Source organism: Marmota monax, unplaced genomic scaffold, assembly GCF_021218885.2.
Source record: "Marmota monax isolate L192 unplaced genomic scaffold, Marmota_monax_Labrador192_F-V1.1 WCK01_AAM20220418_F8-fsc00007, whole genome shotgun sequence".
NCBI classification, from domain to species: Eukaryota; Metazoa; Chordata; class Mammalia; order Rodentia; family Sciuridae; genus Marmota; species Marmota monax.
Genome location: NW_026692781.1, coordinates 19,194,043 through 19,338,221, shown reverse-complemented (window position 1 = coordinate 19,338,221; position 144,179 = coordinate 19,194,043). Strand labels below are relative to the sequence as shown.

General features: G+C 33.3%; 1 protein-coding gene across 1 annotated transcript; it reads right to left on the bottom strand.

The window, feature by feature from the left end:
• Nucleotides 1-40,500: 40,500 nt before the first annotated feature.
• On the bottom strand, nt 40,501-118,444 carry Fsip2 (fibrous sheath interacting protein 2). Its single transcript, XM_046447146.1, has 23 exons — nt 118,346-118,444; nt 117,912-118,037; nt 114,108-114,269; nt 113,084-113,173; nt 111,980-112,122; nt 110,730-110,871; nt 109,265-109,375; nt 105,562-105,685; nt 103,036-103,122; nt 90,732-90,844; nt 89,915-89,960; nt 86,912-87,024; nt 84,680-84,746; nt 78,954-79,011; nt 77,898-77,934; nt 65,900-74,888; nt 55,154-64,623; nt 52,083-52,580; nt 50,721-50,818; nt 47,792-47,838; nt 44,435-44,478; nt 42,083-42,152; nt 40,501-40,637 (listed from the first exon to the last, which is right to left on the bottom strand). The coding sequence occupies exons 1-23, from the start codon at nt 118,442-118,444 to the stop codon at nt 40,501-40,503; spliced, it is 20,871 nt and encodes a 6,956-aa protein (XP_046303102.1).
• Between the last annotated feature and the right edge of the window lie 25,735 nt (nt 118,445-144,179).

Genomic DNA, 144,179 nt, shown 5'->3' with positions numbered 1-144,179 from the left:
TTTTTTTGGTATTGGGAATTGAACCCAGGAGTGCTAACTTTTGCTTTTGAATATTATTAGTTATAAGATAAGCATAGCAATTTTAAGTATCTTATCATTTATCAATACTTTTGATTTTATTCTCATTCTTCCCTCAAAGCATTTGCTCTAACTTATGGGCTTTGGCACTTTGTATAAAGATAGATTATTTCAGAGTTCCTTGTGAAGGACTATACCAGGTGGTTTGGGGTACCAAGTTCTGATGGCATCATTCAAGGAAACTTAGGCTATCATTATACTAAGCCATCCAGTCCAGAATTCTAGTTTGAGAAACAGAATGGGTTCATGAGACCACCAAATTTAAGACAGAGTCATTAATTGTGTAGGAATTAATGAGCTGATGAAGGATGACTAATTTTTATTTGCAATATTGCTTATTTTTTAATGTTCTTTTTTTGTATACCTAAGAAATCTCTTTGCTCTTAAGAATTTTTAGTTCACAATAATTTAATAGACTTTGTTTATATAAACAGATAATATATTATTTTCTCTATATGGGTTAATATTTGGACATTCTTTGCTATAGTATGGAATAATGTCCCCCAAGGTCAATGTGATAAAGGCTTGGTCCTCAGCCCATGGTGACATCAAGAGGGGATAGAACTTTTAAAAGGGTGGACATAGTTAGAAGTCTTCCAGTCATACAGGTGTATGTACTTGAAGGGGATATTGGGATGCAGGCTCTTTGTCTCTCTGCTTATCTCCAGGCTGCCACAGAGTGATCATTCTGCAGTATGTTCCCAGAATGATGTACTACCCTCACTACTACAGGTGTAAAAGCCACAAAGCTAACCAACCATGGAAAGAAACCTTAAAAATTCATGAGCCAAAATAAAACTTTCTTCTCTATAATTATCTCTATAAATATCCTAGGTTTTCTTTTTGCAGAGATGGAAAGTTGACTAACACCTTCTTATTTTCTTACTTTCATGGCTTTATAATTATTTTCATAAGCTCAATAAGAATCTGTTCTCCTTGTTATTGGGATATAACTGGAATCTTTGGTTATGCCTACATTTTACTTATGGAGATAATTCTTATAAAACCCTCTTGGGAAAATGAGCCTGGTGACTAATTTATAGATTTTGGTGTGATGCTAAACAGACTAACGCTTTACACTTCCGAGATGTTTCATCCTAATCCTTATAACTTCTGAACATGCTATTTTATATGCAAATGATACTTTGTAAATTTGATTGAAGTTAAGGAATTTAAATTATAGATAATCCTGGGTTGTATATGTAAGCTAAATTTAATCAATGAGTCCTCAAAAGTGAAAAACATTTAAAAGGGATGTAGTCAGAGATAAGAGATATAGAAGAGAGGAGAGACTGAAAGAATGCCACATAAAAGGTTTATAGCAGCATAATTCGCAATACCCAAACTGTGGAACCAACTTAGATGCCCTTCAATAAATGAATGAATAAAGAAAATGTGGTGTATCTATACAATAGAATATTACTCTGCAATAAAAGAGAATAAAATTATTATATTTGCATGTACATGGACAGAGTTGGAGAATATCATGCTAAGTGAAGTAAGCCAGCCAATCCCCCAAAACCAAAGACTGAATATTTTCTATGATAAGTGGATGCTAATCTATAATGAGGGGGGCACATAGGATGAGTGGAGGAAATTTGGATTGGGCAAAGTGGGGGAGTGGAAGGGAGGAGAAGGGACATGGGAATATGAAAGACAATAGAATGAGACAGACATTATTGCCCTAGGTACATGTATGATTGCACAAATGATGTGATCCTACTTCGTGTACAACCAGAGAAGTGAAAAATTGTGTTCTATTTGAGTACAATGAATCGAAGAGCATTCTGCTGTCATGTATAACTGATTAGAACAAATCAATAAATTTTTTTTTTTAAGTATGAGAGGGATTGTTGCTGGCTTTGAAGATAGTGGTCCTCATTCTTCTATGTGTCACAAGTATGCTAACGGGAGAAAGTCAGATTTCTAAAGTAGTAGTTCTCAAACATTAGCATTTTTTCAGAGACATTAGGAGAGTTTCGTAAAACACATGTCAGAGTTTATAATCAAGTAGATGTTAGCAGTGTCAGAGAATGTGCATTTCTAGCAAGTTTATAGAGAATGCTAATTCTGCTAATTTAGCATTTTACTAGAAGAACTATTGCTATAATAAATGTATTTTAGAGGTTGGGAATTTAGCTTAGTGGCAGAGTATTTGACTAGCATGCAGTCCTGGATTCAGTCATTGGCCTTGAAAAAAAATAGTATTTTACCAGAGTAACCAACATTACTGAGATTATACTCAGATAATCTTCACAATATCTACTAAGTCAATATGGGTTTCTGCATCATATACTAGTACATTTACTTGTGGCACTTTTCAGAGATGTGAAAAGGACTATGTGCTTTACTGTGGTGACCTACTAAATATCACAATCATGTGATTCCAAAATAAATTACACATATATATGTATAATCATACATACATACACATATGTATATAAATACATATATACAAACATACTGTTTATATATAAATTTATTATATTAAAGGACAGTTTTATTTTTCATAATTAATTTTAAGTTTTATCACATTTATTCTCTTTTGTATGTGTGTCATTAAAAATAAACATTGTTATGCTGGGGATATAGCACAGTTGATAGAGTGCTTGCCTCACATGCACAAGGCCCTGGGTTTAGTCACTAGTAACACACACACACAGACACATACACACACACAAAATTATTAATATTTTAGCTGACTTTTTATATTGAAGCCAAATGAAGAAATGTAGTGGTTATGGTAGGGCACCAACAATGGTTAAAGGTTTATTTCATTACACTCAGAACATTTGGATTAAATATTAACAAATATATAAACTGAAGTGAACATTATAATTTTAATTGCACAGTTAAAGTTTTAAATTTTAATGTATAAACAGAGGTTTAGTAACTTTTTAAAATTTGGAATATATCCAATAGTTTATTCCAGAAAAAAATAAATTGATTCATATGAAAAATCCTGTAACTTCTATTTGTGGCTCATTTTAAAATAATTTATAATTTATAAGAAAGTCTTTAGAGTTGTTTTATTTAATATTTTGTCGACGATCAAGGAATGTGACATGTTTATTTGTGTTACAGTTGCTTACTCTGGTTTTTGAAGGAACAGATTGATGATTTAATTTTTAAACTCATTGGATATTGCTATAGTTTGCTTCTGGAATGTCCTCAAAGGCTCATGTGTCTCAAATGCAACAATTGGTCCCAAATGCAGCAATGTTTAGAGATGAGGCAACGGGGAAGTGAATGCATCATGAGTATGTTAGTGGAATAGCCCACTGATGAATTCATAATCTGAATCAACTATTGGTAAGTGATCCAGCTGTTGGAGTTGGAATCTAACTGAGGAAATAAGCCCTTCAGGTATATTTTCCTCAACTCCTGGATCTCTTTCTGCTTCCTGTCTTGAGCTGAAAAGCTTCTTCTGCCATACCCTTCCACAATGTTATTCTGTCTCCTCTCAGGCCCAAAGAAATGGAGCCAGCTAATAATGGGTTGAGATTTATGAAACCATGAACCAAAATATATCTTTCCTCTAAACTGTTTTTATTAGGTGTTTTATCTCACCAATTAAAAGGTGACTAACAGATGTTAATTATTAAGTTTAAAATATTTACATTATTATAAGATGCCTTTTTCCACAGTTTTTAATGATAATTCATAATATCTAATTATAGATTATTGACTGAGCATATACATAAAAGGAAACATCAATGTGGCAATACATGAAAAAGTTTTGCATGGGAAAAAGAACTAGAGTTTATAAATAAAATTTATGTATTTATATGTTTATATATAAATGCAAATTTATAAATGTAAATGTGATTATTATTAAATATCTATATATTTTTCTTGCTAAGTTTAAATTGCCAATGGAGACATGCACTGCTCATGAAATTCTTCTCTTATATGCAATATTAAATTTTTATCAATTTAAAATTATTGTTTGAGGAGCCACTATATGCAAGAAACTGTTCTAGGAGCTAGGTTCATAACAGTGAAGACACCTTTCATGATCCTTATCCTCAAGAAATTTATAATTTTTGAACAGAAAACTATAGAAATAGAAATATATAAATAAAAGCTTAAGAACTTAGGTTTCAGCTCTGCCATGTAAATTTGGAAGTTGTTGTTCCTATCCTTATAACAAGAAACAAGCTGAACAAATTAAAAAATCCAAAATTTTTCTGAGGCCCATCAGAAAACATATCTCATGTCAAACTGTTGCCCCAAATCTAAACAGTAAGTTAGACCTAGCAAATCACAGCTGAGGTCTACTTTACTGGAGCGAAAGACACGGGAAGATAAGATGGTAGAAACTCTAAGTACCAATTCTGATGAATTTCAGGAGACCAAAAGTGGAGAAGGGTAAGAGTTGCAAATGGTATGCTATGGTTTGGATATGGGGGTCATAATCTTAATATTGACCCAGGTTTTTTTGTGGTTCTCCTGCTCCACTAGGTTTTCATGGTGAAGACCCAGGAAATATGCCATCACGGACTATACAGAGGTTAAGGGAAGATTAATTATTGAGAAATGGCCTGGAGCATTCTGAAAGAAAGACCTGCTCTCTAAGGGAATTGACTTTACCAGAGCTTCATTCCTTAGGATATTACTTTAATTTTCACAGTTCACCAAGGTTAAAAAAATAAAAACACCTCTTGTAGGGTCACAAACCAGGGTAATAGGCACACTAAAAAACTGAAATTTATCTACATGAATATAAGACATTTCCCATCATTCATGTTTTATCACCATACCAAAAGTTTCTATCTTAACAATGTTGGATTACAGCAGATAGAGGTACAAGATTTTCCCTGATGAGATGTGCTCAAGTCAAAGGGAAAGATAACAAGGGCACTAGAGCAAGCTGAAGGTATGAATACAATAATCATTAAACAAAGATGAACTCCCAGCCAGGTTAACAAAAACCTTACACTAGAGACCTAGATTCTTCAGTTTCAATCACTCGAATACCTTATAATTAACTTTCACACACACACACACACACACACACACAAATACAAGGAATATTAAAAGCAAGGATAAAATATAATCTTAAGAGTCAAAGCAAACATAGCTGTGTGCAAGTAATTAAATAGAGGTTGGAATGGTAATATAGCTATGACTGATATGTTAAAGGATCAAATATGAAAAGTAGAAAACATTGGAGAACAATGGTTTCTTTAAGTGAGGGGTGAAAACTGTAAGCAAAAATTAAAAAGGAAATCCTACAAATCAAAATCACTCTAGCAAAAATTAAAGTATGCATCAGGGAAGCATCAGTGAGCTTGATGATAGATCAATAGATGCACCCTAAACTGAAACACAAAGCAAAAGAGATTGGAGGTAAACAAAAGCCAGAACAACCATGAACTGTGGGACACTAACAAAAGATACAATATATGTGTAATGGGAGTAGCAGAAGGAGAAGAAAAAGACAATGTTATGAAAGTTCAGTCCTCATCCCCAATGACAGCCCGATAATGAAGACAAAATTTTGAGGGAAAAAAAAAAGTTTTATTGCTTTGCTAGAATGGAAAAACAGAGAAAACCAGAGTCTGCCACGCGACCAGTGCTGGCTTCATGAAAGAAGGTTCAATTCATAAGTAATTGCTAGGGAGTTTCACATTAAAGAGACAAGACTCTCATTACCTTTAATACCAGATCCTAGATGGCTTCTCCTAGCTCCCACCTCCCACCTCCAGCCACCTAATGTGGTGGTGAGGTTTACAGAAGAGACTAGTGAGAGAGAGAGAGGAGAGAGAGAGAGAGACAGAGACAGAGACAGAGACAGAGACAGAGAACATGCCAGGGAGTGGACTTTTATTGGGGAACAAAAAATTCAAGGGAAAATCCCATCCAATGGCCAGGCACGCCTCTGCACTGACAAGTCCTGGGACCTGGAAAAGGTTGGGGAAGGCTCTAACACAGCTGTGTCTAAGCGCCTCTCACCCAGTCAGGGAGGTAACTCAAATCACATGCGAGGATGGCCTCCCACACCAGAGTCTATAATTCTCCCTATGATGGGGAACTGAGGTTTTTTTTTAAAGAGGTGATTCAAAGGTGATCTCTGTTTCCTGAGATTAGGGAGGAGATATCTGGGAAGAAAGGGTCAGGGAGAAGAAGATCAGGAAGGAGAGAAAATTCAAGTCTGTTTTAGAGCAGCAAGGGCTGTATTCAAAGCATGAAGTGAACCATTGTTACTAGAGTTCAAGTGTTTGAAAGAGTAATGGTTGCTTAAAAAGAAAGGTTAAATGAAAACTTTCTCAAAGATAAACCCTGGGACCCATCCCCAGTAGAACAGCTTTATAAGATGCATTAAAGGATACTCTTAAGGAAGACGTAAAATTACATAGGCCCTTATAGGAAACTGTCAGTGTTTTGAGACTGAGTAGCAAAATGGGAGTGATGTCACAGTTTTGATGGAAAATCACCCTTAAAGAATTACCATTAAGCTAAAATATAAAGAATGAAGATTGCTGCTGTGAATGCCAGGGAGGAATTTTAAGTAGAGGAAACAGCTCTGGGTTTGTGAGGGAAGGAGCAGAGTGATAGCCAGCATATGTATAGCACACATGCTGACAAGTACATATTTTAAAAGTTTTATGCAAGACCTTGAAATGACTCAAGATTACTGGATTTACATTACTATTGTTACTACTTGTAAATTCTTTACATTAAGGGGGGAAAAAGCTACATTTTAAAATAAGAGCAAATGTGTTAGGCAGTTCAAACATTTTAAAAATTCCTATAATTAAAAAAAGTCACTAGAAGAATTTCTGCTTATGCATCTGTGTTGAAAACTGTAAGGGAACATCATGTTATTCTAAGAGAAAAAAAGTCAGACAATATAAAAAGAAAATCATACTGCTACTTAAATCCAACAGAGATCTGATGTTCTAAGGAAAGTAGATAAGCTGACTTTTAAAAATGATAAAGCCCTTCTGCCATGGTTTGGATATGGCTTGAGTATCTCCCAAGAGTTCATGTGTAGAAATTTAATCCATAATGTGAAGTAGTAAGAGGATGGAAACTTAATTCAAATATGTGGTTTAGAGGTAGGGTCTTGAGGAGGTGATTAGGATTAAATAAAGTCATCATTGTGGATCGCCATTATTGTATACCCAGGACATTAGTGGGAAATATAGTTGTATACTATTTGAGCAAGATTGTAAAAGACATTATGCAATGAATGTAAAATTTTCCCCAGAGGGAGTGGGAAAATGAACAGGAAAATCATTTGAGGGTGCTTTTGTAAGCATAATCAAGCAAAAAAATGTTGGCCAAAATCATAAGAGAGAAGCTGGTACCAGGAACTACAATTAGAATAATATTATAATTTTCGATGAATATATGATATATATATTTTTAAGAGAAAGTAAAAAAAAGAAGATATTGATTGAACATTTATTTCATATGATTTGTTATGGGGTTTTGGAACATTTTATACATTTAACATATACTACCAGTTCAGTCCATGCTTGAATATAACATAGAATGGGTACCACAATATTACCAGGTAAAATCCTGATATCACTTTTAGGTTATTTCCAAATAATCTAAAACACATTTTCAAAACATTTAATTTTTCTGTATATAAAAATTATAAATCTTGTTCATATTTATTAACTGTTTACCATTCTATCCATATAACTCGACATAGGAAATGAGCAAACAATTTTGCCAGGTTAAAAGGTATTATGAAATGTTTAATTAAATGTAAGCTGTATAGTTAATAATTTTGTCACTAACTCAGGATGCAGTAGTTAATGGGATTTAACTTGTTAGCATTAAAATCCTGATTAAAGAGAAGAGTAGCCTTTTGTAACACATCAAATGAATTTTCTCTGCTATGGCTCATATGGTACATATTTTATGTATAAATTTGCATAATATAATCACAAGGAGGACAGTCTATATACTTTCAACAATGATGTTTAAAGCAACAGGTTGTTTAACCAAAAAGCTATTGCAAACATTTAATACATTTTTCTATTTTGGTTAATTTGAAGTTAAGTGAAAATGAATAGACACTTAAAGCAGCTTTGCAAACATATTATCAAGCTTGACTGGGGAATATTGTAAATGAAATCTCACATGAATATTATTGAACTTATCCTTTACTCTTAATTCTCTGAAATAGGGACATGATAACATACATACAATGAATTGGTTTTTTTTTAAAAAAACAAACAATGTGGGAAAAAATGATAAGTAATTTGCAGTAATACAAAATTTCCTATCAAATTCTACTTGAAACTATAATTTTTAATGCACATGTCAAACTTCCTCAAACAAATATTTTTGCTTAATTTAGTTTCTATACTGTCAGCAGCACTTATTAAATTTTAAATTATTAACTATTTGATGATTATAAGTAAGTTTATATTGGATGTGTAGACTTTTTACACCAAGTTATGACAAGTAAGTGAATATTCACTTATAGTTATATTTTGTAGCCAAATTCATCAACTTTTTCTTAGAATCTGTAGCTTTGGGGATCTTATCTAAAAAATTCTTTCCACTACACAAAATCTTCTTTAGATTTCTCTTGAGTTTTGTAAATTTCCCTGTCATATCTGGGAATTTAATCTACCTGGGGCTTATTTCTACATGTGATGTGAGTTGGTAATAATGATAAACCTCTTTTTTTTTAATAAAGTGAGTCAAATTTTCTCAAAATGATTTATTACACTGTATTATTTTCACATTTATTTGTAATGATACCTCTACATAAATTCATACTGTTTCTGGACTCTATTTGGACCATTAGTCTCCAAGAGTTCCATCCATATATTTGAATTTCAGTGGCTTCAGATAGCCTAATATTTGGAAGAACACATTTTCCTTTTTTTTTTTTTTTCTGGTGTGAATTTTTAAAAGTTTCTTGAGTTCATGGTAGGCATCTGTTTTCCCATGTAACTTTCAGAAATGTTTATACAAGCTTATACTTTGGGTTACATTGATTTAAATTTATAATTACTTTTTAAAAGTAGGGCATTTTAATAATATTGATGCTTTTGATCACTCTGTTAATATAATGTGTGTGCATTTATTTAGGTCTCATTTTATGTATTTTAATCAAGTTTTAAAATTTCTAATAAAATTCTTACCTATTTTTATTAGGTAAACCTATGTCTTCTTCCTATGATTGGTTATTTTTATATTGAAAAATCCTATTAATTCATAAGTTGTTGTTAAATTTAACAACCTTTTCTCTTTCTATTAATTGTCACTTCAGTTTGTCCACAGTGTAAAGAAATTTAAATTTTAAGTCTTACTTGTGACTGGTTTTTAAGTCATGTTATATTTGTGGAAATACTGCAGCAACCCCTTGGAATTCTTATTGGTATGTGTTATGCATACAATTTCTTGAGAGCAAAACTCCAATTCTTTTTTTTTTTTGTACTGGAAATTGAACCCAGGAGTGCTTAACCACTGAGCCATATTGCCAGCCCTTTTTATATATTATTTTGAGACAGGATCTACCTAAGTTGTTCAGAGTCTTGCCAAGTTTCTGAGGCTGGCTTTGAACTGATGATACTCCTGCCTCAGCCTCCTAAACCACTGAAATTACAGGTGTGCGCTATAGTGTCTGGGTACAAAACTCCAATTCTGATCCTGTTGCTAGTATCGTCTATGTAACTGTTGTATTTCATGTTCAGGGTAGAAATCATTTTTCAATCAAAGATGCAGAATTTGCCTTCAACAAATGTTACTAGCTTTCAGATCTTATCACTGCAGTGCACACACTATGTAACAGCAAAACACCATGGGACATTTCTCCTTTTAACCATACTTACCCACAATTTGCTCTTTGGAGAATCACTTTCTTACACATTGAGACACCCTGTGAGGCAATGTATTCACACCTCCAAGTTTTGGGGGAACAAAGGCCCTAATCAAGGCAATTGTGAATTTTCTTTCCCTCTACGATAGCATCTGTCAAAAAATTGAGGATAACATTTCAACAGTACCAATGAAATAAACTTTAATACTAATTTTAAAAATGGCTTGGCCAGGGGATGTGGCTCAGTGGTACAGAGCTTGCCTAGCACATGCAGGGCCCTGAGTCCCATCCCTAGCGCTGACAGGAAAAAAAAAATGAAAAAAAAAAAAAAACATGAATGGCAGGGGGTCCCTCTAAACCGGTTACCCAAAGAGAATGTGACAGTAGGTGCTTTCACCTATTTGAATGATGGAAGTCCCTCTATAAAAGTCATGAAAGGAGACTCACACTTAGGAAAAAGAATTAAAAGAAATGGGGATTTAACTTATTGGCAGAGAACTTGTCTAGCATTCACCAAGCCCTGGGATCAATCCCTAGCACTGAAGAAAAAAAAACTCCAAAAGGCCTGAGTTCATGATCCCTTCTCATATTATCTTTTGACAGGCATCATATTTTCTTTATTGGAAGTATTGGAGATATATTAATATCCTATGTATTCACAAGTATACTAATACTAATTCTGACACTTGGACAGCAGTGGGCCTTACACCTCTAAAGTATGAGAATCTTGTGTCATTGGGGAAAAAAAATATAAGTGGGAATTTGCTAATCCTTATTTGGTAGTAAAGTTGCTAGTTAAGTGATATTTCTGTGTGGTGTGCATGTTGAGGTTGGAGGGAAGCCTACAGGGCTTGAAAATTTCAAGAACTAAGTTGAAACATGTCAAACTGTATAGTAGTATTGGTTCAATCTTGTAGTCTTCAATACTCTCTTATAAAAAATTTCAAAGAAAATTTTCTTTTCTTGAAAAAAAATATAATGACAAAAATACATATAAGGAAAACTGTTAACTAGTGTATAAGAAATAGAGTGAATATTTCAAAATAATTTAAAAAAAGAAATATGGGCAAAATTCTCAGAATTTGGAGAATCACAGAATTTGGAGAATGATATAGGCTATTGTTAGGACTTTGGCCTTTGCTTGGAGGGAAATGGAGAACCCCTGAATGGTTTTGCATAATAGAATGAGATGATCAGAGTAATGATGTTAAAGGCTTTCTCTGAAAAGCAGAAATTCCAGGAAAAGTCAGGAATCTATTATGATAATCCAGGTGAAAAATAATGGTGAAAAAAGTCAGCTGCCATGGATATAGGTTTGGAATTTCAAATAGATACACCAGTCCAGATACATCCCAACAGAGATTATTAGTCAATTGGCTATGCCAGATTGATCATCTGTAAAGACTGACAACCTAATGTATCTACAAACACTGGTTCTTCCAGTTGCCTGGGTGTCCTGCCTTCCATTTTCAGTTCATTCAGTAGGATGAGGTATCAGATTCCAGGGAAACAGAATGCTTAAATATATTTCTTCAAGCTTTCACTTTACATGATTTCCTATTGTCATTCCAGCCACTAAAGTGTCCAATATGAAGGCATTAAATACATATTAATCATATGAATTGATAAATGTAGACCAAAAGAGATGGCAGGCATACTGTGACTTTTTATCATTGTCTGTTTAACTCTACAAAGTTATATTCAATTTTTTATGTGTATTGTTAAATTGGTATGCTATAATTTAAATAGAGTTTGAATATGTTGTAATAATTAAATGCAATTTTGAGTCTGTTACAGAGACAAACTATTAAACTTTTAGTCATGCAGAACTATATATTGTTCTCTCTTGAGAATTATATGATCAAATTATTAACTGGTGCAGCTGAGACAAAAATGAGTGTTAATTATGTTTATAATGACAAATAAATAATACTACATAAGTAAAATATGTTGCTGTCACATTAATGAACATTAAGAAAATTAAGAAGGATCTATCCTATGCTTATTATAGCAAGTGTTGTTTTTGTACTAACATTTTAATTTTCACTTGCAATCTAAAGGAGATATTTTAATGATGTAGTTTAGATAAATTCAGAAAAAGAGTTAAAAAAGAGAGTTAGACAATATTATAGTTCTTTTATCTAAGAAAGATTTATTTCTTAATTTATATATTTTAATAAGAAAATGATTAATTAAAAACTGGACAAGATGTTTCTACATATTGAAAATGGATAATTTATATTTTCCTAGGATAGATAACTTTGAAAGTTAACTTATTTTCTTCTATATACTACTAATATTTCACAAAACAATTTTAAAAAGTAGAAAATTGAAGAATGTACACCATATGATGAGATTTATCATTAAACTATAATAAAGAAGATAGTGTTGTATTAAGTCTAAACTTAAGTAATACAAGTTAAGTATTAACTTACAGATTGGTAACAGAAAATAAAGACTTTAGGAGTAAATGTACACTTATGTGTTTATTTCTGTTTTGACTATGTGTCAAGGAAATTCAGGGGGTAAGTGATAGCATTATCCATAAAAGAAAAAAATAGATGTAAAATATTGAAACAAAAGTTTTGAGATAAAACTCAATTCACTGATTCTGCTGATAAGGTCTACACAAGCTGTAGTTCTCTGAAGCTCTTAATGGTGGTGTTACAGCAGAACCCAGAAGCTCACCATCAATTTTTTCTTTCTAGGTTCTTATCTAGCACATTCGAAGCATGAAATCCACCCACCAGGATGAGTGAGGATAATAGTAGGATTCACTGAAGAATAGAAACAGGAACAGAACTTTTGCAATGCAAGAGGTGACCAATAGCAGGTTTTTCTCCTACAGAGTACTCTACTCTAGAGTGTTAGCCCTTGGGTCAATACTATTTGTCCAAATTTATGCTAATCAGAGTTTGACAAAGTACCAGTGTTATTGGTCCAAAATTATGCTAATTAGGGTTTGGAAAGGTCCTAACATTGGTTAATCCTGAATCTCGTTCAGGTTTGCCTTATGTCCATCCTCTAACTCCACCATCCTCCACCCCACGTGCTTCTTGGAAAGCCAGAAGTTGAGGTCCATGAATTGCTCATGCTTAGGGTGTGTGTGTGTGTGTGTGTATGTGTGTGTGTGTAGGTCTGGAGCCACTTCCCTGCTAAAATGGGTAATTGTGCCTGGCAGAGCTGCGGTGGGATCATAGGTAGTACACCTTGGCTCATCTGCTGTGGAGACCCACTGCTTCAGACCCACTGAGCCTCAGCCCAGCTCCTTGCAGCGTGGCCCAAGCTTGCCACCTGTGTTCCAGCCCAACTGGGCCACTGCTGTGCTACTCCAATGCTCTACTCCTGTTTCTCCAGGAGATCAGTAAGTAGGCTGGCTGTACCACTTGGTGGAGAGGAAACCATGTCAACATTAACTTATACCATTTGCAACCCTTAATTCAAAATTGATCATTGACCTAAATGTAAACTGAAGTTATAAAGTTTCTAGAAAGAAATGGAAAGAAAGGAAGAAAAATTTTAGGTTTGGGTTGGGCAAAGATTTCTTGGACTATACATGGAAATAATTCCATAAGATATAGAAAACAATAAATGGAATGTTTTCTAAATTAATATTATGGTGTTCCTCAATAGACATAGAAAAAACAAACAAGAATGGAAGAAAGTATTTTAAAAAAATACACTCCAAACAACTTAAAGACCTAGCATACAAACCAGTTATATGAGTAATAAAATATCATTCTTTATGTAGCATTTATTCCAAATTCTAAGTATTTTGCTTATATTAACTTATTTAAATTACGTAGAAAATATGATATAAATAACTTTATTTCTAACTTAAATATAAGAATAATGTAATAGAGATAATTTAATAAAGCTTTCTGAAATCCCAGTTAATAAGTACAGAACTGTGATTTGGTCACAGAGAGAATAGCTGTAGATTCCATGTTCTTTGCCTACTATTTTTGCTTATCACTTTTCTAAAAAAAGCATGAAATTTAAAGTTATAATTTAGACTTGAGAAACAGAATGAAAAATTATCAAAATTCAGTTGTTTATTCCACCAAAGAAATCTCAATATGTACCAAGAAATCAATCAAAAAGTCTGTATCCTGTGGCTACAAGGATTACAATGAGAAAAAAGAAGGAAAGTGTGCTTATAAAATGAAAATAAAGCAAAAATAACAATAAATGATCCATGTTATCATATATTGACATACCTCTAATCAATTTTCAAATAATTTTGTAAAATTTAATGAATATTTATTTCATTGTTGTATTTGACATTTGCTTTTTCCATCTCTCATGTACCAATAAATTCTAGATATCAAATTAATAGATTTTAATTAATTTCCAAATATAATTGTCTTATTAATTTATTACTATTCAATGAAATACCCCAATACTTAGCAGGCAAACAAGAAGCCTTCATTACCTCATAGTATCTCTAAGTCAAGAATACAGGATCAATTTAGTAGACTTTTCCACATAAAAAGAGTTGCGCATAAGATTACAATCAAATCGTGAGCCAGGGCTACAGCTGGGAATGAATTAGTTTCCAAATTAACTTGCTGTTGTTAGAAAGCCTCAAAAAACCTATTTGCAGAATTGTTCATCTGCATCTCTCTCCCCAAGGTTGACTCAAGATCTGGTAACTGAGTTCACCAGAGATTTTTTTTTTTAAAATTTAATCTGTGAGTGACACATCATGATTTTGGTTTTATTCCATTCATTTGAAGAGACTCAGCAAGCTCAGTACACACATGAAGTGAAGATATTACATATGGGTATGAATTCCAAAAGGCAAAAAATATTGGAGGTTGTTATAGAACCACTATAGCCACCCTTCCATCCCCAGTGATTCAGGTCTCTCCCACATGTATTAAACCCAAGGCCCCAAAACTTTTTAACCTATTACAAACTGCATCAGTTCAAAACCCAGAGTCCCATTACTAAATCATGTCTATACATAAATGAGGCTTTTCAGGTGTGTTTCTAATGTACAGCTTTAAATGTATAGAAAAAAGAAACTAAAAAGATAAGTCATCTGCCCTCATTATACATAGCATGCAATGGTTAGATAGACATAAGATAATTGCTGCAGTCTTGTTTTTATAAAGGGAGAAAAGGAAAGGCAGAAAGTAGTCATTCATCTATAAAAAATTTTAGTCTATCTCTATGGCACTGATCTTTATTTTCTCTCTCCTTTTTTTTTTTTTTTTAATGAAATCTAGCTCCCGGCCCCTTATAATCAAATGTATTAGCCTATTTCCTACAAGCAGAAATTTGAAGGCCTAAGATTTTTACACTTGGTGCTTTTTTTTTAATTTTAGCATAATTTACAGTCTGGAGAAGCTGAGAAAAAATTTTTAATTTTTTTTTTAGTTGTAAATGAACACGATACCTTTATTTTATTTATTTATTTTTATGTGGTGCTGAGCATTGAACCCAGTGCCTCACATGCGCTAGGCAAGTGCTCCACCACTGAGCCATGATCCCAGCCCAGGAAAAAAAATATTTTAATGATAATTTTGGCCTTTTAAAAATATATTCTTTCAATGTATTTCTTTTTGTTGCATTTCACTATTAGCAGCATAAAGAACCAGTAAGCACCTTTCTTTAGATATATCTTTTAGAAATATCATTCAGTTCTCATTTTCAACACAATCCTATCTAGTATTGTTAGTCTTTCTTCCATTAAATGACAAGAATTCACCTTCTTCCAGTTTTCAAAGAGATTTTCTTCACTTCTGTATGTTGCTACCCATAGCACCATTGAATTCCAAAATTCCACACACAGTGTGTTCAACTTGTCACTTTGTCATTAACACCATGATCAATGTCCACTGCTCAATTTCAAAATCTTCACTGCTTTATGTTTTTGTAATGGCAACCCTCATATCCAGGAAAATTTATACTAGTAATCTATTTCTGCTTAATAAAGTACTTCAAAATTGGTTGACTTAAAGATCAAACATTTATTTTCTAATAGTTTTTCTGGGTCAAGAAGCCAGGAGCATTTTTGTAGCATTTTTGTAGATGTTTCTCCTCATGGCCTCTCACGAGACTGCAATCAATGTGTCAGATGAACTGTAGTCAGCTCATATTTTAACTAGGGTAAGATTCATTTTCAAGCTTATTTTCTAAATAAGAGGATCTTTTAAAAATCTGCTAAGATCAAGGGTATAGAGGATTATACAAGGGCTTGGATACCAGAACACAAGGATCACTGGGTGTGGAAGCATCTTTAAGGCTGCACACTTCAAAATTATATATATATATATATATATATATATAAAATGGTTTAGAACTCTTCATTATATTGATTAAAATTTGTCAATAATCCCAAAGTTTTACAAAAAATACTTTATACTTCAGGTCTTAATGGGGAAACTATAGACCTTAAATACTTGGAAATTTTTCTTATTGTGTCTTTTAACTTATAATTTAACATACCATTATCAGACATAAGTAAATTGACCTTTTTTCCTACTTCTAGCTTTTGTTTTGTATATGTATGCACTTAAAAAAAAAGAGGTCCACTACTTAAAACATTATGATCTTGTTAAATTGGTTTTCTTGTTGAATTTACAATATAGGAATTTCTGTAAGATTTGACTTGTGCTTTTTTGCTGCCATTTCTTTTTCCAACATGTCTTCCCAATCTTATATTTAAGCACAAAGACTTTTAATGTGAGAGAAATTAGACCCAGTTCAGAAAAAAAAAACATTTGGCATAAATCAGGATCTAGTAAAGGAGAAAATAGAAGCAATTTAATATAAGGGATTATTTTTATGAGTGAAGACTAAAAAAATAATAATAATAAGGGAACAATGAGGGAATGAGATTTCTAGCTGTTTAAAACTCCCACCATCCTTTGGGAGGAAAACCAAAAGAAAAAGGTGAAATTATCTGAAGACTGAGGAAGGTGTCTGGGGAGAGTGGTGATTTGAATCATGGTCTTTCTGATTATCTCATGGCTGTGTTTGTGCTGGGAACTTTCTGTGTAAAGTATGGGTCAAGATGGCTCAGTTGCTGTGGTGACGCCAGCCAGAAGAGGCTATGTGCAAAGATGTGCAGCTTTATCAGTCAAGACCTTGAGCTCAGGCACCAGCTCTGGGGGATCCAGAACATAACAAGATAACCCTAATGTCTTTCCAGTCTTGCATCTTTCAGATTGCTTGCTTTGCTAAAACTTCCCCACAAATAACCTTTTGATGAAATCTACATAATAAACATGCTGAGCTAGCTCTGGGTCACTGCTTCATCAGAGAGCAGGGTCTGGTTTGTTTCCTGAATTAGTGGCAGCAACTGAGAGATGAGAGGGCTGCAGCAAATATCTCTTGCAGCCAACCTTTAATGAGGAGCCCTGGTTTGACTATGCCCAGAAGGCAGAGGAAACACTCAGGCAACTTGATGCTTTTAACACTCAAAATCCAAAGTGAGTATTTTTGAGCTTTTATTTATACTCAGAAGTAGTTACATACAGTGGCTGAGTGTGTCAAAAGAAGCTATAGTCTGGACATATCTGTCCTAACTACAGAAAGGTTACCAGAACAGGGATCTGAAAGTTCTTATCACTTTCAGTTTTCTATCTTCCACTAGTGACTACCATTAGGAGAGATTAATATCCACTTTCAGTGGAGTTGGTTAAGAGACAAAAAGTAAGTATCCCTTACAAAAGAATATTGTGATGTTTTTAGGTAACTAAAGTCTTGACCAACCATCACATTTTAGGAACTCATATGTATGTATTTTCAGGGTGATATTAATAGTGTTAATTCAGGTACTGGTACAACAAAGTTGTCATAGATTGGTTTCCCCATAAGCAGGTGCTGCCAAAGTGTTAGGTTATAAGATATTTATTAGGGGTTAACATCTACATGGGAAGGGAAATAAATTATTAAGGAGACTAGTGTTTCTCAGACTTTAGCATCTATTAAAATTACACAAAGCATTTGGTAAAACAGAAATTTCTGATATCCACTTCCACAATATCTCATTGAATAGTTCAATGATAAGCTCAAGAATCTGCATACTTAGAAAGGTTCTAGTTGATGTTGATACTGCTCCTATGGGACTCATATAGAGGAAGATTCAAACTGCAATGAAAGTTCAAGAAAAGCCTTTGTTAAACTTTAGGGAGTTTTCAGAAGACCCTGTCTGTTGGGAGCCATGAATGATTTGTGGGCTTGTTGCTTGTCTGAGCCATCTCTAAGCAAAATTGTGCCCCTTGGCGAACTCTTGGTGTCATGTCACCCATCTGAGACTGCTCCATTGCCTTGGCAATGTTCTGCTCAAAGAGAATTCTGTAATACCGCAGAATTTACTGGTTCAGACAGCCCCAGGTTTCATATCCATGCATGGACAGTAAGCTGTTCCTTAATATGGGAATCTGCAGGAATACCTCCAAATACACCAAATAGTTTGAAAACAAGTTTCTTCACTCTAGACTGCTGCAAGTTTTTAAAAATTGAAACTAAATTAATGTGCTATCCAGTATTCAAATAAAACATGAAATATAGAATCACGAGTCCCTATTCAACCATAAAACAAAATGGCAAGAAAAAATATGCTTACAAAATGAATGCAATATCTGTGTCCTCATGTTGTCTGAAATGATTATGCAATAAATCTATAAAACAACGCTATTTTATAAAAACAGTGCAGGATGCAATTAAGAATGTTAGAGCTTTTTTGAAAGATAAAGATGTAAAGTCCAGGTATAATGGATGAAATTTATGATTCAGTTACTCAAAATATTCATATTCTTGGTTGCAAACATAAACTATGCTCAAAATATAGTTGGTCTAATTAGAGATTCATACTGGAAACTAAATATAAATTCACTGATGACTCAACCTATTTCAATGTTAATATTAAAGTGTATTTAAATAATTCTATTCAGACTAATTTCTGAAATTTACATATATTTTAAAGCTTTAAAACATTACGTTTATATATAATCAAAACCACAAACACTATTTATTCAGAAGGTAATTAGCAAAAAGTTTTCATTTTGGTAAATGAGGGAACTATTTACTTAATAAAAATTTTCTATTTTAAAATCTAATTGTCTTAACAGAGGTTAGATTAGATTTGGTAAGATTTTTTGCTTTATTTTACAAATTCCAATATTGCTAAATATACAGTTTAGGTGATAATTTTACAGTGGTTCATTCTCAGGTAGAGTGCTCAAGCCCATGACAATAAGTTTGTTCAAAAATCACTGTGTAAGCTCTGAAAGCCACATGGAAAGAGTAAAACTTAAAACTATCATAAAAATATCTGAAACGTGTTTCATTTTTCACAACATACAATTGGAGGATTATTCTTTTTGTTTTAATGGCTGAAAGAATTGAAACAAATCTTCACCCCAGAAATGACATATTTTTAAAAAAGAGAGAGAAGAGATAGTGTTCATGATTGCCAATATTGTAATGTGAACGCTTTATATTTTAGCACTGGATGAGGCAATTCAATTGTTGCATTTTTAAATTTTTTATCATATCTCATATGTACTTAAATCATCAGAATATATTAATAAGGAAATGTTATTTTAGGGTTAATTTTATTACATGAATATGTGTGCACACAAATTAAATTCTGTATATGTATAAATGTGTGTGCTTTGGGGTGTATATGGTATTTTCTTTGTGGAACTACCTTTTAGGGATCTTTTTTTAACCAGGGTACATGATTACTAAATTGCCTCTGAACGATCTCTGTTCACATTACATGATGAACATGAAAGTCTGTTATATGAATGAATCAGATATGTTCTCTGTATATTGACCTTATGGCATTTGTATTTTCGTAGCAGTCTAAATAATTATCTTAAGAATCCAACATCAAACTCATAATTTTCTATATTCAATTATTTTCAATATAACTTAAATTTTTAGTCATTTAGAGCCAAACTTCTTTGTGTCCTCTGTCAAATTGCACTCAGTATGTGCTAGTGATGGACAATATAAACCTTGGATTTATGATGACCTCAAACTGCTACTTCCTTTCACAGCTTTCTCACCAGAGACTGAACACTGTATTGCTGTGTATTTGCAAAATCACTACACAGACTCAATTATACTTACAAACTTTAGAATTTGAAATATTCTTTTATTACCACATTAATGTTCCATACATTGAGAATCACTTTGTAATGAACTGAACTTTTATTAAAATTATTTCAAGACTGAAACAATCAACAATCATTTATTTTTGTTTTAAAAAATTCTTTCCAGAAAGTCTTTGTTATACAATCTTGAATAGAGAGGACAAATATAATTCTCTTTCTTCTCTTATCTGTCATATATATGAATATAATATATATGGATACATTTTATATATTCAAGTTTTATATGCATATAAATTTTATACATATAAATCTTGAAGAAATATTAAAAGTTTCAGCTCCTAGGTGTATGTTAAGAATTTTAAATATATGTTACAGACAAGGATTCCATGTTATGGGTAGAAACTGCCAGCTTATAGGTGACAGAGACAAGTTTTGACTTTGGGCAGTCTGATTTCAGAGACTGCACTATTAATCACCATATCAACTACAGACTAAGAGAAATTTGGCTTTTAAAAGAAAACATTGTTTTCTCAAAAGCTTTGTATTCATCATTCTTTCAAAGAAAGCATTGCAATTGATGTTTATTTTTACTCTGGCTGAGAGGCAGCTCAAAGTTGTGTTTGTTCTCTAGTCATTAATTTTATCAATGCCTTGCAATACATGTCTTCTCTAACATGCTATTTCAGTTTTAATCTAGAAAAATATGATGAATTAAAAATATGTAATTTACCATTTGGAACCCTAATTTGTTTTTGCTGTGTTATGCCCTAAGTAATTTGCATTGAAAAAAAATAATGAAGAAAAATTGATAAGATCAAAGGAGAAAACACTGGTTACTAAAACCAGGAAAATAAGGACTATCATTACAGAGCCTTTACACTTTGTTCTGTCAGTTATTCTGTGGAGTTTTTCCTTTTTCAAAGTTTAGTAAACATAAAGATTGCAATTGATTAGACAGATAGCATTAGGCTATTTACCCTTCTGAAATTAGTGATATCATCTCAAGTAGGACCACAACTTCTCTGTTATATATTGCATAGTATTAAATACATTTATATATAAAATAACATACATATGAAGTGAAATGTAAATCATAATATGGCATATAAATATAAGCTATAAATATTTCAATAAAACATGAACATAACACTAGTCTTCATGTATTGCTATATGTAAATTCAAGGCACATGCCTAGAGCTCTGAATAGATGATGACTTCATCTCTATTATCCAAATATATGTGTGAAAATATAGTTCCAGATTGGGATTTGAGATGTCACTATTGCATAGTTGTGTGGTTTCTCCAGTGCATAATGACATTAGGAGTCTCAGTTTAACTGTAGCTCTTAATAAATTTAGTAATTGCTAAAATTTCAGTTAGTTCTGGAGACAGGAGGAAATTTTAATTTTGCTAGAGTAGTCTACCCTCTGATGATTGACAAGCAGAAGTTTGTGTGTGTGTGTGTGTTTAAAATGCTGAATTCCTGCAAGCTTCTGATGTGAATTTGATCTATTTTATGAATTTCTTTCTATCATTAAAGAGTACTATGGTATCTCTGCTTACAGTAGTAAGTGGAAGTTCCTCATGGAACTTCCATGATTACTCACGGACTGTATTCTGTCACTCAACTGGTATCAGTGACCAAAGTTAAGAAAGATAGTTTCTTGGTAGTAAGTTCAGAAGGAACGCTCTTTCCACAGTATAATACAGCTAATATAGTGGCAACCTAATTTTCCAGTGAAGATCCAGTTTACCAGCTGCAAGGCTTTACCACTAGTTACATTTTTATTTTAGATAGAAATAGTCATTTTTGTAGAGAAGTAAATTGCTTTATTTATTGCTAGTGTTGCTTGCCTCATTTATTGAAACACTTTGTCACAGCTGGAGAATGCAGCTGCTTCCTTTTTCCTTACATTACAATCAAAGATAAATTGTTGGAGAAATATATTAGAAAATAAAAGTTTGTTCAGTATTTAAATTTGGCTGTCACCAAGTGAGAAATATATAATTTTCAGAAAATGAATACATAATTTAAACTAAGATATATTGATAATGATCAATTTTCCTAATTGTATTGCAGTAAAAATTTGAAACTTTTGTTTCTTGGTTAAAGATACACAAAATGTCATATTTAAAAGTCGTAAGGAAGGTGAAGGTTGAGAATTATGGAATGTTTTGTATAGACATTACAAAAGGTTGTCATATATAAAATTGACTTAAAGAGATTTAATTATATTCAATCCTGCTCACATCAGTAGTAGGAAACTTGAAATTTGAAACTGTAATTTTTCCTAATGATATGATATGGAATACCAAAAAATAACTTAATTATTGCTTTTAGGTCAATAATAAACTAAATTCAGATACATTTGCTTTATTTTGTTTACTTGGACATACCCTCTTAGTTGTTTACTCAGGTCTGCTGAATTTCTATTGGGTGCAAATTCACATGCAAAGTAAGGAATGTATATATCTTCCCTTTCCATCCATGACAGAATAATGGAATGGATTTCCCCTATTTCCTTGAGAAAAACAAAGCTAAGAGGCAGACAAAAATATATTTTAAAAAGTGTTTTCAGGCCTTAAACAAAACAAGGTGAGTTCTCTGAGCTCTCCCAAATTATTGCCTGGAAACAGTATTCTTACTATAGTGAAAGAAAGAACACCCAAACAAAGCCTGATGCATTGCTGAGCTCAGAAAACAGAGGGTGAAATTTTGACTACCATAGTTTCAAAGCATCCTGGAGAGCTGGAAGAGAGAGAGGGTGAAAGACACTCTTGAAGATCTGCAAAGAGATCGCTTAGAACATTGACTGGGTAGTGGTCTGTGCATAACTGTGCATGAACAATCATCACTTAAAGTTCATAATGTGTGACATCCAATCAAAAATACCAGAAATAAGTGAAGACTCTGGAATAAAATACATAGTTAAGATAAAAAGCAATCAGTTAAAAGAGAAACAGAAGTAAGATAAATTATAGAATTAGCATGCAAAGACTTTAAGATAGCTGTTATGCAACATGCTCAATGTATTCAAAGCAGAACAAACATAATTGTCATGAGGAGAAAAGGGGAAGGTATATGGTAGAGATAAAAATACACCATTGTAGAAAAGAATTTCAATGAATTCTACAAAATAGCTATAGAAAGTACTCTGATAAAGCACAGAAAAAAAAATATTTAAATGATTAGAGTGCAGCAGTGTCCCATGAAATATGTCAAGAGGTTTAATACAAGTAGATTTGGTAAATCTGAGAGAAGAGAATAATAACAAAAAATAAATAAATAAAAATTTCCCAAAATTATTGAAAATAAGAAACCTCCCAAACAAACAATAAGCTCAATAAATTCCAAACAGAATAAATGTAAATAAAAATCATTCTTACTCCATGATGTCCTGCTTTACCGCAGGCACTGAGGAATGGAGTCAGTCATCTACAAACTGAGACCTCGAAAACTGTGATCACCAAATAAACTTTACCTCCTCTAAAATTGTTCTTCTCAGGTCGGTTTGGTCCCAATGACAAAAAAAAAATGACTAAAACATTCACTGTAATAACTATTTTTAAATAAATTGCATTTTTATGTTCAAAGCAAAAAAAAAATAGGTAAATTATAATCAAATTCCTGAACCAGCATTAACTGGAAAAAATCTTAAAACAAACCAGAATTAATTCACTTATTGTGAAGAAAGATGAACTGACAGCACCCATCTTGTTAAAAATGATCCATAAATAGTATGTTATTAATTATTGAATAAAGTCAGGTGCAGTGACTTAAACCTAGAATTCCAGCTACTCAGGACTCGGAGGCAGGAAGATTTCAAGTTTGAGTTTAGCCTTGGCAGTGTAGGGAGATACTGTCTTGAAATAAAAAATAAAAAGGACTAGGGAATGTAGCTCAATAATAGAGAGTTCCTGGGTTCAATCTCCAGTACCAATAACAAAATTGAATAAAAGGGCCTTCAATTTAAATTTTTTACTCACAAAAACAATTTTTGAAAAATAAAGGCCAAATGACACTTTTCAAACAAACAAAAGCTGAAGAAAGCATCACCTTTAGATGTGCACTGCAATAAATTTTAATGGACTTTGTTCAGACAGCAGGAAAATAAGAGCAAAGGAAATTTAAATATCTACACGAAGAAATAAATAACATATGAAATATTAAATACATCAGTAAATGCATATTTCTAATCTCTAAAAGAACTGGTTGTTCAAAATCAAAATGTTAGAATGTGTTTTATAGTTTGAGATATGCAGAATTCAATTTTGTGATATCAATAGAATAAAAGATAGGAAGCATAAATGGGAATATGTAGTTTTAAAATTAAGACACATATTCTAAACATTATAACAACAACCCCCCCCCAAAAAAAAAAGCAAAAAAAAACTAAAGATGTGTAACTAAAAACCAATATTGGGAAAAAGTTCAAAAAGTCACGAGACCTAAATTCTCCAATAAAAGGCAGAGATGGTCAGACTGAATAGCAAAGCAATTGTCACTCATGTATTATCCATAGAAAAACCACTTTATAAAACATGGATGCAAAAATATATATCATGAAAACACTCAAAAAAAGACAAAATGGTTATATTAATAACAGAATATAGTATATAGTAGATTTCAGAAAAAATATTTTTATCATGGCTGTCAGTTCATTATGAGGACACAATAATCCTAAATATGTATGACTTTAATAATAGGTCTTCAATATACATCATGCACATAACACTGGAAAATGAAAGAAAAAAGTAGACTGGATTATTGTACTGCCTTATGAATAATGATTTGATATTGGTGATGTGGAAATTGATGAAGTAGAAAAGGAAATATATTTCTACTTCATTTATCTAGGCTCCAAGTTTTCTTTGAGGTCCTAATATATCTTGTTATTTTTCTAAGCACTAATAATTTAATATATACCCATATACATTCAGTAGGTTTTCCATTCTTAAGTGGGAAAAGTGAGAAGAGAAATCATAAAAGGTATTTTGATTTTGAATCTTATCATCAACATTTTAAATGAGTTTTTGAACATTGCGATTATCATGATTACTCAGAGTTTCTTTTGGCTGACTCCTGCTCTCTATCTATGGGTTTCTAATGTTCTACTTCATAATAACTCGATTTGAATCTGATGGACTATCTCTGAATTCCCTGTGCAGGGCTTATAATGTACCCATTTGTGCCTCCTACATTAGTGGCCCACAGTTTAATTATGAGAAGCATGAACACATTCTTATCTCTTGCTATTTTTGGAAATGTAGCCCCATCTTTGCTATGTTTTTCAGTCTATTTCAAAAGCCTCTTGTCTTTAAATGTTTTGGAAATGTGAGAACTCTTATTCTTAGTCTTTTTTAAAAAAGGAAAAGATTATATTTCTACATACAAATCTCACCAGGCATTGTTATTTTAAAATTAATTTAATTGCTCTTCAAAGTGCTTAAAACTGAGGTGAAATATAGTCAACATATATTAATTTCCTTAGCAATTCTGGAACTTTACATTTCTTTGTGTAGATCAAAGTTTCCATCTGTTATCTTATTCTTACAGGCCTAATATTTTTTTTCTCACCCATTTTATAGTGAAGAGTTTCTTGTAAACTAATTTATATTTGTAAAAAATGAATTTTTTTCATTTTCATTCATGAAATATATTTCAGTGGATATAGAAGTGACATACATAGATAGTGACGTTTCTTCTAGGACTTTAAAACTATGGTCAGTTTTCTTCTGCTTTGCACTGTTTGTTGAGAATACTGTAAGAATTATCTTTGATCCCCAGTAAATGTGTGGGGTTTTTTTTGTGTGTGTATGTGTGAAAACTTTGGAAATATTTATTTGATTCTTTCTATCTTAAAATTGTGTTTAGTGTGTGTGTGTGTTACTTAGAGATTATTGAGATTCTTAGTAGTTTATGTGTGTTTGAATTTTCCTCACAATTGGAAAAGTTTTTCCCACTATTCATTCAGGTATTTTTCTGTTGTACCATTTTGTTCCCCTAGGACTCCAGATTCACTTTTGAAGAAACATTTGACATGGCCTGCAGATCAGTGAACTCTCTCTCTCTCTCTCTCTCTCTTTATATATATATATAAATACTTTTTGTATGTATGTGTGTATATATATGTATGATATGTATATATATATAAAATGTATATATATATATTTTTTTCTCCAGCCTCTCTTTATCCTTCTGCAATTTGTGTAGTTTTTATTTCTAAGTAAAGTTTACTTATCACTTCCTTTGGAGTCTGACCTGTTGTGAAGCATATAGTCAAGTTGACATTTCAGATATTTCATTGGTTCTTTTTTATATAAAATTCTCTTTCATCTTATTCTTCTATGTTTTAAAAATATATAATACTAATATATAATAGCTCTTTTAATAGTTCTAATCTAAACTTTACTGAAATTTCTTGGTTTGTTTCTATTAACTGATTTTTCTCCTTAGTATGGTTTGAACTTCCCTGTTATTTCACATTTTTTTATTATCATTGTATGCCCAATTGTAATATTAGTATATTATCAATTACCTTTTTTTCTCTTCAAACATGTTAGGATTTGGACAAGAACTCACTTTAATTACTCCTCAGCTTGTTCTTTGGAGGCCTATTTTCAGGCTGTTTGAATAAGTCTAGATTATCCTTTACTTTGTTATGTCACCTCTACAGTCCCTGCTGAACATCATCATTATTATAGGAGTTACTAGCACCGAAGAGGTAGCCACTGAAATATTCCCTATGTCTAGTTCTGTGTGAGCTCTTCACTATTTATAATTTATAATTCCCAAATTGATTTTTTTTGTTTTATGTTTTATTTATTTATTTTTTGGTACTGAAGATTGAACCCGGGGGTGCTTAATCACTGAGCCACATCCCAGCACTTTTTATTTTTTATTTTGAGACAGGGTCTTATTAAGTTGGTTGGCCTTACGACATTGCTAAAGCTGGCTTTGAACTTCTGATTCCTCCTGCCTCAATCTCCTGAGCCACGGGGATTTCAGACATGTGCTAGCACACTTGGCTTGTTTTGTTCTTGTTTCATTTTCTTTTATGAAAATTATGTAGATTTTTCCTACACATGTATGGAATGAGTGTTCAGTTAGATTCCAGGACCCTTCTAGGAAGTCTTGGGAATTGGATTATTTTCATGGCTTCCTCCTATATGGTATTAAATCTTTGCTATGTTAATGATAAAACACATAAAAAATAAAAATTATCCTATTGCTGACAGTGTATCATAAAACAAAGTTTTAAAGTTTCATTTATATTATTTGCACTAAAATTAAGCATATAAATGTGATATTTATTTATTAAACCATATAAATATATGACTTGTGGTAAGTTTTTTCTCCAAAAATGGTAACAGTAATTGTCCCTATCCTATATACTCTTCTTACCCTGTAACTTTTAGATAATCTATTTTGAAAGATAGGATATGTAATACCTCTTATAGAATCTAGGTGCATTCTAATACTGTTATGGAGGTGATGGCTTCCCCCTTGGTTGTTCTTGGATCCTCACTGTGACAGGCAGACACAGGCAGCCATCACATTAGGAGGAACTGTCCACAGGAAAGAGTCACAGCACCAACTCTTCTCCCAGTGACAGCCAGTCACTGAGTGAACCCAACCCAATTTATAAACTATGAATATCATGCAGGATACCCTTTGATCTTTGCCCAAATAGAACAAAGTAAGAAATTATGGCTTTAAGCTTCTATTTTTTCCAGCTTGTGAAATTATTTATAATAAATGATTATTAGAATTCATTTAAATGACTTTTAACTAACTGAAACAATAATGAATTTTTCTTTTATTATTTTTAATATGAGTTACTAGCACCCAAGAGGTAGCCACTGAAATATTCCCTATGTCTAGTTCTGTGTGAGCTCTTCACTATTTATAATTTATAATTCCCAAATTGATTTTTTTGTTTTATTTATTTATTTTTTGGTACTGAATTTCCAATGTGTAATGCAACATTATATTCCTGAGAATTGACTTTGCAATTTTGTCAACTGGGCTGCTATAATAGATATCATGGACTGGATTGCTTAAGTAGAAATTTATTTCTCTCACTTCTAGAGAGTGGAAAGTCCAAGATCAGGGCACCAGCATGACCAAGTTATAATGAAGGTCCTCTTCCTGGTTTTCAGATAGACATCTTTCTGTATCCTCATATAGTAGAGAGAGAAAGAGAAAGTATATCACTTTTGCCCATTTGTCTCTGCTCATAAGGGCACACTATACCATTCATGATGGTGCCACCTAATTATCTTCCCAAGGTCCTACTTGTAAATATCTTCACATGGGGGATTTGGTCTCAACCTACGAATTTAAGGCATCTACACTGAGTCCATGCCATTCAGTATGTACTCTTTCATAACACTGTATTGAATTGAATTTCCTAATATGTTATTTGGAAGTTTGACTTTTTTTCTTTCTAAATGAGATTCAACAGTATTTTTCTTTTCTCCACCTATTGTAAAATTTTGGTGTTATTATTTTTGTTTTCGTTTTTCATCACTAGAACAAACATTTTAAATACTTAACTTATAAAAAGAAAGGTTTATTTTGGCCCACTGTCTTAGAGGTTCCAGTCCATGTTCATTGGTGGTGTTACTTTTGGGTCTGTAGTGAGGCAGAATGTCATGTCAGGAGTATGTGGTGGAGCAAACTTGCATACTTTATGATGGTGAGGCAAAGTGAAAAAGAGAGACTGGCTTCTTACAATCCCCTTTAAATCTACAGCCCCAGTGACCAAAAGACGTCCTAGTTTTTGCCCCAGCTGTAAAAGTTTCTGCCATTTCCAAAAAATGTTAAGCTGGGGACCAGCCTTTGTCTATCTTTCTTTATTTTCATATTTTCTCAAATTCTTTGTTAGGATGCATATTTCCTCCAAGAGGCTTGGTAAATCTTCTGTTTAATACATTATGGGACCTGACTAGTAAGCACAAGACCCTGGATTTGGTTCCTAGCACTATGATAAAACAAAACAAAGCCAAATTAATAAACAAATATCATTATGAGTTAGCTGTATTTTGATGATTAATAAAAATAATTTAAATTTAATTATTATTGGTTTATTTTGGCTTGCTACTTCTTCAAGTTTTATTCTAGAGTATTTACAGAGACACTAAGAACTTGAAAAAAATGCTTCAAACTTATTTAAATATCTATAGAATGCTATTTTAAAAATGGAATTGCAACTCAACCATTTTCAAAATCATTTATTGAATTCTTTTTAAATTATCTTACAAGGTTTTCACCATCATTTAGTTTCAGCATATGTTTAGATTATCAATAACTTTTTCTTTGGCTAGTTTGTCAAGTTGTAGTCTGTATCAGAGTGTAGAGAAGTTGTTATGCTTCCTTCATTTCTAGATTATACATGTTTTTTGTTGTTGGTAAAATTATTGAGAAAAGTTTCAAATCTTCCCTAACACCTTTAGACATTTTTTTAGTGTTTAATGCCAAGCATTACAGAAACTTTTTGTAAATGCTGTTTGTAAAATGTTATACTTTCATCTCTTATTTTGGCATCTGGATATTTTTCTATATGTGTCATTATTGTTTTTTTCTAATCCCAGCCATATAGAATAATATTGTTATTTATTTTAATCAGTTTTTTTGGCTTGATAAGAACAATTTTAACAGTCAGATGTTAACATCAACAGAACTCATCCTGTAATCATTGGTGCTTATCTCACGTAATATTTGTTAACTAAATTGAATGAAGGTATGTTGATAATAGATCATACATTCTATTTAACTCCAACTTGTCAAAAGATTTCTAAATGTGTTGATTTTGCTTATTTACCAGGAATTCATCAAAGGAGTATTTCCAAACATGACTTGCAATTGTAAAATTGTTAAAAATTAGAATAAATTATTGGCAATAATTTTGTTTTTATGTGAAATATTAATCTAAAAATATTTATAGTTTATGTTAATTGAAATGTAATGAAACTTATTAATTATTTTTGTGTATATGAGTTTACTACGATGATTATTGTGCTGTAATAAACACCAGAGCAATACATATCACCTTATATTCTTTTACTTAATAATTAAACATAAACTTCCATCTTGTTTAAAGCACATTATAGAAGAATAGCCATCAAAATGTATGAATCAGTTTAAAATGTGGTTATTTCAAAAAGTATTATAGACTATTCAACAAATATTAATCAGGGATTTAGAAATTATTTTGCTTTTTCTTTCTAATGTTTATTTTTCTGGGGAAGATGTATTTATCAAATCCAGTCTACAAATGTAGAGATGTATTAAGAAGTTTTCCTGTCATGTGATTGTATAACCTAAGGTGTGAGAAATAATACAAGTGAGAAACTAAGTACAACTGAGAAACTAAGTACTTCTACAGAATATAGAAAGTTAAAAATAAGATTCCTGTTTTCAGATATCCCAGCACAAACAAATGTACTTGATGTACAAGGCAAATGTGTTGGATACGCATACATTGTACTATAAATATCTCCTAAATTGATAAATTTAGCATTCTTTCATGTGCTTCTATGGTTAATCATGCCTGAAAATTTTGAAGTTGAATTATCAAATTGCTCAACTTTGAAAACACACCTGAATATAATTGATGAATAAGTAAAGAAAATTTACATTCTACTAGATTAAATTCTTTTAATTTTAAAATCAATAATTTTTTTTGTAAGAGATTAGTACTCAGAACTTACATATGATAAGTGATTAGGAGGAGGATTTAAAAATTAGAAGTACCTGACCAATATAAGATATCTGCACTATTCATTAAATGATATAATGTTAGAAATAGAACATTGCTTAATTTATAAAGGCATATTGAAATCTGTAGGGCAACCAGTGTGTGTGTGGGGGACAATAAACAAAGGGGGAATAAGAAATATGGTTGATATGCTAATGGAATTCATCGATGATTATTATTAACATTTAAAAAATAAATTATACCATTTCTCTAAGATCCCCTTCCAGAAAATAGAAGTAATTAATCCATAACTAACTCTATGATGCCAACATTAAATTAAAACCCAAACTGAAACATTACAAGAAAACTATCAACCAATTGATGTCTCATGTATATTGACGCAAAATTCCTTAAAAAAAGTTAAACTGAATTGTATAAAACAATTTTACATCAGAATCAAGTGAACTATATTATAGGTATTTAAGGAAGCTCCAGCCCTTGAAATTAGTATTGCTATATTTATCATATCAATGGGTCAAAGAATGAAATTCATATGATCACATCAATATATTTTAAGAAGCATTTAATAAAATCCAATACCCATTCATAAAAAAATAAAACCTATCAAAAACTAGGAATGAAAAGGAACTCCTTCAATTTGATAAGGAATATCTGCCCAGAAACCTACAGCTAACTCCATACTTAATGATGAAGATAAGAAGTTTTCAAGTTAAAATTAGAAGAAGGCAAAGACGTCCTCTCCTCACTTCCATTAAACATTGAACTGGAAGTCCTGGTTAGTGAAATTAGATGATAAAATGAATCAAGTGATATACATAAAGGGAAAGAAGAAATAAAATTTTGTTAACAGATGATTTGTCTTCATAAGAAAAGTTCCCCAGTTAACAAAAAAAAAAAAACAAAAAATCTCCTGGTACTGATGTCCATTTATAGACAATTTGCAGAATTCAAACTTTATGTGAAAAGATCTGTTACTTTCTTTTATATCTGCACTAAAAAATTGTTCTTTAAAGTTAAAACACAATAATACCAAAATAAAAGTAATAATTCAGCACTAATCCATTGTAATTCATTCAAAATCTATTTTAGGAAAGCAACAAATATATGATAATTTTTTTAATACTAAATAAGTGGAGAAATAATCCATGTATGTGGATAGTACTATGGATGAAATGTTTGTTTTCTTTCAAAATTCATAAGTTGAATTCCTAATCTTCAGTGTAATGATAGTTGAAGATAAATTATTGGGAAATAATTATGTCATGAAAGTGAAGCCCCTATGACAGGATAAATACCCTCATAAGAAATTACATCCCACTTAGTCCTCACCAGGAAAAATATTGGCTACCTGTCAGGCTAAGAATGAGGCTCAAGCTTTGGAAGCAAGGGTCAAGGATCCAGCAGTTGAAAAATGATGAGAGGCACAGGGGGAATGTTGATCATCCTTTCTTTTGAGGTGGCAATAGCCACTAGTTATCCCCATTTAGTCCCAAGAGTCTTTTCCATAGATCTTTTTATATACAGACTAAACAAAGAAAGCATGCTGCCAACAGGTTACATAAGTGGGCAAATGCTCACAAGTATATATTTGCTTAATTAGGGTGTACATATATGTTGAATCAAGGTATCTATGTACTCGACTACACACTAACCATAACATAACCAATTTGACTTGGCTATGTATTAAAAACATAACATAGAGAGCCTAACTCTAGCCATTTTGGGTCTACCCCAACCCTGGCAGTTTGATCTTGAGCTTCTCATCCAAGTTTCAGAACTTTGCAAGGTAAGTTTCTATTATTTAAACCACCAGGTTTATGAGATTTTGGTACTAAGAAGTGGGATGCTATTATTAAAAGACACAAATAATGTGTGTGGGTAATGTGTAGTGGGTAATGGGTAATGGGAAGTGGGTAATGGGTAGATGCAACAAAAGTTTTGAAATACATGCTAAAAAACCCAGTATTGTTGAAAAATGAATTCTATAGGTTAATCTTGTGAGGGCTAAAAAAGAAAAGGGAAGAGCTAAGTAAATAGTGACCATCTGTCCTAGAGAACATATAGTCATGAATGGAATCTTTGTAGGATTATGAATAATAAAGGTTATTCTGATGAAGTTTCATATAGCAAAGTGGAACATGACATTGTTTTGGAAAATGGAGGGAAGATAATTTTTTTAAAACTTAAATATGTTTAAGTTTAATCCATGTTAATATTTTACCTATCACTTCTTTTATTTTTTTTAAAGATATACATGAGTGTATTTTTATATATTTTATGTACATGGAGTATAACTTCTCATTCTTGTGGTTGTATACGATGTGTCCCTGATGGTTTCTAGTATCTCACCATTTAGGGGGAGACAAATAATAATGACAATGAATGAATACAATATACAGCATTAAACCAAATAGTTCCTGCTTAAACTTCTACAATGTTGTCACAATAAACAGAAATAATATCATCAGTATTGCCTGTAGTAAAAACAGTAAGTTTGCAAACGATTTTATAATTTCAAATGGTGAAAAGGGAGAGAACAGAAGTGATGTAGGATGTGATGATTATGAGGGAGGAGGAGAGAAGACAGGAACTAAAAAATTAAAGGAATAGTGAAAGATGTGGCAGCTGAGATGGTCCTGGGGATTTTTTCCTTATTTTATTGTATCCAACCTCCTAAGTCCCTGATCTGCTTTGAATATCTAGTATTAAATCCCAGTAATGTCCCCACCCCCCACCTTGCTTAGAAACTATCAGCTTTCTTGATTTCACACCACAGAGCAGCCAAGAAAATGACCTCTATTCTCTGATCTTGAAACCTCCAGGAAGATAATCCTTGTTATAAATGGGAAAGTAGTTGGCTGAGTTGTCTGAATTCTAGTGTTTTGTGGAAGATAGAACTTGAGCAAGATAAAATTGTATATTTAGCTGAGGAGAATTCTAAGTCAAGCATTGAAGGAGTGGTTTGGTCTCTTCAGATTGCTTATAGTAAAATACAAGAAAAGAGACAGAAATTAGGATGTTATTATAAAGAAACTCAAATTAAAATAATGAGATACAACTGCATTCCTATTAGAGTGGCTAAGTAATATAAAAATGCAACTTTCCAGTATTAAGTCAAAGGTTAGCAGAATATAAAGCAGTGCCAAATTTCTCATTAATTTAGTTGCTGTTTTGGTAAAGATGTGTTGTTGTAAATATGTTTAAGTTGAAATACTAGTTTACTTTTGTTATTTTGAAATTATTTTATAATGACTATTTTATAAATTTCAGAGTTTTCATTCATAGTATAGTAATATTTATAAATCTAACCCATGGAAGCTCTAAGATGTCTTTAATAATTTTTAAGAGTGTGAAGTATTTTTGAGACCAAAATGTTTGGAAAACACATGTATGCACATGCACACAAACTGATGAATTAACTAATTATAAGGCAGAACACAAGTTTACAATGAACATGCAAACTGTATTTCTGTGTACAGTACACACGATGGGAAAATTAAATTGATATTTATGTTTTAAATATTTAAAGTTACATATTTTTAAATTGTAACAATACCAGTATATGATATTCTGTCAGATTTTTTTCTTTGCAATATATTTAATGCTTTTTTCCCCCAGCATTTTGATCTAAAGAAACTTTTATATTCCTAAACTGATTTACAAATCCAATGCAATCCTAAGAAAAACCACAGCAGGGCCTATTTTGTAATAAAGCATCATGAGACAAAATATTCTTAATCTTTTTAGTAAACAAACAAACCTACAACCCAAAACCAAAACAAAACCTTGAAAAATTTGACTCCATCAAAATCAGATTTATATGCAATCTTATCAAATTGATTTTAAATTACAAATAATAAAAATACTCCAAGCACTACAAAAATCAAACAATATACTTTTAAAGTCATAAATGAAAGAAGCACAAAATAATTAGAAAAATTATTTCAAACTGAGTGACAATGCAATAGAGCATATACAACTTCATGTGATATGATGAAAATATAATTTGGAAGAAATCTTTAAATAATTATAAGGAAAACAAAGAGGTTTTAAATAAATAATTTATACTTATTTTTAAGAGAGAGAGAGAATTTTAATATTTATTTATTTTTTAGTTTTCGGCAAACACAACATCTTTGTTTGTATGTGTTGCTGAGGATCGAACCCGGGCCGCATGTATGCCAGGCGAGCATGCTACAGCTTGGGCCACATCCCCAGCCCATAAATAATTTATACTTTAATCTTAAGGTAGTATATAATGAGAATCATATTAAACTCAATGTTGGAAACAGGAGGAGACAAATGAGGCACAAGTGTAAAAATAAATCAAATAGAAAAGACAAGTAGTGAAGAAAATCAAACAAGTCAAAAATTGGTTCTTAGAATTAAAAACATTGAAAATTAACACCACTGATCAAGAAAAAAAAACAAAAAATTACCTATATCAGGAGTACAAAATATCACAAACAATATATTAAATGGGTAATAAATATTTCTAATACATTCATCAATTTAATTAAAAAAGGCATTATTTCTAAAAATTTTGCTAAATCAGAAAAACTGATTAAAAAATCTGATAATCCCCATCTATCATAGCAAATAAAATATTCTCAGAAAATTTTAGATCCATATAGTTTCACTTATATATTCTATCATTTAAGAAAGAAATAACACCAGTCTTACAGTGACTTAGTATATAAAATTGTGGAACACATTTTAATCTACTTTTTAAAATTTTTAATTTGTTAAAGATGACAACAGAATGCATTGCAATTCATATGACACATATAGAGCACAATTTTTCATATCTCATGTAGAAAAAGTAGAGTCATATCCTTCGTGTCTTCATACATGTACTTAGGGTAATGATGACCATCACATTCCACTATCTTTCCTACCTCTATACTGCCTTCCTTCCCCTCCATTCTCTTTAACTTTTTTCCCTATCTAGAGTTCATTTAATTCTGCCATCCTACCTCCCAGAATATTAAGCATCAGCATCCTAAAATCAGAGAAATCATTCAACATTTGGTTTATTTGGGATTGGCTAATTTCACTTTGTATTATATTTTCCAGCACCATCCAATTACCTGCAAATGTGATGATTTTATTCTCTTTTAATGCTGAATAATATTCCATTGTGTATATACACCACTTTTTTATCATTTCATCTACTGAAAGGCATCTAGGTTGGTTTCACAGTTTAGCTATTGTCAATTGTGCTGCTGTAAACATTGATGTGGCTGTGTCTCTTTAGTATGCTGATTTTAAGTCCTTTGGGTATAGACTGAGGAGTAAGATAGCCATGTCAAATGTTGGTTTCATTCCAAATTTTCCAAAAAATCTCCATACTGCTTTCCATATTGGCTGCACCAATTGCAGTCCCACCAGCAATGTATGAATGTGCCTTTTCCCCTACATCCTTGCCAACATTTATTATTGTTTGTATTTTTAATAGCTGTCAATAATATGATTCTATATGAGAGACCCAAAAAAAGTACACCAGAAAACGTCTAGAACTAGTAAATGTAAATGTTCATTTAGCAAAATAGCAGGATACAAAATCAACAACCCATAAATCAAAGGCATTTCTGTATATGAGTGACAAATCCTTTGAAAAGGAAACTACACAATTTACAATAGCATCAAAACTGAAGAGTTTTCTAAATTGACTGTTAAGCAGTTTTAATCAATATGCACTTACCATGTGACCTAGAAATTGCATTCCTAGTTATGTATCTAATATAAATGAAAGCATATGTCCATCAAAACATTTATACAAGAATGTTCTTAACACATCATTGACAAAAGCCTAAAACTAGCAACAACCACATGTTCCTGAAGAGGATGATAAATAACATGTAGTATATTTATTCAATGAATACTAGTCAGCAATAAAGAGAATGAATTACTTCATATGTTAAAAAATAGTTGTGAAATCAAGATATTGAGCAGAAAAATCCAACACAAAATAGTCTATAATATATGAATTCATTTATGTAAAGCTTTGAAATGTACACATTATTCTAGAGTGATGGAAATCAAACACTGCCATTGAGATGGGACAATTGATTTGAAAGAAGCTTTAAAAACTTCTAGGTTTAAATGTTGGTAAAGACTCATTAAGACCCTTTTATTTTCTTGAGTAAATTATATGTTGATTTTTTAAATTGAGGTCAACCAATGTGAAAGCATAATTCATGAAACATAATATCACTTCACCCAAACCTGAGAACTTATAAAAAATTCTTTAAAAAAATAAAATTTATTGTGTATATCTGAGGTCTACAGCATAATGTTAATATATATATCATTGTGAAGTAAATTTACTTATCCCACATAGTTTATTTTCCTATGATTAGAGCAGCTAAAATCAATTCACTTAAGAAGTATATTACAGTTTGATTAACTATATTTCTCATGTTGAACATTAAATCTCTAGACTGATAGTATATATCCGATACTTTGTATATTTCAGCTTATGTCTTTCTATTTCTGCCCCAAGATCCCACTCATAGTAACCATTGTTTTATTTTCCATATTTGTATATTTGTTTTATTTGTTGTTATTACTGTCTTGGTGGTGGTGGTGGTGGTTGTCGTCATCATCATCATCCTCATCATCATCTGCAATGTAGGGTATTGAGCCAAGGGCTGTGCTACACCCCAGCCTCTGGTTTGTTTTAGATTAAAATGTAAGTTTATATCATTCAATATTTTCCTTTCTGTGTTTGACCCATCTGTTTTGGACAAATGACAGAATTTCTTTACAAGGCTCAACAGTTTTCCATTTTCTTCAGCCATTCATTCTTCAGTAAACACTTAAGTTGTTTCCTTGCCTTGGTTCTTGTTAATAATGCTACAATGAACACAGAATAAAACAGAGAAGAGAGCCCAGAAATAAACCCAAACACATATGGTCAACTAATTTTTGAAAATTGCACTCAGAGGACACAATGAGGAAAGGATAGTCTCTTCAATAAATAGTATTTCTCAACAATATACTGAAGAACCAAATCACTAAAGAGATCAACATTTGAGTTTTGTGAACTCTTTTTTGCAATAACATTTGATCCTTTAGTGATAGAGGCCTTTTTTTTTTGGTGGGGGGGGACAGTCTATATACTTTATATCATAATAAACTTGTTCATGGGTTACAAATTACCAAAGTGCAGAGGTAATAGGCAAACTGACATTAATGGGCTTTTTTCTTTTTTTTTTTTTCTCCTTTCTTTTTAGCAGTAATGGCAATTGAACCAAGGGCTTTGCACATGCTTCATGAATACTCTACCACTGAGTTGCATCCTCCCAAACTCCACCTTTCGGCTAAATCTGGTCTGTCACTAGTTTGATCAATCAAAGAATTTTTAAAAAATATACTTAAATTACTGAAAAAAATCAATAGAAAACTAATATGTTGTAAATGCAAAAATTACATATAATTCAGATTTCTGTGTCCATGAATAAAGTGACATAGATCATATTCACATTAATTTGTTTATATGTATTGTCTTTGACTACTTGTGTAGTACAACTACCACATGTTTTGACAGGGATCGTGTGTCCCACAAACCCAAAACATTTACTATCCAACCCTTCACAATAAAAGTTTTCTGACTTCCTTTTCAGTACAACCTAACAAACAAACAAACAAAACAACAACAAAAACAACAACAACAACAAAACTAAACCTAAAATGTAATTTTAATGCTTTATGAATTTAAAAAGGATTTTTCTCAGTCAGCAGATGGAAGGTCAATATTAATTCTGGAAATTTCAGCTACTAAAGTTTTTCTCCAATAATTTGCCTTCATTCAATTCAATCTTTGATATTTTTATCTTCTTTACTTCACTACTTAAGCGGAGAGTAAGGACACTGTTTTACATAAAACATTGTATCAAATAAAATATATCTGAATAAAAGTTTTCCCTAGGACATAAATTTATCAATCATTTAAACCATTACTTTCCAAAAGTTTGACAGCTTCAAGTGCAAATTCTGACCTTTTTTTCTTCTTTCTCTCATTGAGTTGAAGAAAACTGGAAACTTCTTTCATAATAAATCCTTCCTTTATGATAAATCCCTCTTATATCAGAGAGTACATTGCTCTCACATATTAAATTTTTAAATACAGAGGTATGTGAATCGTACTGCTTTAAATTTTTACAGGGAAATATGTTATTTTGAAAGAAAGCTTTATGAGCATGAGATATATCAGTCTGGGAAACATTAATGTCTTGGATGACAGATTTGAGGTTACTTCCCATAACATTGTCAATTAATGCACACTGATACAGAGTTAGGTTTCTTGAAAATAAGTCTGAAATGGATTTCCAGATAGTTCTAATTGTTAAAAAGATTTGTATCTATAGGTTATGCATTATTACATGATCTTTGAAAGCATCAACTTTTGAGAAATCATTAGAAGTAGATTAAAATATCAATTCAATAATTTATTACTACATATCAAATTTTGAATACATAACCAGTTCTTTTTTTTTCCTCTCAAGTTCCCTGTCATAACTGACCTGAAAAATTTTACCAAGGGAATCCAATTTGGTAAAACAAAATTTTATCAGATATTTCTGCTTTACCACTGGCAATTGTCCAGAAAGTTTTATTAAAAAGACAGTTTATCACATTCTCCAAAAATTCATGCATCAGCCTTTGGGTAGATGGCAATGATCTTGGACATTCTTTGCTATCGGTTTGTCTTATCTTTGGATATATTTTGTTTTAGATTTCAGCGACAAACATGCTGAAGTTGGAATCATTTCACAAAGTAGCAGTTTAATTGATACAGAAAACTTTAGCATTGCACTGCCTAGCTATCTTTTTAAATAGTCTTCATTACTTTTTATATTCCTACAGTCTTGATATCTATATTCATGTTGAAACACACAACTGGCTCAAAAACTTTGTGACAAATTCTTTACGGACATTTTATCTACTTGAGGTACCATGTCTGAAAAGAGATCATTTTTCATCAATGTGCCATTTTATGCATATATGTTATTTTATCCACAGTTAAATAATTTCCAGATGGCACTTTGTCTAAAGTTGAATTATTTTGCCTTGGAGGTATTTAAGAACTAATGAAACTTTATCGGCAGCTGATAAAATCAGATTTGTCTGGTATAAGTACTTTTATTTTAGCATCTTAATATGCCTTTGACAGTGGAACAATCTGTTTCATAACTGTCTATAATTCAGCTTGTTTTTCATGTTGATTTGATAGCCATCTTGGTGAAACACATCTTATAAAAATTTAACAGGAAAAATCCAAATTTATTTCTGGTGGGTCCTGTGTGTTGTCTGTTTTACTAATTATAATTTTATTTATTTACTGTATACAGGTAATAATATTGTTTAAGATTTTATAACAAAATGCTTACCCAAAACATTTATAACATCCAGTACTGGGATTGCTGGATTATATTGTAGTGGTAAAATAGGGTGAGAATATATAACAATAATGTACTGTACATATTTAAAAGCTAGAAGAAAGTATTAAATTTAACCATTAAGAAATTACAAATGACATATTTGAGAAATATATATGCTTAAAATGATTTAAACATTACACATTATATACATGTGCTTAAATATCATGTTATTCATTTAATAAGTGGTGTGATTTTAATGTTTCTACATAACAGTTAAAATTTTTGAAAAGTAAGTATTTATCAACTCATTCTTTTACCCAGGTCTTTTGTATTTTCTTTTGCTTATTTTCATTTTTTAGGAATCATAGGGCACCATGCTATGTTTTAAAGTCATTTTATTTTCTAAGGGAAGTAAGCATATGAAGTGTATGGAAGATTCAGTGTTCATCCTGGTGAGGTGGTGAGGAAGATTTGGGAATATTGCTGTTAGACCGGGAGAACACCTTTGACAGAGCTGAAGATACCTTTGCCAGCATTTTAGATCCTTGTTTGGGAATACTGGACTTCAGAGTTTCTGTGGACAAAAACAAACAAACAAATAATAAATAAATACAATATGGATGTTTATTAAATATTTTAATTGATGCAGTTATATTAGGGCAATGGTGTTCTAGAATTCTGAAGTTGATATTTACAAAATAATTTCTAGAATTTAAAGAACATCGGCAAGGATTGTTTTTACTTGACCCTTGTGACACTCCTATGAAGTTACAGGGAGAAAGAGACCTTCTATTTTTGGACATTGAAACTTGACAAGGTCACATATCTTGCCTAAGATCATATGAGTAAAATTGTTCAAAGCTGGGAGTAGGATCCAGGCTCCCTGACTCTCTTGGCCTCATTAGGCATACCTCACCTTGAGGCATCTCCAGTCAGGTGTGGAAAGCCCCTCTCTTTTTCTCCAGGAAAAAAAAAAAAACTCACTGAAACTGCCCAAAAAGCAGAATTGGAAAATAAATTTTGGCTCTACATTGAGAGTATCTATTTCAGAATGGTCAATTGAAAGCAGAAGTGCATTAAAAATGCTATGATTTCTCACCCATGTTGGGTAAATTTTTTGCTGACAGGTCCCCAGTAATATTTTGGCTCAGGTAAGAGAGGACTGTATATGCAATTAAGTTTTATTTGGATTCATTTATTTTGTACCATTTATTCAGCACATGGTTCTCTTAGAGAATATCATATTTCTGTTTAACAAAACTATTATTTCATATATAGGAGGAAAAAGAAGCATTAATGTGCTTTTCTGATCTTCATGATAGGATATGAAAATACCCATGGCACCAAGAATCCATAATTTCTTTATTGCAGTATATTATATTTAAAAATCAGGATTTTTAAAAAATATAAAACTTTCATGTTATGCTTGAGAAGCGGTAAGACCTGAAATAGAAAATCTGGCAGTGATTGAAGCTCTGGTCTTCAGAGGAAGTATGCTGTCTCCAGTGAGTCACAGACTCTTATTCAACCTACTGCTTTGCTTACATTACTACTTTGCTGAGTATATGAACTATGATGATGCTAAATGAGCTTTGGATTTGAAATCAAAGCAGATTTGTGTTTGCATCACAGTTCTACAGTTTACTAGCCATGTAGTGACCTTGGAGAACTTACTGTAATATTCTTCCTTATTTATTCTCATTTTCCCTCTCTAATAAAATATGAATAAATGTTAGTTGCACTGTCTATTGACCTTTGGGTGTGAATTTAAAGAAAAATGACTGCCCAATAAGCTTTAAATCAAATAAATCAGTTATATAACTATATCTAATAGAGAATGGAAAGGCCACTCTCAATTTATATATCATTTTACCATTTATATAAATATTTCTATTCTAAATTGCTAACACAGAGAGAAGGGCCATTACTTCCAAGAGTATAAATGATGAAAAACTCTAAATTCAAGATGATGTAATTGAGAACTTTATTTAGTTGTTAAAATGATAGTATATTTTGTACCTGCAATGACTTCCTTTGAGGGATATGCTTTACCAGCAGAATTCTTTGATCCTTCAAAGATGTTGATAAACTGCCAAGGCAAATTGACATGTTATCCTACTCTTCTTTGGACAAAGGATACAGCACAACTATTATGTCATCTTATGTAAATAAAATCTGTACTCTGCACCTTAAAGCCATTGTTCTCTGAAAGTTAGGTTCATAATTTTTGCCAGTGATGATTCCTAGGATTATTCTTTATTATGAATGTAGACTTTGGGTACCACTACATGATACTCAAGGCTCGGCCATATTAAATAATGAAAAATGTCAGCTCCATCTTCCTATTTCCTCCTTCGGGTTAATTGCAGTAAGTTACAAATCTTTTTTAGAGAAAAGATAAAATAATAGAGGAGAAAGAAAAGAATGCTCATTTCCCAACTCTTAATTACCTTTTATGGAAATCTTAGTCATTGCCTCTGTAGCAATCAAGTGACTGTGTTTACCTATTAGCTGGGATCATGGCTCGGATACTTGCTTTGTTCTACAGACCTGAGCAATTTCTTTGAATGCAGGAGCAGCATTTATCCCAAAAGGACAGCATGTGAACCACTATAAAGACATCAGTTCAAGTTTTCAAAGCTTTTTTTTCTATGTAATTTCAAGTCATTTCTATGTGTGTATAACTCAGGGGAGACGATATTTTTAGGGGTTCCCTTTTTCAGTGTCCCTCCTTTCTATCGCTTGCCTCAGAGTTTCTGATGCTTAGCCTCCCCTTTTCGAGTTCTATGGCTAGAACATTGTGCTGCTAACCTCCCTGTATGTGCTATCTCATTTCCTAAGACTCTGTTCTACCACCATGGTGAAGTAAAAAGAGAAAGCAGAGGCAAAAATAACAGGTTTATGCAATATTCTTCATTCTCCTGAGGGCCCTAATATCTCTGGCATGAGAGAAAAATTTTCTTTCAGAATTTTAGGTTGCGTTTCAGCAGCCTCTTCTACTGCTGACATGTAGCTTTAAAACAGAAACTTAAGTCAACCCAAGTCCAATGGAAAAGGGGAGTGGAAAATAAAGCAGAGTCCCCCTATCCCACACACAGTCTCTACAGGTATTTATCCTCTAACTCAGGTCAGAAGGCAATGACTTTGCTTAAAACTTTATTCTACCTAATCCCTCTGTGAAATTCCAGGTTTGAACTGCTCCAATTCTAAACAAGAAAATGAAGGAAGAAAAAGGCCAAGAAACTCACAATGATATTGGTTTTTCTTTGAGTTTTACTTCCTGGCCCAAATGCCTGCTATCATTTATTTTCAGGTCCTCAGTACTTGTTTAGGGTTTTTAGTTGTACTCAATGAGAGATACAGTGAACTGTGCTTATTCCACTTTAGCTGGAATTGGACTAGAAAACTACTTAATCAAGTTTTACTGTGGAAAAAGTAGAAAATGAGAGAAAGAACAAAGTGGAAAGGGTTCAGGTTAGTTAGAAATTCAGATTTGGCACAAGAAGTGTCAATAAATTCTCAGATTAGAGTCTCAGTTTTAGAAAGTGTGGCCTAAGTAAAGTCTGAGATTTTTTTTATAGATGTTTCTATTCATAAATAAAAATTAGGATGACTGGGAACTAATATAGTATGTTTGGAAATTTAAGTATTAGTTATAAGATTTTAATAATTGTTTCTGAAAAGTGTGCCATCTTTTGATACTGAGAAGTGACTAGAAAATTGACAAATTGTGCATTTATGGAGGTAGGGGACCTACTTCAAAGCTAATTAAATTCATCCAGGAAGAAAACAAGGTGAGCAAAAAAGAAAGAAAATAGAATCTGTTTCTTTATTCCTTATTAGAAACAAGGAGGATTTAGGAAGAGGAAATTCCCTGGACTGCACTGGGGCTGATGTTGTCTACATAGAATCTGTCCTTGGGAATACAGAGAAGTAGGTGGAATAAGCACTTGCCTCCTGCAAGTCTTTGCCCCTCCATCTTTGAAAGTGCTCCTTTCTCCCTACCTCCACCAAGTCCTGGGGTCTACCCACTCTAGCCAGAGTTATATGACTTACTTCCTCTAGGTTTCTCTCTAGAGATGGAAGTAACAGAGCTAATCAGTGGAAAAGAATTTAGGTGCTAGAGAGAGCCAGTGGCTTTATCTTGCACCTAAACAAGGAATGATGATTTAACCCTAGGGGGTGAAGATTTTCATTAAGAGATTTTCAGATGCTAGGGACAGGTCTCAGCCACAGGGGACAATTTGTGAATACCGGAATGCTTCCTGAAGTTTCCCATATCATACCACACAGTGTCTGGACTTTTAAAACTGGGCTATACTTAACTGGACCCTATTGTGCACCAATTATAGGCTAATGAAAAACATTTACCTTAATGCTGCTTGAATTCTCTGGCTTTTGTTCCTGAGAACTTGCTATAGGAGGGGGAAACAAAGAAAAACAGACTTTTTTTTCCCCTGAGGCTTATGTATTTGTTGACACAAACATGTTATTGCATTTTTTCATCAAAATTATATATTTAGCATATAAAATTATGATTTTTAAGTACATAGACAATGAGCTCAATGCTGAAACAGGTGAGAGTTCTTGAATGTTGAGGTATGTCTTAGGGATTATGACAGATGAAGTGTGATGTACTAGAAGAGGCATGATGTATAACTCAGGAGGAAGAGATAAGCCTGGAAGGATAGGAAGATGGGCTCCTGGGTAACTTCCTGGATAGTAGAGAACAAATAGCACCTGCAAATAGTTGCTAAGAAACCTACAAAAAGGCTGCTTTTAAATCAAGACCTATGTGACTGGGGGGGTCTATGCCTCTCCAAAGAAGGAAAAATACCGGATCAATATTCTGATTGGACTAAAACCTACATGAATACACTGAATGCCTTACCAGGGATTGGGCAGGGGGCTGACTTCCTTAAACCTATAGATCTATATAAACTGCTAGACTGTAGCCACTCTTTGGTATCCCTCTCTTGGGATCCCTTCCTCTTTGGGAGATCTTCTTTCTATTACTCTAATATGTCCCGTTACTTTGCTCTTATCCTTGCGTTTGTGGATTTTAATCTTCAAATTCATCAAAGAACCCAACACCACACTCCATGTTACATATTCAAAATCATTCTGTCTTTATGATCCTGTTTATCAGGTGATGAGGGATTACTCTGCAGAAGATTCCTAAAGGCCCTTCCAACTCTAACACTCTTCATGCATAATTAATTAAAAGAAGATACTTGAAATAAAAAGTAAAATGCTGATATAAATATCACTACAAGAGAAGTTTTACAAAGACCCCATACTAGGGAAGCAGCTAACATGCTAAGGGGTCAAAAAGCCTGCCCCCTGAGTCTTAGCTTCACTCCCTAGGGCTATGAGAACTCTGGCAAATTGCATATAACTTCTTTAACTTAGTTTTCTCATATAGAGAATAGAAGTGAAATTCCCATCTTATGGGGGAACACAAGGAAAAACATGCAAAAACTATGAAGTCTATACACATGCAATCATCAAGAGTCAACAGTTACTCTTCAGTCTACTGAATATTCTAGAAGTGAAGAGTAAAATCCCAATTAACTGAATTATGAAAGAGAAAATTTAAATTATTTGCCAAAAATTGGTAAAATTTTATGATTGCTTATCAATATTCTTAAAGTGTCTTAATCAACTTTATATTGCACATAAGTAAACCTGACTATAAAGTGACTGAGTTTATTTGGGTTTAATGCCAGGGCCATCATTGCAAATAAGTTTTAAATTTCTAAGCTATATAGGTATCAGAACTCCTACACAAGCTAGAAAGTTCTTTTGATGAAGACATGCAGAAAAACTCCTCATATTTAAGTGGCCCAAGTATTTAGATTTAATTTATTTGAGATGCTTTTGTGGATTCTATGAATGTAGGGATATATATGATCCAGCCTGATCTCTTTATTGAACTCTATAGATTTTACATCCAATTGCTTATGTGACATCTCAACTTGAGTAGCAAATGGATACCTCAATCTAAGTATAATCAAAACATTTACATTCTCCCTCGTATACCATTAGCTCATCCTATAGTTTCTACTATCTCACTAATTGCTCCCCTCTACTATAACTATATGCCAACATACTGCTTTGGGTTTGCTCACAAAATGTGAGCAGACATAAATCTCCACCTTCATGAAACTTACATTTTAGAGAAAGACAGTTACTAAAATATACAGTTTGCCAATGCTGGGGAAAAGGAAAGCAATGAGGTGGGAAAGGTAGGGCCATGAAAGAAATGGATTGCAGTTTCAGAGTGTGTTCAGAGCGAAATGGAGAATGTGACATTTGAGCAAATTTTTATGGCCCGTAAAAAGCAATACAGATATAGGAGAAAGAACCCTACAGAAGTATTTGCAAATGCAAAGACCCTATATTTCTGAAAGGGCCAAGGAACAGAAAGTTCAGTGAGTCTAACAGAGGTTATAAAGGTAATTGGAGGTTAGGGTAGTGCTCAGCTGACGATTTGTAAGCCATTGTAATGACTTGTGATTTTGTCACAGATGGAAAGTACTTTTAATGTCTGGAATTATCTTATGTCCTTACTCTTCAACTCCTCACCCCAAGTTAAAATGTAAATTCCACAAGAGCAAGGACTTTGTGAGTCTTGTTAACACATGAAGTCATAACAAAAAGGAGATGCTCAGTGAAGAGGGAATGAACATATAGATAAATAAATTTTTGGTAACTTTGAATTAATGAATAGATAAATGAGTAGCTTGGACAGTCACGGTATTTTGAATTATTTAAGAACTTAAGCTTGATCACAGCAACAAACAAATGTACGGAACTTAAGGGCAGAAGTTGAGGTCAAGATAGGACTGTGTTTTTGAAAAGGATTGAATTAGACAGTTTCTGTTTGCAACTAAAAGCTTATGATTCCAAAGTGCAGAAAACATGTCAGTGGTTACTCTGATACCTATAGGTTAGGGTATGTTCATGGAATCCAGGAATGACTACTGCTGTGTTATGGATTATCTTAATGAAAATTATTCCCACTTTCAAATTTTCTCTTGAGTGGTTTGCATGGTGGTGATAAACATGTAGTTTGAATTTAAAGGCTATTCTACAGTAAACATGTTACTCTACCTTCTCTGTACACTGTCATTGTTAGAATTAAATTTATTCTCTTAGGTGTGAACAAATAGAGAATGAAAAGTTTCTAAAAAAGGTCCTAAGAGGTATACACAAATCAATTCAAAAAAAGAAAAAAAAAAGAAAAGAAGGTCCATACTATTCAGATTTTAACATAAGCAAATAAGTTTAGCTTTAAAAGGCCTTTTATACATTTCAGTTGGACTAAACTATGACACAAAGGAAGCCCAACTAAGGTTGTGCTTTACATCCAAGTATTATGGGTTCTTGCTCAGATATCAACTGGTGTGACAATACATTCTTTTACTCTCTCACAGGACCACAATGAATGTGAATTCACAAATCACATCATATACTTTATACCAAAATTATTAATGAAATATTAATAGCAATTCAGATAAGACAAAGTATTTTGGTTCATTTTAACATGTGAGTGATGTAAAAATACATCACTTTGGATCACTTTCCAAAAGTAGAAATGCTCAAAGGAAGAAAAACAATATTAACTTCAAATTTGATACCTAAATAATTACTGAAATATTGAACAACTAATTTATCAAAATGAAAAAAATAGTTTCATTTTAAACAATAAGGAAAATGTCAAACCTTGTAATACTTTAGCACTTGGATACGGGTTATAATCTTCTCCTTCACTAAAATAAGAAAAAATCATCATATTTATTTGGATATTTAATAAATGAAAAAATAACTGGTTAAGCAAAATAGCCATCATTCATTCTTCATGTGGGAACAAATGTGTAGTAGTATAATTGCTTAAATTCCAAAATGAAAGAAAATGTTTTCTAAATAGACTTTATATCACCTTTAAAGCTATGATTAAATATATATAAGATTTATCAGCTTAAAAATTTTTAAGTTCTCTTTATTAGAACTGTTTCATTACATATTAAGTGCACAGTTTTGCAGTATTAAGTGCATTTACATTTTTATTCCACCATCACTACCATGTATCTCCAGAACATTTTCATCTTCCCAACCTGAAACTCTATACCTGCTAAACAACCTAGTTCTCCTCTCTCATCATCACACAGAAACCACTATTCTACTTTCTGAGTCTATGAATTTGACTAGTCCAAGGCCCTTATATAGTTAGAATCATGCAATATTTGTCCTTTTGTGACTGACATGTTCCTAACATAATGTCTGCAGTTCCTTGTGTTGAATTTTCACTCCATTGATATGTCATTTCAAGCATGAAAAATTTTCAATTTTGATGAAATACAATTTATTATTTTTTTCTTGTCTGTGCTTTTCATGTCATATAAAATTATTATCAAATTTAATGTCATAAAACTTTTCTTCTATGGCCTTTTTTAAAAGTTTTATAGTTTTGGTTCTTATGTTTGAATCTATAAACAACATTGAGTCTTTTTATATGATATAAAGTAATGGTGTAACTAATTCTTTTTTGTTGTTGTTTGTTTGCTTTGCATATTGGTAATTTTCCTAATATCATTTTTTGAAAAGTCTACTTATTCTCCATCAAATGGTATCAACATCCTTGTCAAAATTATTTGACTGTACATTCAATGATTTATTTCTGAGGTTTATATTCCATTGCTCTTTATGTCCATCTTTACGTTAGTACTGAACTGCTTGATAACTGTGGCTTTTCAGTAAGTTTTGAAATTAGGAAGTGAGAAAAAAAAAGCAATGTTCTTTTTCAAGATTATTTTGGCTGTTAATGTTCTCTTAAGCTTTCAGTGAACTTTAAAGTTTTCTATTTCTGAAAAAACTGGTATTTTGATAATAATTCTTTTAAACTTGTAGATCACTCTGAGTAGTACTGACATATTAATTATATTGTTATTTCAATCCATGAGCATGGGATATTTTCCAACTTATCTGTGTCCTATTTGATTTATTACAAGAATATCATGGAGTTTTTGGTGTACATCTTTCTCTTCCTTGTTTAAGTTTATTCCTAAGTATTTTTTTTTTTTTTGTTTAATGCTAGTGTAAATTCAATTTTTCCTTAATTTTCTTTTTGGATTGTTCATTGTCTATGTATAGAAAAACAACCATTTTTAGTATTAACTTCACAGATTGCAATTTTGTTGAATTCGTTTATGAGTTCCAATATGATTTGGGGAGATTCTTTAGGGTTTTCTCTACGTAAAATCTTATCATCTGGAAACAGGTCATTTTACTCTTATTTTTCCTATTTGAATGCCTTTTATTTCTTTTTCTTGCCTAATTTCTCTGGATGTGTCTTCATGTACTATGTTGAAATGGCAAAGATAGGTGTGCTTTTGTTATTCCTGTTCTTGGAATAAAAATCTCCATTGTTACCCCCAGTGAGGACAAAATTAGCTGTAGATTTTTTCACATACAGCCTTAGTGCTCTTGAGATGATTTCTTTCTAATACTAGTTTGTTGGGTGCCATTCTCATGAAAAGATGTTCAGTTTTTTCAAGATTTTTCTTATGCCTCAATTAAGATACGCATATATGTTTGTTGCTCCTTTATTCTGTTAAAATTGTATATTACATAGATTCTAGGCCTAGATCCAAAAAATACTCCACCTTTGTCTATCAGAGCTTCTAAAATAATTTTCTCAGGAAGTCTATAGACAGGTCAAAACATTTAAAGCAAATAAGAAAACAACACATTGAAAACAAATTTCCTCTGAGGGAAAAAATGTAACTGGACTCTGCTCCCATGATGGGAGGAGGTTGGGTAAAAGTAAGAAAAAATCCATAGAACTGTTCTTCTCTATTTTCAGGGTGGTTTTTCCCTTCATTTGTTTGCTGCAGATATTTGACTGGTTTACAGAGTTCTTAAAAACTTGTTTTAGTCTGTTTATAGTTGTTTATTTATTTATTTATTTTGTTCCCATAGCCTGAGAATTCTTTTGGGACCATCTTACTCTAAATTGCTTTTTACTTAGTATTATCTGTGCTCCTTCTCTACTTCACATATACAAATAATAAAAGGTGCATGAATTACTAATTATGCTTGTAAACAGATAGTTTTCTATGTATACCCAATTCTTCTCTGCAGGCAGAAAATAACACCTCTTTGTGGTTATAAATATAACAACAATAAACTTAACAACGTTTTAACAATAATTTTAAGAATTATTAATAGAGTTACTAATCCGATTTTAAGCCTACAATGGACTTTGTTTCTCTCTGTACTCTGTAACTGCTATAACTCACATACTTTGTTCCTATGCAATCCAAATTTGTATTTGTCTTTTTGTCATGTAAATGATATCCAGTTTTAAAAGACACATCAAAATTTGTTGAGTTCTAGAATTCATCTCCGAAGCTTCCCACTTACATTCTTCCCTCTCCTCTTTTGATTGTTCTTACAGGCAGCACAATATACTAGGAAATTTAGCTTAATTACCAGAGTTGAACAGAAACCCTTTTGTGATGATGCTCCATATTCTATTGCTGACCCAATACCTATCTCTCAGGTTAAACAATACCATAACACATTAGCAAATACCTGTCTGATGTAATTGACATTTTGTGATGACACTCCATATTGTTTTAATTTCATGTACCTTGTATTTGAAATGAGATCTTGATTATATGAAGATGTACTCATAATTCTGTGTATGAAGTAATGTGCTGGTTCAGTAACTAGAGTCTTTTCTTCTTTCTGTAAAATTGCAAATAAGGTGTTACAAATATGAGTTTGATATGCACTTTTTCATCTTATTGGCATTTTTGCAGTCTAACCTACACTTAAGTGAAAAAAGTTTTGGAATTACTAAAAAGATTGGTGAACTCTATCACTCTAGTTAAAATGTCTCTTCCAGTATAATTCTTTTAAAATGGCTCAGAGAGATGTTCTAAATTATTATATTGGTTTTTGAATAGATTTTAAGCATAAACCAGGTAAAGTGTTTGAAGGATATAATTTTCTATTTCTAAACTATAAAAACATTTTAGCCATATTTTACGTAAAAGAATTCAGATATAACTCTGGACAATTCAGAAACTTGTGAGGTCAATCATCTTTAAATATACTCTGATCTATCTGTGGGGAAATCATGGGCTTCTGAATTGACTGAAGTTGTATCTTCATTTTCTCTGGTTAACCTCAGTTTTTGTGTTAACCAGGGACATCAATCACATCAAATGCCTAATCAAGAGAATTGTCTCATCAGGGAATCCTAAATTATATATTCTCCAAAAAACAAAAATAGCAGAAATTTTTGGACAGGGCCAAACGCAAAAGGTCATTTAGGCCAGATTATCATTTGAGGATTTGGAAAGAATAACATGAAATGTTCGCCATGATGATAGTGAAGTTAATGTCTGATTGTAAAGGTGACAGATATTCAAAATACATTGATTAACTCGTTAAATTCTGGAAAATGGGCTAAAGATTATTTAAGAAGTTCATATGTACTTTGTCTAAAGGTTAGATAGTTATTAAGTGATGGTCAATATACAAACTCAGACAATCTGATTTTCTTTTATTTGGGGGCAGGTGGTAGTGCTTGGCATAGAACCTAAGGCATCATTCATACTAGTTGGGATTCTGAATTTCTATGGATCATTTCAACTTCCTCTACAACAATCACCCTCCACAAAAGATGTTCAATAAGTGATTATCAGTTCAAATACAAAAGGACTGGAATCTATTGTTTAAATAATTAGCTTGCATTTCTCTTAACTAGTTTCTATTTTCTGTTTCCCTTGAGCTTCTAATTAATTTAGATTTCTTTCCATTATCTGTTTGTTCCTCAGTTCAGTTTCTGAGTTCTATATTAATTCTCCCTATACTTTAAATATCTATAGATTTAGAAGAATAATGAGGTCATTTTAGTATTCTTTCTACTTAAGGTACATTCTTGGACAGAGTTTGTGAAGTTCCCTATCCTTTCTATTCACTGATAGTCATGTTTCTCACTTACCTTATGTTGTGTCTTTTTCTGTGGAGGAGAGTCTGTTTCAGTCAAGGTTTTTAAAAAGGGCATGCCAATCTCAGCAGCAGTTCTTTGAACTTGTGTGTCATGAGATTCTAGTATCAGATTTGAGGTTGTTTCAATACTTTCAGTATTCACACCATTTGTAGTCTGACAACATTTGCTTATTGATAAGATTTTTTTCAGGTTGCTTGCACTTATTATTGTCTTGGAAGAAGCAACTTTGCTTTCTACTGTCATCCCAAATTCTTTCTCTTGATCTTCAGATAGTTCTCCTAAGCTTCTTTGAACAGCAACCTCACCTAAAACAACTTCATCTTCATCAGAAATTACTTCCTCGGCTACATTATTTCCTGGATGTTCTTGATTAATATCATGAGCTACTAACCGAATGATCAGATCTTTTGAGGTTTGAACATCTTTTAAAAGCTCTACTGTAGTGATATCAGGCTTTTTTATATTCTGAAATGAATGTCTGCAAACAGCCTGAAATTAAAGGTACAACATATATTAGAAACAAATCTCAATCACATTTCCTGTGGTACTATTGTGATATTGCTCTTTTCTTATAATTTCTAGCTTCAATTTGAGTAATACCTTCTAATGCCACTTACTAGTGTATTAGCAGTATTTTAAAAAGAAGAAACAAATAAAAATAATAAGAAATATTTATTGGTGTCTATCATTTCTTTTACATTGAGATTATATTAAACTATTATAACATTCCATAAGGCATGTCTAACATGAGTTGTTGCTTAAATGTTATATTTTGTTGCAAAATAATTTTATTACTTTCAATTTTTCTCATTTCTCTTGAAAGTTTTGTGACAGAAGAAGATATAACAACTTATTTTTAAATCCTAGGTAGAAAATCCTAGAAAATCTAAATATAGATACTGAAAAAAAGGCAAGATATTGCTTGATCTTCACTCATAGAAATAATGAGTAGCCAAAATTATGAGCTTTGAATTTTCGCTTTTCACTCCTCCACTCTTGATCCTTTGGACATATTTTCCAAAAGATTATTCAAAATATAAATATTCATTATTTTTCTCCTTCCTAGTCAAATCTTAAGTTCTATTTTCAATGTTAAAGACAGATAAAAAATATAATTATAATTAAATAAACAAATTACATCCATTTTGTGGCCTTTGACCAGGCCATAGAATCTCTAAATTAATAATCTTGAACCCAACCTTCCTTTGTAATATTGCAAGCCAGCTTTTCAGATTATGATGCCTTAAAGGAATATTTTCTATAAAAACAAACAATTAGAAGCAACTCTTTAAGAAATGAAAAATAATCAATTATCCTTTGTGGTGGAGGAAAAGAGTGGGTTAAAAAAATATTCCAAATCATTCTTTATAGTTTTGGTATTTGCTACTGAATGTTATTTTAAAATCATATGTCTGGTGAGTTCAGAACTTGTATCTCAAAACAAAGAATTAATCTCTGAGGCAGAACCAAAAATTGTCTGTACTATCTGAGTTGATCTACTGTTCTTCTTTTGTTTCTTTGTTGTTTTGTGTAAGATAGACAACATACATCTCAGATTGGTGTATAAAATCTGTAATTTATGTACCTTAACTAAAGTCCCTGGGGATGCTGGGGTATTTTTTGTTTGTTTGGTTAGTTTATACAAATTTTTTTTCTTTCTCTTAAAAGGACAGAGGCATTAGTTTGCTTTAAACATTGATTTCTGTGGTTTTATTCCTTAAGAGAGTCAGTAACTTATGGCTTTCTGTGATTTTATTACTTAAGAGAGTTGTGAGCTAAGAGTAGGATTTGTGACAAAAAATTCTATAGATAATTAAAAACTGATCTTAGCTAATGGTATTCTATAGTCTGTTTATGCACATTTTATTTCCAAGTGATTACTTATATATAAATAAATGTCACTATGTATGTGCTAAATTAATGATGAGAATTCAGATGGAAAAGAACATTTTACAACTAAAAGGGACCATTACCTATTCCAAAACCAAAGGATAAAGATTAGAGAGTCTCAGATATATATGATAGTTTCAGTATTTGGCTTTGAAAACACAAATGATCTACTGATTCATTTATCAGCCTTGAGATTTAGTTCAGTGAGTTGCAGAACTGTGCTGAGTTTATGTTCCAGGGAACATGGTTCTATAAATCTTTGTTAAGTATCCAGTTCGTAGACTACAACCTTAAGCACTCACAGCTCTTTTATAAATGCATAACTATCTATACAAGGAGCTTTGATGAAAAGCGAAATGTGCAATTGGTTAGTATAACTATATCCACTGGTAAAATAATTCTGTTATATTCGTTAATAGTTTTCTTGTAACAAGTATATAATTTTTGATGTTTTGAAGTCCCATTAAGCTTAATATATTTGAGGCAAGAATATGAGGCTCCAGGGCAGAACTACATCCACAGAAATGGGAACAGTTTCCTAAAAATAACAACATTAGGACAGTTGGGTCTACAGCAGGGATAGAAGAGGAAAATATCTGGGTACATCTTGACAGTATAGGGCAAATGTGAAGGGCCAATGTAATTAAATGAAATCATAAGAACAAGCTTAATCTAATAGCAGTATGTTTGCTGAAGAATGTTGTGAAAAGAAAAGTAACACTATTTAGAAGACTTAAATTTGAAAATCAAAACTATTTTAGATGGTTTCAGGTATCCTGACATTCCACTAACTTGTCCTTTAGAATACTGTTAAATATCCATAATGAAGAATTAAAAGAATTATACACGACTATATTTCTTCTGACTCTTCAAATGACAATTGTACCTTCAATCAGTGTAGTACTACTGTTAAGGACATGTCTTTATATTCCCATTCTTTATAAGATAAAAAGCTATTTTAAGTGAATTATTCTAGGAAAACTTGCCTGAGACCTTTAGAGTGAGTCAAGGTATCAAATGAGTCTTAGTAAACCAGATAACTGTGTGGACAAACTGGTGAAACCAATTCCCTTTTAGGCTAGACAACAACAACAAACATGCATTCCCATTTAACTATCAGACTAAAGAAATCAGAATCACCGTGTCTCATTGACCACTGCCTTTACACTTACCTCCAAGGGTTTTATATCTATTCGTCCTGTCTTACTCAGTGTGGTTCGTCTTTCTTTCTGTCTCTTTTCTGAATCAATTGGTTCTGTAGAAGAGTAACTTTTCCCACTTATTGATGCTCTTCTCAGTTCTGCTATGCTATGTCCAGTTCTTCTTATACATTCCATTTTAAGCTTCTCAAGAGGTTGGGTTTTTACAGAAAGGACTGTTAAGTGTTCTGAAACAATCTCTGGATCTATTTTGATTGGTTTTTTCCCAAGATATGGAACTATTTTAATTGTAGAGTTTTCTTCATCTGGTTCTTCATTATCTAACTCAGGCATAATTTTGAGAACATGGTTTTGTGCCTTGTCAACAATTCTATTAACATCCAGCTCTCCACAGAAATGAGAGTTTGAATTCTTTGTGTTAATGCTTTCTGATGAAACACTTGAAACTCCATCAATAATCAAACTAGCCACATTCTTAGGAAAGACTATGCTTGTATCTTTGGTGTCATAAAATTCTTTATTAGTTTCAGATTGTTGAAATACATTGCTATAAACAGAATCAATAACCTGAGAAATCATTTCCATGCTTTCTGGTTCTAAAGACTGTTCTTCAGAATCAGCAGCTATAAGAGAAATATTACTTTTGGAAATTTCAGCAATTACATTTTTTGTCAGTTGAGATGCGATTTTACTTAACTCTGGCTTTGTTAAGTTGTTTGTGTCTTTGCTTGATGCACTTGGCAATCTTAAAAGTTTAGCCAAAAACAAGGCTAGTGCTTCCTCTAAAACCTTGGCATGTAACACAGAACCTTTTCTGGATGAAGACTTTTCCTGGGACTTAAGTTCATCAATAATTTTGACCACTTTTTCCATAATTTGTACAGCTTCCAGAGCTAATTCTGAGCTTGATACTTCTTCCCCTCCTTGCAGTTGAAATTCAGAATTGGAAATTTCTTTCACCATTAAGAAACCTATTATATCAGAAAGGACATTGCTCTTACCCATTAAATCTTTAAAAACAGATGTATGAGAGCCAGAGTGTTTTAAAACATTGTCATAAACAGAATTAACTATGTTTTCAATAGATGCATTGTCAGCTAAAGGTACAGTAGGTGATTCCTTAGTTGATGATACAAGTTTAATCTTACTTTTAGAGATAAATTCTTGGAATGATTTTAATATTTTTAATGTTATATTTTGCATTTCATTTTCTAGAGATTTGGTTATTTCTTTACCTCCCTTTGGAAACACAGAAAATAACTTAGATAAAAATTTTATAGCAATTTCTTCTATTACATTATAAGACAGTTTATGAGCCTGTGATGATTGAGGTGAAGCAGTTTGAATAATATCTTTAAGGATATTTTCAACAGTACTATCAACTTCTGCACACTGATGTGGAGTTAACTCTCCACAAAAATAGTTCTGCAACTGATTGCCAGCAGCTTCTCGTAGAACTAAATCAACTATGGTTTCTAAAAGGAGTCTGCATCCACTAGCTACACAATTTTGTATGACCTCTGTTGTTCCAAATTGTGGCAACAAATTATTATAAATAGACTGAACCACTAATTGAATGATCTCATCATCATTGGGGTGTAAGGATTCTGCATATTTCACAACCGTATTTTCATTTCTAGAGATTTCTTCTGCAACTGTATTTACTAACTTCATTTGAAGAAAATCCAGTTCTGTGGATTTTTTTCCCTCAGGTGATTTTGCTTTGTTTTTGCTATTGGATATTGATTGAAAATTGAAAATTTTTGATAGAAGAGCAGAAATCACATCCTCTAAAAATCTATGAGGCAACATTATGGTATATGGTGATGATGTTTGACATTCTTTGCTGGCTGTTTGGACCACCTTTTGGACTTTTTTGACAACTTCCTTAGATTCTAGAGGAAAACATGCTGAATTTGGAACTTCATCACAAAATATCAAGTTAAGATGATGTTGAAAAATTTCATCTATCACTGCACTAGTTACACTTCTTGCTAAATTTTCCCTGTTACTGTTGATTTTCTTACAAATAGATTCCTGAGATCTATTCTCCTTCAAAATATTGCAAACAGAAGAGTGAACAACTTTATTGACTAATGTTTTATCAATTGACTGGCTTTTTTCTACGGAAGGTAACTTATCTGAACGTGCTTCTTCAGTCATTTTATGCATATGTGACACTTTATCTACACTTTTAGCCTTAATACTGGATGATGCTTCGTCTGTAGTTGGTTCTTTACACTTAGGAAGTCCTGTCGGATCTGAAGATATTTTATCAGCATGTGGGAGAAACTGATTTCCCTTATGTGGCCTGAACACCTTAATTTTAGCATCTGAAAACTCCTTTAACAGTGAATCAATGAGTTTCATAGCGGTTTCATAGAGTTCAGCCTGATTTTGATCATCATTTGCTTTTAGACATTTATCACATATTTGTGGTTCGGGTGAGGAAGAAAAAACCAATATATTAACAATTTCACTGATAACATCTTCTAAAAAGTTAGCCGGAAAAACTGCAGGTTTATTTCTTGGTAGGTGCTGAGGATGGTCAGGTTTACTAGGTTTAATTTCAGTATTTTTCTGTCTTGCACATTCTCTTTCTCTCTTTTTCTCATTTTCTTTCTCCTTTCCCCCTTCTTTAACTTTTTCTCCTTCTTTCTTTTCTTTCTCTTTGTCAAGGACTTTTTCATTAATCGAAGGGGATAAACCCTTTTTAACAGACTGTGCAGAATCATTGTCAACCACCTGAAATATATTCAGTGCTTTATCACCTGGAGAGCTTTTTCTATATCTTGGTTTTGATAAATCCAATGGTTCTTGAGAAGATGATATTTCTAAAACATTCTCATAAATATTTTCAATGACATTTTGAACACATTCATAACCTGAATATGGTATTTCATCCACATGTATATGAGCTGAAGGGTTTCTCGTTTCTTTATTGCTTGGCTTTTGGATTATTTTTGAAGTTTTGTCTGTTATAGTCTCCATACTTCTTGCCTTGGGCTTGAAAGGAGATGCCTGAAAGTGTTTGTCAACTTTTTCTATTGGACTTCCCCTGGTACTGTCAATCTTCTTTTCATTGTCTATTTTACAATCTGACCTATGTACATACTTATCATATTCTTTATTATCAGTAGCAACTGAAAATTGTGTGTCCACCCCAGCACCTTGCTGCTCATTTTTTGCAGTGGATTTTTTCTTCTTCTCAATTTCATTATCTTTAAGTTTTTTATTTACATATGGATCTTGAGCCTCCTTCCTTTTCACAGTGGTGGATGGAATAGTAACTTTTGATACATTCTCACTATGTTCTTTAGTATGAATTCCCAGTTTATTTTGATTCTCTTTCTTTTTATTTGCTACACTTGCAGCTGACTCTGATACTAGGTTAAACAGATTGCTGTCCATAATGGCATTTATAGAGCTGATTATTGAATCTTGAATGTCACTCTTTCTGCTCACTGCAACTCTATCATCTATGTCCATAACATTTTTCTGATCTGAGCTTTGAGAACTGTCCTTGTGTGATTGTTCTGGTAAAGTAGGTTGATCTTTTAAGCATCTAGTTATCTTCATAGAGGTTTGTTGTGGTAGGTTTTGAACCCTTTGGGTAATGTTGTCTGGGTTTAGAAATGAAAAGAAAGTAGAAGACCATTCTCCTGAGAATAGTGGTTGAATCTTGAATGTAGAGATGGCCTTCTGGGCTAACATGGCAATCATTTCTATAACAATGCTACTTTTATCACCTTTCTGAATATCCTTAGATCCATATTTACCTATGAACTCATCATATACAAAATTAGATATATTATCAATTGTCTCCTTATCAATTGGTGGAAAAGAAAATATTTCTTCAGCATGTGGTAAAACTTTAACTTCACTTTTCCTAAATTCGCCTATGAGTGAGTTTGCAAATTTGATAGCCAACCCCACAATATCTGACTCTGGAATTTCTTTGTTAGAATCTTCAGTAATAGTTGGGAAAGGACAAAATTTGTTAACAAGGTCAACAATTACATCTTCTAAAAACGTAGCTGAATACAGAGAATGCCGTTTCTTTTTCTTATCAGATTTAGCAATTACAGAAGCACAATCATTACCAGATAAGTCACTGGAAGATGATTCTTCACCATATAAAAATGGTCGTAAGTGATGATCCATAATTTCCTTCATAATGAAGCTAGCTATCTTACTGAGAAATGAACCTCCTTTTTGGTCTGCTCCTTTCTGTACTTCAGCTTGGAATTCAGATTTTTTCAAAATATTATTACATATGGAGTCAATGAAGTTCTCAATAGCTTCTAATTGCACACTTTCTGAATTCTCTTCTGCTATGGCAAGTCGAATCTCATGTTCATAAATTTCTTTTATAATGTCATCAGTCAATTTTGAAGCTGTGTCCACGGACTTATCATCTGGTATAACCTCTTCCTCTTTTAGTTCATTTTCAGCATCAGTTGAAGGGACAATATGCACTAGAAGCTTACAAATCATATCTTTTAAAAGAGAACGAGGCAACACAGTAACACAAGATGGAAAGCCACTGCTATCCTTCGTTATGATACTAAGCACATTTCTGATGATGTTGTCAGCTTGAGGGGAAGAATAGGAAGAAGACACTAATTCTCCTGAAACTAATGACTGTACTTGATAATCATAAATTTTTTCCAATAGTAAATGATATATTTTTCTTCCAAAAGAAGCAGTATCACTTTGTATAGCCCTATATATTTGAATTAGAGATTTATATTCATCTAATAGTTTTTCATAAATTGGAATGACTGTTTTTTGAACCATTTCTTTATACTGCTCTGAAAAACACAAATTTTCATCCAAGTTATCTGCAACTAAAATCTCTGATGTGGTGAACTCTAGAATGATTGATTTTACTAATGTTGTAACAATGTTAGTAATTCTGGCTTTTGCTCCATCTGGGTTTTCAGCAGCCAAGACATTGTGTGTGAATGCATAAAGAATTTTGCATAAAAGCTCAGAAATTACTTCCTCCAAAAAGGCTGCTGAGTTCACAACAAAGGACAATTCTCTTTGTTTAGGATCTATTGCTTTCTGTTTATAAGTTTGATCAGCTGAAGCTGAAAAGAAAGTTTTATCTCCAGATAAAAATGACTGTAGATGATGGTTAAAGATTTCTTTTATTATAAAACTTGCTATTTTTGAAACAGGTATGTTACTTATACCTTTTTGATCTTTTGCAAGAGATTGGTATAGATTTGAATGAGAAAGATCAGCATATATGGACTCAACCATAGACTGTATATCTTTTTCTGAAATCATACTTTGCTTTTTATTCCCATGTTTAGTAATACATATTGCATGTTTTGAAATTATTGACATAATTTCCTTTATAAGTTTTATGACTGTATTATTTAAGTCTGATTGGGAAATATCTGTATGTTCTACACTGGAAGCTGATGGACTAATCTGAGACATAAGCTGAGTGACTATTTTTTCCAAGTGAGTATGAGATAACATAGTAGTATACATTGTTGAAGCCTGTCTCCGGAATCTTGATTTACTAATGTCATATTGAACTCTATTTACCAACACATTTTCATTGAGTTTGGAATGTGACTTAAAAGGAAAATTTGCTATAAGATCTGAATGGATTTGGAAATGAAGTGTTTCAGTCAGAATGATTTTAGTTACCCTTGCAGACAATGTCTTTATGTCATTTAAGAAATCGTTATCAGGCATAATTTCCCTTTCATATTCTTCTAAAACTTTGCTATATACCATGTCGATAATGTTTTTGACTGTAGCTCTCTCCACTGGAGGCAAACACAATTGTTCCTCAGCATTATCTACAATGCTCACTTGGGCTTTTGAGAATTCTTCTGCTATGAAATGGATGAGTTTTTCAGCTTTATCAAACAGTTCATCTTCTGAATCTTTCACTGACTTCATTTGTACAATGCCTACCACTCTGTGGAATATTTTGCCTAAAACCCCAGAGACTACATCTTCCACAAAAGTTGAGGAATAAGCACCAGTGTAAAGTAATTGATCTCTGATATCATCAGAATACTCATCTGATAAAGATGATAATGACTTTCCATGCATAAATGGCTGAAGATGTTGTTCACAGATATATTTAATGATAAAACCTGCTATTCTATCAATAAAAACATCATTATTGTTTGTGATATTTTGCTGCACTAAAGCTTGAGAATCAGAGTTTTGTAAAATATTTTTGAACACTGAGTCAACAAGATGCTGCACATCATCTTCTGAATAAACAGACTTTACTTCTTCATCTTTTGAAAATCGAATTTCATGCTGGGAAATTTTCATCCTAATATCACTGATTAGGTTGGAAGCAATTTCATTAAAATTCATTCTTGATTTATCTTTTGGAGTTTCTCTGTTTGGAACCAGGCTGGATGTAGAAGGAAAGAATCTAGATAATAGTACTCGGATCATATCTTCTAAAAATGTGTATGGCAGTAAAGTATTATATGGAGGTAAACTCTGGTTTGACATGATAGATTTACTGATGTTACTGAGGATGTCTTGAACAATATTCTCAGCCATTGAAACAGAATAGGAAGAAGCTGACAAATCACCAGAAAACAATGGATGAAAAAGATAGTTTGAAATGGCTGCCACAATTAAATTGGTAATGTTTTCCACAAAAATAGTACTATCATCTGACTCTTTATCAATATCAGGGTCTAGCCCATGCTGATTTAAAACATTCCTATAAACTGAAGTGACAAGTTCATCCACAATATCTGTATCTGTAGTGGGGAAAGACTGCTCTTTGTTATCATATGGAATGGAAATTTTAGCTTTGTCCAAATGATTATTCACTGAGTTTATTATTTTATGGGTCATGTTTTCCAGTTCAACTTCAGTGTTCGGTTTTGGGCTAAAAATCTTTGATAAAAGTCTGGTAACAATCTCCCCTACAAGTGTGTCTGGGCGAATACCTAAAGGTGATGGCTTCTGGGGTCCATATGATTCTGTAGCTTCACTGAGAACCTGTTTGACCATATTAGACACAGCATCATGTGGAGTCTTTGAACGAGGCCAAACCTCTCCACTTAAAAATGGCTGAAGATGGTTTTCAATAGTCTCCTGGATAATAAAACTGGCTATTTGGTCAACCATAATTGGACTTCTGCTGACTATATTTTTCTGTATAGAAATAAGAGAACCAGACCTTTGTAAAATACTACTATAAATAGAATCCACCATCTTTTCAAGGTTTTCTCCTGTAGCTAGATGTTGATTATCATAGATAGTGAACCAGATTTTATGTTTTGAAATGGCTGACATAACCTTATTTATTATACATGTGGACATTTCATTAAAATCTGAACTCATTAAGTTTTTTGTTTCCAAACAGGAAGGATTGATGGATGGAAGACTGAGCTGAGACAAAAGTCTTCTGATGACATCTTCTAAAAATGAGTGCGGCAACTTGGTGCTATAGCTTTTTGATGGCCTGGGCTGGAAAGTAAAATTTCTCAAGTTATTTTGAAGCTTCTGCAATATAATTTCAGCTTTGAGAGGGTAATATAAATGAGGAACAAGTTTTCCTCTATGGCAAGATGGAAGTTGGTAGTCTAAAATCTCTATCAATATGCTATCAGCTATTTGTTTTGTTATTGAACTATCACCATATAACAGATTATTGCCACATGTCACATTCAATTCATATTGCTCTACAACACTGTAATAAATTGAGTTAACAATCTTAATAAGAGTTTCTTTATCAATTGGTGGAAAATATAGCCTTTCCTCAGCATTCCGTAGAACAGTGATTTGAGAATTATTAAATTCATTCACTATATTGTTGACAAACAATATATTCATCTCATTGAGATGGGCCTCAGTGATGTTTGCATTTTTTTCCCACAATGATATAGAGAGATGACAAAACAATTCTGAAATTATTTCCTCCAAAAATGTGGCTGAATAAACACTTGTGGTGTTCATCCCTCTTCGAAGTACTTTGTTAGAAACGGCTATTCTATCCATTTCCTTTGTTTCTTGTCTATTAAGAAGTGACAAAGAAGATTTTACTGTATGTTGCTTGCCAAATGGTGCTTGTATTTTGGAACTAGTCACACTGGGATTACTCAGATCTTCTGTCAAAGAATTACTGTCATAACTCACGAATCCTAAAAAGTTTTTATCTTGTCTTAATTTTACTAATTCTGGTACATTTGCTTTTGAGCAAAATGTAGACTGTATTTCTCTTGTTCTGTATTTCAAATGTTTTTTTGCAAAAGGTGGACTTTCAGGAGCTTGTTGTAAGCTGTGAGATAGTTTGTCCATCAGTGATTTAACCAAGCTGTGGGAAATACTAGCAAGCATACTATCTGAAGACATTAAGTCTTGATCCATGTCTGCCAGATTTTCCAAAAGATCTGACATGTAATCTCCTTGAAGTTGTTCACAGCCCATCAATCCCTTACAATAATAAAAATCACCATCATCTTCACTTTGAAGTAATTTTAAAAGCTGACATTCTTCTGCCAATATTTCACTCGAAAGAGAACCATCATCAGCAAAGACAGTGTTTGTGCATTTTTCCAAAAGTGTTCTAACAAGTTTCTCACACACAACATTGAGAAGAAAAACTGATTTTGGGGAAAGACCTAGGTTATTTGAAAGTGTAAAATTACTTTGTTGATTATTTGGGCAGGAGAAAAGTGTTCCTGGTAGTTTTCCTGATTCCATAGCCTCATCTGGAAATTCATCTGGCAAAAATAAATCTACAACAATATTGAACACCTTATTGACTACTTCTTTGGATTCATTAGTTTTTAGGCTACCAGCAAATCTGTCTAACTTTTTTGCCAGATAACTTAATTTATTGTTTTTAACAAGTTGATCAATTTTGTGAGTAGATGATTCCCAGTCTCGTGGACTTATCTGTCTTTCCACTATACTGATTTTGCTACAAAAGGACCCACTATTGCTTCTAAGCATTGAAAGCGAGTTGTTTCTTCCATTACTTTCAAAGTGATGATTTATTCCTATTTCTTTGGAGATTACATGAATCACTCCTGTTAAGAGATCCTGAAAGAAATCATCCAAGTCAGGAGAAGCTACCTCTGGACAGTATATGTATTTTGTTTTGATGGAACCCATTTGCGGTGTAATTTCAGCTTTTATAATGTTACCATTAGAAAGAATTTCAATAATAATTTCAGAAATACTTAAAGCAAGTTCTCCAATAGAAATTGACCTGTTCTCAAACATTTCAGAATGAACTGAAATAATCTTGTTAAATGCTGCACTTTGGATTTCCCAGTCTTTGTTTTTTTCTCTACCCTCTTCAGTGACATCAGAAATGCTTGAAGTTAAATGGCAAATGACAGACTCAGTGAGTTGCTCACAAAATTGATAAATTGAAGAAGTATTATATATGCTTCTTAGAGGTTGTGTTAATTCATACTGTTTCCTTGAGAGTGTAGAAATAGGAGATATCTTCTCCTCATTGGAAACTGAAAAAAGGAAACATTACCATTTTTAGCATGCATCAAAGGAAATATGGAAAATTCAATATTTTGGAAATCATTTACATGTGTTTCTTACTTTTGGAGCACCTCAATAAAGAAAAAGAAAACCCTCAAAACCCTAATAAAGAAATAAACAGGATTTTCTTCAAATATTTATTTCTCTATGTTGTGGGTCTCAGTTTTAGCCACTAAGTTCAATAATTTTAGAAATACTTAAAGCAAGTTCTCCAATAGAAATTGACCTGCTCTCAAACATTTCAGAATGAACTGAAATCATCTTGTTAAATGCTGCACTTTGGATTTCCTAGTCTTTGTTTTTTTCTCTACCCTCTTCAGTGACATCAGAAATGCTTGAAGTTAAATGGAAGACGACAGACTCAAGTGAGTTGTTCACAAAATTGATAAATTGAAGAAGTATTATATATGTTAATAAGCCTTCTGCCCTCCCCCAAGTAAAATATTTAAGTCATGTGTTAATGTCTTTCTTGGTTGGATAGTTATGAGCTTTAACAAGCTGAAAATCTTAGGCCAGAGAAAAGATCTCCAGTTTTGTTTAAATATATTATCCTGTCTCCAGTGATAAGTAAAGTCTGAATATAATTATTTAAAAATAGTTTTAGTCAAAACATATAATGCATTGCCATACTTTACTTTTAGGATGCCAAGAGGTTGTTAGTAATATCATCTTGATTAAAATAAAAGTGTGACAACTCTAGAAAGGTTAGTGAGAGACTGCAATGGTGTGTTTAAAGTTTTGGAATTCATGCCTCATACATAATCAACATTGCCTGCCTTAAAATAGTATCTCTTTTTCTTCACCTGCAGATACAAAAAACTGAACATATAGTTCAGATTCATTGTGTGTGTGTGTTTGTGTGCGTGTGTGTGTGTGTATGTGTGTGTTGGAAAGTACTAGGGACTGAACCCAGGGGTACTCTACACTGAGTTATGTCCATAGTCATTTTTGAGATAAGATTTTGATAAGTTGCCTAGTCTGACCTTGAAATTGTGATCCTTCTGACCCAGCCTTTGGAGTTGCTGGGATTATAGGCATGTACCACCTCACCTGAATACACCTTTTAGATTCAAATCATGAAAAATTTTTTGACTTTAATATATATTATTTTAACATAATGCACCTCTAATATTGTTTTCAGAAAAATAGAGAATGCAGATTCTTAAACAGAAGATCTTTAAACATACTTTTTTACCATTTTCTAAAAATTATGCTAATTTTTAAAATGAGTTATCTCTTGCTTACCTCTACTTCTGAAGTTCTTCAAATATGTGATCACCGAGGTAGTGACATGTCTTGCTATCAAATGAATTTCATTTGGACCCAGTTCATGATCAGCAAAAGCAATGACTTCAAATTCTTTCAGAGTTATTATTTTATCTATCTTTGGGTTTTTGTTTTTCCATTTCTGCAATAAGGAAAAATCTTCCTTGCAGGCATCAGGGTTTCTGCTGTTTTCTTCAGGCATACAGCTATCTTTTTTGTCCCACATTCTAAACAAGTTTTCCGTATTCTTTTGTTGTCCAGATATTTCAGATAGAGGGCTTTGTTTTGATATGAAAAATGGCTTTATTGTTTCCTTGCTTTCATTGGTGTGTGGTTGATTTGGAAAGCCATAGCTTGACAGTACAGTATTGACAATATTTTCTGCAGCTAAGCATATTTTAAGTGGAGAAACAGTTGTCTGGATTTGGTTTGGCTCACCAACTGGTTTTAGGGTCTCATAATGAAATACTCTTGGATTTTCACTTTTTCCAATCTCCATAAATGACATGACTTGCTTTAATGATGCTTCTGTGGAGTCGTTTGCTTTCTGAGACAGTTTTTGTAAGACACTGCCTTCAGGAAGGGAGCTATTTCTTTTCATGTCTTCATCAAAACGGCAGAAGTTAGGTTTCCTTGGGCTGTGATATTGTACTTTACTTCTAGAACATGATGGCATAGTTTCTGAATGAAGTTCCTCTGACTCTGATCTTTTAATTGTGTCTTCTACAGAGGACCTGACGTATGAGGGTAAATTTGATGAAACCCTGTACTTTGTATTCATATCTTCCTCTGAATAAAACACCAAGTCAGGTACACTTCTTTGTGGAGGATTATTCCTCAAACTATTTTCTTTTAACTTTGATGAGGGTGTTTTTACATTAGTTGCTAATTCAACCTGATTAACAATGTAAGTATTTTCAGTTCTTTGGAACAAACTTTCCTTTGGAAGGTTTTTGATCAAAGACTCTTTGAAATGAGCACACTGATCCATTAGTGTGCCAATGATCTCACTTGCTACAATGTTCTCTTTCAATGTGGGAATTGAAGGTGGATCCACTTGGCTTATTTCTTTGTCTAGCTTGTTCTTGATTGTGCCAAGCATGCCATTGACAATATTAATAGCATATGTAAGTAATTCTGAATGAAATGAATGAACCTGTAGCAGGGTGTTCTGTATGTTTTCCTTAGAAATAGTAATTGGCTTGGATTCATCAGAATTTTTTTTCAGTGGTTGTAATTTTGGCAATATATTTTTGCTTAATAGTCTCTGTTGGACTTGGAAAAGGTTTTCTATAGGCATTTTCACTATTTCAGAAAACTCATATTTGGAGATATGTTTAAACTGCAAGTCTACAAACGACTCTAACATATTTATAACCCTTTCTACAATCTCTCGAATAATCTGGTTGCTAGAGCCTATAGAAATCGAATCCTTTGTTTTCATGTTACAGACTGGTAAACTGTTGAGGATATGCTTTGTTGGAAAACCATGATTGCTTTTACTAGAGATGTGTTCTTTCCTATTTGTTAGATTTTTTTTACTATCTGAAGTGGGCATCTGAGATAAGAAGCACAGCTGTAATTTTTCAAAGAGTATTTCAACAATTTCCCTTCCAAACATATTAATTTGTGCTTTGGTATCCTCAGCTCTAGTAGAACCTTCTTTAAAGTGATTATAGAACCTGCTTTCACAATCCTCAAGAGGTGGCAAATTTAAAAGTGAAAGAGAATATTCTAAATCTTTTGCTTTTATTGAAATTTCAGTCAAAACATTTTCAGCAGTCATCAGTAGCTTAAACTTTTCATTTTCCATGTCATTTGATTCACTTTGCCATTTGTCAAACATTTTTTTAAATATACCTTCCTTTGGAAAAATCTGTTCTAGCTGTGAAGAAACATTCTCTAAGTAAAAGCATGCTTGCTCTTTGGCAGAAGACCCAGCATATAAATCATGCTGTGAAGGTTTGAGATCATCCAGATATGAGAGTTTGATTGGATAAGACAAATTGTAGTTATTTGTAGCATATAATTCTTGCAAAATTGTATTAACTAGTTTACTTGCTTCCATGATTTGATCAGATAGTGAAACTTCTGTATTTACCATTGCTCTAGTTTCCATCTCTCTATCAATTTTTTTCACAACTGATTCCAGAATATTACTTGTTATATCTTTGGCATACATTTTTAGTTCTGAAGTGGGCAATTTTGATTCCAGTAAGTTTTTGGCATCTCCTGTTGATAGGATGTGTGGCAGTCCAGTGAAAGTCTTGGACCAACTATCTATTGAAGTCTTCTCTCCAGTACTTAACTTGATCTTGCTTTTAGCTTTAGCAACAGTAGGTCCTAGGTATGATTTTGTTTTAAATTTAGGCAAAGAGGTAATTTTTGATCTTCCTTTGAAATTTGCTTTAAGACCTTGCCTAGGGCTGCTCTTAGGGCTAACTTTAGAATTATTTAGTCTAACAGGTGGCAATTCATCAGAACAATCTTTAGGGGAAAAACTCTCTTCTAGATGGAGTGAGATGAACTGTGTGATCATACTAAGAACCATTTGGACTAAATCTTTTCCTAGGTGCAATGGTGAATATTGCAAAGAAGTGTTTTCTAACACAGAAATATTTTGACTCTTTGCAGAAGAACACACCTGTAGCATTCCATATCTACAGGCATTATTTGTTTTCCCTGCTTGTTTAGTTTCTCTAAAGCTTGGTAGTTTCATTGGTAAAGTATCATTATTGTCACATATCTCTACTTCTCCCCTTTTGTTTTTGTATAATGATGTCATAACAACATGGTACATTTTCTCCAAAACACTTTCAACTATATCATTTGCAGCACTGTTAATATGTGACTGAAAATTTTTTTTGTGTGTTATACCTGATGTTTTAATTTTATAATTAGACATAAAGGTGGGGATTTCATTATATGGAGGCAAACATCCTAAGACTTCCATTATTCTTTGATCCAAGTTATTCAAAAGATCTTCTACTGCACTGAGTAATTCAGTTTTCTCTTTTTGTTTTGATTCTCCATTTCTCATAAATATTTTTTCCAAAGCATTTTTCTGGATTTCCTTCTCAAATGTCGTTTGGTTTTGCTCTACTGGGCAATTTGTAAACAGAGATATTGTAGTGCTTTTTGCTTTTTCTTTGTGTTCCAGCAATATTTCATTTGCTATAGTTAATTGTGAAAAGTTATGATTCTCTTTTGAGGAAAAACTAATTTCCTTTACAGAACTTTTATTATATAAAATCTTTAAAGTACTGTCAACAATTTCATTCACAAAGACATTTTTCTGGAATAGAATGTTATTTGGAAATGGATGCATTTTTTTGATTTCTAAGTCTAAGTCATTCTTAATAAGCTTCAAAATGGTGCTAGCAATAATATCAGCATATTTCTTAAGACTAGCTTCTGATAAATGAATCGTGGATCCAAGTTTTTCTCTGTAACTGGCAAAAGTGTGTTCTGTAAGTTCTTCACTGAGAATGGATTTAGTTGTTGATATTTTCAAGACATTCACATCAGATTCCACTTGGCTTGATTCACAAAAAATGCTATCATCTTGTTTACAATTTTCCAATTCTGGGCTAACAAATGACTTTGCTTTAGGCTGTAAAGCAAGAGTAATTAATGAATCTATTCTTTCTGTGGCAAAAGATTGTAACCGATTGAAAATAGTCTTAGTGATGGAATTAGCATTTTCCTCACAAGGGTCAGGAATAGATTTCTTGGTGTCTTCTTTCCCCGCTACAGCTATCTGATTATCATCAGCATAAGCTGATTTCTTTTTTTTTAAATATGGAAAATACTCTGTCTTTTCTTCACTTTTTGAAACCACAAGGAGGGACTGATGACCCTCTTCTTTTGGAAAAGTATCACAAAAGGTCATTTGTGCAAGAGTGGAATCCTTTGCATTTATGCCAAGCATTACAACAGAATTGAGATTATGAAGAACAATATCCACTATATCCTTAGAGAACAAAATGACGTCTGACTTAGGAACTGAAAATTCAGGAATATTCTTGTTTGTACCCTCAATGAAAATTTCAGAATTTGGTTTCAAATATTTACCTGTTATGCTACTTTTCAGAGAGGGAGTGACAAAGGAGAGATTGTTCTGAAACAGAGTTTTTTCATAAATATCACACAAGATACCTTTTATGGTATCTTGTATTTGAAACTGAAGTATTTTTCGATATTCAGGCTTACTGAACAGCTTTTCAATAATACCTTCTTGCTGATCTGAATTAATCTCTTTGTCAGAACTGTGTTTGTCACATTTACTTTTGCATGATACAATATCTAGCACTGTGCTAACAACTTGGCTTGCAATACTTTCAGAAACCACAATTTTTTGAGTCAAGAAAGGACCCTCCCTTTCTTTATCTAACTCATGTTTGATTCCTTGTAGTATTTTTGTAGCCACTTCTTTTGCATAAATATTTAATTTTGATAAAGATGGTTGGCACCAGGAGTTGGACTGTCCTGACTTGATATGATCCACTGAGCAACAGGAATATTGTTCATCAGATTGTGAGTCTTTGGCTGATAATGCTTTGCTCAATGTACTTTCATCATGTGGATAGGGTAAAGTAACTGGCACTGTGAAGTTGACTTGGGGGTAAAAGAGTGATTTTACCTTGGATGTAGTAAAAATTTCTAAGTTGGTTAATATTGTCTGTACAATATCTTCAATTACATTTACTTTGTTTTGTTTTTCAACAGTCAACCTGGACTGTAGAGAACATGGATTTCCATCCAACACAGCAACAGAGGAGTTTTGACCATAGGTGTGTTCATGAAAAGAAACATTAGCTGAAAAGGTGACAGTTTTGCAACTATTTTCACGTACATTTTTTTCTGTCATGGCAGCTGAATAAAGTTTATGGAATACAATTCTAACCACATCATCTGCCACTACTGTTACATCTGTGTCAGACACTAATGGACCAATTACCTTATTCATAAATTGAACAGATGTTTGAGTAGTTGACTCATGAACATTGTGAGGCATGTCACTGAAATGAGTCTGAGAGGGAGAAAGCACATTTAATTCATTGATTAAATCACTTTGAAAAATTTCATTCAAGATATTTTTTATAATTGGAACAATTGGAGATTTATGTGGTTCTCTGAGTTTCACTTCAATTTTGTTCAGCGTTCTTTCTAGAATCCATTGTTTAGAAGAATATGTTTTAGCTTCCTCTCTCAGTGATGTTCTCTCTCCACTTAATTCTTTCTCTGCAGGTGCCTCATCTTCTATAAATGATTCTGTGTCAGCTCCTCCAGGAAGGAAATTTCCATAAGTTGGCTGGTATCGATAAGTTTCAATGCCTCTGTCTTCAGATTCAGTTTCACTGAATGTATCTGTGGATACTGAATCTAAAATTAAATCAACTATATTTGTAAACATTTGTGTTTCAGGTGATGGGTTTTTTATACTTGTCTTCAAATCTGACATGTTCATATTTAATTCAGTTTGAATTGTTTTCAAAAGAGCACTTGATACCTTCTTTGCTTGTGTATATAAAGTAGACCGCAATGGTTCTTCACAGATATCTGTGAATGCACTGGTACTTTCACATTCCCAGTCCACCCCTCTGTCTTTTTGACTGTAAACATTATTAACATCTAGAGTATCTAAATTCTCATTGGCAAACCCTTCCAAATTAGCAAAAACCATATTAAGAATATCTGAAGCTGTAGTTTTCAATGCATTTGGATGTGTTACTTTTGAGTTCTCTATTTTGGAAGACACAGGAGCAACATTTTTTGCCTTGCTTTTAGTCAGATCTTTATTATTTTTCTGCATCATTTTGGAAATTATGTCAGAGATTATACTGGTGCATTTGGCCATTTCCTCAATAATTGAAGCAAACGATAAGTTGTCAATGTCAGGAGAATCTGATGAAGCTTTAAAACTTGCTAAATTGGTATCCATATCAACACCACATAGTTTTGAAATGATATATTCCAAAATAGTTTTGGAAATTAACTGAACATCAGATACCAGTTCGGTGGCCATTTGCTGCTTCTTGTTTGATTTCTTTCTGTTTTGCTGACTACAGGATGGTTGAGAGTTAGGATAGACACATGCTAGTTGGTTTAACATTTCCTGTAGTGTTTCCCCAATACTATCTAATACTTGCAATTTGTTATTCTCTTTGAGGTCTTTTCCATTCTTGATACTATGGAAAGCACAAGGAGTAGCCAAAGATTTGAGAAAAGATTTTTTATCCTGTCTAAGTGACAAAGTGTTTTGTTTGTCAAAGTGGTCAGATCCATAGGAAGTTGAAGATGTTGACTTATCTGAAAGGAGAAAAGTATTCCTTTGATCTTCATTTCTACCTGATACCATATCACAAATACAAGTTAATAATGGACTGGTCATAATGTCATCATTGAGATCTGTGACAAGATATTCTAATTTCTTATCATTATCGGCAACAAATCCTTTCCTTGTAGGGGGTTTAGTATAGTCTATCTCTGTAAGATGTAAGTTTTTCTTACTGAATTCTACTTCATTCTGGATAGCATGCAAAACAATGCTTACTATTTTAGTCGTATAAGTACTAAGTTGAGATTGAAATAAAGATTGTTTGGGAAGTGAAGGTTTGACTCTGTTTTGCAATTTTGGACAAATCAATAGCTTCAGTTTTTTAAAAACTGTATCAATGATCTTATTACTAATGTCATCTACATTCTTAAGTGTACCTTCTTCAGATCTTGACCGGTAAGGCTTTTTAGAATCTACATCAAGAGATGATAAATATTTCATTTTCTTTTCACTGTCAAACCACATTTTCAATGTTTTTTTATTTGGTGCTTTATTGACTATTTGGGGACTGTCAGATTTATCTTGAAAAGTTTGACAAACTGATGATGAAATGATACTTTCAGTGATATCGGGAATGCAGCTTGATGCCTTATGAAGTATATTTAACACAGAATCTGCTATTTCTTTAGCCACTGCAGTAATTTCCGACACAGAAAACATCTTGTGTATCCATTCTTGACTTGACAGTCCTTGAGATTCTTCTGTAACAAGAGCTGAAGATTCTTTGCCAATTTTGCTGCTGAGGTAATCAGAAGAAGCAGAAAATATATCCTTGAACATTTCTGTTAAAATACATTTAACTATGTTTTCTGAAGTCTTTTGAATTTGATGCTTTTGATCTTTGGTGAAAATGGAAATGTCTTTATTCAGGCATGGTTTTTCCTTTAAAATGTCTTCATTACTAAAAGATGGCAGCTCTGTCTTTAATTCCCAATCATGAAGTACAACTTTGCTTGGAGCAGCAGACTTTGTAGGTGGTCTCCTGATTTTTTTGCTTTGAAAATCAGTGTTTCCTTTTGTAAACCGATGATTAGAAATCTGGTCTTGTGGTTTTCCTTTTTCTTCTTTGAAGGATGAATCAAGCACACTTTTCACAATGTGGTCAATCTCTTCATTATCATCTTCAGAATAAAGGACCATGCCTGGGACATTAATAGGTGGAAATGGTTTTCTAGGCATAGGTCCATTAGATAAGCTAGTGCCAGTGAGTCTATACTTTTCTTCAGTGTCAGAAATATTTCTCACTCTAGGTTGTCTTCTTTTTTGCACACCTGTTTTTACTGGCTTCTGGCGGAGCTGTGTAAAAATATCATCAAGTAGTTGAAGGAATACTATTGTTTCTTCAGATGCAACAAGTCTCTCATTATTAAGTTCAGTTTGTACATAACCTAGTATAGTACCGATTGCTTCTTTTACATAACCAATCAAATTTGACTGTGAAAAAATACCTGATATTAAATTTTGTATTTCTTCTTTGAAACTTAAATTAGTTTTATCAGGATCAGGAGTGGATTTCTCTCTGCCATCACTTTGAGGTACTGTGTGTGTTGGGTCTGTCTTATTTTGCTTTTGATGTTTGGTTTTGTCTTCAAGAGGAAGTTCAGTTTTCTTATAAGATGCAAGAGTCTTCAGCTTTTCTAAAATGGCATGTACCATATCCTCTGCAATATCACACATAGGTTCCAAAGGACACGGCGGTAATGACTCTTCTGAAAGTTTCCCATTTGATGATGTGAAACACTCATCACTGGTTGTTAAATTTGGTTTAAGGTCGACTGACAAATCTTCTTGTGAAAATACCTCAACACATTTTTTCTCAACTGCAAGTTCTAGTTTCTCAAGCATGTTTTCCACAATCTCTGAAGCTACAGAGCAGATATCAACATTGGAAAACAAGTCTTCTTTGTCAGACTCACACTGGTCAACAAAAACTTCGGCGGTTACAGAAGAAAGAGAAGGAATGGCCTGGGTTAAATCAGACATTAGTTCTTGAAAAATGCTTTCTAAAATCAGTTCAGTTTCCCCTTTCAAGTGACATTTAAAGTTAACAAAAACATTCTTTAAATTCTTTATCTCATCCACAGCTTTTGCTTTTTGATCAGAAAACAATGGATTCACATTCACTAAGCCATCTGTTTCTGTGGTAGCATCCTTCGATTTTTTTCTGCCTGTTTCCAATGGTGCTAAAAGATGACTATCTGATTTAGAACTTCCAAGCTTAGGGTATGAATACATCAAGCTGGCTTTGTTATATTTGAGTTCAGAGGCTATAGACTGTCCTTTCTGGTGAAATGCGTTCCCCACAACTCTTCTTTCCACATGAGAAGAAGGAGGTTCTAAGGGTGTGTTTGTTCTTTTTACTGATGTGTGAACTGCAAATGTACAAGGCTCTGCCTGATATGTTTTAGTTGTTGCAGATGTGTAGCTTCCATATGTAAACTCTTCACTGCATGTGCTACAGAAACTTGAACTATCTGAAGAAAGGACAGAGTCCTCAGACACTGGATAGGTATTATTTTGCAACCTTTCTTCATACTTTGTGATGGCTGGATATAATATGCTAGTCACTGTAGCTACAACCCAGGTCATTATGTTCTGAATTATACTAGTCAGTTCTTCAGAAGTTACCTGGAAAATAAATAAGAAGGGATAAAAAAGAAAATCATGTAATAATTTATACTCAGGGAACAGAGAAGAACATTTAATTTTTTTTATATCAAAAAATGCATAAAAGGGAAGCAAAGCAACACAAAATAAAAACAATTTGAGCCAGGCACAGTGGCATACCCCTGTAATCTTAGCAACTCAGGAAGCTGAGACAGGAGGATCACTAGTTCAAAGCCAGCCTCATCAATTTAGTAAGGCCCTAAGAAACTTAGAGAGACCTTGTCTCAAAATTGGAAATAAAAGGGTCTGGGGATGTAGCTCAGTGGTCAAGAACCCCTGGGTTCATTCCCCAGTACCAAGCATATATATATATATATATATATATATATATATATATACACATATATACACATAAAAATTAAATCAGACAGCTCCCAGAACAACTGAAACAGTTTCTAGAACTCTGGCTAACAGTGCGGTCTAACAGCATTCATATAAAAATGGAAGTGATGCAAAAAACAGCTTTACCATCTAATTGATTACAGGGCTCCTGCAATCAACCAGAGCTCCGTTACTGTGACTAAACTCTATATTGTTTTGATCAGCTGGGCCCAGGACAGGTGCTCAGTCCAAACCCATGGCCTCCAATGACTTGTAACACTAGGTGCTAAGCTTTCCAAGTACCTGTTGTGAAATATGCCTTCTTGTGCTCTGGATTTATAGTAATATTATTTGGTTATTTCTTTTATTAAATAAATGGAGTTGACATATTTCTCAGTAATTATCTTCATTCATTTTTGCATGTATATAATAAAATATTGAATACTTTTCCGTGAAAAAAAAATGCATGGCTAGAATACCAGCATGGTTTGTGAAAAACACATAGTAGAAAATTTATTTAGAATTTTAGATTAATTTTGGTTAGTCTAGTATCTAAAACAGAGAAATATTTTGTGCATAATATTTCATTTATTTGTCTTCCTTCAGAAATTTTTAAAAATTTATTTTCCCTAGTTTTCATTACTAAGATAAATGACTGTTTAAAAATAAACCATGAAATTGCTACCTAGGCATCTATCACGCAACTATTTTGTAACAAGAAATGTGTTCATAACCCTGTAAAATTCTTTAAGGTACATCAAATTATTTCCAATTAACTAGTTTTCAAACAGATGTCATCCAAATATTTGTGTGCCTTCAGAGGCATCTATCTGCCTCACTGGGGTATAAGGATGGAAAATACTCCATCCTTATCCCCATTCCCTGCTGCTGCAAGGGTCAATCTGTGGTCTGTATATATGAAATAAGCTTACTGTTAACAACTATTTGATAGGCTACAATAAAAGCTAATACTTCATAGAGACTGAGTGTCTTTGAACCCCACAAGAATATCAGTGCAAACTGCCTTAAATAGGAAAGCTGAAAACAGATGATCAAGTGAAGGAATAAATTAATTTAGAAAGAACATAAAAAGATAAACTCAACTGGAACTCTAAGATCCAGAAGGGATGAGAAAGTGTAGGAAATTTGGAATATTCCTCAACTTGAATCAGCACTGAAATTTCAGAAACCAGATTTAAATGACCACAGTGTCAATGTTGCTCTCATAGAATTAGACTGAACTGCAGTAGAAACAAATGTACCTACAGGATTCAGTTAAACCTCTACTTATTTACTGCACATATATTTTCTTCTAAAAGTCATCTTTCTTATAATAAAGTGTAGTCTTTTTAAAATTATTACCAATATGAAAACATACAGGTTGTAAACACAATAGATGGCAGCAAAGCTGGAAGTCTGTTTTTTAAAGTATAACAATAAATGATAATATGATTCTTGTAATAGGGTTATCTACACCCATAATGTTGCCTAAGTTAGTCCAAAATTATTCATGCTTCAGGAAAATCATCAAAGAAAAAGTAACACTATGTAGTACCCTTTCTCCTGATAAATTTATGAGTTTTCAGGGTGCATCCTAGGAAAGTTCATTTTATTAAATTTTCATTCCCCCAAGCTCTTAAAATCCCACTGCCCTGCATCTCTCCATCTATCTATCTATTTTTTATACTAATTTTATAGACAGTACTGGTGATCTGAAAAACACATTTTGGGATGACAGTATATATTATACAATACTTGTTTTACATAAAAATAAAACCTAAAGTTTAACAGAGAAGATAATCATTCAAAACCAACAACATTTAAAATATAAACTAAAATATTCAATATATACTACCTTTTATAACCCAAGATAATGAACAACAGACCTACATTATTACTCTTAGGCTAAGTATGGGAGAGTTTTCAACCTCAATATATGAAAGAAGGGACATTCCTAAAGTTTTGGATTATAGTGAAATAAGTCAAATAGAATCCTGTTTTTCAAATTTTTTCTATGTAATATAAATTTGAAAATATTCCCTTGAACCAAAGCTTCTGTATTTGGCTGCATATTCTATGAATTGAGCAGGTATCCATGTGAAGTATGTGCTTACTCCCCAACAGCTTCATCTTTCTTGACTGGTCTATCTAGACCCAAAGCTGGGTCTTAAGAAAATACAAATGAACAAAAACTCTCTTATCTTTGCTCATTCCAACTTTCAGCTCAGAGGTGACCCAGTTCTTTCCCATGACGACTCCTGGAGACAGATACTGGCATCCAGGCTCACCTGCTTTTGAGCTCAACCGCAACATATGCAAAACATTATGGTTAATGGCTTCCCATGAGAGATGGGCTTGTGGCATTCCATGTTACTCCCATGAAGGCTAGGTTCCTTTGTACCCCCCATTTTATACTCATGCACTCCCTCTTGAAGATACACCATCAATTTTTTAATAACAACTGTGGACCACAATAGAATCTGAGAATTAACTGAGATAAATTTCAAAGAGGATAAAGAGCAAACATGGAAGATGAGCAATCAATATACATGATTCCTGGTTATTGGATTCACAAAGTTTTTTCCTATTATGACACATAAGAATACATAATTAATATGCTGCTTTTTCAGTGACTCTTATGATACATACTTTTTGTTGCAAACAATTTTGTAGAAGGTTCTGTTGTCTGTAAAGCCAAGAAAGGTTGATCACTTTTAAGATAAAGAATTTATAAAAATCTTTCCAAAATATCTAATGATTTAACTGGTCTCTCCCTGATAGTTTCACAGCAAAAATTTTTAAAAATGAATAAAACTTTTTTTTTGTCCAACTCTCTAATTTTACCTCCTCTTTAGATATTGGCCTCTGGATTCAGGAATGTGTCTTATTACTCAGGGGTGTACAGTTATAGCTGTTTTATAAACAATATACCTGTCTGCTTGTTTGCTTCTGACATACCTTAACTATGCATATGATTCTCTGGGGAAGGACACAGGATTGGGAGGGAGTTGTTATGGTTTGAATATGTGGTATCTTCAAAAAGCTCATTTTAGAAAATGTAGCAATATTAAAAGGTGAAATGATTACATCATGAGAGCTGTAATATAATCAATGGATTAATCCGTTTGATGGATTAATAATATGAAGGGACTCTTCTCAAGCTGAGAAAAATAAGCACCATTAAAATAGATAGTCACCAAGAATTGAGCAACGAAAAGAACCTGGGGTTTAAAAAAACGTATTTTGGAAGTTTCGACAGGCTACATCATTAGAGATCATTATTGTGGAGTACACTGTAAATATATTTTATGAAGGAAATAACTGATTAATTAATTAATATTGTATAGTAAATTATATGAATAAAATGATAGGAAGTCAATAATCTCAAAGGGTATAGGAATGCCAAGAGTAGAAAAAAATTCAGATCCTGAGAAATTCCCTGGGGCAGGGAATGGGGACTGTGCCTACAAGCCCCTGAATGTAAAAGCCATAAGGATAAGAAGATAGGAAAGAGGACAAACAGTTATTTATTTTGTTTGCAATTTAAGGTTAGTTCTGAAAGTTTGAAAAAATGAAGCTTCACTAATTCCAAGTAGATCTACAATAAGGGAGTTTTCCATGCAATAATGTACTTATGAAGAGCACTATTATGCAGTGATTAAAATATTAATTTATAATTTACACATAAATTTTTTAGACACTTACGTGTTTGAGAAAACAGGAGAAGAAAAAATACCCGTGGCTGTAGCTCTACCCTGAGGTCCTATATATTAGGAAAACAAAATTATAATTTATATCTCATCCTTAGCAACTTTATAAATGGTAAATTCATCCTCTAGTAGATTGATATTCTTGGTTGTCACTGCCTTGTTTATAAGCTTTTAGGGATTCTCCATAGTAAAATCCAAAGTCCTTGGCAAGGCATAAAATACACTGTAAGTCTGACATTCTTATCTACCCCTCCAGTGTATATAGCTAGTTTTTCATATGTATTGTGTGGCAGAGATACAGAATATACCACAATCTCCTAAAGAAATATTTTCTATGCCTCTGGACCATTGATTTTGCCATTTCCTGTTTAGTACTCTGTGTCCTCTCCTAACTTGCTGTCTTATTAACCTTGTGTTAACTCCTATTGAAAGTTATAAAGCACTGATAATAGTTAAACAAAACACAGTTAAATGGAAAGATCTCATGTTAATGGATTGAAAGATTTATACTTTTAAAATGTCCCTATTACCCAAAGTGATAAACAAATTCATTGCATCCATATCAAATTCCCAATGTCATTCTTTACAGAAATAGGAAAACATAATCCTGGCATCACAAGGGACCCCCAAGAAGCTAAAGCAACCCTGAGTAAGAACAAAGCTGAAGGCACTACACTACCTATTTCAAAATACATTAAAAAACAGTAGTGATGCAAACAGTATGGCACATGAATAAAAAAGCCAAAAGCTCTTTTTTTTAAAAAAATTTTCTCATACTATAAAAGAATATAGAAGCAAAAATAAATAAATCCATACATGTAAGGTCAATTGATCTTTGAAAAAGTTACTCAGGACACAATGGGGACCAGATAGTCTCTTCAATAAATATTGTTAGAAAAATGGTATATTAACATAAAAAATAATTAAATCTGAGCCTTATTTCACTTCATATGCCAAAAAAACCCAAAACAAAAAAAACAAAAAGACCACAAAATGGATTAAATGCTTAAATGTAAGATCTTAAGCCCTAAAACAACTAGAAGAGATTGTAGGGATTGTAGAGATTGTTGTCTTCCATTTTCCCATGTCTTGAGATTTTCTGTGAGCCTACAATATGACATCCTAAGCACATGAAAAAAAAAAAAAGAAAGCAAAGGTACACAATAAAATTATGTCAAACTGAAAGTTTTTGCACATCAAAGAAGACAAGCAAAATTGTGCAATATTTTGTGCAAAATTTGCGCTAACCACATACCTAAAAGATTGATATTGAAAATACAGAAACTCAATTCAACAGCAAAACAATCACCAAATTTTAAAAAATGAGCTATGGACCTGAATAGAACTAGTATACCCCCCTCAAATACAAGACATATAATAAGCCAAAAGTTACATGAAAAGATGCTCAAGAATCAGTAATCAACAGGAAAATACAAATCAAAATTGCAATGAGATAACATTTCACACCTGTTAAAATGTATTTGAGTAAAGAGGCATAAGATAACAAGTGTTGGCAAGGTTATACAGAAAAAGAAATGCTGATAGCACTGTTTGTGGTTATGTGAATACATTTAATAGTTACAGAAAACTGAGTGAAGCTTCCTCAAAGAATTAAAAATAAACCTATTTATAATCCAGAAATCTCACTTCTGAGTATACACTTAAAATAAATGAAATCGATATAGTGAGAAGATATTTGCACTCCCCTGTTTATTGCAGGATTAGTCACAATAGTCAATACATAGAACCATCTTGCTATGATTTAGGTATAGTGTAAGTGTGTCTCCCAAAAACTTGTGTTCTGGAAGCTTGTCCTCAATGTGGTGATGTTGACAGGTTATGTGGAGCTGATGGGGTCCAGTGAAAGGTTATTAGATCATTGGGAGCATTGCCCTTTGAGAGGTTCTAGTGGAACAAGTTAGTTCCCCTGAAAGCAGAGCATTGAAAAAAGAGTGAGCCTGACTCCTAAATCCTTCTGGTTCCTGTTTCTCTATAGGATCTCTTCCAAATATGCTGCCATTCACCATGAGGCCCTCAGCAGTGACTGAACACGTGGAGCTGCGAGTCATGAACTTTTAGCTCCCAAACTGTGAACTACATAAGTTTCTTTTCTTTAGAAAGTAGCCAGTCCAAATAGTTGTATTTTGTAATAACAACTGTTTTAGTCAGCTTTTCCACTGTCATGACTAAAATACCAACCAGAACAATTTTAGGGGAGGAAAAGTTTATTTAGGACCTTACAGTTTCAGAGGTCAGTCCATAGATGACTAGCTCCATTCCTTGGGGCTTGAGGTGAGGCAGATATGATGGTAGAAGAACATAGTAGAGGAAGATGGCTAGCATGATGATCAGAGCAAGAGCAGAGCAAGAGCAAGAGAGGGACTCCACTTGCCAGACACAAAATATATACCTCAAAGGCACACCCCCAGTGACCCACCTCCTCCAGTGACACCCTACTTGCCTTCAGTTATGGTTCAGTTAATCCCAGTCAGGGCATTGATTCACTGATTGTGTGAAGGCTCTCATAACCCAATCATTTGTCTTTTAAACATTCTTACATTGTCTCACACATGAGCTCTGGGGGATACCTCACATCCAAATCATAACAACAACAAATACAAAGCCAAATCTAAATGTCTGTTGATGAATGAGGTTTCAGAGGGGAATGAAACTTTTTTCAACTGGGACTAGAGGACATTCATGTTACATTCTGGCAAAGAATTTGTCTACACTTTTCCCATGTCTTGAGATTTTCTGTGAGCCTGAATCTAAAGGTGATTGACTAAATCTGGTGGGGGAAATTTCAAGGAAGCACAATATTCTGGCAATGGCATGGGTGTTTTTGGTAGCTTTTAGTCAGATATGCTGTGAGAATTGGGAGTGAGAAGCAGAGAGGAAATATTTTAAAAACTTGCATTTCTTTTTCCAGAAAAATGAATGTAAAATTGGGATCAATGAAGGCATGTTTTTGAAGTGACTATCACCACTAAAAAGAAGCTAAGTACTTTGCAGAGAGACAATGGAAAAGATGCCTTGAGAGTATCTCAGGAATCAACAAGACCACACCTATCACAGGTTCAAGGATGTAAAAGGGAAAACTTTCATAAAATACAGCGGGTACCCTGCTCATACAGGGGTTCCAAAGAGGTTGTTACTCCAGGATTCAGTTTACGATGCTTAGCACCTAGGCACTGAGAGGTCACTATGTCCTTGGTACTAGGATCATAGCTACTGCTGGAGCTGGCAGCAGACCTTAAAATCATCTACATTGTCCTAGTTCTGCAGGAATGCAGGTTGTTAAAGTTAGGGGCTCAGGTGAGGTGAGATTTCAAAGAAATGCCCGATAAATGAGACAACATGCATCAGAGTGAAAATCCTTGCAGGCAGCCTCTGAGTGGGTGATACATGAAACTATGAGAAGCAAGCCAAAGTTGTTGTAAGGAAAATAAAAAAGGGGACACAGAGAAAAGATGCAGGGGCAAATGAATGACACAGGGGCCAAACTGCCAAGCTTTATTTATATCAATAGGTTACTTCAGCTCATTGGCATCATTAGTACATATTGTTCATTGTATTACTAGGCAGGTTACAGACTTAGCAATATTATGCAGCTTATTCCTCAGTTACATACTAAATTGCAATGTGCAATGCTAGGAGCTTTGTGTAGCTCTCAAGAAATTACATTGTATAAAGTTACTGTTATATGGGCAGGTTAGGCTCAGTGAAACACTGTGGTTGTCTAACAAGAGAGTTCCTTTATTTCCAGGAGCTGTGTGCCTGAGATCAAGGTTGAGACTGATAAGATTCTGAGATTAAGGTCAAGGCTGATAAGACTCTAACACAGAGCCTCCCCGTGAAGGACACTGCTACAGCAGCTAGGCATTCTGTGTCTTTGCACAGAAGTTTTCCCAGTAGCCAGGCATTCTGTGTCTTTGCACAGACACTTCCTAGCCACCAAGCATGCAACAGTCATGAAGTTATCAGAGACCTCAATCTAAAACACAGAACCCCTACAAGTTGTGATGAAGAAACCCCTGATTAACAGATGCCCATAATGAGGAACATCAGCTCAGGAAAGTTTCTGGCTTGGCTGAAGACAGAGCCAGCCTAAGTGAGAGACTATGAATTCTGCAACAGGGAAGGCCAAAGTGGAGGACTGCCCAATAAATTTCAAGTTTATATCCTACCAACACTTGCCATGAATGCTCAACATGGCATTACAGGACATATATTTGTCCAACTGGGTTTTAGTTTTCTTTTGGTCCCATCCCTCCTTTCTATTTCTCCTTTTTGAAATGGGAATATTTACTCTGTAACACTGAATACTGGATATATGTAAATTGCTTTTAATCTTTATAGGGGCTCATGAGCAAGTGCTTATATTTTCTATTGTCCCTACCACGTTCTCTCTTTGCTCCGTGTCTGCCATGACCTGAGGAAATTTCTTCTGCCACACCTTCTCACTATGATGTTCTGCTTAACATCGGACCCAGAGTAATAGAGTTGCCCAATCATGGACTAAAACTGTGAACTGTGAGTCCAATATAAACTTTTCCTCCTTTATGTTGCTCTTGAGGGTTATTTTGTTTATAGTAATGACATCTGACTAACACACATGCTCTCACCTATATGTAGAATATAAAATGTCAAACTCATAAAACAATAAAAGTCAAAGGATTCTATATATTTTGGTACAAAGGGACTTCTTATTTCTTACTGGTCATAAAAATCAAAGGCTTTAGAACCTAAATCCTGAAGAAAATAAAGTAATCAAACAACCAACCAACCAACCAAACAAACAAAAAACCCAGAATAGAATGGTCATTACTAGGGCATGGGCAATGGGGGTGGGCAGAATATTTTGGGAAAGTACAGTGAATTGGTACAAGTTTTATTTATACAATATTGGTTAAGTATTGGAGATCCAATATATAAGACATCTATAGGTAAACAAAATTTTGTTGTATACTTAAAAATTGTCAAGAGAGTAGATCTTAAGTTTTGTAACCACACACACAAAATGGCAACTATGTGATCTGCGATGTGATAGTTAAAAATATTGTATTGTAAACTTGAAATTTGCTAAAACAGTAGATCTTAAGTGTTCCAACCACACATAAAAGTGCAATCATGTGAGGTGAAGGATATGTTAACTCGCTTGATGGTGGTGAATTTTTTATAATGCATACAAATATAAAATTATCAAGCTGTAGTCCTTATATATAAATTTAATTGTAAACTATACCTAAAAGTTTGTGGGGAGGAGTTACAAAGAGAAAACAATAGATATAAGAATATAAGCACAAATTTCAACAATAGTTTTCAATTTTAATTGTCAACATTAGTACTAACTCAATAAAAATAAAAGATAAGAATATATAAAATTCTTTGTTATTATTAAAATTCTTTCTCATTATTCATTCAAGCCTCTTCTGTGCAGGCTTCTCTGAGGACCCTAGATAGACCTAGGCATTGTCTTCTTACATATTCTGACATTTATATACACCTACTTTTATATGGTGATTATAATACTGAGTTGTGATTTTTGCCATTACTATCTTCCCAGAACTATACACTCTGATAGCTCTGGGCAAGAATCAGGAATATTTTCCCTATATGTTCAGTGCCAGACTTAGCATGTAGCAAGAGAACAATAATGTTAGTACACACAGTAAGTAAATAAATTGCATGATTTACTCAATAATTGTTGCTGATAGTTACCTGATTCAGAGATATAGCTTGATTTCTTCTTGGTTGGTCTTCCACTCCAATCAGTATTTATCTCCTTCTACATAAACAAAAAAATTATAGATTCTTAAAACTTTTTCTAGAATTTGAACATTGTCTATTATTTCTATATTTAAATTATGCATACATTTTAAATTTTTACATTAAAAATTTAAATTTTTTTAAACTTATCTTAAATATTAATTTATAAGAAATGTGCAACTTTTACTATGTTTCTATAATATTTATTATTGTCAAAGGGTACCCACAAGACCATCCATATATTAATAATTTTCTAAGAGTTTGAGACTAAGTCTATAGTTGTAACTCACATCTAGGATTTATTATAATAAAAAATACACATTAGCAAAAGTAAGGGCTAGGTATAGAGAAATCCACACACAATCTTCCTTATTTTATCTGTTTCTCCCTTGTAAGAAGATAAACGTGAGTGTATTCTTTTTCTAACAATAAAAAACATAATAATATTATTACAATGTTCCTACCCAAGGAAATACATGAAAAATTTATCACCTGTTGATTTTATTAAAGGACGTCCTATAGATACCCTATACAAGATCATATTGTTTTCACTTTCCAGGTACAGTGAACCACTCTTCTTAGTAATGAAAGTAAAGCTTCCCCAGTCATCTTCCTAAACACCAGTCAAAGGCCAATAATATAAGAAGGCTCCTTTAAAGATAGTAGTTCCAAGGCTGCTATGTTATCTCTTTTCTGCAGAGTAATATTCAGTGATAACCTCCAATTAACTATTTATGGAATGCACTAACTAACAAGGAATTAATCCTCTCAAAGGGAAGAAAATGAGTGTTTTTGTTTATTTGTTTGTTTTTTACAAAACAACAGAAAAAATTTAAGTAGAGCTAGAAGGCAAATAATAGATTCTCTCAAAACATGGAATTTGGTTCTTCAGACTTTTCTAGGAGCCCAAACAACTCCAGGGAAGCAAATTCCTTGTAATATATTTCTTTTTTATTTTTTTTTCCTTACCCTGTGTGTAAGAGCTAAAAATAGGCTACAAGAAATACATTTTCTGACAATGGTAGACTGGGAAATATTTTATAATACTTAAAAATATTCATTCTGTTTTTCATAATAAGTTAGGTATCTGTTAACAGCTGATATTCATTTGAGATTCATATGGATATCAATTTAATAATATACACATTACCCAAAAAGGAAATGATAAAATTCATACATAGTTTTAAAGGCATTTTTCTTCTTTTTTATAATTAACAACAGAACCTTTGAAATATGTTGGACAATATGACCACTGCAAATGTCAGTGTTGCAAAGAAATATATTTTTTGATTCTTAGCATAATTAATATGGCTATCAATATAGTAGAACAGTGAACTATGATTATTATGTAATGTCAAATTATTATTTGTAATGAAACTATACTGTAGAGAAGCATATTGTGCTAACTATATGTTTTAAGAATTATGTATGATTTTGACTGTCAATAATTATATAGATAACAATTATTATGAGAGAATAAATAAATGTGGCAGCTTGTTACTTCAGAGACTTTATAAATAATGTCTCCAGTTTATCAAAAAATTTTTCAAATCATTCTAATCCTTATCATAGTTAACCAGTTAACACTATGCTGAAGATGAAACCTGAACTATGGATTGATTCATCTTATTCAAGTTGACAATCCACAGAAGAAATTTATTTATTTATTTATTTATTTTGGTACTGGGGATTTAACATTTTGGCGCCTTTTAACCACTAAGCCATATTCCCAGCCCATTTTATTTTTTATTTTGCGACAGGGTCTCAATACATTGCTGATGGTAGCTTGTGATTCTCCTGCCTCAAACTCCCAAGCTGCCACACCCAATGAGATGATCCATTTCATATGTAAGGCAGTATCCTGAATATGTTTTGCAACTCTCCTACAGCAAGTAATTGTTCACTGGTCGCAATGTTCTATATTAGTACACTAGAAGCCTGATCAAAGAACTGTAATTTGATTACTTTGAAGACTTCAGGTACACATTGCAAACTGCCATCGTGTGGCTTACATTTAGACAGAGGGTCCTAGGATTATTACATTTTTATTAAGGTATTATTAATTTCATGGAATAGAGTTATTCCATAAGGTCAGTAAAGAGTGATATTTCATGTACAAATGATGAACAAAAGACCATATTTCACTTATTCTGTTTATATTTGGAGAAAAGAAATATTACATACCTCTTCTTTTTGAATTGGAGCCCCTATAAATGTCTGTGAAGTTTTACGGTAACCTTTTGTGGGTGAAGTTTGAGCTGAAACAACTGAACCTCGACCTGATATGTTTATACCTCCTAGAGAAAGAAGAGATTCCTTTAAACATGAGAAGATAATATTGCTGGGAAAAGGGCAAATACTATTTTACAACATTCTCCCTGCTGCACATTTTCTCTGTTGAACTGACAGAATAGCAGGAATTACCACAATCAAGAATTTATTTGAGTTAAGGAAGTATCTCCAAGAACAACTTGTCTGTTTTGATGCTTACTGTTACCATCATCTTTTTCGCTGCTGTGACCAAAAGGCCTGACTAGAACAATTAGCAGAGGAAAAGTATATTTTGGAGCTCATGATTTCAGAGACGTTAGTCCATACATGGCCAGCTCCATTGCTCTCGGCCTAAGGTAAGGCATGACATCATGGTAGGAGAATGTGGTGGGGGAAAGCAGGTCACAACATAGTACCAGGAAGCAGAGACAGAGCTCTGCTCAACAAAAATAAAAATATATACTCCATAGGAACCTATTCCAGCCACACCCTACCTGCCTAATTACTGGCCAGTTAATCCTTATCTGTGGACTAATGAAATGATTAGCTTAAGGCTCTCAAAACTCAATGATTTCACCTATACACTTTCTTGCATTGTCTTACACCTGAAGTTTTGGCAGATATCTCATATCTAAACTGTAATGCTGGCTAAAATTTTCATTGGCTCATCATTTCCTTCAAAGGCAAGTTTGAAGTTCTTAACTTCTAACCCTAGTTTATTTAATACTCCAGCTTATTCTTATGAAACTATCCATAGCTCACTGCTGAAATTAACAGTTTTCATTTCATTCAGTTGGTAATGAACACAACATGTGACTCACACAGGAGAATAAATAAAACTGTTTTTTAAGAAGATTGCTTTCACAGTAAAATGTATGGTGGGTTAAAAGATGAAGAAATGATAGGAGGAAAGTTATTTCAATAGTAAAGCATGGAGAAACAAGGACAGAAGTAGTGGGCTAGAGATTGCTAGATGAGAGGATTGTTATTTTCTTCACACTCAAGTCTCAGGAGGTCATAAAGGAAATTCACAGAATATATGTAAAGATCCTAAAGGGTCCAAAACGGTTGACATAGCTAATAATCAGAAAAACCAGTAGGATATTCAAATAAAATATTTTTTGGAGAACATTTTGGATACACCCCCCACCACCAAATGTAAGGTATGATGTAATCAGATGGTATAGTGGATGTTTTGAATTAAGAATTCCTCTATATTGCTTATGGAATTTTAATATAATAATATAATTTTGGAGGTAAATTTCACAAGACAGTGAAAATATTACAATATAGTTTTTATAAAAATTTAGAACAGGTTATAATTATGATAGAAAACATAGTAAAATGATATATTTGTAGAAACTAGTAAATATTTAATATGTCAGGGAAACATTTAGATAAGCCACTAATTTTTCAATGTAGGCATCTATTCCTTTGCTCTATAGAAAATATTAGGAAGTTCCTCATGTCTAATGGAGGTGGTACAGATTGTACATTGAATTAAAAATAAGAATCAAATGGTATTAGAAGAAAAATCAAACGATGTTAAGAACTTAGTGTTTGATGAGCATAAGCAAGATTGACTGAGTTCTCCCATCATCTTGAGGATATTAGAGCTGAACCTGAATATCCTTTTGTTGTGAGGTTTAGTCCAAAGATACATAAAATTACTGCTAAATCCAAATCTACTGATTGTTCTTCGTAAAATATTTAACCCATTTCTGTATGAACAATATGAAATCAAGTCTTTATTCATCAGAAAATTGCTATTTTATTATATAGATATGTTTTTATTAATACACATAGATATATTAAGTGGTGTTACAATTAATAAATGGATTCTATTAAATAAGGTATATATATGTATATATATACATATACACAAGGTATATGTATGTATATATATATACATATACACAAGGTATATGCATATATATATATACACACACACACACACACGTATGTATAAAGAGGATAGGATAAAGAATACAGTTATACAGAAGTAGCAACTTTTAGATGTAAAAATAACAAGAAAGGCTCAGATAATTCAGGTTCTGTCCCTGAGTGAAAACAGGAGATTCATGAAGGTGATAAATTTATGTTATGTTAAATTTCAAGTGGTTATTAGCCACTATATGAAGATGTCTTATATTTCCTGTGTATTTAGGACATACATTGGAGTATTTTTAGCATATTTAGTATGTTAGTATTTAGACTTGTACAAACATAGCAAGTCACAACATTTTTTTTTGTAGTTGTAATGGACAGCATGCCTTTATTTTATTTGTTTATTTTTATGTGTTGCCAAAGATAGAACCCAGTGTCTTACAGATGCTAGGCAAGTGTTCTGCCACTGAGCTACAGCCCCAGCCCATGTCACAACATTTTTAAGTAAAGTATATATCATGGGAAAATGGGAAACTGGATGTATTGTTTTCAGGGACGAATGGTAGTGGAATATGAGGACAATTGTATTGCAGCCTCCCAAACCATAGTACTTTAGTAACTTACTCTACCTTCCACTACAAACAGGTACAGCAGAGAGTTTTCTACCACTCATGAATGACAAAGGGAACATTCATCTAACTGTAACTTAAGTAAATGTTCTCATTAAAATATTACATTCACTAATAATTTTGTAGCATCCTTTATTTTTCAAAATAAGCATACATTTAATAATTAAGCAAAACAGCTTTAAAAACTATATGATAAAACTATAATTATGGGGCTGGGATTGTGGCTCAGTGGTAGAGTGCTTGCCTAGCATGTGCGAGGCCCTGGGTTCGATCCTCGGCACCACATAAAAAATAAAATAAGGACATTGTGTCCAACTACAACTAAAAAAATATTAAAAAAAACAAACTATAATTATGTATTTAATAACAAAAAAATTATGAATGTTCTCCAATTTCTTACCTCTCTCATCAGTAATACTTGATTTTTTATTCATTATTCCATCTCTCTATATGATACAACATAAATGACAAAAACAAATCCATGAGTAACTGTACTTCTGAAAGAGATTTTCCTTTCTATCAGTCAACAAAATGAGTCTACATGCTTTCCCCTTTAGTCCAAGCAATCTTTCATAAAAGTTGTGTCAGGAAGAATATAATCATCAACCTCTTGGATACCTACCATATGGTCTCAAATTTAGTTTAAAATTGAGCCCAATATATAGCAATGTTCTCTTCCAGTATTCTATATTTTGTTTAAAGGCATGGTGATCCCTTCAATGACTGGATCTAAAAAGTTCAGAGTCATTTGTCTCAGAAAAATCCAACTCTAGCAATTCATACCCTTTCTAACTCAATGTTTATTGAAAACACTGCTTAGAATTACTTAAAATTTATTTTATTACAACATTTTTCTGTATCTGTTGCCTCACTAGACAATGATAGTGTCTTATTTATCTTTGAAATCTATGTAACCCAATTTCCTTATTTTTCATGCTTCTGACTTAGCACAGTGTATGATTAACAGTACATGATCAATAAATACTAGCTAATATCACTATAATGGCTAAGTATTTGTTTGGATCAGTTTCTGCTAAATTGCACAGTACATTGAGAACACAACTAACTCAACACTTTGACAGGGCAAGGGATCAGATCTCATGAATATAACCCAACATTCCTACCTAATCAGTGCCTTATCATAGCTCACAGAAGTAAAAATTAAGAAGATAAATCAATAACTACTGTGTAAAATTTTGAAACTTAATATTTTTTACCTTTAGTTCTATACCATTATCCTGCAAATCTTGATGATAAACAATTGAAGTTGATTTTTTTGTAATATTCTTTGAACTACTTAGAGACTGATAAATAACATTTGTTGTCTGTCCTAAAAGTAAATGAAAAAGTTAAAAATAACTTTATTGAAGTATAATTTAGGTACAATAAGTTGTACTTATATAAACTTTATTTTTAATCAACTTTTAAATATATATACAGCTCTGAAACCATCACTGCAATAAAGATAACATTTTAATTACCAATAAAAGCTTTCTCATGCTCCACTGTAATCTAGCTATCTCTTTAATCCCATCCCCCAACATTTGATCTTATGATTTCTGATTTTGTTCTTACTAAAGATTACTTTGCATTTTGTTTTGAATTTTTCTAGAATTTTATATGTACATAATGTTCTTCTGTTAGCTTTTTTGTCGTTTTATAATTTGGGGGGCCTGTTTTCTATCATTAAACATAATAGTATTATGTATTTTAATAGTTCATTCTTTATCATTGTATGGATATGTCACTATTTTTTATCCACCCATCAGTTGACGGACATTTGGATTGTTTCTGGTTTAGGCCTTTTATAAATAAAACTTTTATGAACTTTCAGATACAAATATTATAGGGATGTATATTTTTTCCATTTCACTTGTGCAAATACCTGGGTCATATGGTAAGTATGTTTAACTTTTAAGAAACCTCCAGCTAGTTCCAAACTGACCATCTAATTTTTAAATACACCAATCAGCAGTACATCAGAATTTCAGTTATTTCATGTCTTGCCAACACTTAGCAGAAAAAAAAAATAGAATCAAAGTAAAATGAAATAGAAAAATAAGTAGAAATAGAAAAATGGGAGAAAATAATGAAAACAATAGCCAAATCTTTAAAGTTCAGGAAAACAGATATGTTGGATTGATCAGGAATAAAGGACATCAATCAGCACAATAGATTCTACAGATAATTACTAAATTAACAACAAATCTAATGAAAATTGCATAGAAATCAATTTGAAAAGTTATGCAAGAGTCAAATTCCTTGAAGAACTCAAACTACCAAATCTTATTCATGAATAGATAATAGGAAGAATCCTCTATTAAAGAAATTGGATTTGTAGTTAAAAACTTTCCATACAAATTAAAATAATTTCATTTCTGAATAGTAACAAAGCTCTAAGGAAAAAATTAACTAAATCTGCACAAACTCTTTCAAAGAATTGAAAGAAATTCAAAGAATTTCAAAGATTGAATAAGTCTGAATGATTATTAACTCATATTTTAAGATCACAGTGATCCAAAATATCATTTACCAGATATTACAATAAAATAAAACCTTAATTTCTCCATGAAGAAAATAAATCAAATCCAACAATATATAATAAAAATAATGCATCATGAATATGATAAATAAATGAAGTTTATCCCAAGAATAAAGCACTAGTTTACATTCAAAACTCAAAGTAAGGGGCTAGGGATAGCCCTATCCCCTTACTGGCTCAGTGATAGAGCCTTTCCTAGTATGTAAGGGGCCTTGGATTTGGTTCCCAGCACCACACACACACACACACACACAAACACACACACACACACACACAGTAATTTATCACATTAAAAGAAAAAAGGAAAGAATTCATGTGATTATCTCAAAAATGAGGGAAAATACAAAATATCAATAACTTTTCATGTTAAATCCTCTTTGTGAACTACAAATAGAGGGATGCATATCATCTTATAAAGGCTATTTTCAAATTTCTACAATAATCTCACTAATATCGATGACTTTTCCTTAAGTTATATAAGAACATCACAATGAACATAAAGGCCATATCTGTTTAACATCATAACAGAAGTACTATACCCCCCCAAAAAAAGAAATGAAAATTAGTCTTAAATAAAATCATGACAGGCTACTTTTTACAAGTTTCTAAGTTGTTTCTAAATTATTTTTTGTAAGTGCACAAGGATAATCAAGTCAAGATAGAAAACAACAAACATTGGATGACTCAAACTGTTAGAATTCAAGACTTATTATAAACCTACAACAATAAAGAGGATGTTATATTTACATACAAACAGATCAACAGAAGAGCAGAGAATGCTTATAAGTAGAACCACTTATCTATAACTAAATTTGCCAGTGCAATTTAGTGGTGTTTATGCAACTCTATATATAGAAAATAAACTTGGCTTATCCCATCTTCTCAGATAGCTATCACCAAATTTATACCAACATTTAGACACAAAAGAACTCTAGGTTCATCTTAGAGGGTATCCACTGGCCAGAGCTGTCACAACATCAGCATTAATAAACAATAACACATGCTGTTAAGTGTCACAAATTCACAAATTTAAACAGCTACGTATGTTGAAGCACATAAACCTGGGAGTTCTTCATGACACTTAAAAAAACTAACTGCATGTTTTGAAGATTGTTACTAAAATAATTCACCATTTTGAAATTGTTGAATGATAATAAAATATTAAATATTTATTCTGTACCATAATGTAAGCAAATTGAAGTTGAGGGCAAATTTATTTTTACAAAACTGTTCCAGCTAATCTGTGCAGAAGCAATGATAGAATTAAAATATCTCAATTTTGAAATCCTTAATTTATGGATTTAGGCCTTGAACTCAAAAGACTGCTAAGATCATGGAGAAAAAACAGATATTACATGCTTCCTGAATGAAAGGTACACAACGATTTGGGATCCGTCTTACTGAAGAAAGTCAACCTGAAAACAAATAGGTCTAACTAGTACTTTATAGTAAACACAGAGGAAAGAACATACAGAATGTATCATATAGATAAGGAATGTACCAGATAAGCAATTCAATTTTGTACAAATAAACTGTAAACATAAAAAAGAAGGTAGGAAATGAGAAATGCATGGAAGAGGAACTTATAGATTAAAATATACTCAAAAAATGTATCACAATGAACATTGATAAGCTGATTAGTATAGATTCAAACTAATAACAATATATATTTACAACATTATTGAAAATTTAGATGATAATTGATTATTAGATGATGTAAAGAAATTATTAATTATTAATTTGGGTAATATGTAATGGCATTGTTGGTATGTATTTTTGAAAATAATCCTTATCTTGGAGATTCAAGATGCTGGGCTAGAGAAAGCTTGCATTATTTGACCCAGGATTCAGGAAGCAGAAATACTGCTTCTCTGTGAAGTAAGTGAAAGAGGGATTTCACTACAATCCAATATTGAACAGAGTGTCTTAGAGACTCAGAAATTTGGGTATATTTGACAAAGAGACACATTTTGGAGCCAAGCTGGTTGCAGCAGCAGTAATACCAGGGCTGATTCAACATAGAGGGAGGAAGAACGTAGAGAAATACAATAGACAGATTTAGTTTTGAAAATCTTGAGATCAGAAAAGAAGCCTCCCTTAGCTCATCCGGAGGCTGCACTGTACACTGGTGTATGAAAAGCATCTGTGTTTCCCAACTGGCCACAGATTGCTGAAGCTGAAGCCATCATGAGGCGGCCATACTGCAGCTGCTGCTGAAGGAGCCAGGAGATCTGAGCAAAGATGGTTATATGGTCCTGGCAAGTGCTTGCTGCATGCCCTAGGCTGTACCTAGGAGAATGAAAGTGAATATTTTACCTAGAGGGATTCAAGTTGAAAAAGTGAAGGGAGCCCTTTTTCTGGCAGCTGATAAGACCAGCTTAAGTGGGTCAGGAGTTTGAACAGTAAACACTGTGTGTGTAGACAGCAGAGGGGGTGAAGGATTGGCTCCCCCTACCCACAAGTAGAATCCTAGGGAGAATTCAGGGATCCAGAATTCCAGCAGAGATTGGCAACTTCCAGGCCCTAGGGGTGTACTACTGATCTAATCTCTCAAGAGCATTTGCCACCCCACAAAGCCCCTGAGGCCTGATTAGACCCAAGCCAGTGGGAATTTCACTCATAGAACACTGTAGAGGCTCCACCCTGAGAGTGCATGGACCTGGTCTGTTCAGACAAAACTCCAGCTGACAGTACTTCCTATCCCATCCTAACTCATACTAGTAAGAAGGAAAGCTGAGAATTTTTGAACTCAACTGACTACTTGGTGAGCAACACAAAGAAAGGAAGTGTTTAACAACCCTTGGCCTTTACTTTCATGCTCATTTTTCAAAATGTATTTATTTTTTCCTTGACTTGCCTTTTGGACATTAGGGTTTTTAGGAATATCTTGGTTTTCTTTACTGTTTTTCATTTGTCTGTTTCTCTTATTTCTCTTTCTCTTTTTTCTTTTGCTAACAGCTAAATTCAATTGTCCTTCAACCTTTCCTTTTTTACTTCTATTTTTTCTCTTTCCTTATAATCACCACACTCTACTTCTCTTCTGCTTTCTCTTTATTTGCTTTTTGAAATTGTAAATTTGTTTTTCACCTTCATATCATATTTTCTTTATTCTTAATTGCATTCCTACCATCTTTCAGCACTAAGTGATTTATATAACACCTGCCCCCACCATTAATATTGTTGCAATTATTACTACTGTGGATCCCATAGTGGACACTTGTTGTTTGATTTAATGTAAGATATAATACATGGATACTTATTGTTTTGCTGATGGTAAATACTGACCTACCATTTCTGGATTTTGTGGAAATTAACACTCTAGATGTCGTAGTAGTAACCAAGTAACTGATTTAATACTGTATATTGTTTGTATTATTTGTTGTTATTACTTTTTTCCCTTATCTGTGAAATGCTGGACTTACAGGGACAATTCATGTTTACAGGATAGACACTCAACTCTGTTGCTGAACTCAACCAAAAGACAGTGTACCTTCCTCCACACACAAATTAATGATATTCAATCTTCAACTACACTTTAATACAGAGAACAGAAAAGACAAAACCCAAAACTAACAATCAGGCCCCAAGCAGAAACAGCTATAGTAGAAACAGATTGAAATAATAGAAAGACTGTAGACACCACATCTACAAAGGGATTTCAATGCAGATCACTCTAGTATACTTCAGCAACTGAAGACTGTGCCTTAAAAAAAAAAAAAAGAAAAAAAGAGGTAGAGGAATTCACTTCAATTGATGCACAAGATCAAGCCCTCTAAAAACAGGAGAAAATAGGCAAACAAAATCCACAATCCCCCAACAGAGGAACCCACTGATGGTGAGGTAGATGAAAACTTAGAAAAAGATTGTAAAAAACTGATTATCAAAATATTCAATGAACTAAAAAAAATCTAAGGGAGGAAAATTAAAGGAGATGAAAGATCATTTTAGTAAAGAAATAGAAATACTAAAAAGAAACTAAGCAGAACTCCCATAAATGAAAGACAAGATCAATCAAATTACAAACTCATTTGAAGGTATCAATAACACACTAGATAGTATAGAAAATAGAACCTCGGGCCTTGAAGAAAGAACTTCAGGCATTGAAGACAGGGCTAAATGATCTTGAATACACAGAAAGCAATAAAGAGAAAAACTATAGAACGTGACCAGAATATAGAAGAACTCTGAGATAACTTTAAAAGACCACACCTGAGAATCAAGGGATAGAAGAGGACATGAAGATGCAAACTAAAGATATGAAGAAAATTTCAATGATATAGCTGCAGAAAATTTCTTCCATATAAGAAATCAGATAAACATCCACATACAGGAGGTTTATAGGACCCCAAATGGACTCAAGCCAAATGAGAAGCTTTGTGAGATATATCATAATCAAAATGTCCAACACAAAACAAGGAAAGAATATTAAAAGTTACAAGAGACAAAGAACAGGTCACATTTAGAGGTAAAACCAGTAAGTCTCACTTCTGATTTCTCCATTCATACCCTAAAATCAAAGATGGCCTGGAATGGATATTCTAAACACTGAAAAAATCAACTAAGGTTACTATACCCAGAAAAACTCAGTCGCAAATTCTAAAGGTAAATAAAAACATTCTATGACAAAAGTAAAGGAATTCATGAGCACCAAACCAGCACTACAAAGAATACTTAAAAAGATAAACTTCACACAGAGGAATGAAAAAACCCCACAGAGGAAATTCAATAGAAAAATAATCAAGACAGAGTAAAATATAGAAAAAAACAAAATGGTAGGATACCACAAACACATACCCATACTAACACTGACTGTTAATAATCTCAACTCCTTAACTATAAGATACAGGTTATCAGAATGGATCAAAAAACAAAATCTAACTATATGGTGTTTACAAAAGACCCATCTCATAAACAAAGACACCCACAAGCTGAAGGTAAAAGGATGGCAAAAAATATTCTAGGTCCAAGAAAACAAGCAGGATGAGTTATTCTCAGATTTGACCAAAGTAAATTTCAAGTAAAAGTTGACCAAAAGACAAAAAGAAGGACATTATATACTAGTATATAAAAAAGAAGGACATTATATACTAGGAAACAATTCAAAAAGAAGGTATAATCATAGTAAATATGTACATCACAAACATAAGTACACCCAAGTACATGGAAAAAAATTTCTATGACATTAAATTTTACACAGACCCCCAAAACCATAATAGTGGGGGATTTCAATATTCTCTTATCACCAATAGACAGTTAATCAAAACAAAAAATCAACAAAGATATCTCCAACCTAAATAACACTATAAATCAAGTGGACTTAATGAACAATTACAGAATATTTCAAACAGTTTAATTAACCCTTTTCTCAGCTGCACATGAAACCCTTTCCAAAATACATCATATTCTAGGCCACTAAGCAAATCTTAGCAAACATTTTAAAAAATGCTATAATCTCGTATATCCTATCATATGATAAAGACACTAGAAATCAACAGCAAGAAAAATAATACAAACCTTATAAACCCATACAGATAGAATAATAGTATTTTCAATGAAGAATAAATCAAAGGGAAAAATAAAAAAATCAAGAAATTCTTAGAAATGAATGAGAACAAAGATACAACACATCAAAATCTCTGGATCAGTATGAAAGAAATTTTAAGGGGCAAATATATAGCACTGAGTACCTACATTAAAAATTAGAGAGATCCCAAATAAATAAGCTTATGGTCCACCTCAATATCTTAGAAAAAGAGAAACAAACTAACTCCCAAACCAGCAGAAGACAGGAATTAATTAAGATCAGAGCCAAAATCAATGAAATTGAGAATAAGAAAATACATAGGATTGATGTAACAAAAAGTTGGTTCTTTGAAAATATAAATAAAATGGACAAACCCTTAGCCAAACTAACCAAAAGAAAAAGTGAGAAGCAAATCAATAAGATGAAAAAGGAGATATCACCACAGACTCCTCTGAAATCCAGAGGATTATCAGATCATGTTTAGAAAATTTATACTCTAAAAAAACTAGAAACTCTGGGAGACATGGATGAAGTTTTAGACATATATGACCTGTGCAAATTGAACCTGAAGATATGGATGCACTAAACAGATAAATATCAAGTAATGATATTAAAACAGTGATTAAAAGCCTTTCAAAAAAGAAAAGCCCTGGACCTGATGAATGATCAGCTAAATTCCACCAGACCTTTACAGAAGAATTAATACCAGTCTTTTTCAAATTATCACATGAGCTTGAAGAACAGGGAACTCTCTTAAAATATTTTTATGAAGCTAGTATAGCCTTGATACCAAAACCAGACAAAGATGAATCAAGAAAACTATACAGCAATATTCCTGATGAATATAGCTACAAAAGTCCTAAATAAAATATTAACAAATTGCATTTCAAAAAACACATCAAGAAAATAATACACAAGATTAACTGGGTTGCATTCCAGGGATACAAGGTTGATTCAACATGCACAAATCAATAAATGTGATTCATCATTTAAGCAGAATTAAGAACAAAAATCACATGATCATCTCAATAGACAGAGAAAAGGCCTTTTGATAAAATCCATTTATGTTAAAAATGCTGACGAAAAACAGATTGAAAGAACTTACCTCTATACCATTAAGGATATTTATGACAAACCCAAAGCCAACAACATACTAAATGGAAAAACTAAAGGCTTTTCTACTAAATTCAGGAACAAAACAAGGATGCCCACTCTCACCACTACTATCAATATAGCCCTTGAAACATTAGCCAGAGGAATTAGTCAAGAAAAGGAAATCAAATGAATACAAACTATCTCTGCCAATGATATGATCCTATATCTAGAAGACGCAAAAAAAAAATCCACCAAAAGACTTCTAAAGTTTTAGAGCTTATAAATGAATTTACAAAATATCAGCATACAAGATCATACTCCAACCGTGATTCGGTCAAAGAAGAAATCAGGAAAACCATCCCATTCACAATACACTAAAAAAAAAGCCATACTTTGGAATTAATCTAACCAAGGATATAAAAGAGCTCTACAATGAAAATTACAGAACACTGAAGAAAGTAATTGAAGAAGATTCTAGAAGATCTAAAAACATCCCATGTCAAAATGTCCATACTTTCATTTCAAAAGCAATATACAGATTTGGTGCAATCCCCATCAATGACATTCTTCACAGAATTAGAAAAAAAGCATTTTTTTAAAGAGAAAGAGAGAGAAGAGAGAGAGAGAGAGAAGTTTTCTTAATATTTATTTTTCAGTTTTCAGTGGACACAACATCTTTATTTTATTTTATGTGGTGCTGAGGATGGAACCCAGTGCCCCGCACATGCCAGGCGAGCACGTTACCGCTTGAACCACATCCCCAGCCCCTAGAAAAAACATTTCTTAACTTCATTTGAAAGAATAAAAGACCTAGAATAGCCAAAGCAATACTAAACAAGAAAAGTGAAGCAAGAGAATCACAATACTTGATCTACAGAGATGCAGTAACAAAAACAGCATGATATTGGCACCAAAATAGACATATAGACCAACAAACATAATAAAAGACACAAACACAAAATCCTATAATTATCTGATATTTGGCAAAAGGTGCCAAAAGTATAGCTCAGAAAAAAAGAAAGCCTTTTTTAATAAATAGTGCTAGGAAAACTGGATAGCTTTATGTAAAAAAATGTAATTAGACCCCTATCTTTTACCCTGCACAAAACTCAAATCAAAATGGATCAAACACTTAGGAATAGACTAGAAACCTTACCACTGGAAGAAGAAAACATCTGGTCAACACTCTATCATATAGGTGCAGGCACAGACTTCTTTAACAAGATCCCAGAAGCATAAGAAATAAAACTAACAATCAATAAATAGGATGCCATTAAACTAAAAAGCTTTTGCAAAGCTAAGGAAGAGTGAGCCTACAGAATGGGAGAAAATCTTGGCCACCTACTTCTCCAATAGGGGATTAGTATCCAGAATATATAAAGAAGTAAAAAATATTAGCACAAAAAACTCCTACAAATAACCCAATCAATAAATGGAGAAAAGAACTAAACATACACTTCTCAGTAAAAGAAACACAAAATAAAAATCAGGTAAATGCAAATGAAAACTATCCTAAAATTCTATCTCATGCCAGTTAGAATGGCAAAGATCAAGAATACAAAGAACAATTAGTGCTGATGAGGTGTGGGGAGAAAGGCACAGTTGCACATTGTTTGTGGGACTCCAGACTAGGACAACCAGCCTAAAAAGCAGTATGGAGATTCCTCAAAAACCTAGGGATGAAACTATCATATGACCTCACAATGCACTCCTGGGTATTTTCCCAACAGATCTAAAATCTGCATACTACAGCAACACAGCCATATCAATGTTTATAGCAGCACAATTCACAATAGCTAAATTATGAAATCAACTCCCATGTCCATCAATAAATGAATGGGGCTGGGTTCAGTGGCACAAGCTTGTAATCCCAGTGACTAGGGAGGTTCATATAGGAGGAAGGAGGATCGCATTTTCAAAGCCAGCCTCAGCAACAGTGATGTGCTAAGCAACTCAGTATGACCCAGACTCTAAATAAAATACAAAATAGAGCTAGGGATGTGGCTCAGTGGTTGAGTGCCCATGAGTTGAATCCCTAGTACCAAAAAATAAATAATACAATAAATGAATGGAGTAAGAAACTGTGTGTGTATATATCTAGATATATACACACACAGAGACACATAAATACACAGATACACACACAAACAAAACAAAACAAAAAACAGAGTTCCATCCAGCCATTAAAAGGAATGAAACTATGTCATTTTGTCATTTGCTGGTAAATAGGTGAAAATGAATAATATCATGCTAAGTTAGCCAAACACAGAAACTCAAAGGTTGAATGTTTTCTATCATATGCAAAAGCTAGAATAAAATAAAGGAAAGGTGAAGGGAAGGATACTATTATTTTAAAAAAATCAAATACAAATTATTAGACAAGTGAAAGGAAGTCTAGTAGTGTAGAGGAAGAAGAGGGGAAGGGGAGGATAGGGAGGAAAAGAGGGAAGGAAAGGGGAGATCATAAAATGAAATTGATTTCCATGCATGTATAAGTTTGTTGGGATGAACCCAACTACTATATACAACAATTAAGCTCTAATTTTAAAAAATGCGAAAAATCCTAATCTTCTAAAGTTATATGTTGATATACTGATGTATGAAATAATATTATACATATCTAAAAAATAATACATCTAAAAACAAAACAAAACCAATATGTCCACAGGTACAGAGTTTGAGGGCAATGGCAAGACTGTCCATGAGTTATTGAAAATGAATAATAGGCACACAAATGTTCATTATCCTCTTCTGTGTGTTTTGGTTTATATTTGATATATTTAATAAGAAAGTTTTAAGAATATCATTTCACAACTAAGAGACTCATGTCTCTATAATGTCAAAAAGAGATCATCCAAATAAATCTAAAATAAAACATAATAAAATATACAAATTATTTTATTATAAAGATTAAATTTTATTATATTGGACTTCTATATATCCAAAAATAGACATAAATCATGAATATTAAGAAAATATTTGCTATGTCATATATACATGTATAATAAGTGAGGAGTATCAAACATGATTAAGAACTCTTCTAAATCCAATAAAATCAATCCAGGATGAAAACTGACAAAAGATGGTAATTTCTCATAAGAGAAGAGATGGCCCAGAATCCCTAAAGAATCACTTGTTCATGTTTACCAGGTGATTTATACATACAAGTATAGTCAGTGAATCATTCATTGTTTAAATTATCAAATAAATTCATCAACAGAAAAATGAATGTTAGAAACTATGATAAATTTATATAATGGGATATGACTAGAAATGGACCAAAATTTCATTTCACAAAATTGTGAAATGCTTTACACAAGTATAAATGTTTTGAAACAATTCTGAGTATAAAAAGAATGTCAAAGAGTGAATACAATATCATATATTAGTATTAAAATATCTTAAAATGGTATTTATATTATATCTATATATAAGTAGTTGAAGAATAAGTAATATAGTAAATATATTTTCTAGAAAAGTTTATGATGATCACCAGAATTAGATGACAGTTCTTTTTGTTGGTGGAGGTAAGTCTATTCTATGGAAATTTATAATAGATATAAATTTATATAGTTTCAAGAATCCAGTGGAAGGGGATTAGGAACAAAGACATTCAAATCTAGACACATCATAAGTTGTTGAAAACCAAAACCTTCCAAAAATAATCGGAAATAACCAGAGGAAAAATATGGTAGCATTTCCTATAGGAAAATCATAATCAAAATATTGTTGGTGCCTCATCATATTCATGAAAAAACAATGAAATGGAATGACACATTAATATCTGGAAATGAAATAATTCAGGTTTCTCAGTTCTGGTGAAACTAAGCATACTGTATACTCAGGAAGAAAGGGTTTGGATTTGCTCTTTTTAGATTCTAGTCTTTAAGAACCAGGTGATTTAATGTCCATAAATTAATTAATTTTAAATGTTAAATTTAATGGTGAGTCACGTTGTTTAATTTTTAAGTCTTACATTTTTTATGGTGTATTATTAGAAAACATTTTTGTTGTTTGGACTCACACTCTAATCTATTGAGCTCCAATGGACAACATGAAATGACATAGTATAAGAAATATAAAAGTTGACATTTCAATAAAGTTCACAGAGGCTTTAGAGTAATTTCTAAACCATTTCAGTTTTCCTAAAATTATTTTGAGTATTAAAAATATTTTGCAATTTAGATAGGTACTCTGTATTATAAATAGAGTAGTTGCTAGTACCACTCTAAATCAATCATTTGTCAAAAGATACAGAGAATTTATCTGCACTTAAGTGAAAGAAGTCATCACCAAGTTTGGTCTTTCTCCACATTATTATACTTAGCATTTAGTATTTCTTATAATAAGATTCAATTACCAGGTAGTCCTTTCTGTGATTTCTGCTCAGGAACTGGATAAACTACTTTTATATCATCATAAGTCGTCTTTTTCTTCTTTGGAGAAGCTTAATTAAAACATGTAATAAAACATTGGATTTTAATTATAGTGATAACAGAAGTACCAGAGATAGACTTTATACGTTTTATGTCCAGGATATGAGCCACTTGCTAATCCATATGCAGGATTGTGGGGTGATATGGGAGAAGATGGAGAGAGAGATGAAATGGGACATGCTTTCAGAAACAGAATTTTTTTTCTGTCACAAAGGAAAATCCATACTGCAGTCTATTGGAACATATAATTTTCTCTACCATGAGAATGCATACCATAATAATGACTGGGCTGAAGATCTACCAGCCTACAGTGATTACTGTAATTGTTGGATTTGCATTATAGCTTGGCACAAGCAAATGTAAATGTATATTATAATGCAGTATAGAATATATATTTTATACAATGCACAAATGTGTGTGTGTGTGTGTGTGTATATATATATATAGAGAGAGATGTAAAATGTGAGAGTGATCTGTTTCCTCACTGACCATTGGAGAAGAATTTTCTAATACTCCCTTCCTTTCCATCCTCTGAAAGTTCCAACTTGGTGGGAAATTACATTACTATAGTGGTATAAAACAATTTTATTTGTGAAATACATATTATTGTTCTTCTGTCATATTATTATAAATTCATAATGTACTACCAGTTCATAGAAAAAGATGTGAAGTAATAAGTATTTAAGGTAACACTTGATATTCTTTTCCTAGTAAATGAGATTGTTGACAAATATGTTGGGGTATATAGAGTTACTAAAGTGATTTCTTATCTGAAGCATGAGATTGCTATCATTGCCTGAAAGAATTAAACAGATTGAATCAACCCATTTGTCAAATATACATTTAATATATAATTTCTTTTTGGGACCAGGGGATGAACCCAGGTATACAACTGAGCTACGTCCCTAGTGCTTTTCATTTTTTATTTTGAGACAGTGTCTCACTAAGTTGCTTAGGCCTTGCAAAGTTACTAAAGCTGGTCTTGAGCTTGTAATACTTCTGCCTCCTGAGTTGCTGGGATTACAGGTTTGTGCCATGATGTCTGGCTTGCATATATATTTTTCTTGAAGCTCTGTGACACAAAAAGGTGGGAGTTACTATTGGAAGTGATTAAGGCAGTGGAAAGTCTATAATAAGTGCATTTTGAATGTTACAAACTATTGAAGGGATTCAAAAGAGAAGTATCTTACCATTGGGTTATCAAGTAAGACTTAATGAAGGCTTAAAATAAGGTTTAAAGTATTGTAGGATTTTGATAGAGTGAGAAGATCATTCTAAACTGAGAAAACTGGGTAAAGAGGCAGAGAAGCAGGAAATGTAACCTGTATTTTAGGAATGTCAGTAGTCTTATTTGACAGAAATGAAAACAACAACAAAAAATGTTGCTTACTATGTGCCAGAATGTGGGGGTTCTTTATAGAAATTATTTGAGTTATTATCTTTGTTTTTAGATGGTTAAACTGTTTCTGAGAGCTTAAGTAATTTGCTCAAGCCATTTACAAGGCCATAAAAAGAGTTGGACCTTGGCAGTCTTGCTCCAGAGCCTGTTCATCTTATCCCTAAATCATAGATATCATCTTCAAAAGTGTATAGTGTGGAATAAAAATAAAAATTTAAAATTTGGAATGGATTCCTTTTAGCAATGAATGCTTGCTTAAGCAGTCTGAGCTACTTTTAATAGGCAACAGCTTTTGGGGCAGGAGAAGAAAACATCAGAACAGAGTTTTAAATGCAATTGGGGAACAGTGCACACAATAGATTTGTAGTCAATTAAAAAAAAAAAGCCAGCTGAAACTAGTCAGTCAATCTGCTGGAAAATTACAAGGAGATTCTAACAGAGAAATAGGATAAGAAAGAAACAGGATTGACATCATGTTCTTTCCTATGTAATATTATTACGTAGTCATAGATAGTTAAAACCCATATACTCTTTTACATTTGAGCCAGCAAATGAGGGATGGAATTCACTATAGTTTTATAATGTTACAAATAAAAACAAATCTGGTATGGATTGGGCATAGCGATGTCACTGCTCTATATTCTGTATTTCTTCTTTACACTTCATTTTTTAAGTTCTTGCTTGTGTACATCCTACATTCTTTCTTATCTTCCCCTTTTTATTTCCTGGTGCTGTATATTTTCACTGGTTGGTAACCAGCAATTATCACACACACAATTATCACAATAGCAATTATCACATACCCAATTCTATAGTTTCAGTAGTATAGGAACTACAGTAGAGGAAAACTCGTCTCTTGAGTCTCCTTCATAACATTGTTTCAGTTTGCTATATTTTTTAAGCATAAATATCCATCATTCAACTTAAACCGTAATATGAAAATTATTAGGTTAGACTCTTGAACCAAGTGTAAGCACACAAAATACTACAAAAGGATTTTTACATAGATAATTATGTCCTACTTAGCTACATTGCCTTTTAATGTCCTCACATTCATAAATGGCTCCATCTTGTCCACTGTTTTCTAACGTACTTTTCCCTGTATCTTCTTTAAAGCCGGTATCGTGCATTTTTTGTAAATGATAAGCCATTTTTTTCTCTAGCAGGACTTGTTTCTAAAACATTTCAAAAATAACATCAACTTGGTTAACATCAATTTGCCATTTATAAATACAAAAATACTATTTAAAATATGACAGTGTATTGGGAATGAGCAATCTGTTTTGTGACTTGTAAGTTCACACTAAGCACAAAAGTGGGAGGGCAATAAGGGGTACACATCTATCTGTGGTCAAGTATGAAGAACATTTTTTAACATTCAGATACAATTGAACTCATTGCACACTTTTGGGGAACTAGTACAATTTCTCTTCAGATAGGGTCTGTTATTCTTATCCTGGTAAACTTAAATAATTTTTCTAATTAAATAATTTTTAATTAGAAGATTCCTGGAGGCCTAAGCAAATGTCACCTCGGTCTACCACAGGCAAACATAACATAATACATGAAATGTGACTTCTTTTTGTGAATTTCTGTGCTAGTATAGGCCATGAATGTAGCAGAAAGAAGATAACTTATGAGAAAGAAACCCAGAGATCCTCAGAGAGTTTTATATTCAGCAAGAAAATGGATCAGAACACATGCATAATGAAACTAAGATTGCATAAAGGACTACTCTAAAGAATGAAATTGCATTCTAAGGAGTATTAATTGCATCAACCTTAAGATCAAAATTATATCTATTTTTACTGGTTGCACTGAAAAAGACTTCAAATCACATTGGGAAGAGTACTAAAATGAGTCTTACCTCAGTAATAAGAACTAACTCATCCTAGATCAAATGTAGCTCTGGCTTTGTCTAAAAATTTATTTTAAAAAATATATGAATAATCAAACTTTCCAAATAAAATACATATATATAAGAAAAATGCTAAGGAATATATATACCTGTGGAAAAATATCCTGTACACAAAGTAAAATTCCCAATAATTGGCATTCAGTCAAAGAATGAAAGGTATATAAGAAAGCAGGGTAACATAATCCATAGAAAAAACAAATCAATGCACTAACATCAACTCATAAAAGACACAAATGTTAAAATTAAAGAAAGAGCATTAATATAGTAAACATAACTGCATCCTGTATGTTTACCAGTAAAATAGGAGACATAGCAGATATAATATAAGCCAAGATAAAATTATGATATATGAGCTAAGTAATGGAAAGGATACATTAATGACAATATAGATATCACAAAAGAAACTGACATGAAATCAGCAAGAATAACTATTCAAAAGTAATCATATGGAAAAAAAAAGAAAGTTTCAGAGACATGTGAGATAGCTTCAAGAAGTTTAATACCTGCAAAGAGAAAAGACCATATAAAATAAATATTTAACAATAATGACCTAAAGTGTTCCAAAGTTGATAAAAATCATAAATTTGCAGGCTCAGGAAGCCCAAATAACCAATTTTACAGAAAACAACTAAAATGTCATCAGGCATATAATAAACTAATTTTTCAAAACTAGTTATGAAAAGAAAATCTTAAAAGTTGCCAGGGGTAAAAAAGTTATGTTACATAGAGAGAAACAAAGTTAAGAACAGCTGTAGAAAATAGAGCAGAAAATATATTTTAAGGTCTAAAATAAAACAAAAGGTCAATGGGGAACTCTATATCTATCTGATATTAATTGAAATATGAACTAACATATATTCAAAGAAAATCTTTCAACATAAATGTAACATAGTTTTTCTGACATACAAATTAATTGACTAGGAGAAGTATTGAAGAAAACCCTTCAGAAAGAAGAAAGTTAAGATACCAGAAGAAAATATAGATATACAAAAAAGAATGAGGAACACTGAAACTGGTAAGCACATGGCTAAATATATAAGATTTACCATTTAAATGATATTAGTATATAAATTACTGTTTATACATATGTCAATGTATTATGAGATTTATATATATATACATATGGCTCAGATTCTAAAAATAATATATATGCATATTATATATATATATATATATATTTTATATGTATATATATGTAAAATGAATGACTGAAACAGATAACGACGAAAGGAAAATAGAAAATAAAGTATATTATTGTAACATTCTTATAGTATGTAGAGTAATAGCACTATAAGGTGTACACTAATAAATAAAAGATGCATACCATGATTCCTAGAGCAACTAAGCCACAAAGCACCAAATTACATAACAGAGAAAAAATAAAATTCCAATAAAATTAATTTTAAAAATAATTAAAATTTAAAAATTCACAGAACAAGGCAGAAAATGTGGAATAAGTCAATAAAGAAAAAAGACAAACAGAAAACAAATACTGAGATTATAGGTATAAAATTAAACATATTAATCATAATATCAAATATAAATGCATTAAACAACTTAAAGGCAGAGACTTTCAGATTGAATAAAATAGTCAAATCCTTCTATATGAGAAGTATGTCCAAACAAGGAACACAGAAAATGAGCCAATAGAGGATTTTTTTGGGGGGGGCGGGGGTTACTGGGTATTGAACTAAGGCACAATCGACCACTAAATCACATCTCCAGCCCTATTTTGCATTTTATAGAGACAGGGTCTCACTGAGTTGCTTAGGGCTTCACTTTTGCTGAGACTGGCTTTCATGTCATGATCTTCCTGCCTCAGCCTCCTGAGCCGCTGAGATTACAGGCATGTGCCACCATGCCCAGCCTGGTGAATTAACAGAGTTTTAAAAGTAAAAAAAAAAAATAATAATAATAATAAAAAGAAAAAAATAAAAATGTAATGTCATGCTAATGCTAAGCAAAAGAAAGTTGGAGTGACCAGGATTCCTTGAATAGAATTGATATCAGTCAAAAAGTAAAAAATGTAGCATTCTATTGCTCTCAGAAAAGAATGATAGTCTCTATGAGAAAAAAAAAGGAAGTGGTAAAAATTGCATATTTATTGACATGGAAAGTTGCTAGTGGTATTTCACTAAAAGAAGAGGCAATCTCCAAACCAGTCTGTAAGATATAATACCATATATTTAATTATTTATTGAAATAAACAAATATTCATGGAAACATTATGCATGGGTATGTCTGTGTGTCTATGTGTGTGCTAAAAAGTTAATAAGGTTATAATTAGTTTATGGATGTTATCTCTTTTCTTATTTTAATTTACACTATATATCACAACATACTACATGTTATTAACATTAAAAACAGCTAAGCTTAAAAAAATTAATTGATGAGAAAAAAATCAAAACTGTTACCAAGAATTTCTCATTCTCAGAAAAACTAAATTGGTTATTTAATTTTTATAAGAATTATAACTACAGCATGTGGTATAAAGCTAAAGCCAAAGGTAATTATATCAAATAACAGGGCAATATGTTTTACATTATAGAAAAATATTTCAGTTAAAATATAGTAAAAATGTTTATAGCCAGGTGTGGAGGTACACAGCTGAAGTCTCAGTAACTCAGGAGATTAAGGCAAGAGGATTATCTAAGCCTAGGAATTTGGGGCCAGTCTAGGCAACATAGTGAGACAAAGTCCCCCCCAAAATTGTTTATAAATTTCAGTTTTGTATAATGCATATTATCTAGGGCAACCGGTCCATGGTCATCTTGCAGTGATTTTTACATTGGAAAAAACCTCTCTTCAAACAGCCCCAAACTAGAGTTCACCCTACCTTTCTGTCACTCTCTTCTCTATATTTACGCCGCTGTTCTTCTACCCTCTGTTCTCTTTTAACATCTTCTCCAATCCTTGTCAGAAGTAACATCTCTTTTGTCTTCCATTCCTAGAGAGCACAATGTTACTAGACTTGGTGTTTGTTTCCTTCCCAGGGATACCTTAATTTTGTTCCACCACCCAAAAAATTAGACAACTCAAGGGCCTAACAAGCATCTGTTCTGATTAAGCATAAGCAAAGTCATACAGTGGCTTTGGAATGGGCTTTCTCCGCCCCCGCCCCCCACTGTTTCCTATTTTAAAAAAGCAGGTAGTATGTTGGTTGGTTTGTTTTTTGTGGTACTATGGATTGAACCCAGGGCTTTGCATAAGCACTCTACCACTGAGCTTCACCCTCAGCCCTTTTTACTTTTTAATTTTGAGACAGGGTATCCTGTTATGGCCAGGCTATATAGGCAATGACCAAAAGACTCCATTTTCTCCCCAAACTCCATGTCATGTAAGAAATGTTTCTCCCATGGGAAAACCCTGCCTTTGTACCTATCAACATTTGCTTAGCATAGCATATTGGTAACGCAAAATGATGAAATTGTTCCTTCTATTCTTATATCCTGTACTTGTGCAGTGTACCCTAACTACAGAAAATGTTAATGTTTGCCTAGATAATAGTAAACCATTTTTCAACTTGTACTCAACTACAGTCATTTTTACCCACTTCCCCTTCTGCTTATGATCTTAGATCTCATGATGTTTGTCTGTAGTTTTGAAATATAGCAATAGCCATTTGTAAATAAAGTACTGACATGCTTTAGAAGGTGTGCTCTAACCCCTGGAGCAGGTCAAACAGTGTAGACTTGCAGCCTGCCTCCTCCTCCCACCAGCTAGTGCTGGGCTGGCTGGTGAATAAATATGTTTCAGTCTCCTGCTAAATTTCCAGGCTGGTTTCGGATTTGCAATCCTTCTGCTTCAGATTCCTAAGTACCTGGGATTACAGGCATGTACCACCACAATGGGCCATAATTATTTTTTACTAAATATAAATTCAAAATTTTTTCCTCTTCACACCGAGTGATATAGGGAAGTGAAAGTGTGTCCAGTAACTCTTTCACACTGTGGAAGTTAAGCTAGGTGTGGTAGAGAATGCCTGTAATTCCAGACTCAGGAGGCTGAGATGGGAGGATACCTTGAATCTAAGAGTAGGAGTCTAACCTGGGCTACATAGATGCCTGTCCCCAAAGAGGAGAGGAGCAGAAGTTGATTTATATGTATAGTGTGTGGTCCCTGCCTTAATTTTTTATGTAATAATTTATACATTATAATTCTGAAGATAGTTTAATGGGTATAAATTATTTAGAAATGAAATGACTTGAACTGATTTCATGCATTATGGCATACATTATTTACAAATGGAGAAAAGTGTACACAATTTTTCCTCTCAATATTTTAAATCTATTATGTCTCACTTCTTCAATTTTTCTGCGAAGATTAAGTTTTCTTCTTGTGTGTTCCCGCTGACGCCTCTCTTCTCTATCTCTCTGGAGTAGGCGATGCTCTTCTGCTGTGCGCTCTAGTTGTTCTAATTCCCTACATATCATATCCAGATACCTGAGAAAGAATGCAAACATCATGAAGTGAATTGGATGTTTCCTGCACTATGGTATCTTGTGTTTTGATATTCCCAAATCATCTCCTTGCTTGCTTTTCATTTTTTGAACTATAGGATTTTTTTTCCCATTAGTCCTGTTCATAGACCTTCAGTTCAGCTTGACTCATAATATTTTACTCAATTTTAAAGTCTTCCTATTCCATTTGTATATGTTGTCATAGCCAAGGCAATGGGACAATGTGTATCATACTAATTAAAGCATTTGCACAGTAAGCATTCAAAACTCAGTAGGTTTAGCAATATGAAGCTGGAAAGAATGTTGATATAAATGAAGCTGCAACTTCAAATCCAGAAAAAATATTGAATTTTCTGAAAACAAAGTGAGTCCTTGTAATTTATAATTCTTTGAACAAATCTTCCATTTATAGTCTGGGTCTCTGGTACATAAATATCTTATGGTATTATTGCAAAATATATCTGTGGAATAAAAATTAAAAAATAAAATTCAGATAATACAGCCTAAACTTTCAACTCCTAGTGAAGGAAAAAGAATGTCACCTACCTTCACCTAAAAATACAGATTTGACAATGGAATGTTAATGACTGAGTAATATCTGAATTAATTTACATGATTTTTAATTTTTTTAAAGATAGCTTATGTTCATATTTTGTATCAGATATCTTAAACTAGAAAGTTTTGGGCTTTGCATTAACTGCCTCAAATTCAATGCCGTCAGACCCTAAAAATGGATCATAAAAACTTGTTTTCAACATGTGCTAAAAATACTTTCCCTTCCTCTCCTTCTATAGAAAGGGTTTTGGACCTGTTTTTCCTTCAGTCATGTGTTTGGCTTACCTCTTGGTTTAAGTTTATCTTCTCTGGTAAAGCTTAAATTTTCTTTCACAGCCTTGACACCAAGGTTCCCAATCCCCGTATCTCTTTGTCTCCCCACCTTCTTCCTTTCTACACTAAGGACTATAAGGGAGTTAAGTAGTATCTACTATTTAAAAGAAAAAAAAATCTTGCCTTCAATGTTTTCCAGTATTTTTTCAATTTATTTGAGTTCATAATATATATGTAAAAATACGCATTAATTTCAGTCTTACCTGTGTCTTATTAACCTCTCCTGGTCCTTAATAGATTGTGCAGCGCCCTCATGTAACAACCAATTCTGGAAGTGTGCAATTTCAGAACATTCAGGGAGATGATTGGTTTCCTGCAGTCTACGTAGTTGTTTTGCGATCATTTTCTAGTTTAGAAATGTATATTATAAATATGTAATTTCTTATATTTCCCAGAAATAGAGCCATTAGCATTTCTAAATTGCATAAATTATTAATCATTTAATTGCACTTAAGTCTATTTTGAATCTATTAGACACAGAGACAACCAAACCAAAATGAAGATTTATTTCTCTGAAAATTAGAGATAAACCCTTCATTTGTATACCTGTTTTAAAGAAATTAAATAAAATCATGGGAGAAGTAGAGGGCAAGTGGGGAAAGATACATAACACTTAAAAGTGTAGGGAAGTCCTTCTCATTTTAATCCAACTCTCTAATCTCGAGCATAAATTTACAAAGACACATGTTTCCTTATTTTGAATTAACTTTCTTGACCCTAAAACCTGAATGTTCTCCCCCCCCCCAACTCAGATGTGCCCCATATATAGCTTAGAGTTAAAAATCAGAAGGAAGTCACTGCCTATAACTGCTCATTCTATGGCCAAGAATTCCACTGCACCTTTAAGAACATTTTGATAGAATAAATGCAGGTGCATGGACGTGAGTACAACCACACAGTGTACATGTTCTTAGAGTCATCTGTAGGACACCATAGAAATTCTTCATACTGTTTTCTTCCTACTGCTTAACCGGTTTTGGATTACAGTTTAAGAATCTTGCTGTCACAAGATACTTCCTATTTGCCACATATCAAGCAGAAGTAACACATTTGACCAGAAATTTAATTTCCAGATAAAGTCAGTCACCTTTAGTGATTTAATGCATGAATTAATTCCTTTCCCATTTTTGGTCAAAGATAGCCAACTTACAAATTTTGTCTATTCCTATTCTAATTTTTTATTCAGAAAAATACTGAATTACTTTGTCAACAATTAAAAGTCAAAGTGTTATTAAAAACACACACACATACAAACAAAACTTTTTTCTAAACTGCTTAAAGAAAACAAGTTGAAATATTTAACTTACTTGTTCCCTTACATAGTTTCTTTCAAAGTCTAATTTTAAGCTGGTGAGATATTGCCTGTATTTATTTAATTCCTTCAAGGTACATACAATCTAAAAGCAAAAACAAAAATGTATAAATATTTTAAATCTATAATATATAAAAGTAATAATCACTTTGCAGAGGAAAAATAGTAGTGACATAAAATTTAATCACATTTTGGTATCAATAGTAATAGTTTCATTGATAGTATCTTTCTATATTTGTTGAATATAAAGTAGAATACAAAGAATTTGTAGAATATAAAATAATATTTTTAAAATTTCTATCCAAAATGACCTACGATATAATAAGGAATTTATTACTAACAATTAATTGAAGTTATTGAAATAGTAATTCTGATTAATTATAATTCAGATTATAATTATAAATGTCTAACTGAAGTAAGAACATTCCATTGGGATTCAAACAGAGTGAACAGTCCTATTTCATCTAATTTTTTATATTAATACACCACAGTGAATCTCACCATCATGTACATCCATAAGACACTAATAAGAAAAAAACTATACTAGCAGAAAGATCAGTAGAGTGAAGGGAAATAGGGGAGGAAGGAAAAGAAGGAAAGGGGTGGTTTGGGGGACTGAATGAGAAAAAAAATTATATTTCATACTTTTAGAAATTTGTTAAAATGAATAATAATATTATGAGTAACTAAAAAGAATCAACTTAAAACATATATGGTTCACAATCCTGACAAGGGTACAGTGCCATTAGAGACAAATAAACAAGACTGTAATACAGCTGAGGCAAATAATATATTTTTACCATCATAAATTACTTATTTATAATCGTGATATTTCAAAGAAAAAAAGGTGAAGAATTAGTTTCATTTAGAAACACCTGTTATCTGATTTCCTTTGGCTCAAACACTGACAGTATTCTAAGTTAAAGGTGATCACACTGGCTCTCCAGGAAGGTATAGAAGCACACATGTATGAAATTTTTAAGTTTTTTTTTCATTTACAAACAGTAAGTTTAACCCACTTTATTATTGCTGGTGATGTAGCCACCTTTCCTTAGTCTCCTCAGGATATCTTTGCGCTTATAGTAGGCTCTTAAATGTGGATCATGGAGGTTTTTATACTGGTTTTCCAAAAGCTGACAATAAGGATCTGTCAGGTTAAAACCGTAGGATGGTCGAAAAAGCTGCAAACACAGATTCAAAAATATTACATATGTAAAATTGGTGCATTTTCAAATTTAAATAACCTATTGAGATGACTAGAAATAAAACACGGTGGAAGAATCTGAACAGGAGAAACTCCAATGGAAAGATTTACTTGAACCAAGTTTAAACACTATTCTCCTCTTTTTTTTCTCAATTACATGAATTATTCTAAGGACCCAACCTCACTGATCTGTATCAGTCTCTGACCCTAATCCAGAGAAGACAGGAGGAGAGGAAAAGAAAAGGTAAAGTGTAGAAATTTTTTAAGGCATAAAGCAATGCTAAGATTCTCCCTTTCTTAATTCCTCTATCAGATCATGGCATTACATTCAAAAGGATAGTATTAATTGTATTTATTATATGTCAACATCTGAAAAAGAAAATCTTTCAATGTAATTAAATGGAAGTAACTTGAACAAACAGTAAAAGCAAAACTCAGATGTTAAAACTTAGGGGTTAAAGAGTCATTGTATTTTGGGTCTTTAATGAAAGAAAATTCTACATTCAAAGCAAACTCTAGATCTACATAGTTCAACACACTGAAGAGCCAACTTTAAAACATATTTATAGGAAATGAGGGGGGTTTTTGCATTCTAAGTTTGGCTACAACAACACAAGTGTGAGTCAAAAGAAAAAAAAAAAAGCCAGATCTGGAATCAGGTGAAAGAAGTGGAATATGTGGGTGAGCTGGAAAACCAGGGAGCATGTGCCTTTTCTGCAGGTATCTAGTTCCATGAACACTATCATACAACACAGTGCATGATCCACACATGACTGCAGCTATTGATTGGTGACCTCCAGATTTGACTACAGATATAACTTTGTTCAATACTTTTATAAGTACTCAGAAGGCTGGCTGGGTGGGACCCTACAAAGACTTCCACAAAAGGGTAGAGAGGAGGTCCATAATAGTATAATAATTCTCCCTTTTTACTGAAAATCTTCTTTGTTAAGTTTATGACCCCCTGTTTAACACTAAACTTTAATTCCTTCCAAGTGGCCAAATCAGAAAACCAAATTTCCTGTTTACAAAATGCTTCTCTGAAAAGCATAGAAAAGAATCTGCTAGCATTAAAGTTTTTAATTCAATGAGAAAGACATCTCTCCTGTAAAGGAAACAATCAATAATAATAAGTTGAGGAGGGGACTGTCTCTTTTAGATGGTGATATTTAGTTTTCAATTTTGTTTAGATGTTTTTGACCTTTATTTATTTATTTTTCTTTTAAATTTTCCCCCTTTCACCCCTACCTCCAGGGTGGTACTGGGATTAAACCCAGGGGTACTCTATCACTGAGTTACATTTTTCCAGCCCTTTGTTATTTTTACTTCTTTCATTTTGAGAAAGAGTCTCAGTTGATGAGGTTGGCCTCAATCTTGCAATCCTCCTACTTCAGCCTCCCAGGTCCCTGAGACTACAGCACAAGGCAATTGTTGACTTTTAGTTGTGCCAGGCATATGTTTCTCAAGGTGAAACCTGATCACCTAAGCCATGAAAAGGTATTACCTTTTAATACATGATTCATTAAAGCCAGGGTAACCCTTTGTTGTCAAAAGAAATAACTGGTTTTTCTATATATAAAAATAATAAAGATTTACTTCATCAAATATATAATGCTGAGAAAAAATAATCTCATAAAGTCAGTCTTCAGGGAGCTGGCCTGGTACCTAATTATGGCCAAATGAATAATTTTGGAATAAGTAATTGAAATATAATTTTAAAAAGTAATATACAAATGAATTTATTGATTGAAAAAATGGTAATACAGTAAACATATTAGAAGCAGCAGATAAAAAACATGGCTAAGTTTCTATGCTAAAGAGAAATTATATCATTGTATGACTAATAATTGAATAAATTTCAAGCAAATTTTAGCAATAAATCTGTGTAGATATGACACAAATTTTGTGAGGTTGGCTTATTTTTTTAAATTAATACATAACAATGGTATACATTTATGGGGTACCATGTGATATTTTAATGCATGCATAAATTGTGTAGTCTTCAAATCAGAGTGAACACATTTATATCTTCAATATGCATCATTCCTTTGTGGTGAAAACATTCAAAAAATTTTAAGACAAAATATAGAGTACACTATCATTACCTATAGTCATTATATGTGCAAGAGAATACAGAACTTCTTTCTCCTATCTATATCTTAGCTTACTATATTCAAGTAGAACAGATTAGCCTTCAAAAAGTAATTATGTTTTTGTCAGAAATAAATCTTATTTTGGGAAATAAGTATTTCCCAATTTTATAAGTATGTCCTCATATTTATTAGGTGTTACACAATGTAAGTGTTCCCCCAAATTTACATTTTGCAGTCTTAGCTTCCAATGTGTTATTAAATGGTAGAGTCCTGGGAGGTAATTAAGTCATGAAGGTTGAGCCCTCAGGAATGGTATTAATGCTCTCGTAAGAGACCACAGACAGCTCATCAACTCTTTTTCTGCCACTTAAGGGTTATAAGCAGAGGGTGCTAAACAGAATCCAACCATGCTGGTACCTTCATTTCAGATTTCCAACCTCCAGAACCTTGTAAATAAATTTCTTTTGTTTTATAGATAAATAGTCTATAGTATTTTACTATAGGAACCAAACTAAGATATTCGGCAAGTATAAAATATCAAAGGGCTCCACTGATTTCTGATGACATCATAGTGAAAGGGTTGAGTTCACTTAGAATTCTTTTTACAGAACTTTTTGGAATATTGATCAAAGTAACCACTCAATAAGAATATACTGAATCTCAAGAATTTGTCAATAAAAGCTGGGGAGTTTTCAGACAGGGATAGAGTTGAGGACTCGAAACATGAAAATATTTGAGAGAAGTAAACATTATAATTCAGTCTGAGTGTTGAGTGAGATCAGTCAAACCAAGGACATGTGAATTCTAAGTAAAGTTAAGCTAGTCAAGGTCTATCCTGGCTCACAAAGAATCTTGAAGAATGACTCAGATTCATAGATTAGGGAGAAGAAAAACTGTTAAACTAGGAGACTGGAGGACAAAAGCACGGTATGGATGTGTGATTATAAAAGACATGTACTTGAAGTAGCCAAGGCTCTGGAGATTTAACTGAAAGGCCAGATTGGGGTAAATCTTGGGACCACCTCCTCATAGAAGCAGGGCCATCTTTTTACACGTTGTGTGTGAAAACAGCATTGGGCTCAAAACACACACACACACAAAGTGTTTTAGAAAGAGAGTTTAGTTATTAACCAATATTACTATTGGTTAAAATCATAACACATAAACAATAGCAGCCTTTGACCTTACATTCAAAATATATTTTTAAGCAAATAAAAACTAATTATGTTGTTATATGTAAAACATTACTAAAACTGTTAATAAACTTCCATAAGTTATAAATTAAGACAGAACTCAATAAAAACTTTCTGGCTCGTGATTCTGTCCAAATTATATAGGATGAAAATGCTTTACATATATTATAAATAATGCCTCTGGATAGATTTATGTTTGATTGTTGTTGTAGTTGTTTTCTCTTGTGAATGTTAACGCAAATTCCCTTAATGGACTTTGTATACTGTAGCCTCTGAATTTAAGAGCAAGTAGAAAGGGAAAAGAAAACTAAAGACAGTGAAAAATCAGTTTACCTTTTCACTTATATTCGTAGTAAAGAAAACAGTATTACTTCCTGGAATCACAGGCAGCTTGACGCCAAGGGGCAAATCCAGTAGCTGAGAGGCTCCCACCCCTGGAAACTGGGTCTTGTGTACACCCTGTCAGGCACAATTGGACACTTTAGTTGTTCTTCTTTTCGGTGGGTGAACCCCTTTGGTTCAGGCCAGTCTCCTCCTACTCCCACTAAGGAAGCCCTGGCCTCTCATTCCGGGTTGCAGGGGTGCGCGCACCTGATGCCCGTGAAGCCCTCCAGCCTCGCGGGGCCCCTGCTCCAGCTCCGCGGGTGCGCGCCAAGGGGGCGCAGGGCTGGACCGTTACACTAAGGCCAGGCCCTGTGTGGCTAGGTCCTCCCCAGCAGGCCTGAGTCCCAGCAGAGAACAAAGACCCCGGGCTTGTGGCCACTCACGTCTCCGCACTGCTGACTGTCCGCGGCCAGGCTGCTGGAGCCCGTCTTGGTGGCGGCGACATTGGCAGCCTTGGAGCAGGCTCTGAGGTACAGCTCCATAGCCTGCTAGGCCCCGTCCTCCCCCGCCGCCCTCCGGGCTCGCTTTCCCAAGCAGCGCTTCGCGGTCGTCCCTCTGTCGCCACTCGACGGGCAATGGCCAGTGCCCTGGGTCTCGAGGCCCCACCCGCCGCGTTCCCAGCTAGAACGTCGAGGACAGGGACGAGCGCAGCGGCCTCGCGGGCGGTGGCGTCTCGCGCAGGGGCCAGAACCCTCAGGTTGGGAGGACCGGTACTCAGGCCTGGTCCCAGAGACCGACTGCAGTCCAGATCCCCTCAGAGGATCCAAACCCACAAAGCTTGGTTGCGGGGTGGCTGGTTAAGGTCTCCTGAGCGCGCCGACGAGGGGTTCTGGCTTGTTGCCACATACATACATTAGCACCAGCCACGACCAGGCTCTGAGGGCTTCTTTCTAAGCGAGGTCCCCAGGGGTGTATCAGTTTCCACTGGCCTCCTCCCTCCTCTGGCCTTGATCTTTCCTTGCTGGCTGTCTTCTCTTTTACTTTTAGGACTGTCTTGCTTTATCCTGTTTCCCTCTTTCTGTTTTTCTTAACCACCCAGTCAAATTTCGTAAAGTTCCCGCCTCCTTTGCTCCACCCACCGAGGTAGGCACAGCCCAGAACAGTGTGTGACATAATGGCTCCTGACTTTAAGCCGCATCACGAAGCTGGGGCAGATACTATTTGAACTCAGAAGCTAGGACTTGACTTCGTAGATTCGTTGACCCACAACTGTTCCCCATTATTTCTGGGCCCCTAGAAATACTGTGCTAAACATCTTTCAAACATTTCATTCTTAACAACAACCTTGCCAATAGTTACCCGCTTTTTTTTTTTTTTTAAATATTGAGAAAGGATGATGATCAGTATTAAATCATGGCTCCAGAGGCTGTTTTCTTAATCAGTATAATCTTACTTTTGCTCTCTTTTAATTTCACTTGTATGAATAGGGTTCAGTTTGAAATCTGGGCAATATAGTCTATTGCCAGCTCTCCATGTGGATGTCCCACAGTCAACTCATTCAATATACTGAAATTGCAACACACACACACACACACATACACACACCCAACACACGCACACACAGACACCCTTCACCAGTATAAAACGAAGGGCTCATTCTTGCATTTTTCATCTAATTGAGGGATACTTATGGATACTTCCTTTTCCCTTGTGCCCATGTACAGTGGACACTTAAATCTTGATTGTCCTTAAAATTAATTTGTCCCTTCTTATCTATCACTTCACTACTCTCCCAGTTAAGCAACTTATCACTTTTTGTTTATTTATGTTATTGCTCTGGCCTTACAACAGAACTGTTTACCCCACTGGTTCACCTTTTATCTAACCGATCTTTGATGGCAAACTGACCATTTCTCTTGCATTAAAATTAAGACTAAAAGACTAAAAGCATGTGACAGCCTCTGTTACTTAATCTGTTTTAGTTTCTTATTACTGATCTAATAAATTACCACAAATTCATTGGCTTACAATATCAGAATTATCATCTTATTGTAATGAAGGAAAGTAGTCAAAAATGAGTCTAACTGGACTTAAACCAAGTGTTAGAACTGCCATTATACACAGAGTGTAGATGGGTGTGTTCTTTTTCTTGGGAAAACACAAAAGAATGAAATCCATGGACACAAGGGTGGGAGCAAATCATTAGGATTTATTAGAGTAATAGCAGAGGTCCCCAAAAGGAGAGACCCCAAGAGGGCGGGGGTAATCTAGGGGATTTTATGGGCACCATCTGTCCCTGTAGTTGACTGGTGGTATGATAGGATTCAAAAAGGGACTAGTCAACTCTATTTTTCTTCAACAAATCTGGGAAAAGCAGTTTTCAAGCCATTATTAACATAAGGGGTGTTGTGGTGCTGAGGGCTTGTTGGCACAAGGGGAAATGCTTTAGAGAAGATTTCGTCCTTGGTTCTTGGTAGGGTAGGGGTAACTAAGGAAGAGCTATTGTAGTTGAAGCCGTCAGAGGCAGTGACAGGATGTTCTCCAGGCCTGATGTCTCCTTCTAGGACAATATGGTCTCACTCCCTCTTTTCCTTCTCCCAGTTCATTATTTTATCTGCCTATGGGTGGTCTATCTTCCTGCTTCATTGTCTCACCATGTTACTTTTTGAGGTCTGAGGCACAATCTGTGTCCTTACATTTTCTGGCTTCTACAAGTTTCCCCACCTTCCCACTTCAAATCCAGCAATATAGCCCATTCAAATCTTCTCTGATTCAGATCTCTGCCTTACTCTTCTGCAATTAATAAATTGTTGTGAATATAATGGGTCCATCTAGATGACCCAGGAAAATGTATTTTTTATTTGACTGCAACTAATTTAGCAATTTTAATTCCATCAGCAATATTTTTTTAAATTCTTTTTTTTATATTTATTTTTTAGTTGGACACAATATCTATTTTTATGTGGTTCTGCGGATCGAACCCAGGGCCTCACACATGCTAGGCGAGTACTCTACTGCTGAGCCACAACCCCAGCCCCCATCAGCAATATTAATTCTCCCTTGCCATAAAGCAATGATTTCACAAATGTTGGAAATTAGGATACAGAAGTCTTTTGGGTACTATTGTACTGCTTATTGTAGACCTTCGTTCCCTATCTAGACACAACATTCCTGTGCCATCTCTCAAAATTGAACCTCAGATGATACAGGACTGTTTGTAGTTAGTTCTCTACATGGAGCCTGCTGATTCAGAAATCTGTGTTTGCTCACACTGCCTTTGTCTTTGTTTTTCACTTCATTGCTTAGCGAATTTCAATCAGCTTTTAAGGCAGCCTCTGTCTTTATCTGTGGGAAGTCATCCCAACATTCTAATCATTTAACAAATTAAGTTTTTCTATGATGCCCTCCATCTTAGCATTCTCACATTACATCAAAAATATGTGTTGACCCTTCAGCCTTGGTCTATAATGTAAACTCCTTGAGAGCAGGGACTGGCTGATATACTCTGCTTGCAAGGGTGATACACTATGCTGGCTGATACTCTATACTTGCACAGATGGAAGCATAGTGCCTAGAAAGTACTTGTGAGTATTTTATTGTTGTCCTAACCTATAGATGGGAAACAATGAAGGGTTTTAACAAATACTCATTCTAAAAGAACACTCTGGCAGCAATATGGAGGGTGGGTTTATGGAATTGTGACAGAAGACATGGGAGACTTCAGGACATGTAGTCACATACAGAGTGTATGCGAGAGACACTAGGCTAAGCTGTCAAAATGTTGGGCTCCTCTTTATTTCAGCTACTTTGAAAAGAACAGAGTTTCAGGGAATGGTTGTTTTGGGAGACTGACAAGGTGGAAAAAGGGATGGGAGGATGAGAATTCTGGGTCCCAGAGAGAATGGATAAGCCAGAAAGTCAATGAATTCACACATACATGCACACACACACACACACACACACATCCACATCAAACAGGTGAGCTCTATTTTTAAGGAAAGTAGTTGGAAAAGAAGAGATCAAGATGCTTGAAGCCTATGCCACTTATATGTAAAGGGGAATCTGCTGTTTTCTTAGAGATGTTAAAGGAGAGTGTGACTGAGGTTTATAAACTTTATGGTGTTTTCAGAGTTTGTTTATTGGCATTTGCTTTATAATAAATCATTGACAAAATGTAGTGCCTTTAAACAATGATTGGTTATCTCTCACAGTTCTCCAAGTGAATTGGCAGTCTTAGGTTTTGGCTGGGTTAGCTAGAGCAGGGTATTCTGGGAATGCCTTAGCCACATTACTGGGCCCTCATAAGGCTGGAAGGTTCAGATGGTTGGATTCCTTCTACACATGTTTGTTTTAACCCCCTGAGAAGATGAGCCAGACTTTTTTCACATGGCAATTTAAGGTTTTCCTTATCTTGAGGGTAAGTTACAGAGTCAGCCTGGACGGGAAATGCTCCAGGGCACAGATACAATAAGGCTTATCCTTGGGGGTCACCATTGCAAAAATTCAATCTTTCTCTTTTCCCTATAGTTAATGTCCCTTCATATTTAAAACAAACAGCCCTCCTAAGACTACCAAAAGTCTCATTCATTATTGTTATCAAGCTTAAAATTTAGTTATGTAATGATCTATAATTGCATCTAGTGGCCCCATCTTAGATACTACCTTTAATTATTTGAAGGCCTAGACTATAAACCAACATGCATTAATAATATATAGAAGAGTAATTTCCCCAAAACTTGAGACCCCAAATAATAATTTATCATTGTATCTAATGTATCTCTTGTTCAGGGATTCAGGTGAGGCACAGAGGAAACTGCTTGTCTTAGCTCTATGATAGAAGACATGAAGGCCAAAAGGTAAAAGCAGCTCCTTCTAAGGTTACCAAGAAACAGACTGCTGCTTTTGATTCTTACTTTTTTGATTTGTTAGGCAGCACTAAAATCATCCTTAGTCCAAAGTTAATTACTGTCCATTCTGAGCCACGACCCCCACGTGTACTCAAAGTCTCATCAATCTGGAGATTTTCCAATCTGGCTTGTGGCACTGTTTTCAGCTATTTGTGAAAGCTCAGCATTATCTTGTTTGGAATTGTTCTTGGTATGTCATCTGGTAGTTTCTTCACACAGTGTGCTTAAATAGAATATCCTCAAAGGTGATCTGTAGGACATCTTCAGCTCTCCTTTTTCAACTTCTCTGTCTCATGCTCTAAGTATATTTGTCTCCCTGACCTCTGGGAACATCGTCTGAACTCAAGCAGTCAGATGGGCTGTATCTGGATCCTCCCTCTGTATGCTTAGTCTGGAAATGCCTTCAAATTGGTAAACTGAGGCAACAGTATATCTCACTTCTTTTGTGTATTATTTCTCAAGATTATTGTCTTTTTAATCACCTGATAGCCCATCTCTTAAAAACTGTTTCTTCAAACAATATGTCTTTATATGTTTCAGGTGGGTTTCAGGAGAGCTAATCTTCTCTCCCATTGCTCTTTCTTAAGAGGAAGTACAACTCAATTTCAATTTCAGTTGTGGCAGAGTAGAGTTTTGAATTCTTTGGCTAACAATCACGCTTTCATTTTGAGAAAATCCTGCATGAATGAATTGTAGAAAGCACCCAACCCCACTTTTAACTGAAACCAGAGGTGGACATCTTTTCCACTCTGCATGCCTTGGCAGCAGGATCTTTTATCCAGAAAAGGAATTGATACAAAGACTCTTGCATTGTAAAGGACCATGAAGTCCCCTGTTGGTTAAATCTCAGCCACAGACAAGCAACAACATTTGAATCCAATTACATCTGTAGCTTGATATGGTAGTTCTTTTCCTAACCTCTGTCCCATTTTTCTCTACTTGATTACCAAGACTTTTTATGCATTCTCTGAGTTTTCTCAAATCTGTCCTGCAAGTTTTCTTCTGCCTAGGATAACCAAACTCACTTTCTACTGTTTGCAGTCCCAAACCATATCTCATATAATATACACTGTAGTCCCAACTTCTCTTCATTTTCATCATTTCTTAATGTGAATATCAGCAGAAGACACAAATGATTTGGTTTTGCAACCTCCTTATGCTTAGTTAAGAGTAAAATCTAAGATCTTTAGGATATTGTATTAGGATTCTCCAGGGAAACAGAACACAGAATCTCTTTCACATGTGTGAGTGCTCTCTCTCTCTCTCTCTATATATATATATATATATACACACACACACACAAATGCACATACATATATGAATATATCTACATATATATAATGTGTGTGTGTGTGTGTGTTTCAATGTTTCAAGTGATTGTGGAAATTTGGCCAATTCAAAAACTGATGGGATAGGCCAGCAGACGGTAGACTCAGGGAAAAGATGTAGTGTGATTCCAAAGGCAAAATTCCTTTCTTCTTGGGAAAAAATTAGCTTTTGTTCTATTAAGGTCTGCAACTGATTAGATGAGTCTTATCCATATTATGGGCAGCATTCTATTATATTCCAAGTCCACTGATTTAAATGTCAATCTATCTAAGCCTTCCCTCAAAGAAACATTCAGAATGATGTTTGATGAGTCTGAGAATTATGTCTCAGCCAAGTTGACATGTAGAAATAACCATCACAGATCCCAATCTTTGTGTATTTCATTGAGCCTAATTACTTTCTGAAGCTGAAAAATAGGAATTGGTCATTTTAGGAAAAGCATTTCAGTTTAAGTTATACTCTTTAAAAATATTGTATTTAATTGTTACTCCCGTATTTGGACTCAATCTAGGTAAAATGTTTTCTTTTTCTATTTATCACTAACTGTTGTTTGATTGTACGTCTTAATTTCTTGAATGCTTAACAGTTTATTCAGTTATTTTGCTTCAAACTAGTCTTTGACATATAACCAATAACATGATATTACAATAGGTTATCTTTCTTTATATTGTTCATTTTCATTAATGTTTTATAGATTGTCTCACAATAACCTTACCTCATTTTTCCTAAGAAAGTTTTTTTAAATAAAATTAGAAATAAAAATTAAATCTTTATTTCTGAGCGCATTGTCACATGCCTATAATCCTAGTAACTCCAAAGGGTAAGACAGGAGGATTGCAAGTTTGAGGTCAGTCTCAGCAACCTACTAATATCCTCAGCAATTCAGTAATATTCTGTCTCAAAATAAAAAATTGAAAAAAGGTCAGTAATGAAACACCCCAGTTTCAATCCCCAGTACTGCAAAAAAAAAGGATGAAGCTTATTAAATGTAATTTTTCTTTTTCTTTTTAAAATTATGTCACCTGTATTTGATCATTTAAACTGACTTTAAAATTATTGATATTAGTAAATTTATCGGATAATAGAAAATGTTCTTGATATTATGTGCAGTAATTGCTAATTTATTTAACAGTTTTAAGGGAGATTTGCACATAGAACACACCTAAAATTCTTAGAAAAGCTATCAAATAAATTATAATTTAATAGAATTACATTTAATAAAGTAGAATGAAAGTAATTTTAGGGATTTGCCATAACACGCAAGTAAATCAGTCAGGGTCACTCCAGATGAATTGGGTTAGCACTAAATAATCACACAGATACAGAAAGTGCCTTTTTGGGGGGGTTCAGTGACGACTCCTCTGCCTCAGCTCCCACAAGGAAGGCAAGGAAGGCAGGCAAAAAAGAGAGCACACCTGAGATCCTATTTTTTTTGGGGGGGAGAGCACTCCAGAAAGTTCCACCCAAATGAGACAAAAGATTGGGTTTCAGCCAGGTGTCTCCTAGTCCCTTAGGGCGATGCCCACTTCCAGAGCTGTAATTCCTTGCTAAGCAAAGGTGAGGTCTATCTGCTTTCGCACTGCAAGTGGAAGCCAGTCCCACACCTCCATTGCTCAAAGCTAAGTGTTGTGCTCAGCTCCTGTTCATGGAGGCCCCCAACAGGAAATGACATACTATTTAGCATAGACATAAAGTTTGAAAGGTTTTAAGGCTTCTTTCTAGAAATTTATAACAATGATTATGATGTGAAATGCCTGAGACATAACCAGGAGATGAAAAAGGGGAAAACATATCCATAGTAATGCAGTGGACTGCTAACCAGATTACAGTTAAAGTCATAAAATATGTATAGGTAGGTATAATAAGGGGCAGGGTAATATAGATCCCACCAGGGAGACATAAAGGATCTATATTACCCTGAGTAATTTGGGGGGAGGGGTATTTACAAAGTACCAAAGTACCTGAGTATTTTGGGGGGAAGGGTGTTTATAAGGTACCAAACACCAGAGCATCTTAAAACAACCACATTTTACTCTATCACAGTTCTGAAAGCTAAAAATCTACAAAGGTATTTACAAAGGTATTTAAAAAATCTACAGGGTATTTACAAAGTACGAAAGTACCTGAGTATTTGGGGGGAGGGGTATTTACAAAGTACCAAACCCCGGGGCGTCTTAAAACAACCACATTTTACTCTATCACAGTTCTGAAAGCTAAAAATCTAAAATCAAGATGTTGGCAGAGTCATGCTCTCTTTTAAGGCTTTCTGGGAGGAAACTTCCTTATCTCTTTCTAGCTTTTGGTGATTGCTATCAATCTCTGGCTATATTCTCTGTATGTCTCTGTATACAAATTTTTCTTTCCTTGTCAGGCTACTATTAATCAGCTACTTATTAGTTTTGTTAATCAGCTTTTTGTCACCATGAACAAAAGACCTGATAAGAACAACTAGAGGAGGAAAAGTTTATTTTGACTCACAGTTTCAGAGGTTTAGGGCACAGTCAGCCAACTCCATTGCTGTAGGTCCAGGGTGAGACAGAACATGATGGTGGAAGGGCATAGTGGAGAAATGCTATTCAGCTCATGGCAGCCAATAATAGAAACAGGGGCGAAGGACCATAAGGAAGATGAACTCTTCCAGAGCATACCACCAGTGACCCACCTCCTCCAGCCATGCCCCAACTGCCATAGTTACCATCCAGTTTGTCTATTAAAACTAGGTTAAACATCTCAAAATCATTTCACCTCTGAATATTCCTACATTAACATAGGAGCTATTGAGGCACACCTCATATTCAAAGGATGATATTCTTACCCTAGACCCCCAAAAGTTCATGTCCATCACACAGTGCAAAATGCATTTAGTGTGTCTCCAAGAATCCTCATACTTTTAACATTTTCACCATTGCCCAAAACTCAAATCTTAAGTCTCATCTGAGACACAAGGAAAACTCTTGGCTGTGAGCCCTGTAATGATGAAAAGCCAGTTACATATATCCAATATACTATGGCACAGAGTAAACATTCCTGTTCCAAAAGGGAGGAAAAGGGGTATAGAAAGAAGAGATGAAAATGAAACAAGTCTGAAATCCAGCTGGAAAAATAATCTTGGAGCATCTGGAGCACATTGTGTTGAGATGTGATCACCAAAGGGCTTAGCCAGTCCCATCCGTTTGCCACATGATCTCTCTCTCTTAGCCTCTCTCTTTGCAGCCAGAAATTTTCTTTAACTGTAATCTGTAAAAAGTTCAAATTATTGGCATTTCTTAATTCTTGGGGTCTCCATTTCAACTTTGGCTACACCTCTACAGCTTCATATATCACCCTCTCAAAGGCTGTCTGCAAGGATTCCAACCCTTCTACATTTTGTTTAGCCTCACATACCTCCCTTTGTAATCTTGATGGAAGCCTTCATGAACCCCTAAGTCCAACATCCTAAATGCAGGATGTGGATGATGCCCGGGTCTGCTGTCAGACTGAGCAGTAGCTGAGTTGCCTTGGATTTTATCTGGGTAGCTGAGCATGATGAAATGAATCCCGGGGAAACACATTTATAGACACCCCTGTACAAGAAGGATGTCCCCAAGGACCCTGAAATGTTTTTACTTCTATACCTTGAGGCTTCAGATGTGGTCTTGCTGAATCCTGAGTTACCCTCAAAGAATCTTTCCTATTTAGCATCACTTTAGAGCCTATAATGCTTCAACAATAACACCTTCCTTGACCCCAATTTTATATGCAGTTTTCTAGCCAGACTGCAAGTTTTGAAAATTCTTCAGCTCTGCTGTGTGTTCCCCATTCTTATAATAAAGCTGACTAAAAATATCCATGCCACTGCCTGAATGCTTTGCTGCTTTGAACTTTCTTCCATCAGATTAATTATTCCATCACCTTTAAATTGGGACTCACAGAAAGTGTCAGGAAGTGCACAAAATGTAGTCAATTTCTTTGCCAGAACGTAACATGAATGGCCTGTTCTCCAATTTCCACTAGAGTCCCCAGCCACCTCTGAGACCTCATGTGTACAGCCTTTACTCTCCACATTCCTATTGGCATTCTGATCTTCTGAGCTCCCAGAAGAATCATCCAATAAGTTCTGCTTATAATAGTCTAACTCTTCTCTGGCCTGCATCTCCAAGCATTTCCAGATTCCTCCCACAAGCCATTTCCAAATACTTCTGAACCACATAGTTCAATCATAGTAAAAATTCCACTCATTGTCCAGTTTCTGTCTTAGTCAGCTTTTTGTCAATGTAACCAATAAAGCCTGAAAAGAACAACTTAGAGGAAGGAAAGTATATTTTGTCTCATGGTTTCAGCGGTTCAGTCTGTAGTCAGCCAACTCCATTGTTCTGGGGCCCCAAATGAGGCTGAACATTTTGGAGGAATATGATAAAAGAGTGCTACTCAGCTCATGTATCCAGGAGGTAGTGAGAATGGCGGGGAAAGGACCGCTGAGAAGATGACCCCTTCCAGGTCATGCTCCCATTGACCCACCTTCTCCAGCCATGCCCCATCTGCCTAGAGCTGCCACCTACTTAGTCCATCTAACAGGATAAATTGATTATGTTTCATGCCCTCCTGAGCTTTTAGAGATACCTCATATCCAAACCATAATTGTTACCAATCACCGGTTTAGGAGCCAGGCTAATCCAGTATAGCTTCATTGTTTTAGTGCAATTACATCTGTACATATCCTATTTTCAAGTAACTTCACATTCTGAGGTTCTCATTGGGCATGAATTTTGGGAGAATTCTGTTGAACCATATAGTAAGGCATTATAAAACATCCTTTTGATGGCTGAGATTAATATTGCTGGATCAAGAAAGACTGTTCAAGATATTGATTGTCAACATAAGAACCTGTATCATAGTAACTAAACCTAGTTACATAATCTTCATAATGTATGCAGGTTTCTAAACAATCCCTGGACCTACAGAGAGAGCAGATGATATTAAGCCACCACACTTTCTTTAATTGATGCAATCAAAGTAGGCAAGAAACATGAAAGAATATTACACATCCATGTTCCTGCAGTGGTCCATTTCTGCCATATAAACACTTAGATTCTGATTAGTTACTACTTCTGATTAACCACCTCTCTTTATATTACTGAAAAAACTGACTCAGATTTTGAAGTAAACCATCTTCTGAGTATATAATCCATCGAATGCCAAGTAACCAGTTTTTATATTTCTGTAAAATAGCTTCTGTGTTGATGTTTAAGATATTTTAAGCTACTTATTTTTACAAAAATAAAGATTGAGGTTAAAAATCTAGTAAGGACTACATACATTTATAGCTCTTTGATAATACCTTACCTTTTAAAGCACTTTATATTAACTGTGCATTGCCTTTTAATATATAAGCATTTTTATTTAAATTATGCTAAAAATGTATACTGTACACAGATTAATTAGTGTACAGACCCACAAACAAAGAAAAAGCCTGAATTGCATATTGGTTAGTTAACTCATTCATGTATTCTCAATATATATACTTTAGGTTATAGCACAAACAAATTAGAGTAAAATATAAAATAAGAATTACTCTTGAAATATATGTATAGTTTTAGCATAAAAATTTAAGGTAGACAGACAAATAATACATCACATGTGGAGAAAATATCTTGGTAGTAAGAGACATTAGGGAAATATAATACAACATTAAAATTGCAGACTCAGGTGTAAAATTACCTGGTTTTAAATCCTCCTTATTTCAAAGTTTTGCTTTAGTTTCTTTATTTTCAAATTACCATAATGATCATACCTATCTCATTGGATTTCTGAATGAGTCAAAGTGATAAAAACAGCAAATTCCAAAGAGATATTCAATTAGAGTAAATTAACATTATTTGATCAAATAGCATTAGTTGGGACAATCATTGATTCTTAAAATTTTTATTTTTATTGATTTTTCTTTTCTCTTAATTGTCAGAGTTTACTGTTTTTACAATATTTTACTGTTATTATGCATTAAGTATGTTTTGGGGAGAAAGTTTGAAAAACAGCTGTAAAACATTATTTAGTAAAATGAATATTTTTGCTTTATTAGTAACATAGCTATACTTTGTTTTTAAAATGTTTACCTTATTTATTTCCAAAAATAATATTAAACCACACAAATTCTGTTTAATAATTCTAGTATGAATGTACAGCAGATGATTTTCTATTATACACCTACATTTCAGTATGAATGCATTAATACAAATTATATGATCTCTCATTTCCAGAGGTCTACTGTTTCCCAGTGATCCTTGTCTTCTGTTATTCATACTGTTATATAATCTCCAAAACTTAAAAAGTGGGATGGACTTATAACTTTCTTCTAAAATACAAATTATGACAATAGTAATAGGATATCACTTCCAAGATTTTCCTTCTACAAAGGTAGATGTCAATTTGTGAGCAATGTGTGGAGAGGCCATATGGCAAGGAATTGGGGCCCTCAATTCAAAAGCCTTTGAGCAACTGAATCTTGCCTACAATTATATAATTGGGGCTGGAGTCAAAGTCTTCCTCATTTTGGTCTTCATATAAGACCTCAGATCTGCCTTCCCATTTAATTGCAGCTTTGTAAGAAATGCCTACTGCTAACCTGTGATCAGACTCCTGAGACCCAGTAACTGATATGCTAAATGTTCATTGTTTTCTTTTTTATTTGTCCTAAATAGTTATATATGACACTAGAATACACTTTGACACATTATACATAAATAGAGTATAACTTCTCATTCTTCTGGTTGTACATGGTGTAGAATCACACCAGTCGTGTATTCATATATGCACATAGGGTAATAATAACGTCCAGTTCATTCTACTATCCTTCTTACCCCCATACCACCTTAGCACCCTTTATTCCCCTCTGCTAAATCCAAAGTAACTCTATTCTCCCCTAGCCATCCTCCTTATTATTTAAAGTCATTAAGTTTGGACAAATTATTATATAGCAACTGGTAGCTAACACTTTCTGCATACTATTCATTATGGCAGTCAACTGACAGGGTGATCATCAGTAAATACTTTTATTAATATTGTGAGACAGTTATCAAAATCTGATTTACAAAGAACTTTGGGCTTAGAGAAAATATTTCACTGACATTATAAAGCTTTGAAATGGGCTTAGTTGCAAGGGGTAATTCTTAATTATAAAGGCATCTGCCTTTCTAAAAAGTTTTAAAATAAAATGATTTTTTACAGATTAAATATATTCTAAAAAAATCCTTGTACATATGTGCTTCTCATGTTGGATGTCACTAGTAAAAAATTTCCAAAAAGAATTGAAAACAACATTAAACCCACTTCATAGATAGAGCTTCATTATCATTAGTGTGCATAACAACCCTGACGAAGCCTGAAAGAAACATGAGGAACAATTATAGAAGAAGTGCTATACTGATTTCTCTCCCTAAGTCTTTCTGAGATAATAAAGATACAATTTCTAAACTGTTTTAAATACTTTAATAATATGCTTTGATCTCATTTATCTATTTATCAAAATCCATTTTTATTTACATTCATTTTAGTAACCTTCTGTATTTAATATAGAGGAATGTAAATAAATATGTTGTAAAATGTAAATGTAAATAAATGCATACTAGTTGCTAATTGCTTTTTTGACCCATAAGAATTGACTACCTGTCTCTCTCCTCATTTCAAATACAATATAAATGTATTTGATCAACAGGTCCATGGAGCTCATCTGTCTATCTGGAAAAGAAAAGATATATTGGAGCTCTGCAATACATTCTTTTCCTTCACTGAGGGTGCTCCAGGGAAAGGAAAGAAGGCAAGTGGCATGAAATAATTCTCTTAACAACATACTAATGAATGATCTCCAGGCAAAACAATGATGACAGTAAAGGCTTAGGAACATATTGGTTCATGCTGCATGCTTTTAGCAGAATGTGCTTAATTGTCTATAATTACCTAAGGTAGACACATTGGGATGCATAGATAATGACTTCTAGTAAAATGTTATACCATACAATTTCTATAACCCCTCCCTGTGTGTGTGTGTGTATACCATACACATACGACATAAATGTTTTATAATCTAACTAGCTGCTTCTGTGAATGTGAGGCACCAGCATACCTCATAGCAATCTTATTTATTTACTTAGATTATAATGATGTGGTATGATAGTACTTGGGGAACTGTACCAGAGGAGCTGGACCTTACTTTGCTTTTCTTATGCTTACAGCATAATTTCAAATGTCCTTGAAATTGTTAGTAAAGCTTGATACTAGATAAGATCTCTGAGTCTTTTGGATCTCAATTATCAATCTGATCTTTTATGCTGTCTAAAATTCCAATATTGATTTTTGTGATGGCTCTTCTAAAATTTCACTCTTCTATTGATTGAGTCAGTCATTTTTGTATTCCTTAGAGGTAAAGGAGGCACAATTTTATATTGGTGAAATAATATACATGTTGGGCAAAAATCCAGTCTGTAAGGAGAAATATATTTTACTCATTAATCCTTGACCTTAAGGTTTTTAACCCAGGAGTAATCAACAGTAGATTGTGTATTATTACACACATGCAAACATATCTTGCAAAATATTCAACATTCAGAGTTCTACATGTTACATTTTTCACTGTGTAATATATCTTGACAAAGATTTCTTATGAGCATACTGGGATTTAATTTAGTTTTTAACCATATGTGGTATGTAGTGTTGTAATTCATTTTTAATTAGTTTTGTATTTATGAATTTTTAGATTATTTTATATTACAAAAGTTTATAGTAAGCATCCTTTTAAAACAGCTTGCTGTATTAAAGTGTATATCCATTTCAATGTTTATTTTTTTCAGATGTGGTCAGCCTTTCATTAAAGCTGTTACACTTAATTTGACCTCCTACAAATGGAAATCAGAGAATGTATGTGTATGGGGTTAGCATCCTCTTTCCATATTGAATAGACCTACCTCTTAAATTGTGGTTTCAGGTAATAGATAAGGATCTCTCTATCCCTATCTATACCTTTGTCTACTTTTAGAGATAAGAAGATTCATTTTTTCTTTCCCCCAATTTTCACTTCTTATATTTTTTGTGAAATTTTTACTCATGTTGAACTTCAAGGAAAACCTCTGGAAATTTTTTGGATATTTTTAAAATTATATGTTTAGATGATAAATGAAAGGATAAAAGATTAGTAAAAGTCCAGTTTTTTATTATGAAATAATTTGCAAAATTTTATAATTTTTGTATCTTTTAATAATCAAATCAAAATTAAGTAATCACAATAAACATGATATGATTGCAATTAAAATATACTACAAATTGAATAGCATTTTACTTGTCAACCTAACTGTTCAAATGATTTAACACAATAGGCTGAAGACTGCTATATTGTAGAAAGGCAGGCTTGCAAATTTTCTCCTTGGCTGGCTTCTGGGAATGTGGCAGTTGAATTATTTATAAACTGATAAGACCAGTTCATTGTGTCTAAACTATCTGTGAAATGATGTGGTTTATGCTGATCACCTGCCTTCTTTCTAGGAGCTTGGCATTTTTGTATGTCCTAGAAACAAGTGCATATATGATCAGATCTTTAGAAACCCTGGAGTCTGTTCTGGGCTGCCAACATTCATAAGTTAAAGTTTAGCTCTCCTACCTCTACCATATCTCAGAATGCTATGTTTGGAAGAACAGGTTCTGTAAACACACAATAACATTAAAATAAGGACATTAGGATGGGCCCTAATCCAATATAATTGTGTCCTTACAATAAGAGGAGAATAGGACACAGACATTTATAGAAGGAAAACCATGGGGAGATGCAGTCCTTTAAAGATACCTTTTGAAAGAACGAACAAGGCTCATCCTCAGAGAAAATACCTGTTTATTGAGGAACAGCTCTGCATATTTATAGAGCTCGGGGTGGTTTGACAGTTATGACAGTTTAATAATTGAATGGTTTGACAGCTGGCATAGGCTGCTTTCTGATTGGTGGGTAAGGATCATGTGAGCCAGCAGGGCTAGTCTGATTGGTGAGTAAGGATCATGTGAGCCAGCAGGACTAGTCTGATTGGTGGGTAAGGATCATGTGAGCCAGCAGGGCTAGTCTTATTGGTGGGTAAGAATCATGTGAGCCAGCAGGGCTCACCATTGGACAGCTCTTCTCAGGGGATGGGGAAGTTAGTCTTTGGAGCCAGGGTGACTCCCAGCACCTTTGATGTGTGTTTAAATTTCTGTCTAAACACCTTGTCTCTAGAACCTTGTCGTGGCAGCACTGGAAAACTTAATGTAAACTCTGATTGTCTTTCCTCAGAGAATCATTGCACATGTCACTGCACTTTTCACTGCTGAGGAAAAGTGTACTCAGTGTGTCAGGTAATGGAAATGGAAAACAATAGAAGCCTGTATGTGGATTTTTTTTTTCAGATTTTGCATGTGTGTTTGTCCCTTGTTAATCCTGCTGTTTATCTTTTCACTGTCACAGTAAATCTTGGTACTCTGTGCAAAGTTTCATTCACTTCTAAGAGTCCTAAGAGAAACCAAAAGTCTGGGTGGTCTTGGGAAATCCCAGAAACACTAATCCAGCCAATATAATGTTCTGATTAATAGTTTTGATAGAGTAGAGTTTTTCATTATTTGGCTTGCAATCACTTTTTTCATTCAGGTGAAATACTGCATAGATGAATTTTAGTGGGCACTCAGCTTCCTTTTAAATGAAACTTAGAATGGAACTCTGCATACAGTTGTACTTGTCTGTCTTATCTGCCTTATCAAGATAAAAGAAAAAAAAATTAGGGAAGGCATTTGTGTTTCTTGGTCAATGCAGTATTTATTACAGTGCCCTTAATTACCATTGCATAGAAAGATCTCAATAATAATTATTCAATAAATAGAACTCAGTAAATGAGTACAATTTTTTTCTTGGTCACTGCTTAAGTGGACATTACAGACGTTTCTCTTAGCATCTCTTCAGTTTCTTTTCCTTATCTTTTCTTTTTGTTTGTTTATATGTCATCAATTTCTGAACATTGATTCTTTTAATTGACTCTGCCCTCTTTTAGATAACATCCCATGTTTTTAGCTACTAAATTACTATTTCCCCATGTAGGGTTAATAATGTAAGCTATGGAGTAGCAAAAGAAAAATGTGTTATGGTCTGCTATTGTATTTTCTCATTTATTTATCTATTTTATAAACAAATTCATTATAAATTTGTATTAGTAATGTTATATTATGCTTTGACTATAACAGAATATTTTGTGATTATTTAGCTTCATGTACTAATGCTCATAAAACCCCAGTATTCACAAATTAACCCAAGTACAGGGATTGCTGATCTGCATAAAGATATAGTTATTCTGTTAAACAGAAAATTACAAACTGTTAGTAATGTGTAATATTATCTAGTAGGTCAAAAATCAATCTTTAAAAAACATAAAACAAAATGAATAGAACAGCAAATAGAGTCTTTCAAACAGGGAAAGTATCATAAGTCTATAATTCACATACTTTGCTTAAATAAACATCTCAATATATAATGTGCAGGTTTTGAGCTTAAGGAAGGAAAGATTTAAAGTGGAAAAAGAGGCTGGATTTAGAGTATTTATATTTCAATAAGAAATTCTAAAAAGTAAAGTGCTTTAAATTTGAAAATAGAAGTTACTATTGAATATCACTTAATTGAACATTTTTATTTTATAAATATATAGAGAGTGAATCAGTAAAATTAAATTATCTTTTAAAATTGCAAATTTAAATTTATAACTCAGTTTTCTATTAATTTTTTAATGAAATAACACAGTTTAAGACAACACCATGCTGTGGGGTGCAATGATATATGCCTATAATACCAGATACTCAGGAGACAGAGGCAAGAGGATTGCAAGTTGCAGGCCAACCTCAGCAATTAAAAAAAAAAAAAGTATGACTGGTTAAGGTGTTCCTCAGTGGTAAATCACTCCTGTATTCAACTCCCATTGACACCAAAAAAAACAAACAAAAGATAATATTGTGCTAACTGCTCAAGCATGTAAGCTTGAATCTGTTCTACTTATTAGATTGAAACCAGAATTGAGTTTAAGATTTTTTTTAAGAAAGACATGTGCTTCACTAAATGCAGTCAACCACAGAAATATGTTATTCTTTTCAATTTTTTAACGAATCAACATTCATTTAAGTACAGTTCCTATAATTGTGGCTGTGTAATTTCTTTACTTTTTTATATTTATAATGTTAAACTAAGAGGAATTTTTTTGTTAACATGGATAATTGCAATCCTTTATGTAGTTGGTATTATAACTATTCTAATATAAGTATTCAGAACAAGTGACAATTAAAAATATTACTGCATCCTTATCGTCTTCTGCCAGCTGGTTGTTTATACTAACATTGCAAGGGATCACAGTGTTATTTCAGGAAGCTGCTTACCAGTTATGGGCTTTTTGGGGGAAGGTGATTAATTTTTTCACCTAATTAGTCAATAGTCCAAGAAAAGCTTTATCTTTAATATGGTTTCAAAAGTAATGAAAGTTAAAATTAAAAAAGACCTTGACAGACATTCTGCAAGTTAAAAAAGAATATAATAAAATAAATCCTAAAACCGAAATGAAAGAAAATGAAACCTTTCCATCTTTTTCTTTCTTATTTGAGGATTTTTGTTTTGTTTAATTTTACCTTGTCTGACATCAGGAGCTCACTCTTATTGTATTAGTATATGTTTGTCACACTAATTTTTATCTTTTTATTTAAAATTCTTCTGAACCACTTTGTTTTAGACATATTTCTGCATTACAACAAACTGTTGGATTTTGCTTCATGGTGCACTTTGAGATCTTCTTTGTTTTTAAATGTAAAAAATTAATTTATTTTTACTTATAACATAAATACAATGTATGTCTGTCCATCTTAGTCAAATTTTTTCATGCTATTTCTTTAGCACTCTGGGCTCTTTCTCTCTGTCAACACTGTAAAGGGTCTTAGTTGCCCTGTAAATATTTTGTTTTCCTAAATTTCTTTGGATCTTTACAAAATAAGTAGTAATGAAGTGATTTTCCACTACTGGATGCTGGGGATGTGCTCTTAACATTTTTATTTTGACCCAGGAAATGTGTATAGGAAATACATGATACTTAAAATTTTGGGCCAAATTTAGAAGACTATCATAGCTATTGTTTCTTATTGAGACTTTTAAAATACAGAGCTATTGTTTTTTATTGAGATTTTTTAAAATACAAAAAAAAAATGTTTTCTTCATGAGCAAGAAAATAAAATCCAGAGAAAATTTGCCATTTAAGAATTAAATATTCCATGAGTCCTCATTCATGTAGGTGCTTAATTTCAAATATGATCTTAGTATTCTCTGAGAGATCTAAATGTTGTTTTAGATTTGTACTCATTTAAAATATTTTTGTTCTGTTTTAGATAACATAGATAATCACTGAAATAATTATTTGTGTAGGTTCTTAATTATGTAACAATTATGTATTATGAAACAGTTCTCATAATTGAAATTTTAGAATGTCATACAATAATTTATTAACCTTATTTTTGCAAGATATTTTTCTTGTAGGAAGAATGAAGTGATTGATTTACCTAAATTTCCTTTTAATACCCAGAGGCTTACACTATGTTTTATCAGAAGTATGCGATTTCAATAACTTTTTTTTAAAAAAGAGAGAGTGAGAGAGAGAGAAAATTTTAATATTTATTTTTCAGTATTCAGTGGACACAACATCTTCGTTTGTATGTGGTGCTGAGGATCAAACCCGGGCCGCAAGCATGCCAGGTGAGTGCGATACCACTTGAGCCACATCCCCAGCCCTTAAATAACTTTTAAAGTAATTTTGTTAGTTTATTTTTTCAATGTAATATATTCACTTTGCTAGAAAAGTTATAGCCTACAAATGCATATTTATATTATGATTGCATTACAAAATAGTAATATTTATAATTTCTTTAAATCAGTAATATTAATTAAAACAATTGTTACTCTCATTTCTTCTTTATTTCATCATTTCATTTTTTTAATATCTGGACAGTAATTTGTGGTTTGTAATTTTTTGTTAAAATGGATGTCTTAAAATGGTATTTTCCACTAAATGATTAAAAAAAAAATTGAATGAAAGACAAACCCAACAGTCTTATGTTTTGTAAAAGTAAGTATGCCTTTTATCTAACTATGTTATTGTTAACCATCTATAAACAGAATGAAAATAGTGTAGTTAATACTGGTAATAATTATTGCTACTGATAATGGTAATTACTGTTGCTACTGGAATTGTTAGTATTTTTAACATCATAATTTTAAGAAATGGATGATACTATTGGACCCTTACAAAACAGATAACCTGTAATCCATTTGTCTCCCATACAAGGATAGAGGGGGAGAGTGCTTCTGAGGGAAAATAATGTAGGTGATTTTACAAAATCTTATGGGGAAAATGCTGATAATTGACCTCCTGAAAAATGAACTGATGGTATTTGCCTGGATGGAGGTTTGTGTGTGTGGAATGCTTTGAACAGGATGTTCCTGGTTTAGGATTAGTTGTGGTTAACAAACCTAATATTTATGGATTTATGTGCCATGGCTCTTTGGACAGTGCTATGTAAAGTATGCAGTTTTCTGAGTATTAAGAGGAGAGTTTCATACTCTTAAATGCTCACTAGTCTGTGTGATAAATTGAATGTCTTTCTTAATGACCTCCTCAATTATTCTGAGCCGAAAGGCAGGTATTTATGTGAGGAAAAAAAATACTGGAGAGGGTGCAGACAGTACCCCTGTCCTATTATACCTATGTTTTTTGATTGCTTATATATTTGAAATTATTAGGGAATCTTCATACTGGATAACTTATCTGAATCACCTTTTTGTCATCTTAGTAGCTAATAGTTTGGTCAAGGTTGTGGAACTAGAAAGTAATTCTTGTTTTGTTGTAGAGTTCTTATAAGTTATTGTTAGTAGTAAGTAATATTCTTTGTCATGTTAAAAACAAACAAACAAACAACACAACAAAGACCAGCAGACTTTTGCATAAGATTGTTCTAAGTCTACCTTGACCCTATCAATACTTAATTGAATGGGCAGCATATCTCAGTTGCTTAATTTTTAAAATGGGAATAATTATAATATCTGTTTTAAATCATTGTGGAAAGTATTGAAACAATATAAAATAGCATATGTGAAGGATCTGTGCAATGATTTGCAGATGGGCCTCAACAAATGTTATAAATGTTATTCTTCCTCCCCTTCTCTTTTATTGTTTTTTTTTTCCTCTTTGGGAGTCAGAATTATTCTGAGAACTTGCATATATCATACCTTCTTGGGAACAAAAATTTCAAATGGATTTTCAGTTTCTTTGGGTACCCTTCACTTTCCTCATTACTTCTTAATTCAAATAAAACAGTATTCTATATGTGAATTTTCACAAAATTTATCTTAAGAAGTTGAAATATAGTACCTTTATAATTTCTATTAGGAGACTATTTTACTGTGAAAGAAGAAACTTTTAATAATGAATATCTGATTGACCAAAGATGTTCAGAGAGAACATTTAAATTCTTACTTTATATGAAACTAATAATTTTAAGATTTGCTAGTTGATATCATTGTAACATTGAAAATGCTAACATTGCAAAACATTTATACCTAATCTATTTCATAAAATATATCAGAAGGTGAATGAATAAATCTCACAAAAATTTAAGTGACTTGAACTCAGAGAAATTTATATTGGTCTAATGTTCTGGGGCATTGAGATATCACTTCTAAGGTTGAAGGTAAGGTTTTGCATCTGTCTTCTCTGGAAATAAAAATGGAGGCAGCATGCTTAGAAGATTCTTGTTTGGGAGGCAACATTCTTTCTTTGGGTGTTCTATTCTAGCTCTTTAACCAAACTGCTTATTTTGAGTGGTCTCAGAGAAACTGAAGAATCTGGAACAACTCTGAATTCCATGCAAGCTACTCTGCCACCTATGCCATATGGTCTAGCAGATAAGTTGGTGTTTAAAATGTCAATTGCAAATAGAGATGCTCTTTGGAGGCTTTGGCTGGTGGCTATGAGTGAGTCCTGGTGCAAACCCTTAGAATTTTGGAGGAAAGTTCTATGAATAACTAAGCTCCTTTGAAGAAACAGCTATTGGCTGATTAGAGTCTGAACAGTTAATTATGAGGCACCAACTTATCATGCAACCAATGCTGCACATTATGAACTTGATTTCTTACACACCAGACCATAAAGTTGGCTATGCGCAGAAGCACTCTATTATTATATAGAAATAGTATTTATGAGATTGGTCTCATGGAGACCCTAAAAGCACATAGAAGTTACATAAGGAAGAGGCCTAGATACCTTTAGCATCTATTCTGCTTACCTTTTTGCTACTGGGCTTTCACCTATGACCTCATGGGTATTTCCTCACTACCAGTTGATTCAGGAAAGAAAAAAAAAAAACTAGCGTGGTTTTCATGATTCTTCTAAATTTGCATACACCATCTTAAAGTAAACTTTTGGAACTTGCAGCGCTATAATCTCTCTCTGAAACATCCTTCAAATGTAGTGGCTAAGGGAAATCCTATAAAAGAGGATAAAACTTTGAGCAATGACCTGATTACGTATTTGTATGTTAATTTTGCTAGAAGTAGAAATGGACATACATATAATCATCTACTGATTCATGGCCTAACTCAAAGAAATTTGATGGATGTTAAGGGACTTATGAACACAGTTGGAAAATTGGTAACAATAAGATTCCAGAAACAGGTCTGTGAATGGTTCTCTATAAATGGTCAAAGAATATGAAGATATTTGTGTCCATGTGAATGAACATCAAAGGATCACCCATTTTGTAGATACCAGTGAGTATCTTTCCCAATCATTATCCATTGCCTAATGGTTTTATAATAAAGATGGTAATAGTGGTGGGGGTAGAAGTTTTGCACGGGTTCAGTGACATGGACTTTTATTCACCAATGGCAACTGAATTATACAGCTTTTGCTGAATGGTTTATTTAGTAACACTGCATCTCAATATGGTACCATTCCTGGGGATGATTTCCAGCTGAATCATTGCAGGTTAGTTATGTTGAAATAACTTCAATCATGCGAGTGTGTGGCATTTTATTCTTACTATAGTGGGTACTTATTCTGCATGTGAATTCATCTGCTTTGTATACAATGGTTTTGTTAAAACTATCATCTATAAACTTATGGAATTATTTATTCACTATTGTATTTCATACAACATTTTTTTTTCTGATCAAAAAATTTACTTCAAAATGAATGAAGTGTGAGCCAGGCACAATAGCCCATGCCTGTAATCCCAGAAGCCCTGGAGGCTGAGACAGGAGGATCTCTAGCCAGCCTCTGCAATGGCAAGGTGCTAAGGAACTCAGTGAGACCCTGTCTCTAAATAATATACAAAATATGGCTGGGGATGAGGCTCAGTGGTTGAGTACCCTTGAGTTCAATCCCCAATATCAATAATAATAATAATAATAATAATAATAATAATAATAATAAAGTGTGGCAATGATCCCATGTGTGGGATTAATTGGTTATTATAGTTTGGATCTGAAAAGTTCCCCAAAAGCCCATTGACACTTTTGGAAGGTGGTGGAAACCTTTAAGCTGTGGGATCTACTGGGAAATTTTAGATCATGTTCTTGAAGGGGATTGTAGGATGCTGTAGTCTTTCTCTTTTGCTTGCTCAACCTTGAAGTGAATGGGACATGTACTCCAACCTTACATAATGTGCCTTCCCACCACAGGCCCCAAAGCAATGGTATGCTAGTTTATGGACTGAAGGCTCCAAAACTGTGAGCCACAAGAACCTTTTCCCACTTATCTCAGGTAATTATTATAGTAATGGAAGATTGATCAATATATTGATCTTATATTTTTTGCATTCTAAACTATCTGGCTTGCTAAGAATGGTGAAATGGCATTTTGAAGACTCAGTTCCAGTGATAGCTAGATGGTAATGCCTTGCAATACTGGAGTAATGTATTATAGGATGTGTTATATGTATACAATATATGTTGATGTTTTCCTATAGCAAGTATTCATGGGTTAAGAATGAAGAAGTAGAAATGGGAATGAGTCTACTCAATATTGCCACTAGCATTACAGTCACAATTTTTTCTTCCTTTTCCTATATCCTTAAACTCTTTTGGTTTATGAATCTTGGTTCCAAAGAGGTATTCTTTTCACTAGAGGCATTGCAATGATTTTCTTGTTACCTAATCAGTGTTGGCTCCTGATGAATCCAAGTCAACAAGCAAAGAAGAGTATCACTGTAGTGGTTGGGGCAATTGATCTTGAGTACCAAGTGGAAATTGGGTTACTATAATAGAACTAGGTGGGGGTAAGGAAGAATATCTCTGGAATTCAGGAGGTTTCTTGGGACTTTTCTTAGTACTACTGCATACTGTGACTACATTCAGTGGGAAAGTGAAGAGGCAGGAAGATGGCAGAAGTGAGCTAGGCAGTGAGTCCCAATCACTTTACAACACAGAAAGGAGGGAGAAAAGGAAAAGCAGAATTGAGAGGCATGTGAAATACCAAATGCTCTAAAAATCAATTTTACAAAGTCTGAGACTTGGAGAGATTGGAAGATTGATTACATAAGACAAACAAACAAACAAAAATCTCAGAGTCCTCTAACCCTGTACCCAAAGCTGGGTATGAGATATGGGAAGGGACAACAGAGAGAGAAAGGAAGCAGAAAATCACATAAGCTCATCTACTTAAAATATTTGCAAATAAATACAAAATGTAAAATATGATAGTTACAGAAGGGTTCTTAAAACAGAGCAAATAGTTTAAAATGAAATTGCAAATATAAAACTGAGTCGGAGGTTCACAGCCATATTGTGAAGACCTCAGCTGACCAGTCACCCACTTAAATCAACACAGTGTCTACTTATGCCCAGACAACCACAAATTAAACCAGAATGAAACCTCCTGCAGTGGGAACCCTTAAGAATGCAGCCAGAAAGAACATCTAGAAGAACCACTACTAGGAAAAATTACTGAAACCTTCTTGCCTCCCCCTCACAAGGGGAATGGCTTGATGAAACCTATGCTGAGAACTGCACCTAACCTTGCTCAGGTAACAAAGGCAAGGACAGAAAGCTTTGCACAGCATTCACTTACGTGACTCAGACATAGTTAGCAATGAAACAGCTTTGGCCTCCTGAAAAGAGGAAAGTGGATTCACCAGTCCCCAATCACTGATATTGGGAGAAGGCACCATGGGAAGCATAGTGACATTCCCAGGGACCTTGGGATCCAAGGGGATCAGAAGAAAGCTGCCTGAATATCCAATGTCAGAGATCCCATGGAAAATTACCGGAGTCTACAGAGCAGTAAGGGGCTGATTTCAGCCTTATTTGATACACAGCCTTATCTGTGATCACAACTGGTGAGTAAAAGGGCATTGTCTGGATACTTGTGAGAGCCTGAATCAGTCTTAGTAAACAGAGGGAATCAATGCCCACTATTCACAATCTGCGGCAGTGTAAACTAGAGTCCAGGTGAACCACTTAAAACCTTTCACTATAGTACCTCAGAGGCATTGAAAACCCACATCCAGGATTCCTGCACTCACAGCCAACCACAAGGATATTGACTATAGAAAAAATGATCCTGAAGAAGGGATCTGACACATGATGACCTACAGTAATCACAGGGACACTCCAGTCTGCGTCCTGAACTATTGCAAACATCAGAAACAGACAACCCACATCATTGCATCCTGTAACCAATCAGCTGCAGGTCCCTGGATGGACAAACCAGAAGTTTCTCGTAGGAGGTGCATAGCAAATAGCAATTTGGCTTCTGCAACTCTGGAGAGATCCTCAGCCAAAGATTGATGGACATCTGCTAAATGTCCAAACTCCAATGAAATACATACAAGCTAACATTTAACAAGAATTTTTTTTTAACTTTTACATGGTTTACTATAAACAATCTAATGTCAACTTTTACCATATAAATTACTCTTTTATGATAATTGTTAAACCATTAGCCAACATTGAATCTTCAATTCATTTTATATATGTGTATATATATATATA

Excerpts from the sequence above, each read along its gene's own strand:
- Fsip2 (XM_046447146.1), bottom strand. The coding sequence starts at position 118,444 with ATGGAGCTGTACCTCAGAGCCTGCTCCAAGGCTGCCAATGTCGCCGCC. Across the intron at positions 112,123-113,083 it reads GAAACTATGTAAGGGAACAA|AAAATGATCGCAAAACAACT; the intron begins GTAAGTTAAATA and ends TTTCTAAACTAG. Across the intron at positions 87,025-89,914 it reads AAGTATTACTGATGAGAGAG|GAGGTATAAACATATCAGGT; the intron begins GTAAGAAATTGG and ends TTCTTTCTCTAG.